Source organism: Athene noctua, chromosome Z (genome assembly GCF_965140245.1).
Source record: "Athene noctua chromosome Z, bAthNoc1.hap1.1, whole genome shotgun sequence".
Classification (NCBI taxonomy): Eukaryota; Metazoa; Chordata; class Aves; order Strigiformes; family Strigidae; genus Athene; species Athene noctua.
In genome coordinates, this window is record NC_134077.1 from 12,796,515 (window position 1) to 12,940,693 (window position 144,179).

Sequence of the window (144,179 nt, forward strand, 5' to 3'; positions counted from 1 at the left end):
TCTTTTTCCTTAAAAAGTGCCTTGTTGACAACCTTGAGTCTGCTGGATTTTTGGCCACAACGCGTGTCCCGTTGCTAGCGCAGTCCCCCGGGAATATCTCTCCGTGTATACATACGCATATGTATGTATGCGCCCGTCAGCTGGGCTCAGGTGAGCTGTCACCGGTCTTGACTTCACACTGAGGAGGTGGCAGTCCCTCCGCTCTGATGGCGACTGAGCATCTTTTCAAACCTTTAGCCCTGGGGAACGTGAGACACCAAAACCTCAAAAAACTACTCGTCAAGGCTAAATCCCATATATGTAGCATATTTTACTGCAGAATAAAGTGCTTATGATGCAAGGGTGGCCTATACTTTTTAGTCCACCATGAGGATATTGCATTTGGCCCTACTGAGATAGATAGATATACATAGAATATCTATCTCAGATATAAACAAAATACATATATGTATATATAGATTATGTTTTATTGGTTTTTTTGGGTGCACTCTGTTCACCAAGAGCTCCAAGTCACTTTGTAAGACACTCTAGCCTCCATTCTTTCCCACACCCCCAGTTCTTGCATTATCTGCTGCTGTGACTTAGTGATAATTCGGTATGGCTTCTTCAAGATCACTGATAAGAAAGAATAGCAGATGGGCAAAACTGATCCCCAAGGGATATGTATCACTCACGCAAGTGTTTGCTGATCATTCCTCTTCTATGTTTTGAGTCCTGGTAGTTATTCAGAGTCCACTTACTGAGTGACATTCTGAGTGACATTTTTTATCTTTCTGTTTTTTTTAATGAAAAAGTTTTGCTGTACCAGGTCAAATGCCAAACCAAGGCTTAAGGGTATAACATCACTGTTACTTTGATCAAATAAACACTCATATAAATAAGAGATGCCACAATAGCATTACAAGATCTGTTTCCTGGAAATGTCTTTTCTGAGTAGTAATTAGACTCAAATATTTATTAATTCAGTCCTATATGAGCCCCTTGGATTTTACACTGAGGATTACAATCAAGATGACAGGCATGTAATTAACCTGGGTCATCCCTTTCACCTTCTTTCAACATAGTCACTGTATTAAGCTTTCTTCCTGTTCTTTGGAGCTTCCAAGACTTATTGAGAATCATAAATAGAGATAAAAAAGAGGTTCCAGTAAGCTCTTTTAAAAACCTGTATGCAAATTCTCCTGGTTTAGTGATTCAAATTACCTAGCTTTAGTAATGCTGTTTAAATTTTTCTTAAAATATACTGTTAGTGGAAAGTATTTAATCTTTGTCTCATATGATAATTTACCTATTTCCCCAGAATACAAAGCTATTTATTGAACACATTTTTTAAAAGAACTGTTAACAGTTCTTACACTTCTCTTTAGTAATACCATTGTTAGAAATCAGCTTGCACCTACATTAAATTCCCTGTTTCTGTTGGCAGAAATTTCTCAACATCACATACATTTTCTTTAATTCCTAGATTTAAGTAACAAAGCAATACTATCTTCTTGTTTCTTGTCAATAGAATGAACTATCTGGGCTGTTACAATTATTAAGTCACTTTCCCACTACACTAGTGTGGCATTTTAACTATGTTTGGGTTTTGTCCTGACCGTATTTTAAGGGTTAACTGAATGTTTTTTAGCAACTCCTATTTTTTTTGTTTGTTTGTTTGGGTCCTTTCTTCAATGGCCTCAAAGGACTCATCATCTTTTTCATTTTTGTGAAAATGATTTTTTAAAAGTAGTAGCTAATTATATGATTGATTTGCCCACTTTCCTGTTTTTCTATTACAAAAGTGATCAAATTAGGATCACTTGTAAATTAATAATTATAATTTTGTTGATCGATTTTACTTTTATTAGGATGAGGTGTACTATGAAGTTCCTTATATGTGACAGTCACTTTTCTGACTTAGAAACTCATTTGTACAACATGAATTGTGTAATCTCAAACAAATATATTTTTGCATTACTAATTTCAGTTCTGATTCTTTGTCTAATGAACCTAAACTAATAAGATCAGTATGAATCAAATTAAGAATGCATGTAATTGAATTTTGAGCCAATTAATTTTTTTTTCTTACACCAGTGCAATGCTGATAGACAAAACAAAAATTTGAATGAAAAGGATAGCAAACAAGACATATTTCAGTGTGTGATTTTGTTGATGTTGATCCCTTCGACATGACTGAGAGCTGGTGTGTTAGCAGTCACTGCTCAGCTTGTTGGATTTCCACCTAGGAGATCCTAATTTCACGACTTTCTTACCTGCAACTTATTTTGTAGAACCAAGCTGTATTTGAAAAATATTTCTGAGTCATATGGGACTTCAGAAGACTGTAACCTTTGACACTGTGTTTGGCACTGGCTGGTGCAACATGTGCTTTGTGTCATTTGGGTTATCACGGGGCATCACATACAGACTCCTCTTCCTCCCCCCATCCCAATACCAGTGGCATCCAGCCCTAGAGCTGAGGCCTTACATCTTTGAAACCTTCTGCTAAGAAGTAATAATACAAAAGCACGGGCTGTAGTCTATAAATAATCTCATCTGACTTGAAGTAAATTGACCTTGTAATGCAACCTTGTTTATTATTAAGCCCATATCTGGCAGAATTTCTATTAACAGTTGCTGATGAGTCTAAGTTATCTTTACTAAATGCTGTAGACTTCAAAAGTAGCTAGATTTTTTGAACAGCTGCTACCCCACTGGGAAGTTGAAGTAAAAGGGAAAAGAGCAAAGGCATGAATCTTAGACTTATTTTCTGTTGTGCTGGTTGCAGTTCACAGAATCACAAAATCATCAAGGTTGGAAAAGACCTCGAAGATCATCCAGTTCACTCATTAGCCTAACATTGACAGTTCCCAACTACACTCATATCCCTCAGCTCTATGTCAACCCAACTCTTAAACACCTCCAGGGATGGGGACTCCACCACTGCCCTGGGCAGCCCATTCCAACGCCCAACAACCCCTTCTGGAAAGAAATGCTTCCTGATATCCAGGCTAAACCTTCCCTGGCACAACTTGAGACCATTACCTCTTGTTCTATCACTTATTACTTGTTTAAAGAGTCTCATCCCCATCTCTCTGCACCCTCCTTTCAGGGAGCTGTAGAGGGCGATGAGGTCTCCCCTCAGACTCCTCTTCTCCAGACTAAACCCCCCCAGCTCCCTCAGCCGCTCCTCGTACAACCTGTGCTCCAGACCCTGCACCAGCTCCGTTGCCCTTCTCTGGACACGCTCGAGTCATTCAATGTCCTTTTTGTAGTGAGGGGCCCAAAATGGAACACAGGAATCGAGGTGCGGCCTCACCAGTGCCGAGTACAGGGGTCAGATCCCTTCCCTGTCCCTGCTGGCCACTCTAGTGCTGACACAGGACAGGATGCCATTGGCCTTCTTGGCCACCTGGGCACACTGCTGGCTCCTGTTCAGCCGGCTGTCAATCAACACCCCCAGGTCCCTCTCTGACTGGTTGACATGATTTACTTCACCATGGGAGCAGGGCTTACCTCAGTAATGTGAGCAGAAAAAGTGATTGACAAACTAAGTGCAAATGTCTGTTGGGAGAGCGAGTCAAGCAAAGAGTAACTTTATTTAACACCTGAAGCAGGAGGTCACATGCTGTTAACCGTCAACAAATGTAACTTGAATGTCACGAGCATGACATACAGCCGGTTAAAGCAATAAGTTGCAGAAGTCTCAACCAAGGTCTGAAACCTAAGATGTAGTGGGCAAATCCTAGCGCTACTTCACAGAACCATAGCTATAACTGCTGGGGAGATTTTTCTCTTGAAGGACGATTAGATTAATAGCATGCACCTATTTTGAAGTTGACAGCAAGAATACCAGAGTTGTTTTCTGGAAGAAGGCTGCTGACTCTGGTACATCTTCACAATTCCATGATTTCACCAGTCAAGCTTGTTTACATTCCTGCCTGTGTCTTCCATTCCCTCCCTGTGAAAGTTTGCCACTCCCAGTGATGCCACTAAAAACAAATGTCAGGTGAATCCCTGTAAGGATCTGACTTAAAAACAACAGTCAAAAAACAGGTCATGTTTACATGTTTATCATTTCATGGATCAATTGACAGGGCAGCCTCACAAATAGGCACCGTATCATTACTGAAGGAGCACTAAGCTAGAGTACAAAATACGGAAACCCAATGGCCAGGAGCAAAGGGAGACAGGAATTTCGTAAGGCCAAATCATCTTTAAAACCTTGCTGATCACAAACATGTTGCTTGAGTGTAGAGTATACATTAATGCCAGAAAGCAACTAGAAGGAACAAACTATGTTGAGATTTTTTCGATCCAGTATTATCAGCATGATCTCTAAGAACAGGATTTTCACTTCCAGTGAGAATCCAGATGCTGAAAGGTACAAAGTGATGAGAGAAGGAGGAGCTCAGAGATAGGAGACAAGAGAACTGAGTGTACTGATGTGTGATACTGCAACTGGGAAGAAACTAAAGTCAATGATCAACTGACTGTAGAAACCATGTCTAGTACACAGTGGTTGCATAATACTCTCAGTTTCAGCTGCACCTGTTTTACTCACACTGTTGTTCTGGTTACTAAATAAATCCTTCACTAGCCACCGCAGACCAGCTGGCATTTTCTTGTTCATTTTAGGAATTAACTTTCCAACACTAGCAGCAAATTTTTCTAAGTATTATAAAAAGCACTTACCGATACAGGTCTTTCTGTCCGTACAACAAACCTTGCTTTCACAGCTAGTAGTTAGACATTGTTTAAGTTAATCAGTTTACAAAAAACAAAATTTGCCAATATAACTTTTCCAGTAAGCCTCTTTTTAAACTTCTTCCTTAGGATGTTTTAAGTTTCTCGAAAACACAAAGAATTACTACTTTCAGTGGCATAGCACAAGCTGTTAACACCTATCTCATATAAAATCAGATGCAGCCATTAAGTTAGTAATAAGCTTTAACTTCAGGGGTCTTTGAGTTAAAAAAATTGATGGTCCTTTCAATTTTTGTACATACAAACCCAATAAATTTTGGGTTTTTTTAAAGACAGAGTGACAAGCATTTTAGGAAGACCAAAAGCAGACATGGAAATGTGTTATTCACATTTGCTCGTTTCAAAGCGGTTTTCTTCATTTCAAGTGCTTCCCGATCCTCTCATTTTTTCATCTCCTGCAGTGTTTAAAAGACTGCCAGTTCCTGAAATCTTTGTATTGTGATAGTATTTTCCTCCTCGTATCTGAGTGATATTGTTCAGTAGCAAGGATCTGTACTGGCTATTTTAGTATTACAATTATAGTTGCGAAATCGAAAGGACAGAAATACCAGTCAAGGTGCTGTTTGTAATGAAGATGTGCTTTTATTTCTACACAGGGGTTCAGTTCAACCAGCATCACTAGGAAAAATGTGCAGCTTTCTTAACAGACGTTCATGGAGTAAAATGAGTCCATAAAGCCTCCACCAAAACTGTCACTGGTATTCTGGAAAAATTTAAAACATCTAACGCAGTGAATTTCATACAAACTCAGTTTCAAAAAATCTTTATTTCACTTCCTAATGTAACAAATGCTTTACTATCTGTTCCTTGTAAAGTATATAAATACTCATCAGCTCATTAAAAAAATACGTAAAGCCAGATGGTGCAAAGAAAATGTTTCCATGGAGTTGTAATTTACAAGATAAATAGTGATTAGAACAGTATTCTTGTTGTCTAATTAGAGAGTACTTGTGTTCACTCAGAAGTGTGTGTAGAATAAATGTCGATTACTTTTGGTAGGTTTGCACCCTCTTGTTATGACTGAAGACCGATATGCAAAGAGAATAAAATAACGAGTGGTAATTTTAGAACAGTAAATGTGAACTAAACAGAGCCATGGGGTTAGTCAGGGAGAAAAATAAGGATTCCAGGAACTGGAAGGTTCTATCAACTCAGCAAAGGTGTGTGAGCAGCTGGGACAGGGAACATTGGAGAAAAATCTAGAAATATTTGGCAACAGCCATCTCTAAGCCTCTGTAACAACTGTTGTAAAGAAGATAAAGCTACAATTTTGAGTTACCTCATTCCTGAGAAATCAACCAAGTGCATTCTGTGCCTGTTCTGCTCTTGGCAGAGGTTGCCTACCCTGGTTGTGCTGGACGGTTTGTACTTCTGATGGCAGCCAGAAGGTTGTGATCACAGTGAACACCAGAAGATTTTAAAGTCTGGCACAGATGATAATACCTTCTATCCAGGAAGCAAAAAACTGATAAACATTTGTATCTTAAACATGCAGACATCTCTGGGTTATGCTTCTCCCTGTTTCATTCAAGAGTCAAACCAGGATGGAAGCATGTCTAATTAGTTTGTTACATTTAAAGTTGGCTCTGAAAACATGGAAGAATAAAACCTTGTGCAAGTCAAGTCTTAGAGAGCACTATATTCAAGGATCACCTCCTCCAAGCTCAGGAGTGATGCATCCTGACAAAGAGGAAGTCAGGTAAGACAGCCAGGAGGCCTGCATGGATGGACTAGGAGCTCCTGGACAGGCTCAAATACAAAAAGGAAGCCTACAGAGGGTGGAAGCAAGGACAGGTAGCCTGGGAGGAATACAGAGAAACTGGGTAGCCAGGGATCAGCTTAGGAAGGCCCAAGCCCTGATAGAATTAAATCTGGCCAGGGATGTGAAGGGCAACAAAAAAAGCTTTTACAGGCACATTGGTGATAAAAGGAAGACAAGGAGAAATACGGGCCCTCTCTGGAAGGAAAAAGGAGACATGGTCACCTGGAATATGGAGAAGGCTGAGGTACTCAACAACTTCTTTTGCCTTAGTCTTCAGTGTCAAGTGCTTCAGCCATGCTGCCCAAGTTGCAGAAGGTAAAACTGAAGAATGAGAGAATAAAGAACCTTCCACTGTAGGAGAAGATCAGGTTTGAGACCATCTAAGGAACCTGAAGGTGCACAAGTCCATGGGACCTGATGGGATGCATCCATGGGTCCTGAGGGAACTGGTGGATGAAGTGTCTAAGCCACTATTTGAGAAGTCATGGCAGTCTGGTGAAGTTCCCACTGACTGGAAAAAGGGAAACATAACCCCCATTTTTAAAAAGGCAAAAAAGGAAGACCTGGGGAACAACAGGCCAGTCAGTCTCATCTCTGTGCCTGGTAAGGTCATGGATCAAATCCTCCTGGAAACTATGCTAGGGTACATGGAAAATAAGGAGGGGATTGGTGGCAGCCAACATGGCTTCACTAAAGGCAAATCGTGCCTGATGAATTTGGTGGCCTTCTACCATGGGATTACAGTGCCGATGGATAAGGAAAGAGCAACTGATGTCATCTACCTGGACCTGTGCAAAGCATTTGACACTGTCCTGCACGACATCCTTGTCTATAAAATGGAGAGACATGGATTTGATGGGTGGGCCACTTGGTGGGTAAGAAATTGGCTGGATGGTCACACTCAAAGAGTTGCAGTCAACGGCTCAATGTCTGAGTGGAGAGCAGTGATGAGTGGTGTTCATCAGGGGTCGTTGTTGTGACTGGTACTAATTAACATCTTTGTCAGCAACATGGACAGTGGGATCAAGTGCACCCTTGGCAAGTTTGTCAACAACACCAAACTGTGTGGTGTGGTCAACACGCTGGAGGGAAGGGATGTGCCGTCCAGAGGACCTGGAGAGGTGGGCCTGTGTGAACCTCATGAAGTTCAACAAGGCCAAGTGCGAGGTCCTGCACATGGGTCAGGGCAATCCCAAGCACAGATACAGGCTGGGGGATGAGTGGATTGAGAGCAGCCCTGTGGAGAGGGACTTGGGGGTATTGGTGGATGGAAAACTGGCTATGAGCCAGCAATGTGCACTCACAGTGCCGAAAGACAACTGTGTCCTGGGCTGCATCAAGACAAGTGTGGCCAGAAAGTCAAGGGAGGGGATTCTCCCCCTCCACTCTGCTCTCATGAGATCCCACCTGGAGTACTGTATCCAGCTCTAGTGCTCCCAACATGATGGACATGAAACCTGCTCGAGTGGATCCAGGGGAGACAACAAAGATGATCACGGGACTGGAGCACCTCCCCTATGAGGACAGGCTGAGAGAGTTGGGGTTGTTCAGCCTGGAGAAGAGAAGGCTCGGGGAGACCTTATAGCGGCCTTCCAGTACTTAAAGGGGCTACAGGAAAAATGGGGAGGGACTCTTTATTGGGGACTGTAGTTATAGGATAAGGGATAATGGTTTTAAACTGAAAGAGGGTAGATTTACATTAGATATTAAGAAGAAATCCTTTACTGTGAGGGTGGTGAGACACTGGCACATGTTGCCCAGAGAAGCTGTGGCTGCCCCCTCCCTGGCAGTGTTCCAGGCCAGGCTGGACGGGGCTTTGAGCAACCTGGGCTAGCGGAAGGTGTCCCTGCCCATGGCAGGAATTATAGATGATCTTTAAGGTCCCCTCCAACCCAAACCATTCTGTGATTCTGTGTCTCACTATCTTTCTATGAACTTTTTTGCACAATTGTTGCCATCACAACATGCTAAACAGCAAACATGTATTTGATTATGACAGAGGGAGAAAATTTCAGAAGACCTTTTTTGGAGTAGGGGATGTACTTGCTCTTAACTGTGGGAGAAGTTCAGAAGCAAGACTGCTTAAGCAGCACAACACTTCACCAGCATTGACATTTTTCTGTTTTGACCTGTATTCCAGGTGCCTCCATTTGCTGCAAGGCAGAAAGCTTGAGAATATTGTCCTGTGAACATTTTCCCATAGAGTTAAAAGAAACTAAACATGGATTGATTTTCTGGGGGGTTAATTCTGTTCTAGATTGTATCTGTGAAACAACATCTATCTTTGTTATTGTAAAACAATATTATCACTACATCATTTCTATGTGATGGTTTTTAAAGAGATTTCACTAGCTAATGCTTTGCCATCCATGCAAACATTTATTAATACATTTGATGCCAAAGAGCTGTTATTCAAACAGAAATCTCTTCATAGGGGATATGCAAGGAATTGTTTATTTAAATCTACACTGCAGACCACATTCTTAGTTCAAATTAAAGTAATAATTTGAGTTGTTGGGACAAAGGCCATTTAGGACACTACCTTTATAATATAGATTGATGAGCATTTGAACATTAAAACACAACGTTGTCTTTGAGGTTAGCCAATTATTTAAAAACTTGTTGCTCTCCAGCTGAATAAGTACATTTTCATAAGTACTAATTGCATTTAAGAGTTCATTAATGATGTACAGATATGTAAGAACTCCTGCTACGTACTCATGTAGCACCAGACACAAGACTACCCGCACATGACTAAGTGAAGATGATATACAATATCTAACCATGAGACACAGAGGGCTGTGATTCTAGCATGTCTCCAGTTTTTAATACTGGTATCTGTAGCAATCACAGGGGATTCAAACAGAGCAGAAAACTGACTAGTAGTCAGGAACTATCAGAACCCATGATAAACCAGTAATTTTACAATCGGCCCTGTACATCTATAGCATGCTCATGTTTCTGCTTTTTTTTCTCCCTGAAAACTACCTTGCAGAAGAAGTCAGGATTTGGGGCTTCACTGGTGAAGACAAAAAGACCTAAAACAGCAGCAAAAATACACAGTATAGCTGGAAAGGTTATATAACTTTTTTCTAGGAATCCTGGAATGGGGAAGGGGGTCTCATTAGACAAATGCCTTACTGACTCCAGAGTGAACCAGCAGCTGAGTACATTTCTGCATGCTCAGACATGCAGCAGCACCAAGAGAGAGCCAGTAAGTCTGACAGAAACAGCATTGAAAAACTTGGCATGAGAAAAGCTCCCCCAAATCATAGAATCATTATAGAATCATAGAATGGTTTGGGTTGGAAGAGACCTTAAAGATCACCTAGTTCCAGCCCACCTAGACCCAGTTATTCAAAGCCATGTCCAACCGGGCCTTGAACACTTTTAGGGAGGGGGCAGCCACAACCTCTCTGGACAGCCTGTTCCAGTCTGTCACCACACTCACAGTGAAGAACTTCTTCCTTATATCTAATTTAAAGTTATTCTCTTTCAGTTTAAAACCGTTTCTCCTTGTTCTATTCACTACATGTCTCCTGTCCCTGCCTTCCCTTTAATCCTGACCCATCAGCTCTCGGTCGGCTCCTCACCCATCCCCAGGCAGAGCTCCCTGCACTCCAGCTGTCACTGACATCGAGGGTGACACCCCCTCCTCGTCTCCCCTGCCTGTCCTTCCTAAAGAGCCTGTATCCCTCCTTCCAACACTACAGTCATAGGAGCCCTCCCAGCACATCTCTGTGATGCCAATAAGATTTTAGCCCTGCAGGTGTGCACACAACTCTAACTCCTCTTGTTTATTCCCCATGCCACATGTGTTTTAGAGGCATTTAAGTTGGACCCCCTACTTACTGGCTGGAATCCCCTTATGCTGCTCTTCAGGTTGTCTCCTGCTGACCTGTGATCCCTCTCCAGGCTCTGGGCATCTGTGGCTGGCACTGGCATCAAGCTGGTAGGAGAGGGATGAACTGAAGTTCCCCTCCCCCAGCAACTTTACTTTAAAGGCCTCTTCACCAGCTTGGCAAGCCTATGACAGAAGATGCTCTTCCCCTTCTCTGACGGATGGACCCCATCAGCCCCCAGTATGTTTCTGTATCTGGGAGGAAAAGAAACGAAGGTGCAAAAAAGTGCTTGCATCACTTACACAGTTACATGAACTGCTGTCTTGCGACTTATTTTTGCATCATCATCTTATTTTTTAATGTACTAAGTTGTTGCAAAAGTTAGGTTTGAAGAGGGCAGAAGAAGCTTTCCTTTTCTCTTGAATCCATTTACAGTTAAATTCTAACTTCAAGCCAGGATGTTGATACCTGTCTGCCTCAAAGCCTCACGCTTAGAATAACAGCCATGTGTGGCAAGTGACCATCAGATCAGTTTCCAGTGCTGATGCAGGCAGTTCCTGGGCTAGCTACAAATCAGCCTACCTTCTGGGGCTCCCAAAAATCTGCCTCCCACAGCTACTAGATGTGGTCCGATGCTCACAGCGATAAGCTATGTCACTGAAGCCAGGATTAGACCTTCGGGACTCCAATGACTTCCCCAAGGAAGAGAGAGAAAAAAGGATTCGCAGCTAAATTATTGCCAGTTGCAAATTAAGATGGAAATTAGAAACAAAGACACAGTGGAGAAACCCAGCTGATGACTAGTAACAGAAACGGATCCAGCAGCCTAAGAAGGTGCCTCTGACGTGGTCCAGCAACCTCCAAACAACACGAATGCATCTGCAAGGGAAGCCCTTGGCTTCAGCAGGGAATGAGAGAAGCTGCACAGCATATCAGCATTTTCACCCAATTAGACAGTAAATCAAGATCTCTGTCTGGTTTATAAGTCATTTTATATTATAACTCTTTCTGCTCTTGCTGAGATGCAATAAATGACATCTGAGCTTTCCATATTTAATGCAGAATACGTCACACTGATGAGAGCCATCTGCATCAAGGTGTCTTACTTTGCTATGTATGGTCCTTTCTCAGTCAATGTTTTCCCTAATGTTTATTTAGGCACCAGCTTAATTCTCTTCGCCAAAGCATAAAACAATTATTTTACTTAACTGTGTAGCAAATAGCTGTTAATTTCTTCAGAGAGGTAATAGACTGCAACCCTTTTAAAAATCCCCCAAAACTAGAACTAGTCTCATGGTTCATAGCATAAGTTAGAGCAGCAATTGCAACTCTTGTGTTTCTGCTGAACAAAAACACATGAGCAGAAGACACTTAAGCTTTTATTTGCCTCAGGCATCAAAACACACCTGTGGCTGAAGTCCAGCAAGGTGATCTCTCACTGCTTACAGTAGGAGAGCAGGACTAGGCACTATGCCAAAGCAAAGAAAGCACTTCCTACCATGGAACCATGGTCCCACTCTGAAACACAGCTCTGCAAAAACCAAATTGAGGACTTCCCCTCTTCTTTAAATCAAATGGGCTGTTTTCGTAGCTGCAAACTCAGCATGGAACTGGAAAGCCAACTTGGCACCTCACCATCAGTCATAAATGCCCTGGCAGCCAAACCCAAAGCATTACTTACATCTGCACAACACCAGGATTGTAAATTAGCCTCAGATAAATATGTCATGTTTGAATACGTGTTAACTAATCATTGTTAATTTCAGGTTAATACAGGGCGCTAAGTGTTTCTAACATCCTGTTTTATGACAGGAGCTATTTCTGGTGCTTCACAGGGCCATGTTCCTCCCAGCTATACTACTGCAATGGAACTAAAAACTTAAGCAAATTACTTTTTTGAAGGTGTACTCCAAGCTGACAGTAGCAGGGACTTTACTTTGCCATTAACATCAGAAAGCATAGCATGGAATATATAGGAGGACAAAAACTGTTTAAGGAAAACGGTACCATTTTTACCACTTTCCATTGGGAAGGCCATTTTGGAAAGACACTATTGCACAAAAATAATTCTGAAATTTGAAAATACGTGGATCGATAGAACTACTTCAAAGTAGACTTTTTACAACGAAAATAAAAAAACAGTGACGATTCCTAGTTCTGTTCCATCTGCCAGTTTCCCTTCTGCAGGAAGAGATCTTTTTTATCTGGGCAGTAGGCCAGTTCGGAGTCTGATAGGTTACTCCAGTTAGGAATAAAGCATCTTTGATGCAGTTTAGTTTAATCATAAAAATATAGAGCCCTGCTCCTTATATAAATCAAAACATATAAGGTATAAATCAAACAGCTGGAGACAGTTTCTTTAAACACAGCTCTTTCAGCCAGCACCTGACCCGAGCCCTCCTGCAAGGCTTCTCCCACCCATTCTCCATAGAGAAATACATCTCATGCTCCTTACTGCCATCAAATACATCTCAAAAATTTGATCTAATTGGCACACCAAAGTTACCAATGAGTGGTTAGGCAGCTATTGCCTGCCCCAGCGAGGGACAGACTGCTTAGACTCCCACAGCTCATCAGTGAAGTTTTGGTGATAGCCACACAAAGATTGCTGACTTATAAATGGAATACATACCTTCACAGCATGCCCAAGGAGACAATCAGGAGACCTGGAAAATATGAACCAGTGGGTGATTTTAACTGAGCAAGATCTTCCTGCAAGTGTAGCTGTCTGGGTGGTATCTACTGGCAAACCAATAGTTAAACAAATTGAACAAAAGCTAATATAGATGCATGAAATACATTTTCTACACCTTTAAAACTCAGCCATACCTAAAGGGACTGAAACCACCTCAAAAAAGCTTTCCAAAAACTCACACAGCTAAACAGATGCTGCTAAATGGTGCAACTATTTAAGTGTTTGTGGTGGGTTGACCTTGGCTGGCTGCCAGGTGGCCATCAACGCTGCTCTGTCACTCCCCTCCTCAACAGGGCAGGAGGATAAAATATGATCAAAGGCCTGTTAGTTGAGATAAAAACAAGGACATTACTCACCAGTTACCAGCATAGGCAAACGGACTCAACTTAGGAAAATTAATTTAATTTATTGCCAGTTAACGTCAGAGTAAGTTAACGAGAAATAAGAACAAATTTTAAAACACCTTCCCCCCCAGCTCTCCCTTCTTCCTGGGCTCAACTTTACTCCTGATTTTCTCTACCTTTTCACCACCAGTGGGGACAGGGGGCAGGGAATGGGGGTTGTGGTCAGTTCATCATCTGTTGTCTCTGCTGCTCCCTCCTCCTCAGGGGCAGGACTCCTCACACTCCTCCCCTGCTCCAGCTTGGGTCCCTTCCACGGGAGATGGTTCTTCATGAAGTTCTCCAATGTGTGTCCTTCCCACAGGCTGAAGTTCTTCATGAATTGCTCTAGCGTGGGTCCCCCGTGGGGTCGCAAGTCCTGCCAGGAGCCTGCTCTAGCGTGGGCTTCTCACGGGGTCACACCCTCCTTTGGGCACATCCCCCTGCTCTGGTGTGGGGTCCTCCCCGGGCTGCAGGTGGAGATCTGCTCCACAGTGGACATCCACTGGCTGCAGGGGGACAACCTGCTGGACCCAATACAGTGTATCTTTTCCCCTACATGTCGGTGGAAATAAGAGCTAATCCTCATTTCCTCACTTAAAAGAGTTCAGGTGTATTAAAGAAATCCTTTTCAGTCCTGTGATTAAATTCACCCTTTCAATTCCAGTTTGGTATATGCAGGTATTATTTAACTAACTAAATATAACTTTTCCAAATAAATTTCTTGGCTTTGGAACATACAATGCTTCTCTGACAAGTGCAAAGTCAACTTTTCCCTCTGTGTGTGCATTGCCACTGTGGGAGACATTTGCCTTGTGAGGGTGGAGCTGGCTGGCAGCAGACTGTATGTTAATAACTGAGAGGTAAAATGTTCAAGAAGGGGAAGGGTCTACCAGTCTAGACAGAATATTAATGTCAGCAGCCAGCACCACTAGGGCTATTATTACTTTAATAAGATACAAAGATTGTGAAGAAATGTTTATGTTCAGTAATTTCCTGCTGCCTAAGTGAGTCTGGGACCTTGGTATTTGTATTTCCAGCATCCATTATTACCTGCAAAACTCCAGAGGCTTTGCATATTCATGCAGCCTCTACTTAATACCAAGACATTAAGTAATGGTCTTACTATTACTGTATTTCATTTCAGTAACTAGCCCTTTTTATCATAATCTCTGCCAGATAGCTATTCAGCTGCAATCTGAGTCATAAAAAGGGCCGCTGCCTTAGAAATGGCACTAGGTGGGTAAATTTCCTTGGATAATTAGGAGGTTTCAATCAGAATAGAGAGAGCTCCATCCTACACCTGAGACAACCCTCTTAATGGGCTGTTTATGGACAAAGCACATAACCTGCATTAAATCTAAATAAAAATGAGAAGTAAATAAGTAAAATATGCTAAAAGGGGGGTGGAGTGGGGGTTGTATAGCCAATCAGCTTAACTATGCATGGCTGAAGCTCAGAGGAGAAAAGCAGAAATGCATCAGGAATCCAAAATCTCTTCCCAAACAATTGTTATTTCCAGATTACAAGTCAGAACATGATTTTTGCTTTTCAACAGCCGCACTCAATCACTGCTTAATCACAGCCCAGGCACATAATGGTATTTAAAAACTGCCAGTCCAAAACAAAGCACAGCTTAAGGAACTACAGGCCTAAAGAGCATCAAAATGTGTTTGAAGGCCACAGAGTTGTCTGGTTTTGTTTACCTTACCTTCTTACTGCAGCAAACAGGTCAGATCCAATGAAACTATACTTTAAATCACACTGTAAGGCTTCTACAGGCAACATCAAACCAAAGCAGGTTTGGGTTTTTCTTTTTTTTTTTTTTTTCCCTCAGAAGTGTTAAATAGCTGGAGTCAGCTGTGCGCGTTATTTACAACGTTTCAGCTAGCCACACATTAGATGTGAGTCCCAGGATTTCACTCTTTCAACAACATGGCAGCTCAAGAGTTAATTTCATTGCACTTGTGGTTCTATCCTCATCTTGTCTGGTCTAACTGGGGATTGCCCATTGAAAAGGGCATCCTCAAACAACTTGCTGCTGTTATTTCCACTTGCGCCCCCATGGGGTGATTTGGATCAACAAGCTGAATTGATAGAAAATTGATCCACAAAAGCAAACCACGTATTTTCAAAAAATCAGCTGGCATCTACATGAGACTATCAGCAAAGGTGGTGGGAGCGCACCACTGGGCAATGCGCAGCAGGACCCCCTTTGGCAGCCATCTGTGGTTGCCCCACATCGGGTGTAACCCAAACCCATACCCTGCTGGGAGAAATCGCTCTTAGGTCACTCATGACTCTCCACTGCAGGCATCAATACAGCAAAGTACTGAAAGCTACAGGAGATAGACTGCAATTAGAAAACAGTTTGGGATTATCACCCTGCTTTTTCCTCGGTGCAGTTTTTGTGAAAAATGCTGTGCAGGAGGATTTTACTTATTCTAAAAAATTATTTTTATTAATATTATGATGATTACAGGACAAATTCCAGAGCTGCCATGCTCCATACTGGCAGCTAAGAGAGTGACCTTGTACTTTGAAAAGACTGGTTAAGTCATCTGTAGTACTTGTCTGGCTTTCAGACATTCCCACCACCTCAGGAAAATGCATCAGGAAAAAAGAAGTATAGATGGCAGGTATAAACCCATTTTTTTTCAAACTTAAACAAAAAGACATGTTAAGAAATAATTTTTTTTTTTTTTTTTTAAGCGTAAACCCACAGTGGAAAGTCAGGGATGGGAAACTGGAAAATGCAGGAAGGTATTTGTTTCCTACAAACTGGGTTCATCTATGTAGGGAATGCAAGGACCTTGGTAAGGAGCATCCTGTTTTGATTTCTGAATTGGGGTCACAGTGAAAGTTGAAATATCTTCTTGAATCATCACCAAAACATGAAGCAATGAGCACTTCACTACTTGCATAAAATTTGCTTTTGTCATCACATTCATGCATAAACATATTTTAAATCAATGCCTGTAGAAACCCAAAAGGAAGTGAAACACACCATCTGCAAACTCAGCTAGCTAGTGAGCCCATGAAGCTCTGGCATATAGAAGGTTACTAGTATTTATAAAATACTTGAAGATTTACACCATTAATTACCAAAACTGTTCATTAAGTCTAGCTGTGTTAGTTGTTCTTCATTGGAAATTTTCTTCAGATGGGAATAAAAATAAGTGACCTTTCATAAGTCATACCAAATGTCAGTTGATTTCCAGGAAACTCAATGGTTCCCTAGCCTGAATTTTGGCTCCTACAGTATAACAAAAGCTTATTTCAGAACACAAAACCAAACATTGCCCAAAATAAAGAAAAAAAAATTGTTGCATGAAGATGAAACTGGGATACATGATCTGACTGTAAATGAGCAGATTTTCATATTTGGGAGTAGCATTGCTTGAAAACTGCAGTTTTGAATCATGCCTCAGCTACAGGTATGGGGGTTTTGGTTTAATTCTCCCACCCTGACTTTCTCAGAAACCACACAAGGCAGATCATCAGTTCCCTCCCCACCCACACCAAAGCTCTGGAAACCCCTAGATAATTTTGATCATATTCAACAGAGAGATTTCAGAAGTTACTAGATTCCAACAGGCAGTCTGGAGACTATATGGCCTGGCCACCTCAAGTCATGCCCATTTACTTGGTTCCCCAGGAACTGAGATACTGAATCCAGCAAGTTAGTAGCAATGACAAACATAGCTGCTAACACAGTACGTGACTTCAGAACAGAGAGGAGATGGATGGAGAGAAGATGCTGTGGTATGAGCAAGGGTAGGACATACCAGAAGGACAAAGTTGAGGAAACTGTGATATGGCCAGACAAGACAATGCCATGGGAAATCAGTCTTCATAGTTCTGCTGTTCACAAAATAAATTAACAAACACACTTCCTAGGTAGATGGTATCTGCCTGCTTTAAGCATCCAGGCATAACATTAAGGGAAGTACCTATTTCACCTTACTGGATTGCTGAAATAAAAAAACCTGAGAAACCAAATGCTCACTGGAAGTGGAATAATACACTGCTGCAATCAGGCAAGTGTTAACTGTTCCATATGGTTTCCACATAAGGAGAAGGCTTCACAGTAGTCCAAAGTGTGGCAGCATCAAGAATCCCCTGCCCATACAAATGCTTGCAAAAATGTTAGCAGTCCTCTATTAAACTTCTTCTCAGCCTTCATAACTCGTTTAAAGCTAATACTCTTTAAAGTCAAACATATCCCAAGCAAGCATCTCCAGGAATCAGAACTGTTTGCAGTCTCTGCTGTGTTCTTCTAACACAGCTCAAAACAACCTTATTTCTACTCCCTTTGTATTCAACATGGAGGTGCTCTCCTCAAAAAATTTTCTCCTGCTCAGATGTCAGCTAGCCTCACCTTCTGTGTCCACTTCTGTCCAAGATAATTCTATCCCACCAGGAAAGAGTTCTGACCTCCTGCAAATGCTGGCAAAAAGCATTTCATTTATAAAAAAGTTGAGTTATGACAAGATAAAGGACCTGAGACCATGAGAAGGGGTGTGCCCCTCCCACCTCCCAAGCACTAAATTCACCCTGAAAGAACATATATAGTTCTGTTTATAGAATGCTTTTTTCTAGACTCAGGTTCACTAACCTATCTCCTCCCTGTCCCAGAAAATTAAGTCCATCCAATATAGTTTCTAAATAGTGTTTTATGCAAAACCTAGCTCTTTTCAAGAGAGTACCAGGCAGTAAATACTGCACATGATGTTTCCAGCTAAAGATCAGGATGAAGGTAACCTCTGGTGTGACTAAACTAATCCATTGTAAGACATCCTCAGCAGAAAAAATTCTACTACCTCCTGAAGAAGTTAACCTTCCATGCTTTGAGCATTAATGGAAGAAGCTCTAAGTGGAGGCCAAGTTGGCTATACATACCTTTATAAAGTATGTTTGCATTCCAATATGGTATAGACCAATAGCGGAACTTTTTCACTAGTGAACACAGTCTTAAATCAACGTCAAGCGGTCAAAGTACACTCACTGATCTTTAGAAGATGGGGGTGAGGCAGAGGCACACCTTCTATTACAACATGACCCGGCACTTCACAGCCACTGCATACACTATTGCTCTATGAGACTTCAAGAACAAATCTGTCAGTCTTGGAAACCGAAGATGGCATGATTTTTGAACGTGTGATTTGTGCTAGTGCTGTTTTTGTACAGAAGCTAGTGATTCGTAGTATTTGGAAAAAAGAGAAGTTTAACATTTGTACTCTATGGCTTACTGTGACCATCTCCCAATCCATGCTCAACACACATTTGGTTTGAGAATTACTCCGCTGTAGCAATTTCAAGAAATTGCTTAGTTCAACTTTGTAAGAACAATGTTCCTGCTTGAAATGAGGGAAGACAAGTACATTGCTAAGACTAAAATAAACTTTAATAAAGCTACACTGCCATTCAGCAGACAGTTTCTAGACCACCTTATTAGCTTTCCATAGTCATCCTACTACTGCACTGAACTCTCCTGTTTCCTGAGCTGACAGCATCTCTCCAAGAAGTACAAACAGGTCAAAACTGCACAGATTCCTCCCTGCAACAGTCTGTACAAACCCAGCATATAGCTAGAAAAGTCTTGTCACTGCAGATTGTGAAGTGTGATTTAAAGCATCATTTGCAAAATATGACATTAACATACATTCTCATTTCAGGACAAATATGTCAAAGTATATTTTATTGACACTCTCCAAACAGCCTAGTAGAGAGAAAAGACAGTCTTAAAAAAACATCAAACTATAAAGCTTCTAGCTTGCATTCAGTGTAAAAACTTGGAGGTATAAACAGAAGCCTGGAATAAAAATATTAAGTACATTTCCAATCCCACAGATCAGAAAACCAGTAACAATGGTATTTATTCTACATTAGAAGTATCCCCATGTTCAATTCCACATACATGTTTCTCTTCTATATAAACTTCTGATAACTTATGTACACATAAGACATCCAACATCTGTTCTTTAACATAAATATGTAATCTTCATGACTGAAACATTACAACAGTTTGATCAAAAGTATAGAAAAATCCATTAAAATTTTTCTCTAATGGCAGTGTTTAAAAAAAACCCCTTGAACACAAGTGACCTTAGAACGACAGGTATTTCTTCACCATAAAAATGCATTTGTCATTCAACATGCCAAGTATTATTGCATACATGAGTCACTAGAACTACAATAATAAAGTCTGAAGGACACGTGCTGGACAGCCCATTCTAGCAAGGGCTAACTGTAAGATTATATGTGTCACAGAAGAAAGCATAAGTACTAGTGTGTTTTTAAAGAAAATGCTACAAACTCAAGTATTGTCCTTGCACTACTAAGACTTAAGGCAATCAAGAGTTGGGAAGCTTCATTTTGGCATAGTTGCATTAAGTTCTCCCCCTTCCCTGTTAATACGCTTATTTTAACATATTTATTTTTAGAGTGCTGCTGATAAATTTTTGCTATACATATTAATACAACTCAGTGTGATTAATCAGTAATGCTGTTTATATCCCCGATTACACTGAGGGGATCAATTTAAGCAACAGTTTCTCCACCAGCTAAGTTGACCAGCATGGATTTCTAAATTGGTAGTACAACAGAGAAAACAGTCACTGTCTACCCTCAGTGTAACTGATCTTATGACCTGCATCCATTATAGTATTCTAGAATTTAAGGGTTCAAAATAGATTTGACAGTCAAATAATACTCAGCTTTACAAAGGACGATTATTTGCAGTAAAAATACTTTATATATAAACATACACACAGTAGATCAAAGTCAACAGGCATTTCTTTATGGCTTTTTTCACTGAGGTACTGTTCTAACATCCAGCAACAGGATGCAAGTGTTCATATGGTATGAACGCCACATTCATAAGCTGTACCACCAACTCATGACAAGTGGCAACAGACTGCAAATCCAGCTTCACTGCAGGATTACAGAGAGTCTTCCCTTCTGTGTGGAGGGTCTCAGTGCAAAGCTACAGAAAGCCTCAAAGGCAACTGGCATAAATGGGGAAATTAAAAATTAAAGTCTCACTATTAAAATGAGAAAAAATACTCATGGCAAATTAGAATCTCATCAGGCCATTTCTCACAATTAACAGCAAACATTTGGGACTTAATACTCCAAGGCAGCAAGAGCATACAGCACAGCAGCCACACAGCAAGACTTGAAATGTGTACTTAAGCTCTTGCATCTGATCCTTAAGCTAAGTGCATGCACAGGCTTACAGCAGTCAAGCTGCTATTATAATACCACACAAGGTGAAGTGCTGCAAGCCAAAGATGAACACTGTCAGAAAAGATGAAGCTGACAAGCACAATGACTTTGGCTGATGCCACAGTAGACAGAAAACCCCTGGTGACAAGTTTATTCCTCAGATGTAAAAAGCTTATTTGTAAATGCACACTTAGTTGCACCTTTCCCTATTTATTTCACATGAGGAAGAAATACTACATTCTTAGTCACAGTACTTCCAATCTTAGTGCTCTTAGCAGAGGGGGAAGAGGTTTTACGTTAAAATAGTGGCTGTGGCTGTACATATTTGTATTCCACCTTTACATCAGAAAATAGGTTTTTAGTTGTTTCTTTTTTAAACAAAGTGGCCATGTAGCTATGCCAGCCTAGACTTCTGTTTTTATTACCCCTATGCTAAAAAATGTGTTTCTGCAATAAATATTGTTAGAGTGAAATGGAGGTTCAAAATATGCTCAGTTAATCATGACAACTAGTTCTTTCCAACCAAGGTGTTTTTTTTAACCCAACAAACCCATTAAACAGGCTGCAGATGCTTGAGTTCCTTATATGATAATACAGTACAACATTTTAAACTCAGAGCTTAGCCACATACAATTCATACTTTCATTTATATACACTTCATGACATACCACCACTTAGATCAACAAATTCGTCATCCCTTTTGACCAAGTCATCTTCATCTTCCAAGTCTTTCCAGGTGCTAGTAGGTAAAGCTGGTTTGATAGACTGTCTCTGAAGTAATGCAAATGGAAACAAGGATGACAAACGGGCAGAATTTCTCAACAGAGGAACAGAACGTACATCTCCAGAAACAGCTTGACTATGTTCTTCATCCATTTTCACCTGCAAGCTTTGCACTTCCTCCATCAGGTCCAAAATCTTGGCAGCTGTAGCTATTGTACCACCACCATGAAGCTGAGCTTCAGGAATCCATCGCAAATACCGTTGTGCCCAGACTTTGATTTCAGGGCCATCGATGCGAGGTAACAGAAGACCGTGATAGTCAACAGGTTTACTATGCCAACTATCATAAAATTCCCTGAAACTATTAGAAGGTTCATCTGAAGAGTTTATGAACTTGCCAATTCTTTTACCCAGAATGTTTTTAATTAAATGATCTGTTTCCTCCCTGAAAAATCCTCTCTTAGTGGAAGATTTTGTTGGTGTCAATGGCAAAGATAGTTGCCGTTGATGCTTTAGGAGAAAAAAAACCCAAGATAAATATTGATGGGACTTTAGAAGACATCTTAAAAGGAATAAAAACAGAACTTGTATTCAGAAAATATTTACAAGCAAACACAGCCACTGCTTTGCTGTATAGTCCAAAACTGTTACTGCTCAAAGGCTAACACACCAAATACTTCACACAGCATGCTTAGTATTCCCAGATACTCTCCCTGCACTGTAGCTATAGCAATGAAGTAACACTGAATTTTTCTTTGAAAAAGGAGAGTTCTGTAATACTTGAATGTATGGGAAGACTTCCACGTTTAGTTTAAGCTAGCCAACCAAATAAAAAAAGCACTTGATTTAGAAGTTTTTATCCAGTGGTTCCACTGCATCCCACTGCATAAGAGTTCTCTAATTAATGCTGTAGATTATACTGACAGCATCTCACTTGAATGCTTTTACAGAACAGTATTTAACCAACGGGGATATTACAATCAAAAGAGGCTACTCCAAACAAACTTTTCTTACTGAATTTGTGTTAATTTCCAGTAAGAAGGTGGTCGGTCCACCCATAATTTTCCCTACCCTAGACATTTTCTGTTGTTTTCAGTTCCCCTTCCCCTTCAAGGGCATCCACACACTCCAATTAGTTAGGGAGGCAATTTTAAACCTGCTATCTGTTTCAGTTAGGTACTCCATAGAACAACAAAATAAACTCACTTCAAACGTGTCAGTGCAACTCACCTGGATGAGTCCCATGAGTTATCACTACACTTGCACAAAAATATGAAGAAAAGCCCCCTAAGTTCACAGCTATGCACAGTAACTGTTTTACAGTGATTTATAACTGAGGTTGGTGCAAATCACATTCTTAAGATCCAGTGATTATGAGGCATAGATGTATTTTGTCAATTAAAAAAACCTTTGCACCAATATTTCCACTGTAACTATATTTAAAGTATGAGTTGTGAAAAATATTTTTATAAGTTAAACAGCACATATCTTACTTTGAATCGTGCAGTTTTCCGTTGACTTTTATCTGGTTTTGGCTTCTCTGCATAAAGAGGGTTGTTCAGGAAAGCCTGGGCCTTGGGGTCAAACTGCACAGACCAGTCCCACACAGTGAGAAATCTGAAAGGACCACTTTGTGTATTGAGGGTTTCACCACTCTGCCAAAACAAACAGGTCACAATCAATACTGCTAGAAAGGAATTCTACCAAGTCAAGGTGAAATTAAGAAACTGGCTTTTCACAGAAGACACCACAGAGTTGCACCAACACACATAACTTCTATGTATTCAATAGCTGAACAACATTATTAGATGTAAGTACAGACACAAAGGCTATTGTGCATTAATCTCCACCTTCAGACAGTATTCCATTTCAACAGCAGAATTAGACACTACCAAGAATGCCTTTCACTGTTGAAAATCAGATTAAATAATCTAAGGAAAAATAAAAAGTTTTGAAAATTGTGCAGGAGGCAGGCACTTGAACTCTTCAAACACATGGGGCATGTTGCAACTGTGGATTAAACCTCTCCAAACTTCAAAAGTTAACTGCAGTTATGCAGTGCTACTACCTGAAATTTTATCATCAATGTTTTGTTTATATGCAAGACTCTGATCTTCACTTTTTTTCAGTCTCTGTGCAGCCTTGCAGAGGATATTCCCATTGCTTCCAGCTTCTTAGACTGGAGAAAAGCATGATGTAAATCAACATTCAGAAAATGTTGATTTTGGGATACAGAGAAAATGCTATAAAAGACTTTTGTAGACAACTTATTCTGCAGGACAGCAAGATACTCCTCTTAGATTAAGGAGCTCCATTTTCACTGAAGAGCAATAAACATGGATCTGTAGCCACACATTAGAAATAAAACATATTCCTAAGTGATCTTCCTTTCATCATCATAAACTCCTGAGTTTTGAACTTGACTCCTTATACCCAGAAGTTGCACTCATTCACCCTTCAAGGCATCACCCTTCAAATAAGTATGGACAAACATGCTGCTGGGGAATTTTTGAGTGCTCCTTGTTTGTTGGTCAAACCTGTTCTCCAACACACTGCATCCACAAAACAACAAACCCTTACCGTATTAGTGTCTTTTTGATGTTGCGAATTGAAGAAGAAAGTACTAAAAATAGGCACATAGAGGCTGTCTGACAAGACAGTTAAGTAAGTTTCTGTGAACTCAAATGCTGGAGGATACTGTTGTACCAACTGCCAAACACAATTTAGCAGGAGCAGAAAAACAGGAGCCTAAGTAAAGAAAATACTGCATCAGTTTTAGAAAAAAAAAAAGTTCCACCATGCAGACTGTTTATTTTATAGTATTTAGTGTCTCCAAATATAAGTCTTAAGGAAATCTGTCTGGTTAACTACAGAACTGCTGCATATAACTTTGGCTGAACTCTGAAGAAGAATCATCTCAGCTACCCCTGGCCAATTGTTGACAGAAGAGATAAATACTTTCTGAATTTGAGAGGAAAGTTGCTCCTATGCTGCTTTTTAAAGCTGGCAAAATGAGTTTATAGAAATTCCTGTCAGAACTAGTCAGTTTACACTTACTATTTCCATTCTATATTGCAATTTGATCTATTCCTAAAATATAAACAAAAATGGAGAGGTGAGACTGCAACATCTAGCAAGACAGTATAAAATTAAACTCTAGATGTGACAGAAATAGGCAATTCACTTGAGTTATTTCTATGGACACTACTACCATTTAACACAGTTTAAAAGGACAGCAGATAATGTCTTCAAAAGACTCCAAGATTGAACAGGAAGTTTTACATTTGTTCTCTTTAGTTATAATGACTTTGCTGAACTCTAAACAACAAAAATAGTGACACTGTACAAAGCCAAATCATAAAACAAAACATAAAATTAAAGATCAAAGTAAATGGAACTTCTGACCAACATGTAAATCCTTATGCCAAGTAAACTTTTAAATAGTAAGAACAGTAATTAAAAAAATCATACCTCCTCTTTGTCACTTTTATGTAAGTGGTTACAACGATCCAAAAAGCCATGTCCTCCAATTACCCACTCCTTCTGAATAAGGCTCTGAAATCCTGACTTTGTTCTGCTGTATGAATCCATCATCACTTGGACCAGACTAGAGATTACACAGCACAGATCAGTAGCACTCTCTTCTACAGAAAAGAACAGAAACCACATTGTCTACTAAGCCATTCCTAAAATTTTGAGAAAGAAAGCAAAGTACAGCTAGCTTCACATAAACAAAATTGTATTTCAAGATCAGGGAAGCAAGTGTCACACCATCAGAGGGAAGTTAATCCATGTTTCTAATACCTCCCTTTGTAAAAATGTAATGTTTCTTGTACACTTATACGAGAATAATACTTTGACAATAAAACCTGCAAAACCCAAGCTTTTACTACTGTAACTCTGATGGCTACACCCTTCAGTCTCCACAATGCATATACTGCCCCTCCTGCCCTATGCTACCGGGCCAGCTATTCGTCCTTGCCCTCTCCTATCCTGCATCCATCTTTTCACAAGGTGTGGAATTGCCTCCTCATGCAACATGCATTCTTCACCTTTCAGGTGCCTTCTAGAAATATCTCTTTCCTGTGACAGGTTCCTCAAATGGCAGTGTGTGGAAAAAACCCAACTGAATTACTATTCCTAAATAGCTTAATGGTTAACATTGAGTTTGGTTTTCCATGTGATTACTTTACTCAATCTAGGAAAACACTGCTCAAGATGTGTACAATAAGCATATCCTTTCATGAATTTTTAATAAAGGGTCTACATAGTATTCAGCGTGTATCTAGAACACAGAAAACTTTCAGAAAATTTTCATGCTCCATGTTCTTTGTGTAGGTGTGCCCCCCACCCCCTTAAAGTACAGCAAATGGACTAGGAGACCTTTAATAAAGTAAGTTAGGAAACAGGAATGCATACGCAAGAGGTAGCATGACTCCCCTGCCAATTTATCAGCAGCTCTCTCATTCACAACATATTTTTCTTAGCCTGGAACTATGATTACCATGTTTTTTTAACTACAGGAAGAATTTCCAGGAGTGCAAAATATTCAGTTGTCTGGTATTTTGAGTACTCTCTGAATTTTACCAGCCTCTACCATAATTAAAAATGTACAGGATAATCTCATTTAATTCTTACCTATAAGGAGAACATTTGTATGCTGTCTTTCGAGACACTCAGCAACTTCTATTGCTTTCTTCAAGACTCGCCTGTTGTGGTACAGGAAAAGATAACTGAACATTTCCATAGCACTTTTACTCATATGTTTCTTACATTAGTTTCCCCTAGAAGGGGTCAGAATGCTATACTACCAAAACTTGACTAATCCTTTAAAACAATGAAGACTATGCTCAACTTGTGTAAATGAAAAACTGTTTAGCCTCAAGAACAAACTTTCAAGAGCTATCTTTATTTGGCCATTGGTCATGCATTTCCAGTTGTTATCTTCATATATTTGTAATACAGTACTTTATTCTGGATCAATAGTAGTCATCACACCCACATACTAAAGTATTACAACTGGTAAAAGCCAGATCTTTATCCTAGAAAGAGTTAACATCACTACACTTACGTTCTAATCTACTACATACTACATTTCTCACATTATCTGGTTTTAAGAGTTAGAGGGAAGGATCAGCAATCTGCTCCTGTAAACATGCAGACACAATTTATTCAGAGATTGTTATTGCACAGGGAGACTGAATGGAATTAAACATAAAACCAGATGTAACATCGTTGGTTTCTAGACGTAACTTTTCATAAAGTTGGTTATTTTCAGCAAAAGAGTACACACAAATTAGGATTCTTACAACTGCTTACGTCACTAATAGAAGCTGACAGTTTATTTTGTAAGTGTGGAGTTGTCAGATTCTTTGTTCTAGCATCTAGAATAGCTGAAAAAGACATTCCTACTAACTGCAAGAGCCAAGAACAGGCTGAACCAGGAAGCAACCAGATCCAAATATGGAAACGACCAGTCTCAAAACAACATAAGGATAGGAACTTGGACTGGTATTAACTTTCAACTACTTGTGATCTTGGTTATGTCAATGCATTCCTCAACATATGATCTTCAGTAGAATCTCTCATTCAACACATTTAAATTCTGGATGAAGAAATGAATAGCTATCAATATTTATTAACACTATAAAGAACAGAAGCTGAATGCAGAAGAACTTCATAGTAACACACTGATCACAGAATAAACTGGCAGACAGAGCTAGCACAAATTAACCCCAAAACCAAGCAAACCCCCTCAACATTCAACTGTAACAAGCCTTAAGTTAGCCAACACCATTCCAACACTTACTCACTGTGAGAGAAGAAAAAAGAACAATCAGGAGAGGAAGGGGACAAAACTGATAACAACTGTCATTTTATAAATCTTTGGTGGGCTAACATCTTGAGTACCGCAGTTCATTCTGTCCTAAAGGATATTACAGAAGTAGAGAGTAGAGAAGAACGGCAAGGCTAGTCAGAGACACAGAATGGGTTTCATGCAAGAAGCAAATAGGATTCTTCAGTTTGGAAAGAAGGCAACTAAATGCAGCAAAGACGTTACTGGATCTATAGTTTTAATAGATTTGCTGGAAGAGTTGTAATTAGAACTATCTGCTGCTTCTCACATCCTTTACTGTGGGAGGCTTAACACAAGCCTGCACTGTAAAAACACTGTCTCAAGTTGTAGAAATAAGACAGATAAATGGGACCATAAGTCTGTCTTAATTTTCTTTCCTACTGGAAGTGAAGAATGTCGTCATATTTCAAGAAACTAGCTAGAACACCCACTACAAAGGCATTGAACACAATTTGAATCCCAGAAAGTTACAGATATAGCAAACCTGATTATCTCTAGCCAGTTTGTGCTCTCCAGTAATGAAAACCATTTCACATCAGTTGCCCAGAAGTCTGTACTGTTATCTGCAGAAAAACAAAACCAAAAATTTATTTGTTCACATATATGTAGTGCTAATTAACAGCCATCCATTGTATTACTCTTCAGTTATGAACTGTTATAAAACAGCCAATACTAAGGAGTCAGTAAATCCTATTCACTGTTAAAGTCAACATCCTATAACTAAACAAGGAAGTGAAGTAGTCCTACAAACACGAGTAAAGTTTAACACCACAGGCTTTTAGAAGAAGTATTCTGTAGGTTCACAGCAACCAAACCAAGTAAATAAATCTGTTGACAAAATGGGAAAGGAAAAGAAGTTTAATCAGAGGCAATGGTTCTTCCAAATTTGTTACCTTGACTATGAAGTATGATCTACATAAAGCTTAATATAAGGAGGCTGGATTTTGAAAGTTATTACCATTAGAGCCAAACACAAACGCGTTTTAGGAGGTTAAACGAATCTATGGAATGTTAGACTACCTGAAAAGGTTTTAAAGTTTGAATGCCTCTTCAGTTGCAATGAAAACACAACAAAAAGGGAACAGCTAAGATAAACTGGGAAGCCAAGTACAATACCACAGAATCACTAAACTCTTATGAATTCCACTAGGATTTTTGTAGCTTTTAAAATGCAACCTAAATCTCTTGCTTTTATTTTTATCAAAGCCAACATTCAGAAACTGGAGAGCTCTCACCACCTGATACAGTCAATTAAGACCAGAATAGATTACCTTTCCTGCATAAGACACAAGCCTTGAAGTCCAAGGTCTACAACAGTTCTACTATTGAGAAACAACTGAGATACATCACACTTACCTCCTTCCCTACCCTCCACCTGAATAGCGTCAGTTCTGCATGTTTCTGTGTAAGTTAATTTCACCTCCCAAGGTCTCTCCATATGCTTCCAATGTTTAATCTGAACACATACTCACTTCTGTCTTGTCTTCTGCAGCTTGCATCTATGATCCTCCAGTGCACAGACATATCTATTTTGTTCCTGTAGCTGTTCTGTCTCCATGCCTGCTTATGCCCCTCATTCTGTTCATTAAGCATTTTAATAAAATATCTTTCTTTCCCTGATTTATTTCACCCTGGCCATACAAACTAGTTCTTCTCAAAAGCATTAGAAGACACCTTCAAAGCTCCCTAGTCAGTTCTATTCACACCAGATGTAGTGTTCTCCAATTTTCTGATTAATATCTTCAAATTCACTTCCAACCTTTAAATGATAACCTTTAAAGTACATACCTTACAGTACTTTAAGACACCCTTTACTTCTCTCCATTCAAGTTCTAGAATATTCCCTTACACTCAAATCTCATATTCCATTTAGTCTGCCAGTGCTGTTGGAAAAACCTCTGTCCATTCTGAATCAAGGCAACATTATAGTACCAATTTCTAGTCTTTCAAACCCACCCAAAACCCATGACAGCAAGGAAAAGAGATTTTTGTCTTTTTTCCTGTAGAAATAACAGGCTTTCATCTACAGCAGTAACATTTACATTCTGTACTGAAGTTTTCTTTAGTTCTCTTATATTATGGACAGTATAGAAGAGTTTTACTCCAGGAAGCTGAGTAGCTAAAGTGTGGCTGGCTGGCTGTTTTGTTCAATCGTTCTCAACCCAAATTAGACTCAACCACTTGTATGCAGGCTTCTACAAACAGTTACTTGCTATGGCAGTTCTCCACCAGCCAAAGTCATCTCTAAGACAAAACAGGAACTTCTTTTTAAAGACTGAACAAAACACTTGCAGCTTGTTTTACTCCTTTTACTCCTGAAGCTATTTTGCTTAATAACAGCACAAGAGAGAGCAAGCTTTCCCTTCCTCCCTGTCTTCTTGCCCTTGTCTTAGGGCAATGAAGAAATACTCCACTAGCATTTTAAAACCAAAAAGTTAGAAATCTTATGTGGGCAAGTGTGTACAAATGTGTATGTGGGCGAATGGCATATAATGAGGCTTGTGAGCAGTGTAGCAAAACCAGCATGTTTCTGCAACACTTCAAATAAGACAAACAATTTCAAAGGACCTAAGCTGTTCCCATCACAATCCTCTTTCAAGCAGCTACCTACTACTATGGTTTCTGTTTTGCTTAATAGGGCTTTTTTAAAAAAAAACCCTGAAACTTAAGTTTGGGCATGTGTTCAGCAAATTTAAGTTACACTGGAAGTTCATAAAAATTACAGAACGGTTTGGGTTGGAAGGGACCTTAAAGATCATCCAGTTCCACCCCCCCTGCCATGGGCAGGGACACCTTCCACTAGCCCAGGTTGCTCCAAGCCCCGTCCAGCCTGGCCTTGAACACTGCCAGGGAGGGGGCAGCCACAGCTTCTCTAGGTAACCTGTGCCAGTGTCTCACCACCCTCACAGTAAAGGATTTCCTCCTAATATCTAATTTAAATCTCTTTCAGTTTAAAACCATTGTCCCTTATCCTATCACTATGCTCCTGATAAAAAGTTCCTCCCCATCTTTCCTGTAGCCCCTGTAAGTACTGGAAGGCCACTATAAGGTCTCCCCAGAGCCTTCTCTTCTCCAGGCTGAACCACCCCAACTCTCTCAGACTGTCCTCACAGGGGAGGTGCTCCAGCCCCCTGATCATCTTTGTGGCCTCTTCTGGATCCACTGGAGCAGGTCCGTCTTCTTCTTACACTGGAGGCCCCAGCACTGAACACAGAACTCCAGGTGGGGTCCCACAAAAGTGGAGCAGAAGGGGAGAATCCCCTCCCTTGACCTACTGGTCATGCTTCTCTTGATGCAGCCCACAATATGGTTGGCTTTCTGGGCTGCAAACGCACACTGACAGTTCATGTCGAGCTTCTCGTCAACCAACATCCCAAGTTACCTAAATTGAATTAACTAGCACATATAGATCAAAAATAATGGCTAATGTGTTCAGATTTTGAAAAATACTAGTAAGGTAGTCAATTTCTGTAAAATTTGTACTTCTGCAAAAAGTTAACTGAATGATTTTCTCACTGCTAATGCACAATGCTATATTCAGTGAGCTATAGTCTACTAACAAAGCTTCTTTAAAAAGCTGCAAGACAAAAACACTTACTGGAATGCTGTTTTAACCTATTCCCTTTTGTTTCATCTGATATAAGAGGATACAATTACATCACTGAAATATGCAGTATATTCCAAGAGGTGTTAAATGACTTAAATTGAAGCTTTAGCCTTTTCCCTATAAGAGTTACCAGAAACTATATTAAAATATAATAAATAATATATAAAAAGCTATACTAAAATATATAAAATATAATATACTAAAAGCTATAAAAAGCTATACTAAAATATAGGTAGGTTTTTTTAGCTCTGAAGATTCACTGTGGGTTTAATAGTGTATTCAGGACAAAATCCTCAGCGTGAAACTCTGGCAAATACCTCATGTATCTTCGGCTTCTCTTCAGAATGTCACTGAGATCTTTACTACATATTTGCCAGAAACCCTTCATACTAATTTGCAATCAATACCACCTTACCAGCTAAATACCACATATAAACCCAATAGAGGATGTGGTTACTGTCTGTAGGCTACACTGCAAATATACAGTTTCTCAGTGATGTCAGTTATGTCCAACATCAATAGCCACAGGTGAACTGCCCCAGCATTCAGCACACCACCAGACAGAGGTATTGTAACATTTACCCTCATTATCTTGTAGAAGACCCACTGGCACACTGCACAGATGCAAAGTGGTGTGACGCTTTTTTCATGTCAAGAGGTGAGGCCACAGTACTGGCCTCATGACAGTTTCATGACAGCAAAATAGTTAGTCCTAAAAAGTCTGAAAGCCTAGCTTATACTTTCACACGACTCCCATTTTTACTCCGTCAAAGTGGATTTACTATTTATGGTAGTCATTAGGTAGTTTATCCCTATAGCCAGAGTGGCAGTATTTTAAGCAAGCCCACACTTCATATATTTTGAAATGTGACTAGTTTGTAACAAAAGCTTGGGCAAAAAAAAATAACCAGTATTTAGACTCAATTCTTGACATAGCACAAAGGTTTAAAAGGTTAACACTTAATATTCAATTTCAGACTACAGAAGATTGAAAAATTTCTCCCATAAATTCTAATCCAGCTAGTGTATTCCAACTAACATATAAACTCCATAGTTGCTATTTTTAAAAGTAATTTTCAGGTACTGTGACTGCTTAGCAAGAGGTAGTAAGTCTAAGAACTACAAACCTCCATGAACATGCCACTCATAAGCACAGGCTTCAGTTATGTATTTAAAAGTCTGCTTTTAACCACCATCAAAAGCAAGACACCAATCAAGACAAAGACTGTATTCATGAGACATAAATCAGCATTGTTATGCTTTGCATCTCAGTCACTTTAGAGACAAAAGACTACTTTAAAGTTTGACTTACCTATCAAAAACAGCTGTTTAAATCTTGTGTAGGCAGTCTGGATATCTTGCAAAGATGGAAGGCTGCTTGACAAGTCATCCATCTTCAGGAGTTCATAAGGAGGTTTGCTAATGGTCTTATAGATTCTAAATCAAATCATCAAGAGATTAAAGGATTCTGCTTCACTAGTCAAATAATGCACTAACTATTATCACTGCAGACAAAGTTAATAGGCATGGTTTGGACAACAGCTGTAATACCAAAAGATATACAACCTGGAAAGCTAATGGCCTCTATGCATTTTTAAGTACTGGCTGGAAGTTTGCCTACAAGCTTATGACACAAGTTTTGCTGGTCTTAATGATTACATCAATAAAATTGTATTTATGCATATTTGTGCATTTATGACTATTACAAGCACTACTTGGATTTTTACTACTGATTCTTTAGTATTGTCTTCACTAGACACACCAAAATTACTTTATTAGCAGGCTATTTAGAGGTGAATCCAGAAAGCAGAGATGATAGAAACACCAAACCTCCCAGCAGACACTTAAAATTTCTCTTGACTTTTACAAATCAAATTACATTCTGATATCTAGCCGCCGGTCAGCTAATGAAACACATGATTAACAAAGAAACAACAATTTGAAGTCAAACAAGACAAAATACCTGCCTTGTACTTCCCTGCATATCTGCTAAATTTTTCCCTAGGAGGAGAGGAAAAAATACTAGGCCAGAGAAAGCTTTGGTTTGAACACAGAACACCTCCTCTCATTCAGGCTCCAGAGCTCAGATGAACATCAGTTTAGTAAATACCTCTGTTGTCAGGCTGGCTTTTTATTGTCATGATATGATTTGGGAAAAGCTGCTCTAGCTCATACTTCAAGTGAAGCCTTGCAGGCACTTGCTCAGACAGGACAGAGTACTTTTGTTTCCTGTATGTTGTAGCAGAGAGGCCTGCTTTAGGTGAGAACTACAGGTGTCTGCATCAGAAATGCATGTTATTGGACCTACTGAAAGATGCATCAGATAAGGGAACTGAGGAAAAGCAATAATTTGTTAATTATGGTACTTCTTCCAAACTGAAGTAAACAATCTGTGCTAGAAGATCTGCCTCTGAACAGCTTTATCAATAAAAGAAGCTGTGAGTTACAAACATCTGCTGTGTGCTTGAGTTCAGACTACTATTACAATGGCATGTTAACAGAGCCTAATGGACAATTTGTAGGTATATTTTTGAATATTAGTGGTTAACCACAATTACTCCATAGCAAAGAAAACCACCAATACTGCCCCAAGTTCAGATGGCCCCAGACAAGGCATCAAAATACCAGTTGATACCTTGTTACAGCTTACTGCTACTTTTACTTACTTTCATGTTATGAAACAGTATTAAAAAGAGTTATAAGTCATGTAAACTTCCCCATTCCAGGCAAGAAACATTAGAGAATCTGTAGGAAGGCTCAAAAGCCTTTCCCATGCAAGTATAGTCTTATAAACAAAAGACGCTTTATGAGCCTAATCAAGCTATTTTCTGTTAGTTCTGTGTGATTAACTCGTTCTCCACCTATGAGGAGAAAGGAGCTAGCGGCAAAGCAGTACAAACTGTACATATTAGCCTGATCTAATAGCTTGCTGCTAAGAGAGAAATTCTCTCCTAGATAGGTTAAAAAAAGCCAGAAAAAGAGCAAAAAGTTCCTGCTGTAACTCTCAGTTAGGCAGCTGTGCTCTTCCCCTTACATTAACTTTGGCATTTTTCAGACTGCTGAGCTAAATCAGTTCAAACTGAAATACCTCAGCTGAAACAAAGTACTGTCAGCCATCACATCTGAAAGTAGTAGTGAACTGCTAGACTGCCTCAGTCGTTTTTAGGTCACTTTAGATAAAGTTATTTAAGAACATGAATGTAGTTCTCAGAAGACAGCAGAGTTTTAAAACTCAGCTTGCAAATCCACATGTGGAGATGGAGTCTAGATTTCTCTTACTTGCAAACACAATGGAGCCCATCAGCTAACAATACTTTAACTGTACTTAAGACCTACAGGCTTTGGTGCTGCTTTACCTAATAAAACACCACAGTTTGTACAGAGATTTGTCTGATATATATACACATGTATTTCCGCAAATAAGCCTTCAGTGATGTTACAGTCCTGCACAATTGACCAGTGCTGTTAGGCCAAGGGCTTAAACCCATTCCACTACAGAAAACTACTTTTAGATCTAGAACTTGTTTCCTGATGCGTGCAAGCTTAAAGATACAGCATATATGGAAAAGAGAAGCAAGGTTCATACCAAGCAAAGTGTTGTGGACAGAATAGCTATTACTGACCCATCCAAGAAGGCTTTTTGCGTTTGTGAAGTGCTGTCATCCTGTTCTTTGGGAAATGCAGACATTTTGAGAAGAGCAGCACCGTTATGGCAAGACCAACACCAAATCTGCAGAAAGACATTTACCAGGTGATAAAAATTGGTAAACTGTCCCACACAAAGTATTTGCTTAACTGACTAAGTGATTACAAGAAACTTCTCTATGCTGTGCTTCATTGAATTTTTGGTGCATTCAGCGTAGACATCAGCAGAAGCAAATTTCTATATCTGCACCAAAACTACATGCCTCAGTACACTGCTTTATCATTTGCAAGTTTTAAGCTTTATACAGGCACAGGAAAACATAAAATGTTCATACTGGATCAGAAGATTACCTTCTCAACTGCTCTCACGTGTAAAAAAAATTGATCAAAATGTCTATGGCCAAATTACATTGGAAGATGTGCCACAGCAGACAGCTCTTGTAACTAACTCATACATATGTTAGCCATCAGTTTCTCTGCACAGATACAGTAATGTTTTTCTTATAGTTCAGCCTTAAGATAACTCACAATAGATACACTGTCATGCCTTTCCACGTGAGCTATGCATAAAGGGTCACCTAGGCATATGATGTAAGATATTTAACAAACACTCCACAACTAAATTAGATTGCATAGTTACAGGTATTCCTTGTAGTAAATAATTTCTTAATGCTTCTTATTTCACTTTACATATAAATTCCTGACTCACACCTACTGCTTGAAGCTCTCAAGCTGATCTTTAAAGTCGCTTTGAAACAGGGAGTCAGAATAATTTTCATCAGGAATATTACACAAGTCAATTCAGGAAGTTAAAATTCTGCTACCAATTTATACTAGTCAAGAAGTACACCTCAGAAGGATGGAGAAGCCTCACAATCATCAAGAGTGGAAAAAATTACTATATTGCCCTCTCACTACCATCACAGACTGACTTAATATGGTCAAGCTATTTTAACACTAGATTCCCCAAAAGAATTTAGAAATAATTAGAAGAGTTCTACAAAGCCTCTAAACAGCAGACAAGGAAAGAGCTACAGATGACATCTATCTGGACTTCTGTAAGGCCTCTGACAGTCCCACACAGCATCCTTTCTAAATTGCAGAGATATGGATTTGATGGATGGACTGCTTGGTGGATGAGGGAACTCTCTGGATGGTCACATCCAGAGGGTAATAGTGAACAGCACAATGTCCAGGTGGAGATCAGTGACAAGTGGTGCCCCTCAGAGGTGCATACTGGGATCAGCACTGTTTAATACCTTCATCAGTGACATAAACAGTGGGATCGAGTGCACCCTCAGCTAATTCGCAGACAACACCAAGCTGAGTGCTGCAGCTGACACACTTGAGGGACAGACAGGATGCCATTCAGAAAGACCTGGACAAGCTCAAGAAGTAGACCCATGTGAATCTCAAAGAAGTTCGACAAGGTCTAGCGCAAGGTCCTGCACATGAGTTAGGGCAACCCCCAGTTTCAAAAAAGGCTGGGGGATGAAGGGATTGAGAACAGCCCTGCTAAGGAGGACTTGGGGGTACTGGTGGATGAAAAGCTGGACATGAGCCGACAGTATGCACTTGCAGCCTAGAAGCCAACTGTATCCTGGGCTGCATCAAGAGAAGTGTGAGCAGCAGGTTGAGGGAGGGGATTCTGCCCCTCTACTCTGCTCTTGTGAGACCCAACCTGAACACTGTGTCCAGCTCTGGAGGCCTCAGCACTGGAAATACAGGGACCTGCTGGAGCAGGTCCAGAGGAGGCCACAAAAATGACTGGGGGCTAGAACACCTCTCCTGTGAGGACAGGCTGAGAGAGCTGGGGGTGTTCAGTGTGGTGGTTTAGGCCCTGCCGGGACCTGAGACCACTCCGCTGTTGTCCCTCCCCCATCCTTGGACTGGACAGGGCAGGGAGTGAGATACAAACCCTGGGGTTGAGATGAGGAAAAATTTAATACGACAGTGTAACAAATAATAAACCAAACAACAGTAGCAGTAACAATAAACAGTAATAATAGTAAACAGGACAAAAGATATACAGAGATATACCGCAAGAGACAGAGCAGCACTGTTGCACGTGGTCTCAGAGGGACAAAAGCCACAAAGGAAGCTGTTCCCAGTCAGCATGGTATAGAGACCCCTCCCCACTGCTGGGGAAACTTAACCCTATCCTAGCTGAACCAGGACATTCAGCATGAAGAAAAGGCTCCAGGAAGACCTTACTGCAGCCTTTCAATACTTAAAGAGGGACTACAGGAAAGCTGGGGACAGACTTTTTGATAGGCCCTCTTGCGATAGGATAAGGGGTAATGGTTTTAAACTAAAAGAAAGTAGATTCAGACTAGATATAAAGAAGAAGTTTTTTTGCAATGAGGTTGGTGAAACACTGGAACACTGCCCACATGTGGTAGATGCCCCAGCCCTGGAAACATTTAAGGTCAGGTTGGCTTTGAGGGTCTGAGCAACCTGGTTCTGTTGAAGATGTCCCTGCCCACTGCAGGAGGAGTTGGACTAGATGACCTTTAAAAAGGTCCCTTCCAACCCAAACCACTCTGTGATTCTATGAATGCAATTAAAAATAAATCACTTCTGTTTCTGTGTAACAGCCACTGTAATTTGTCTAGTTGAGTATCTGAGAAAAAATTACCAAACCAAACTATTTTGAACTTCACTCTCTAAAAAAACAAGTTAGGCAGGACAGTACACCACTATCTTCTCCGTTGACTGATCAATTTGAGAGCATGAAGTGAACATGTTTTTTCTTCGCAAATTTGATGGCCATTCAGCAACCTCTTAAGTGGTTCGTGAACTCTGGTACAAGGTAGCAAGCCAAAGCCAGTTTGTTATGGGGAACAAACCAGTATATTTAACTTCATTTTCTGTCAAGACTGGTAGAACTAGTTTTTCAGTTGGGCTACTTCATAAAAATGCTGTATCATCACAGCCATACTAGTTACCAGCATGCAAGCTAGGTAACTGAAGGTATTCAGCTAGCTATACCTCTACATGCATGGTCTTCTCCTCAGTACCTAAACAGCATTTCAAGCCCTACATCCTGGTCCAGCTAAATGCCAGTCAATACTCAGTCTCATGAAAAACAGGCTGATAAATAGACAGACTAGTAGGATATGTAAACCAGAGGATATTAGACATCTGATACAAGTAAAAGGGGGCTCTGTACCATACATATATGTTTCGCTTTACACTGTTCAGGAGAATACAGAATACTTTGAGCACTTCTCCTTCCAACATCTGTTTCCCCTTCTCCAGATGACTAGTTATAGATGTGAGCTGTTAAAAACAAGTTCTGAAAATAATACGCAGTAACATCTGAAATGCTAGTTGAAATTTTGTCTTCTCAGTAAGATTTCTTACCCTCAGACATGCATACATACTTACAGGAATGCCTCTGCCTTGATACTTCAAGATACTTTCTTCAGAAACACATATGGGAACCACAAAATACAAAGGCAGCCTAAGATAATAAAGAAAAGAGTTTCTTGCACTTAAAAAATGAACAAAGAACAACTTCCAAGCTGCTTTTAATGACTGCGAGTGTTCTAGCCCACACGCTAATTATATATTCACTCTTACTGCTGCAACAATCTTTCCTACTAGATAATTATATTGGCCTCAACACCCTACATTTATTTTTAGATGGATAAGGTATTTTCTTCCAATCTTCAGCTCTTTAGTTTCACTGCAACATTCCCCTGCCTTTCCAAGGCTGCAATTAAGCCCTGCATTTACTGTAACATCTAAAACTGATTGTTAAGACCACCTTGGTTCTTTCACTCTGTTGTTTCAAGAGATACCCTTGTCATATTAGATAACTAGTTCCATTTCCATGCCTTGTAAACAGTTTGCATCACTATTCAAGAATGTCATTTAATATACCTTGAATTTCCAGTATCAGGCAATGCTACTTATGTTCAAAGCCCACAGAAGCAACAAAGATAAGTACTTAGCCTCAGCTTGGGCTTCTCAAGACAGAGTTACAGAATAAATAGTTAAGACAACTTTGAAAATTGGTGTTTGTTTCCAAGGTCTGTGAAACCTTTCAGGATTTGATTATCAAACAACAAGCACAAAGCCTTGTATACATCCTAAAGGGCTCACCGATAGATGCTATGTAGCTAAACTGGTAGATTTCTCTAACCTTCCACTAAAGTCATTGCAACTTAACTTCCATCAGCACATTATTGACTGACCAAGGTCCTGTGTAGCCTGACCTAATGTTGAAGTTAACCCTGTCTGAGCAGCAGTTGTGTAAGACGACCTTCTGACGTCCTAAATCAAAGTATCTCATCAATGGAAACCAGATCCTAAAAAACCCTAAAGAACTGTATAATGCTCAAAGGTAGCACTGATTTTTTGCAAATCTTAATAAGACGTATATTCAAAGTTCACTCTTAACAAGGGCAAGCTTACTTTTCAGACACTCTGTAGCCTTCATTGGTAGTCACTGCTTTGTATTTTACATTTCCTTTGGTCCGCTCCAACTCATCACGCCAGTCCTCAAGAGTATCGAACATCACAGTTTGGTTTCTTCCATCTGCCAGACATCAATAATGTTAACTTTGCAGACTATCAGGAACTCTAATATGAAAGCAGCCCTAAATCAGTTGTTAGTTTTCATTAAGGTAAGCAAGTAAAACCTCTTGTGTACAGAAAGCCTCGAGTCAAAGATAAAATGCCTTTGTACACCACACTGCTTCCGTCTGATCTTTAACAAGATCTTCTGTCAAATACTTCTTTAATAACTTCAGAAATAGTTTCTCCTATGGAAACTAATCAGTTCTTACAGAACTTCCATACAGTTGAGGCTGTCCTCACACCCAGCCTAAAATCCAGGATGCTGTGCAGCAAATACTATTGTATACTAGTGCAGCTGACTGGCATCTAATAACACAGGCTTAAATGTAGTATTAAGAATCATACCAAAAGCTCTTCTGAAACTCAGATATTTCTTTTCATTTAAAGTTCATTCTTCTAACATGGATAGGAGTTTTGCACCAAATAAAACATTTCAAGCACTTGGTAAAAGCAGAAAACTGATTACAGCAATTCAGTCTCAGTCACTTCAGCTGAGAAATTCTCCTGTATTTCTATTTAGCCACCTCAGAACAGTTATGACAGCAAGTTGATTTAGCCTCAGATCTTGTATAATAATCATATAATCTATAGAATAAGGTCAATTAATTATGATGGGCACATAAAACAAGTATCCTGCAACAACAATATTGAAATAACCAAACAGAGCTAGAATTTCCATGGAAGATACAATGGCAAGTTCAAACTTTCCACCCTAAGAAGATAAGGTAGATGAAAAATTTACAGCTGGAAACAAAACATTAATAATGAGTTCTAAAGGTCAAGTTAAGATTTTAAGAATATCGGCTATAAGAGGCATAAAACCCAATTTCTAAAGTCTACTTGGTTTGTACTGTAACAGCTTCATAAAGAATGAGATTCAGGCATTTATTGTTGAAGACAGTTATCAAAATGTGAGAGAATTCTGGTGCAACACTTCAATATTGCTATAAAGACCAGGCTTCTCCTGCATTTGCTTAGTCTCTGCCTGGAAAAACTTACAGTCCTTCTGATGTTTGTAGTTCAAACTGAACACCAGTTACAGATGAAGCCTTCAGGAACTACCTGAACCAGCAATGTGCCCTTGTAGCAAAGGCACCCAGTGTACTTTTGGGCTGCATTAGAAAAACCATTGCCTGCAGGCTGAATGAGGTGATTGTTCTTCTCAGCTCAGCACTGGTGAGGGCATTCTCAGAGCGCTGTGTCCAGTGCTGGGCTCCCCAGTACAAGACACACACAGGCTTGCTGAACCAAGTCCAGTGAAGGACCATTAAGGTCGTTAAAGGGCTTGAAGGATTTCATATGAGGAGAGACTGAGAGCTGGGATCACTCAACCTGGAGAAGAGAAGGCTTGGCAGGGGCACAGAGAGGCAAGAAATCTTTCCAGTGTGTATAAACACCTGACTGGGAGTGGAAGCAGGGTAAGGGAGGCAAGACAATGGATCCAGGCTCAGTGGAATCCAGTGATGTGACAAAAGGCTGTGCACACAAGCTGGACTACAGCAAGTCCCATTTAAATGTAAGAATAGGTTTTTTCACTTTAAGGACAGTCGAATATTGAAACAGGCTGTCCAGAAAGGTCGTGGAGCCTTGACCCTTGGAGATACTCAAAACCCAACTGGACATGACCCTGATGAGCTTGCTGTAGTTAACCCTACTCTAAACAGGGGTAAATGGACAAGAATATGACTAGATGATCTCCAGAGGCTTCTTCTAATCTCAATGATTCTGTAATTCCTTGACATATTTTGATAATATGACCTTGGGTGACTTTGCTAAATGACTTTATATATTTATAATGATGTATAAATTACTTTATCATTTATAATGATAAATACCTTGGGTGCATCAAAGCTTCCCCCTGTGAAAGGAAAAGATGTTCCTGGTGCACTAAGAATCAGGTTCCTAACTCAGAACAGCGCTATTACTTCAGTTGAAGACTGAACCATGAAATGCTAGGAAGTGCACTGACAACTTTTTATATTGTATTTTGCATCTTACTATATTATTCAGCCAAGTTTGATCAAATGGGAAGATTATGTAGTAAATTAGCTATAAGTCAGATGTCTACTAGAATCTTGCTGTGCAAATCTATGCTTTTTTTTGCTGTTGCCTGGGAGAAGCAGATTGCTTGCAAACAACAGCAAAAAGGGAAATGCTTTGTCAGATGCCACTGAAAACATAATAATTTAAGAATTAAAAGCAGGAAGTTTGCTTCATTGCAATAGTACAGAAAAAACGCATTGATAAAATAAGCAAAATGTTTTCTAGTTAAGCACATGCAAAGCATTTGCACATATCAATTGCAGTAGGTTTTCAATTCAGTGATGCTACTTTTGCCTGCAAAAAACTTCTGTGCAACTACACTGAAGGACATACAAACCAGCAGTAGACAATTTAGATATTTTTAGCAACAAGTCTAACAATGTATAGCAGGAGAAAAATTAATTTCTGAGGTTATCTGCCAGCAGGGCAGAATCATAAGACAAGAGCAAACTCCACTACCAAGTGTCCCAGACTGCTTAAGAAACTAACAGTATGCAACAAATACAGATCAAACATAGAAAAATGTTTACCTGTGTTGTTTGGGGCAGCTGATGCATAAGAAAATAGAAACAAGCGTTTAAGCAGCTTAGGAGTCTGGCTATGATGAACTATACCACTGACGATCTAGGAAAGGACCAAAAATTAACACCCAAACACAGACTAAGCCTGTCAGTGTAAAAAAAAAGTGATTTCTTTACCCTCCTCCCCAGGTTTTAGAACCCATTGAGCAGTTTTGTTTATCCTCAACAACTGAAAACCGACTTTTAAAAAGCTTTCTCCACTGTCTGCAAAACACTTGGCTTAATGAGAAGTGTTATACATGTTCAACTTTCAGAATGACTCATTATTTAAATCAAGGTAGTAGACTCCTAGTTTGGAGTTCAGATTAACCTGTCAAAAGAACTCAAGTTATCATACAAGAGAAAGGCTGAAGTCTAAAATGTAATAAAATTATGCATTACAAACAGAACTGCTTTACAAGTTTGCCTGAGCTGAAGTTAAATTTCATGTAGTAGTTTACAGCTCCTATTTTCTTCAAGGAGCCAGTGCATCTGATCTTTTGAACTGCTACACATAATGATGTTTAATGAGAAAGGTTAGCTAGAAATCAAAGTCTTACTTTCTCTCTCAACTGGGAATGATTAGAAAATACTTCAAGTTTAAGGGGTCTCCCAGGGTGAATTTCACCCTTTCCACAACTAAACACCTAACACTAAGCTTAAAAAAGGAAAAACAAATTAAGTTACTACACTTACTCTTTTCACTTCCTCTTCTTTTGTGTATCTCAGGCAGAAATTAAATACTCTGAGGTCTTTACAGTAGATAATTAGCTTCTCCGGGTATTTTCTTAGTTGTCCAGTTAGAAGTTTCTTTTTTTCATCATAAACTGCAAAATTGAAAAGTCTAAGTAAATATCAAAAAGAACTCGGCAACCTGTTGATAAAGCTATCCCTGCTTGACTTTCTGCAATTCAAGAAACTTAATTCAAGGCCAAGTTTTAACAAGTCAAAACAAGCACCCTACAACACAGGCTGGCAGTATCTTGTGCTAATATACTCAGCTTTTTTCTTTTCAAACCTACTCAAACTAGTTCTTGCAAGATAGAAACCAAACTTGCAGCAAGCCAGCTGTTCAGTGATTATTTCTGTTCACATTCTGACTGCATAGTAAACTGAAAGTTCCAAGATGCATAAAGAACGTAATTGAGTAGTTTTGCCTGAGGGAAAGTCCCCAAACAACTGAAATCATTCTAAGTTCCTAAAAAAAAAAAATTTTTCTTTTTGTAACCACCATGAAGTCCCCAAGAGAGCACTTTTTTCACTTCTGTTTGAGGATCTATCATTTCACAACTTCAAGTGCTGCCAGCTAGGCCATTGTATATGAAACTAAGTAGTGTCTCATAACCAGCTTCCACTAGTCTCTCCCTAGTCCACCCCCTCATGAATCTACACCACCATTCATAAACACTAGTCCAAGGTCAGACTTCTCAATAAAGCCTTCCCCACTACTTAGAAATTACCAGCCCCATTCTTGTTTACCTTTTTTTAGCAATACAGGCATACCTGTAAGCTCTGCTGCAAAACACTTATTGAGTAACTTGTAAATGAAAACCTTGTTTTCTATCTCCTTTGTATTTTGAAGACATCATGAATCTCATAAAACAAAATTCCCTTAAACAAACAAAAGGTATTGTCCAGGAATTTGGTACTTGTAGTGCTCTGCAGTGCTATGACTCAAGTGAAGTGAATACCACCGTATTTATAGAATCACAGAAATGTTTGGGTTGGAACAGACCATAAAGATCATCTAGTTCCAACTGCCCTGCCATGTGTAGGGACCTTCCACTAAATCAGGTTGCTCAAAGCCCTGTCCAATGTGGTTTTGTAGAAGTAGTTGATATACTGGAAGATCTTTCTGCACCAATCCTAATCAGAGGCTTTTCACAGTACACTCTGCTTTGAACCATGGTATTTTGAAGGAATTTTTTGTCTGTCCCAGCAAGGTAATTGATCAAAATGTAGCTCTGACAAGCTTGAAGGATAAGACTGGGTTCTGAGAGATCTCTTATCTGTCAATCGTTAAACAGATATTTTTTCTAGACTACTCAATCCTAGTTTCCAAAGTGACAACTCGGTCAGTCTTAGAAGGATGTATGTGTACAAAGAGCACCAGCACGTGCACAAAGACACTTAGAAGTCTGTGAGGCACATTAAAGCAAGAGGAGAAAGCTGACCTACCTCCATAGATTTGGTCTACACATTGCAGGGTTATGTCATTTTCTCCTACAATCTTATTCTTAAATTGTGGCTCCTAGAACAAGAAAAATATTATTAGAAAGGTGAGAAGGTGCTACTGTTTAGTAGTGTGACAAGTAAAGGATGTATTCAGTACATATTTTAATATCAGCATTACTTCTTATAAGCTACATAAAGCAGAACACAGAAGAACCGTTATTAAAACGGAGAGATGCAGGTTATGTAGGCATAGTTTATAAACGGCAGATCCAGTTTCATTTAAGTCTCAGCCAAGCTTGAAATGTAGATAGAGTTTTTACTTTTCAAATAGCTTCAAAGGATGCATTTCTACTGAGAATCACTTTTCAAATTAGAATCATCACAGTAAACAGGAAATACAGTAACTTGATGTAATCCAAGACCTTTTATGACAAGTTTCCTTGCTATGTGAACGTGGCAGGAAATAGAAAGTTTCTTAAAAGAACAAGTATCCCAAGAATATTCCAATGTAACAGCCAGATTTATCACTGGCAAAAATGAAGACACACAAAACCCAATTCTCTTATCTACTGTTCTGCCAAACTTGGAATTGATTTGGGGCTCCCTTCACTTTTATCATTCCATGAGTTCAGAGTTAAAAATGACATTTGAGTGACACCACAATTAAACATTATCTTAAACATTAGCAGAAAGTTGATGTACACTACATCAGCAAATTACATTTTACATTAAGGCAGCTGTAAGAAGAGTTAACCTCATTCAAGTTATTTCCAGATCTGCAGTACTCTGAATAAGGTGACTAATACTGAACTTTCGTTAAGAGAAACACGGTTGATTTGTCATGCTATAAACCCAAGATTCAAAGTTAGTGATGGAACAGAAATTAGCATGGTCTCTACCAACTTTAGTATTAATCTCATGTGATCTGTGGAAATGGCTCTGCAGCTTTGTCCCAATTAATTCCAGAAGGTCAGAAAAACTTTTTAGCTTGCAGAAGCCTTAGTTTAACATTTAAACTCTGAAATTTTACCCCAAGAAGCTTCCAACTACAATCAACATGTGTCAAGTCTTATTCTTCTCATTCTTCAGTGTCAAGATCACCTTGCACTCAGAGCCATATAATAGGCTCTCCTTCAATTTTATCACCTAAAAGAACAAGACAGTTCCAGATGCTTAAACACATCAAAAGAGGTGTGGCATTACTGTTCCCCTTTGACAGCTCAATTTGAGCACCTAAAACAAAGGAAACTAATTTCCAAGATTTGGGGACATTTTGGCTTTTTTAATGTTTGCCAGTCAACAACACCAGGTTTTTAAATCTTTGCAGTCAACACCCGACTTAGAATAGAATAACTGAGAGCTTTACTGAGCCACACAAAGAATTATCTAGATAATTTCCACTAGTTTACTCAGCCTTGTGCAGCTCTGAAATGGTCCTGCAGATGTTGCCCAAAGACAAGTCAGACAGAGGTTATACAGCATTTCAAGTACATTTGACATTCACTTATGCTACTAGACAAGCAGTCAGAAATCAGGTTTAAAGAAACTGTTGATTTAATTTTCAAACTAAGTCATACTTTTAACTTAAGCTTCACAAAATTACCAACTCACAAGATATGAAGAGTTGCAAACTATATTTAATGTATGCATTCACATACAGGCTTGCACCATTTTTACTTAAATAGTCATCAGGGCTTGAGGCAGGATCTGCACAGACCAAGCAGATGCACACTTGATTAAAATTAGTCTGCACCCATTAAAACTTCTTTATAAATCTATATTCATTCTGTATGCTTATACAGGGGAAAGATATGATTATTTAATCAGAGATACTGTATGTCTTCAGAGACTGTTTGGTGGTAATTAGAAGATTTGTCTTCCTACATTATCATCTGAAGCAGAATCATCATCAAGGAAAGCAATCTTGAAGTTTGTGCATACAAGTTTCCCACAGGTGCCACGATTTGACCCATCTTCTTGTATATACTTGTACACGGTGCTTGCCTCACAAAGCAGCAGTTCACCTGTATAAAAGAAACACTGACTTGCAATATAACTGACATGAATATTTGAATTATTTCAAGTGATATCTTCAACTCAGCATTATTTTCCTGACAGCTTCTTGTAACTGTATGCCTGAAGATATTTCATCGCTGTTATACAAAAAGACTAAGAGGCACCTCCTAGAATCAGTACACTGAGAGCCTTCCAGGTTATTAACATTACTCAGGATAGACTGTTCAACTGCACACGTTTAGGAGTTCCATAACCAGAGGAACCTGTATCATGGCCTGCTCTAAGTGGAAGGAGAAAAACATATGGAGCTGCAAAGAGCAACCATACAAGTGTATACTCAAAAAAACAAAACCCAAAGAATAGTTTATGCAGTCAATAAGTTGAAAACTGTTCCAATTTTCCTTACTGCTAAACTCTAAGAACAGTGAAACATCTGAGCTGATCATTACGAGTTCATCACAGTTAATGTTTCATGGTTTTGACTCGAGATGTTGCTTATCTTGCAGATCCCAGAGCTATTTTAAAGTTCTCAAACACAATTTTGCATAAACAATGGTCAATGAAGTTCTAATCTTAAAATTAGCAGGAACTGAACAAGTTTAACAAAGTAAAACCAGGTTTTAATAGGTATGATCATCCAGACTCTTGGTCCTTCCTATAAAGTGCAGAAAACCCAACAGAACAATACTAGTTTATTCTAAGATTTTACTTGCATTTTATCTTGGTGACATCATTTTTCCTGATCTTGGAAAAAACTTTTGAAAAAAGAAAAAGGATTTTTTTTAAATCTACCTAGGCATCAGAAGGCCTAAGTAACTCATAGTAGAAACAACACAACTAGAAAGTAAGTTTGCACTTCTACTTACTTGTTACTTCCAACAAAAAATGACCCAACTTTCTTTAAGAAACAGGGCAAACTGAAATACAGACAGTTCTCCACATGCAACTTACTGAAGATGCTGTACTACATAAACCATGAAATTTTTAGAGTTTTTCAACAACTCATGTAGATACATAGTTAAAATTTCAAGCTGTGCGGGTTGTTGCACCAAACTCTGTTTTACTACCTGGGACACCGATGTCACATGAGTGTTTGCTGAGGACACAGGAATATTTAATATTGTTTACATGAATAATTTTTTATTATTTAATTCTAATAATGCAATATACAACAGTTACCTGGTAATAAATGAGGATTTACTTCCTTTTCTATGGGTTCCTTTATGTGTATTTCCTAAAAAGAGAAGAAGTAATTACTACTTTGCAAAGATTGTACCTTCAACACATGCTGTAAATAGCAGTACTCTACCTCTGGAATTCCTCACATTCTAGCAAACAGGCAAATTAAAATTAAGTAAAAAACTTCCAAAATTAATAAGGTTGCAATGTGCTCCTTCTACTACAGGTCAATAGTATACTAGCTAACTAATTCACTGGTTTGTCACCCACAGTGTCAGTTACATGCTGTTGCAAACCTAAAAAAGGAAATCTGTTATTTGTATAAGTAACTGAGGGAAATAAAGCATTACTAATACTTTGAGTTCTCTCAGCACATGTAAATGGGTAAGCATAAACTTAGTATTACAACACCATCTCCCAAAATTCATTCATAAGCTTTTCCACATATGACTTCACATTTGTTTCTAATGTACCCTTCACAGTTTTTCAAGCCTCATCCTTCACTATCTGTTTCTGATTTTCTTACACATATTATTGCAATCAAACTACAAAAGTTACTTAAACAGTACTACCAACATTATAGAGAAAGGCATTTCAGAATCTCAGAGCCAAAACTTAAAACCACTCACAGGATATCCTTTAGTTTGGACCCAAATTCCACAAAACAACCTATTAAACTCTTAGTATCACCTATTCTAGCCTTGAGGAACTGACAGTTGGACTAAAATCTCCAGTCAAAAAAACTATTAAACTAGAGGACATGCTACACCCTTCCTGCTCAGCCAGTTCAAAACTTCCTCCAAGTCCAGATCACTTCAAAAGCATTGGAGTCTTTCTGGAAAACTATTAGTTAACTGGAAACCCCCCTGGGGCCACAGCAGTAAGCAAGCTAATTTTAGTTTGTCACCAGCATCCAGAGTCAGATACTGCAAAGCCAGGCAAGCAATCAAAAGGACACATAAGCAGTAACAGTTTTGCTGGATTAAACACAGAGAAACAAAAGACCCTGAGAGCATAAAAATAATCCCCTTTAGCCATTCATATAAACACTTGCTCTAAGCACCCAGAGACCCAAAACAAAGCTTGAAGGCTGCATGGCAAAACTAAAACCACCACGAAACCACGTCCTAAGAACAGCATACATGTTCAAGACAGGTTGAAAAGAGGCAACGGTTATAAAATGAAAGTGGTGGTGGTGTGAAGAAAGAAATCTGTTAACTAGAGCTGGCAGCTCATGCAAAAGACAAAAGAATTTGCTGCCTTTAACATCTAAGTGTTGATGTTGTACAAGTGAATTTTAATCACAGTTCATGCTTATCAGCTAAATTAACTCAAGCTCAACACTGCTGCATTCAGAGAAGACACACATACATGTTTTCACAATGTTTTCTCTTTACCACTGGTAGCTTTAAGCTAAACACTGGGTTTACTAATGCCTTCTATAACTATGTAGCTTCTACAGCATATAGCTATGCCTTCTACTATCACTATCTGTGTGCAACTAAATGCAATATTGTTTGCTTACAAGGTATATGACAACAATCACTGCTCCAGAACAGTAAAGCAGTACACTAGCTGCTTTTGTAGTAACTTCTATTTTGAGAGATATCATAAGGCATGTAAAAAATACTGCTTGTGTATATACACTGCTTGCTTGAATGTTGGTACTTACCGTCATGAGTACCAGTTTATGCTAGTGTTGGCAGATAAGACTCGAAAAAAAAAAAAAATTTGACCCCAAAGAAGTTCTTTGAGCCTATACCCATTTGTTAAAATGCAATGAAGTTTTCATAACAGGTATCACAGAGGCAAGTAGTTTTGAACAAGTGGTTTGTGGTTTGGTTACAAGCTAAATTGGGTATCTTCTGAAAGGAATTAGAATTTTAATTAAATAGCATCACAGCTGAACACAGACCTCCATCAAAGACTGAGATCGGCTTGTAAAATCCAGTTTCACTCTTTGTTGACAAAAACCCAGACACTGAAGTGCTTACTATGGGCAGAATTCCTGAAACATCAAACAGCTTCCAAGAGCTGAGCCTCGAGTTCTATTTGAAAGTCAACAGTTACCTTCCCAAAATAAAATCATAAATATTTTAAAAACAGTTTTCATACATATGCACTATGGATAGCTAGAACACAAGCCATGAACACTGCTGAAGAGTCTGTGCAGCTATGCTCATTTTCCAAGGGAGGATATTAAAATACATGATATTCTACTAATGTCACATTTTGTATTTGCTCTTTTAAGAGAGAAGGCAAAGATCTTTACAAAGAAAAGTTGTTAACTCATCGTTAGTCAGTGCAAATTGTGCAGGAAGCTGTAAATTTAGCTAACATCTCTATTCTGTTTCAACTTTACTTTCTAATGGATTTCAGTTTTGAGGCAACACAGACCTTAGGACTAACTTAACAGCCCACTGACATTCCAACCCATGGTCCTCAACACCCCTTTAATAAGTCACACAGTTCATACTCACCCACCCAGCCCTTTCATCCCTGGCTTTGTCTGACTACATGATGAGGTAATTTGGTTTGCAAGATCAGCTGGGAAGTCTGTACTTGTGCTACATTTGGCTTTGTTGTTACGGCCTATTGTTAACAAAACTGGCTCATCAACAGGTCAGGTGAGCCAGAAACAAAAGAAAGGGAAGCAGCAGAAGCAAGTCTGTCTCTTTCCACCAGGAACTAAATCCACGGAGACCTCAGGAAACCTCACCCTCTGACCATTTGTGGAAGTTAAGCATGCAAGCACTTACCATATATGACCACTGAAAGCCACACACACCTCTAGACAAATACTTCATCTGTAGCTTTGCCATTCTGAAGGTCTCAAACAGCATTGCGGCACTTCTTCCTCAACATACAACACAGGAAACCCTACTACTAGCAATAGCTAAAATCAGATACTCGTAGGACACCATGTAAATGACAAAAATTAACTTCAGATTGCCTCAGAAATGATAGGAACAAAGACCTCAACTTTGCTGAAGGTTTCAGAAACTTCTTTCTCAGAGGACTCTCACCTGTGCACTCACCCTGTGCTACATCCCTTTTTCAGGCTATCAAACGGTAACAGGCAATACAGCAACAGCCCGTAACCATCAATTATAACAGCACAGACTACCATATCATACAGAAATTTCAGGCTGACAACATATCATACCATCCTAGTTCATACTGCATCTTCCTTGTTTGTTCAAACTGACTTCAGCTGATAGCACTATGAAACCATGAAATGCCAGGGAAAGGAGACACCATGTTCCTTGCAGATTCTCTGCTTCAATGGGAGGGAGACAACACAATAGAGAAACTGTTATTCTTAAGGAAAGGCTCACCTCTTCTTTTCTTCCTGGTTTTTACCTGAGTACAGGGAACAACTGCACAGTTTACAATACCCAGAGACTATGTTCAGCTCTCTATTTAAAGGGGCTAAAATATATTACCCAAGTCTGTCTGGGGAGACATGTCTTCCTCAAGTGCTGAAGCATAAAAAAACATGTATGAGGCAACACTGAGTTTAAGGCAGCAAGGTCAAGTAGCAGTTATGCTATATTAAGAGAGTCACAGAATTATCTAGGTTGGAAAATACCTTGAAGATCATCTAGTTCAAAATTTACCTAACACTGACAGTTCCCAACTCTACCATATCCCCTAACAGTAAGGGCAGGAGAGGGATACCAAATGATTCCTGCTCTTTGTCCTAGAGCCTCACCACAACTGAGAGCAATTGCTTGCCTCCCACTCCACAGGAAGGTAAACAACTGTGGACTGGACAGAAAAGGAGTAAAAAGTGAAATACATTCCCTGCATGCCAGAAACCAGATCTTGTCAGAGAATTTGGATTTTTTTAAAATCAGTATTGCGAAATATGTATATTGGCCAATTCATACTGGATGTAGCCCATCACTCTCAACAGAGACTGTGTATACAGTCTGCTGTTCCAACATATATGCTGTAAACTCTGTAGCTACCTTACTCCATAGTCACATTTCCATTTATCAATAGCTGGACATTTGTGCTAGAGGTAATTCCCACAATCAACAAGATTTTTAGTAAACATACTGGAAAAAAACACAGTTTATTAGGTTCAAGTAATGAAGGAACCAGTTTCAGAAGGGCTTCAGAAGCACTCTCTGAAACATATATTCTTCCAACACTGACAGTGAATAGTAGTGCTACGAGAACACAGGATATATGTTGATATATAGCTTTCCACAAGTAATATCAGCACAGGGAAGCTCTACATCATCATGAGGCTTGCTGTGAATATCAATTTTTTCTCATTTACTTATACTTCAATAAAAGACTAACAGAGAGCTGAGATAACTTTCTTAACTATACATTTATCTTTAGCAGCTGTAAAAGTCAAACTGTATACTGAAATATTTGCAAGTTGGTTGTGGTGCTCTGACAAGTGAATATAGTCTTCCTGAGAAAAATAAATCAAACTTTTGTCTAACAGCATGGAATTTCATGCTAAAGAAAATACCTCTGCACATGCTGAGCATATATTTTGTATATATGTATTTTCTGAAAGACTATTTCTCGGTCAAACTAGCCTAATCCCATGTTGTATGCCACACAACCCAGAAGAGATACTTGCTACACTTTAATAACAGTGCTGCAAATAATCTCTGCTTGTTTTCCTTCCTTTCACACTCCATTATCCAATTAGATCATAGCACATGTTTTCCATGTCCGTTTCATCTTTTATCCTTTCCTCTTTCCTTACATTGTCTTGTCCATCTCCTCTGACTTCAACCCCCAGCCTCTCCCATGTCAGTCCAGAGTCCAGCTGTCCATTTTAACTCCCATTCCTCATACCACCCTTCAATTTTATCACTCCGCTTAGGAGCACCATACCATTTTAAAAGCTGTCACTACAGAACACACAATATTGTCCCAAGATTTAAAAGCAGTAAGTATTCATAGTTGTTATGAGCTAAGAACAATGCACAATTTGAGAGACAAAGCACAAGAGGTATGAAAGTTACCCTCAGAAGTCAGCAGCCTGATGTGTATCCCAGATTTCAGGGATAAGCAGCACAAAGTAGAAAAAGCTCTTAAAGTTTAAGGTCTAATACAAGAACTAATATCCTATAAGAATAAACATGAAGGATTTAATTTTTAAGAATGCATGCACTAAAAGTAACATTAAGTTTCAAATCAAGTTTAATATCTACATTTTTATCCACAGGAAAAATCTTTGAAGGAAAATATCCTACTTGTTAACCTTGTAAACGCTTTCAGTTTTGAAAAATTAAGTTAGAAATCATGAAGTAATTTACTGGTTACAAATATTCCTAGTCTATGATCAGACATGTCAAAACATTGACTTTATACACGAGTATTCACCCCACTTCCTGCAGGGTAGCCAAGTCTGTCCTGAGGGGAAGTGTGTCATTAATATCAACATCCTACGGTCTCGCTCTCAACAGACCACTGATTGATCTGTGGTTCCATATAGCTGGGCATAACTAGGCTATATTTAGTCAGATGTCAAAAACGCTGCTTCTCCAGACATTCTGGGGCTTTGCAGCAGCAATTACCTCTGTTCCTTTAGTAAGCAACGTTTTCTGTTCACTCCTTACTTCCACCTCGCAATATATTAACATGAATAAAGTTCCTGTTTCTTTTCATATTCAAACAAACCAAGCCCAAAAGCAGTTTAAAGCTAGCTTCATTTTATTTTTTCTGAATGTTACCCTAGTGTGTGTCTCAGGTATCAGAGGATGGACAAAACAAGACAGGGCTAGAACAAAACTCAGCTCTGCCTGTTGCATTTTCTTATTGTGGGGATCTCCTAACCTAGAAGCAGCAGCTTAAGATCTCAAACAGCCTTCCAGGCAAACAAGGACAAGACCAAAGAATCTGGAGGTTGCAAGCAAGGGGGACTACAGCATAACATTACTGTATTGTTCTGTATTGCATAGGGGTTGACAGAAAACCTTGCTGCAAGTCAGAAGTATAAAGAGATTCAAGGCAAGGCTCCATTAATTCACTGACAAGTCCACCATTAACCCAAATTCTGTCTAGATGTAACCTTGAGCTCATGAAATCCAGGAGGTGCTGTTTCCCACCTTTTGACAGCATCTCCCAGAAGAAACATCACACTGAACATACCTGCCATCTATACTCTTCCCCAGGCATCTGGCACTTACGCTATCTTGATGAAAGTTCCCAGCTGACCAAACTATGTTCCACATAAAATAGATTAATTATTTCCACTGTTTGATCAGCCTAGCTCCAATTTGAAAACTCAGCCACATTAAAGTTAACATGTACAGGAAATTTGTGTTCAGAAAGCTGTTTTTCTCAAGTACATATAGAACACAGCTCCTTGAGAGATGCTCACTTCTGCTTATTTTAAGATTATCTAATGAACATGCTTTATCCAGATCCCCAAATAGCCTCACAGGTTTCATCATATATCTAAAATTTAATTTTTAATTTTCATAAAATCCACTGAAGTCTTCAGCTTCCTGTGTAACCATCCCATTAAAGCAAGTCATAGGCTGTCAAGAGAGAGTACCCAACAGAGCAAAGAGTTAAACTTGCTTTAATTTCCACTGGCATCACTAAGCTTTTGAAGGTGCAAAAGACACCAATTCTGTGGCAGAAGTCAGGTCGGTATTTCAAAGCTTCTGCTGCAAAAGTCCATGAAATTCTTAAGTACATAAAGGAGATGGTTAAAAGCAGCATGAATACAGAGTTAATGACTGCAAGCTCCAGTGGATCAGGATTTTTCATTAAGATTTTCATCTTCCATTATTGAATATAGTTGTTATTTTCCCTGCAGCCATCAGAATAATACTTGAAGAGTTACATTACTGTAATAATCAAGTTAGTCTTTATTATTTGGTATCTTACTGCACTACATATATTTGACTTGCACCTTTTCCCACTAGCCATTCTTTCCTAGCAAGCTTTAGTCGTCCAGCATGCTCGTTTAAACACTGAAGTGTCTTTCAGTAAATCCAACACGTGAAGTTCTTACCTTTGCAAAATTCCATTCCTTGAGCACACACCTTTTTATATATTTGTACAACCTACTTTCCTAAGGTGAAAGACTGACTTCACACAGATATATTAGCTGACTCCAGAAACATTAGAACCTACCATTTATATCCATTTACATTTATATCCAATACAAGTCAGATGATTGAAAACTTCTAAAGTAAACCGATGAAACCTACAAGTCAGCAGGGCTGAACAACATATAAAACCAGAGCTGCTACCACAAAATAAGGACCTAAGTTTGAAACAGCACAGATGATTTAAACCATAGTAACTCTGCATTATTATGTCAAATTCAGTGAAAAATAAAACCAGATGATTCTCCAGCACGCTATCAGTGAGAAACTCTGTACTAATTAACAAAACAGACAAAAATCTCTTCCTCAAGAAGCTCTCAAGAGAACCAAAAAATTAAGGACAGTTTGACAGATTATAAAGAACTACAGAGGGAAAAAAAAAACAACCCCACAAATGGCTAGTTTCCATTAAGACTGGTCTTCCTAGAAAACAGGAATAAGAATGAAGGAATACTGAGTAACAATACTGATCTAATACCATCTGCTAACAACATGACCTCAGTAAATTGAGTCTAAAGTCACTTCAATCAAACTGCCAACATAAGGCTCAATAAATAAGTGAAAGGACAACAGGAAGAACAATATGAAATAAATGCACGGCCAAGAGTTCAACATCAAGCTGTTAAGGAGACACGGGGCTTTACAGGGACAGAACCGAAAAGGAGTGTACAAAGAGAGCATACATGGGGAGTGAAGTGGTGTTGAGGGTCATTAAGAAAAGCGAGCTGACAGCCACAACTGCCTGACATCTGGTCACTGCTTACAAAAAACAATGCAAGCAAAGTACCAGAAAAACCGTCAGCTTAAGACTGGCAGGCTAACTACAGCTTTTAAGCTTCCTCGAGAAGCAACAAGCAAGAGGCTTCCCCCCTCGTCCTCGGGGAAGCACCTTCGAGGCACCAGACATGCAACCCCCCGAAACAGCACCCCTAACAACGCTCGCACCAGCCCTGCTCCAGCCGCACGCCCGCCTCCATCCCACCACCGAGCTCTTCAACCCCCCGCGGAACACTCCCGCGGCGAAACCCGAGAGGGGGGCAAGGGGAGCGGCAGCACGGGTGGAGCCCGCGCGGTTCCCCACCCACCACCCAATCGCCGCTCCGCCCGGCCCGACGGCGCACGGCGGCTCCCGCGGCCCTGACGAGACCCCCAGCCGGGCCCGCGCAGGGCTCCCCGCCGCCTGACAGCTCCCCCCGCCCGCACCTCCCGCGGCCCGCTCCCTCGCGGCGCCCCGCCGCAGCCCCTCTCAGGGACGGAGGCCGCGCCCGCCCCGCACCTCCGGGCTGATGTAGGACACGAAGGAGGGCTTGGCCGCCTTGGCCCCGCTGCCCAACATGGCTCCGGCCGCCTCCCCTCTGCCCCTGGAGCCCGCGGCGGCACCGGCCAGCGGCGGCACCGCTCGGCAGGGCGGCTCCTCCTCGGGGGGCCGCGGCGGGAGAGAGCCGGCAGCACGCGCCGCAGTATCCGGCACACGCAACAGGCCCCGCCCGGCGCCAGCCCACCCGCCCCGCCGCCGGCCATTTCTGGAGCACCGCCTCCCCGCCGCCCCCCTCCGCATTGGGCGTAGCCGCTGTCACTCATAAGCGCGCCCATTTTCTACTGGCCGCGAAGGCGGCGCGCCGGGAGGAGGCGGGGCGGTGGCCGGAGGAGAGGGAGGGCGAGCGATGTGGGGCGCGGCCCCCGCCGCCGGGAGGCGCTGCTCCCCCTGCCCCCGCGGGCGGGAGCGCGGCGGCGGCGGCCGCGTCTGTCCCCGGGCCGGGCCGGGCCGCCGGGGCCTGGAGCCGGCGCTGTGCCGGGGGCGGCCGCCGCAGGGCTGGGAGCGGCGCCGCCCAGCACCGGGTGCGCTTGAGGCAGTCGTGTCTGTACCGGTGGTGGGGATGAGCGCCCCGCTCTTCGGCGCTTCGCACCCGCGCGGGGCGGCGGCAGCGCGCGAGCGGCGGAGAGGCGGCGGCCCCGCCTCGCGTTTCTCCCGCGGGGCACCCCCACCGCCCTGCCGGCCGCCTGCCCGTGACCGCAGCGCGTCCTGCACCGCGCTTCCCTCCGCCTGCGCTGCGCCGGTGGCTCACCGGGTTCCCACTGACATTTTTTCATTCCAGGGTAACCGCACCTTTTTTGCATCACTGCAGGCTGCCCGCTCTGGCCTGCTCTGTGGTCAAGTTGTCCCTTTGTTTAAATCGTCCATCGCACAGGTTCTTACTCAGCAGCAAGGTGCCTGTGTTGTATACGTGCACGCTCGTAAGAAAACTCTCTGTCAGGTAAAATCTCAACAAAGCACTGAGACGCTGAGTTTTACTCAGCAGGAGAGGTACAAGGAAAATGACATAAAACAAGCTCTCCATTAAATAACCCTCTAGATCCTCTCAAACCCGACTGCTGATACACCCCAAGACATCCTCTGCCCAGTGTCTATTAAAGTGTCACAGTCACAGCCTCCCCGGAATGTTGTCTTTGGGTACTGTATAATCAGAGCTGTAAATAAACACCAGGTTTAACAGGTATCTAGGTTACTTCTAAAAGCTTAACTTTTATGTGGATACAGAACAATGCAAATATTGTCAGCTGCCTGTGGCAATGCAGCAGGACTACCCAGCAACTTAAATGACGAATGGTAACCTAGGTGACAATTTGCATACAGAATAGACTTTATGGAAATATTTTTACAAAAATAAAACATATTTTACAAACTTCAATAGACCACAGGAGGTGAAAATAAGTAGCTCCTTCAAATACTAACCATAAGCACTTTTCATATCATTTCCCCCTCTTGTAATATTTTACTTTATTTACCTTGCTCCAAACCAGACTAGGAAACCTAAAGGAGGAAGAGATACATGGAGTCATAAAACAGCATTTATAAAAATTAAATGGAGTGACTGTTTTAATTCATAAATACATTAATTTCCCTATTTTCCATCTCACGCTCAAGAAATGACAAGTTTTTTGGATTTAATCACCTTCTGCCTGAAAAAAAGAAGACTCAGATATTAGGTTTGGTTAGTAGTTTCACAACAAAGGCTATTCTGGTGTGGCATCCCATGCAGACGAGCTCTCACGTTTCACTCCACAGCTGCTTCCACATCATTCCTTTACATGGCATCCAACCTCAGCTGCATAGGTCAAAAGCACAGCCCATGAGATTACACTGGTGTGAATCTAGGGTGGGGAGAAAATTAGGACAATATCTCCATGATCACCAGTGTATTATAATACACAAAGTTAGAGAATACCACTATAAAAAAAACTTAAATCTTTGAAGGCATCTGAATTTGCAGTGGCAACAGCAGGATTACCCCCAAGCATGCCCTGAAATTTACAGCAGACTAAGGCAAAAAGCAGCTACTTACTGGAACAGCACATATCAGAGAGGAAGGGATGTTTTGACACCAGGCCAGAGTCTTAACTCCAATGGGAAGTGCAAAAGGAGCTTTAATTCCCACATAGCACAAGGGAATTCATTCTTCAACATCGCATCAAAAAAAGCTCTACATGCAAAAAATTGGAATGTAAGCTATTCTTCAGCAGCAGAATATCCACATACCCCCATGTCATGTTTCTGGTAATGGGCAAGGAGTGCCCCTTCCTGGGGTTTGCTCCCCAGGCTGCCAAATGTGCTGAGCTGAACCCACTGTGGAAGAGATTTGAAGACCTCTTCCTGGAATTTGAGGGCTGGATCCAGATTCCTACTTCATCAGTCAGTGTGTCCATCTTTTCTGGAATGGAAGGAACAAAGCTACCACACATGCAAGTTAGCTTACCTCAGAAAAGTACATTTGTCTCTGAAAAGGCCAGCTGCAACACAGACATGAGGGCTGTGTTGCCGAGGTCTTTGGTGACCACTGAATACAGCTTTATATCACATTTCAGCTTTTCTGAGCCTTCGACTCTGTAAACCTTTGGTGCCTTGGGGAGTCCCAAAGATTCTTGGATAGGCAGGGTTTGCAGGTCAACTGTGTGTTGTGGGCACTTTGGTGTAGGTTGGGCAAGTGTTAAATTGTTAAAAGCCATTCCTGAGTATTGAGCAAACTTGCATGACTACATCTGAGTTTCGACTTTCTATTTCCTCTTTTTGAAGAAAATAAGAGCTTCCATTCCAGGGTGGTAAATCATTGGCAGGGCTCTGAGGCTGTACTTCCCCTTTGACCCCTCATCATGGTTGGATCCAGGTCTGAAGACTGCTTTCAGTAAACGCACTTTCAATGTTGATACAGGTAAAGATTTTGAAGTAGCAGCTGGAAAGAGAATCCCACAAAGTTACCATGTGTGAAGGTTTCCCAAATATCCTCTTCTATCCAGAAAAGCTACCTGTATAGAAATTGAAGATTTTTCTTTTTTTTTTTTTTTTTCTCTCTTTTTTTTTTTTTTATTACACTTCTCTGGGCATTACCAGAACAATTGCCCTTAGATGTAGAAATTGTTGTATTACTGTGGTATATGCATAATTACCCTGACCCTTCCCAGAGCATCACAGATGGCCAATGCATGCTCAGAAGGTAAGAGGTGTCCCAAAAGTGTTGGATTTACCTCAGGTATACAGAGATCAGCCATGCATACTTGGCCTGATACTCCCTATTTCTGTTGTTCAATTAAATAACTCCGTTTAGGGCTTAGTATATTAAACAGTATGAGACCACATTAAAGAAGCTGAAATCAGTATACAGGAAATGTAGAAGACTTAAGACAGAGCTGGAAGTCAGATTACTGGAAACTATCAAAATAAAAACTGGAAATGAGGAATGTACTGTGATATCCTTTGGGGAAAGGTCAGCAAATCAGTCTGCCTATAAACAGCCAGCAGCTGTCTCTGCTTTACACAGGTTAAGATAATTTCCTACTGAAAGTCATGTATGTTAGCTTTATGCAAATTAAGGCAATTCTATATTAAAAAAAAAAAAAAAGGAAGATAAAAAAAGGGCTAAGATGATGCTTTTAGCACTGAGTTCACATTGACATTTTCATCTGCTGGTAGTTTCAGGTGTCCTTTGGGAGTTAGCCCTCTAACTTGGTTCAGATTTCATCCTTTACGATCTGACATGTTCATAGTGAACTCCAAGGTAGTATTTAAAGCTGTGGAATATAACAATTTGTTTTCATTTTCATTTAAAGTATATAGTCAGAGATTGTGTAATGCTGTCCTCTATGAATTCTTCATCTTTTATCTTTGTTGCAGTGTTCTTTCTTTACTGACTATATTGTGCATTTCGATTTTTTAAGCAGAGTTTTCTATTCATTGTTGTGAGAACATAATTTCTTCGGAAAGGTTTCATGTGAATCTCCCAAGTAAAGGGAAAACAGCTCTATACTAGCTTTCCTCAGCTGAAACCTCTGGCTCTGACTCCTGGACCATCCCATGTGTCAGTCCTGGGACATGATGTGCCCAGTTCCTCCCTGAAGGTGGTTGAAGAGATGCATTTTATTTCTCTAAGTAAAGCTGTCTGGGAGGTCCCATGTGGCTGGTTCATGACTCAGATGGCAAACAGAGGTTCCTTCAGTGGTAGCAATACAGACCTTTGCAATTTAGTGTCTATCCCCTAATTACTGAATGTTTTTGTTCTACAAGGGCCTTCAAGAGCTAATGAGCAAACTGAAATTTTAAGTCTTAGTCAAGTGATATTCTAGACAGCAAAAGGCTGTTAGAGAGGGGCCATGGGGGCATCCCACCATTTACCAGAAAGGTTGATCTGCCACTTGGGGCATATAGTGCCAAAACATGAATGCAAGACTAAATTAACAAGTACATAATGAAGACTAGGACACAGGCATTAACTGCCGAGAACACACCCTGGACCAGAGTGTTTACTTTAGTCACAGAGACGCATATGTTTTATACTTGAGGATGGAAAACGAAGAATTTCTATGAAAGCTGTGAAAACTGAGGGAACAAAGCTCCTCACATCTAACAACAAAATTACCTTCTTTTCTTAGCTACAAGTGGGAGAAGAGGAAGTGAGTAACTAATAATTCTACTCACCCAAGGAAGCATGGGTATCAGAAACAGAAGTTCCCCACCTTTTTTTAGCTCTCTTGAAAGCAAGCACAATTACTTGTTCATGGGCACACACAGACTTCTTTGTTGTGTGGTAAACCTCTTCCTTTTATTCTCCAAAGGGCTGTGAATCCTAATTACTTCAGGCTGGAGACTTCTTAACAGTAACCAAAGGGTGAGCCAAACCCCATCTATATCAGGAGAAAGCCTACACCACGGCTGGATGTGAGGCAGAGTTAAATCAGGGCTCACCTCTCACCCTCAGTTCTTCTCAACCTGCAGTTCAAAGGGAGGTGCTAAGGATCATGAATGGTAAATAGTTATATGATCATTCTGATATCAAAGAGCTTGAATTGCCTCTTCCGTCTTGGAATGAACCCCAGGAAAGAAAAGAGCAACGTTCAGCTCCCAATTTGGATGCCAATCTCTCGGCTGGGTGGTGGAAAAAAGCTGCCAAGGCGTCCTTGTTGGAGTTACTGTGTGGCCCTGATTCTTTCTGCCCAAGAAACTTCTCCAAACACAATGTGGATGGAAAGTCCTTGGGGAAGATTTCCAGCTAACCATCACCAGCTGGAAAGCGGGTGCATCTAGTTAAATAGTCATTCCCTGCAGGACTCTTCCTACTGGGCATAAAGACTCCTGAGTCATGGAGTACAGGACAGGCAGGTTCCAGCGTATCCATAGGGAGAAATACTCAGTATTATGCCTAGACAATAGCCTCTTCTCTTTTTAAAAAAGGTACACAGAGTCATGAAGTTTTTGCTAGCGGTGCCCTGTCTCTTCTGTCCTTTCCTTTAGCAGTGAAAATTGTATCTAGTGCATAACTGCAGTAAAAAATGTGCTTGTTTTACTTTGCCTACCAGGCCCTTGACATACTCTTGGCTTTGATTTTCTAATGAAATATGCATGTGTGAGTCACTAATCGTGGATGTTGGGTATTGAGAAAAGCCATCCAGCTAAATGCTCATGCTGTTGTACCCAGTTTCCATGCAGCTGCTGTAACTAAAAAATCCAGCCCAGATAATTTAAGAAACAGGCACAAACCTACCCGTTAAGGAAAGCTACATGCTCTTTTAGCAGAAGCTAATGGTAAAACACAAATGTGAGACTAGAGGCTGGCTCTAGCTTCCCATTTTTGTCCCTGACTCCAAAAAAGGCCTTTGTCTGAGTCTGGTAAACCTTAATTTGGCTAAGACAAATCAATCTTTGAAGCAGCAAACTGTAGAAGCAGCAAATCTTGTAAAAGAAATCTCATAAACTCATATATTTTTCCCTGTTAGCAACTGTCTTTGATTTGCTAGAACATTTTTCTCCAGAATTGCTGTGGTTTTCAGCTCCAGGACTTTGGAAAGTTTCTTGACCAAACTTTCTAGAATTAAAACATATTCACACTTATGCCTGCATGGGAATTGGCATGCCTGAATGTCGGATGGGTATTCGGAAACATTTGTTTTGGGGACTCCAGAACTAACCTGTGCTTCCAGAATGCCAGAAGGTTTGTCCACAGGAATACATTATTTTAACTTTTCTATTATTTTCTGATATGTGGGTGACATTTGTAGAGGTACTATACCTCAGGGAGAATACATAAATGAGCGGAGGGTTGGTGGAAATTTCTTGTGTGGACTTTGTTCCAAGACCTTGGCTTTCAGGTCTGTTTTCTCTCACTCTGCTTCACTGCTCCTTGGGAAACACTTCAGCCCTGGCTACTCCTTTAATAGGAGCTCGGAACCGGTCACATAGCTTGTAAATTAGCACATTTTATGCCTTTGGATATGCTGGAGAACGTGCTGGGGACATTAGTTAAAACATCCAGAATCCTGGTTTATGATTTACCTCTGCTATATGGGGAATACTTATCCTGAATCTCTTGCCCTGAAGTCACCTCTGGTGGCAGCTGCAAGAAGTTTCTAAAGAAAGGGATGCAAGAAAGCAAAAATGCAGACTATCTCCTCACCCAAGAATTACATCTGAAATATCCCTTTCCTCCTGTTCTTAACGATGTGTCAGATACACTCTTCTGACAAACATTTTATCAAGTGTTCCTTTATAACTTCCTTCTCAGGCTGCCTTTCTCAGTGGGAATCTCTACCTCAGACAAGTTCTATAGCTCATTTTGTCTTTGCAGCCCCCCAGTGACTGAACAAATTGAATTTATCTTCTCTCTTCTCCTGTGCCTATACTGAAACGTTTCATTTCTTTACCCCCAAAAGTATTTCCTTCTAATTTATTCATAGGATAGTCCTGATTGTGTTTCTAACCACTGCTCTCTTCTTATGCACTAGCAGAGGGTTTGTATTGGATTTTGCTGCCATGGCAACTTTATTTATTTATTTAATAATTATTTCAAAATGCATTCTTTGACAATAGAGGGGAACACTGGAGTAGCTGAAACATCACAGTTTTCACTTTGTGCTTGTCATAGCAAGGTGAAAATTAACTCTGCCTTTCTAAAAGGAAGCTGCTGCTAGCGATGCTACAGCGCTCTCTGCTGCTGTGAGCACAGAGACATTTCAAATATTAGCCCAGCTGAGCCTGTTGATTTGCTGCAAAAAAACTGCACCTTTTTTTTTTTTTTTTTTTTTTTGGCTGTGCAGCATTCATTTTGATTTCCACGTGTTTGGAGAATTGTGCTCACACATTCTTCGACGCTCTCCATTCAAATGTAAGGGAGAAAGGCATGGACACTAGATTACAGTTTTGTCTTTGAAGTAGGATAGATGAATGAAAGGTCAGTCCATGCTCTTCATCTTTCCCTTCACCTTTCCTCCCAGCTCATTTGCAGTGACATTACATGTAACATTTCAGTCTCAATCAGCCTAAACCATTTCAGTCTCAACCTCCTCAGTCACCTGGCACTTCTTTGTCTTTTGTATTTTTGTGGAGCAATGCACTTGCTGCACGGGTGACAAATCACACACTGAACTAGGTCTTCTCTCTGCATGAAATAAAGCCTTTCTCTTAATTTTCTCACATTGTTTTTGTAGTTTGTAGTTGATTGTTTTATTACTTGATGTAAATTCTTTAATTTTTAATTAGCTTTGATTTGTAGCTCTCTAATGACTTTCCTCATTTCTTTATTTGGACCCATTTAGTCAGTTCTGGTCTTCTTTCTGATACCATTTTTCTGGGTTTTTTTTGAGTTTTGCTTCCCCCTTTCTTATCTCTTCACAAAGTCATAATTCACTCAAAGACTACTGATCACTGAAAACATGCAGCTATTGAGATGACTGACCATCAAAGGGAAGAAGACTGGGAAGAACAAACATTTTCCTGCAAAAATGTGTATGCCCTTGGTTCTGTAAAACACCACCAAAATTATAATGAACTTGAAACAGGATACATTATCAAAATCAATACATTTGGGAATGAAAATGTGTTGGGTGACATTCTTGATACTTATAGCCATAGAAAGCAGCTTGCTCCATATAAGGAAAAAGTCATGTACACACTGTTCTGTTCCATATTTCAATTAACTATCTGGATGCAGGAGCTGAGTGCACCATTAGCAAGTTTGCTGATGATACCAAACTGGGAGGTGCTGTTGACTCTTGAGGGACAAGAGGCCTTGCAGAGGGGTACAGATAGATCGGAGCATTGGGCAGTGATTAATGGGGTGAAATTTAACGAGAACAAATGTTGGATTGTGTACCTGGGACAGAGTAACGCTGGACTCGGGTCTAAACTGAGAGAGGAGTGTCTGGGGAGCATCCCTGCAGAAAGGGCTGTGGGGGTGCTGGCTGACAGCAGGCTCACGGTGAGCCAGCAGTGTGCCCTGGCAGCCAGGAGGGCAAACCGCCGCCTGGGGTGCATCAGGCACAGCACGACCGGCCGGGCAACGGCGGGGATTATCTGCTGTGTTCAGTGCTGGTGCGGCCTCACCGAGTGCTGCGGGCAGTGCTGGGCCCCACAGTTTCAGGAGGACGCGAAGGTGCTTGAACGTGTCCGGAGGAGGGCAGCAAAGCTGGTGGGAGGGCTGGAAGGCGAGTCCTGTGAGGAGGGCCGAGGGCTCTGGGCTTGTCTGCTTTGGAGACAAGGAGGCTGAGGGGCGACCTCATTGCTCCCTACAGCTTCCTGAGGAGGGGAAGCGGAGAGGGAGGTGCCGAGCTCTCCTCCCTGGTATCAGTGACAGGACACAGGGGAACGGCTCAGAGCTGCACCAGGGGGAGTTCAGACTAGGTATTAAGAAACATTTCTTTACTGAGAAGGTGGTCACACACTGCAACAGGCTTCCTAGAGAGGGAGGTGGTCTATGCCCCAAGCCTGTCAGTGTTTAAGAGACATTTGGACAAAGCCCATAACAACATGCTTTAACTTTTGGTCAGTGTGAAAGTGGTCAGGCAGTTGGACTAGATGATTGTTGTAGGTCCCTTCCAACTGATATAATCTAGTCTATTCTATTAGCTCTCCACTTACAAAACGCACTAAAACCAAATATTTAAATTACCAGGGTAACTTCATAACTTCAAGCACTGCGTGCACTGCCACAAGCACACCCTGTTGCTGATACCACAATGCTTCCTTCATGATTATCCCACCTTTTTGAAGCTGCAGTTTCATATGGCTATACTGGCAACAGTCTGGATCACACTGGATCCAATTTTTAAAAGTACCTGCACTTTTCTCTCACACATGTAAATACACGGTAGTTACCTCAACAATGCCATTTTAGACATCCTAAGGCATAGTGAGGTACCCATATGGGCCTGGCAGCTATAGGCCTGGACCTCTGAGAAACCTGTCCCCTTTCGGAACAGCACGTACCCTAGGAGCATGAAAAATGACAGTAAATCCCTGTATGCAGGAACCTTCATCTCTTCCACCTTGTTTTGACTTGCATTGTTAGTAACGCAGCTCAGCTTACTGTCTTGGTAAGAAAACATTAACTTGTATAACCAGGAAATTACCAGCAAATTTAAATATATGCTATAAATTGAGTCTGTGATAAGGATGTCTTGCATATTCTGGACAGAACTTCATAGTCATATATGCATACAATTAATACAAACAGAATGCAGAATAGGAAAGGAAAAAGATTATATAAAGAGCAAGGTATGTGATTCTCATGCAGAAACAAGAGGCTTTTTGTCTGTTTTGAAGTAAGCTTTTACTGCAGAAGAAGTTCTATTTTCCCTTGGTCAGCTATTCCATTCTGCAATCTTAGATTTTTAAATATAGAAAACTTAAAAAATCCATAGAGGTTTCCTGATGCCATTCTAACATTTGCTTGGATTTAGGATATCAACTTGGAATAGGATTGATGTAGAATGTATGGAAACATTTAAGCTAGGCTGAGCCTCTAAAAGCTGATAAGCTTTAAACTACCCTGCAATAAATAAATCACTGGCTTCAGAATAAATATTAATGGCCATAGCTTTGCAAAACAGTTTGAGAAAACACATGTATTAAAGAAGATGACTCTTAACAATAACCCCTGCTAACTCAGCTATGTTAAGGCTATGTTAAATGGGAAAGTGTGCACTGTGCAAGATAAAAATCCCCAGGAACTGCTGCCAATCATGTCCCTATAAAAGACAACAACCTTTACCCTGTTAGGAACTTTACACTTGCCAAGTGTTATTAGGGCAGCATTTCTTAAAATGCAAACTGTAAGACATCAGAAAGCAGTTCAATAAACAACATCAAACTTCTGTCAGTACTAGGTATATGCACATTTTCATAATCCCAGTGAGAAAGTGACACAAAATGGAAGAATACAAATTAAGATATTTACACAATGAAGGCTGATTTTTATTTGGATATAAACCAAAACTACTGTGGTAACTCTGTAGATAACACTCCTTGGATTTTTTTTCTCCCCAAAAGATCACTTATCTGTTTCATTTTAAAAAGGCCAAGAAATACCACACTGAAGGAAACAAGAACTCTTAAGAAGATTTATAAAAGAATCTCTCATGAGGAACTGATTTTGCTTGCCTTTTTGGCTAGAAAGCTTTTTGGCTTACAGCTGTCAGAAAAAAAACAACAACAAAAGGAAAACAGATGTTTTTGTTGAATCTATCACTGTACTTTGTAAACCTAAAATGTAAATGGAAAAAACCAGATTGCAAATTGTGCCTACTACTTTTTTTTTTCCAATTATTAATGCTATGCTATTAAACTCCATTTGCGTAGTCCAGACAAGTCTTAATTGTTTAATAAAGAAATGAATTTGTCAGTGTAAATACTTAACAGATGATCAGCAGATATTCAACCAGCAACAAGAATGTTAAATACGTACACAAATTGTAGGAATATTTAAAATTGACTCCAACTCTCAGAAATTTGCTAGCTACAACAATTTTACTACTAATAAACCACTTCTGAGTAGTGAAATAGGCCTAAAAATAGAAGCAGCAAATAAACCCATCATATTCAATAGCTCTGTAAGATTAGTAGTTCATCTAAAATTTCATGAAAGGGTAAGAAGATGATGGACTATATCCAACAGACTGTTTTCTAGCAATGCCTCTATACAGGAATCCATGTGAAACCACGCTGCTCAGAGACAGGACACACTTATAAACTAGGCAGACAAGTCAAATTTTGAAAGCTTCAAACCAGAGCAGCTCACACTTTCGCAAACTGTTCCTCTAAGGTGAGCCCTGAGTGGAAAATTCTTGCTGTGTACATTTATTTCTCCTCTGTGCATGATCACTACAGCGTCCAGGATTTTGAGATTTAACACACAGCACTGATGAACAAAAAAGGCAAATGCTGCTAATTAGTGAACTTCTAGCATTACCAAAACACATGATATTAAAATGATTACTTGTTCATAAATTGATTACTTGGTCTTGGTTTTGCCTTCCTAAGTGCAGTGTAAGATTTCAAGTCAAAGCTAGTTTTGTACTTTTTAAAACCTTATTTTTCCATTCTTCTTAGATTAACAGGACTTAGAAATTACCTGAAATAGCCCATTAAAATGGGCAGGAAAACCAGAAACAAACTGCAAATTCACTTTCACTATACAGTGAAAAAAATCACGGTCACAGCTTCATACAAAATGCGGAATCACTTTAGGTATACACAGTATTTCAAAAGATCCAGAAACTGGCTAAGAGTTAAAAGCCAGTAGAACAAAAAGCAGGAAATCCAAAATACATCTTTGCCCTCTTTAATCGTAAATTTTAGGGTCACATGCCTGAATAAACCAGTTTGCTTTACATGGAAAGAAACTCTGGTATGGAGTTAACTAGCCACATGAATAGCACCTGTAGCTTTCAAAAGAAATACTAATGGCTAACTAGACGCCACAGCAGCAAGATATCCTCTTAAAAAAAAGACTAAGAAGAAGCATATGCTTAGAGCTGTGCGTGAAGGCTGGACAACATAAACTAGTGTAATCTTTTTTTAAAGTAACTTTAAAGCATTTCTGCTTTCTCTATTTCTGATGTTGAAATTAGTAAGAAATCTTTTCTACGAGAGCGTTTCCTTTTATTTGATAACCACAAATAACCACTCCCTTACAAATTGCACACTGATGCTTGAAGAACACTGTATTGAATTTTTAAAGTCTTTAGACTCCATTTCTCTAAAATATTCTATTTTTATTCCATAGGCCCATGCTGTCAGCAGTAAGTGTTGCAAACAGAAACATCCCCCTACTCCAAGAGTTACTCATCAAGAAGGTTAAAGAGAAATTTGATCTCAAAATGGAACAAAAGGGTTTTTTTTAATAAATGGTACCAGAATTAACAAATGATCTTCGGAATGTGATACTTTCCTACAGACAGAGAATCAGTTATTGGAATGTTAGTTGGGTGATCTGTGTTTTATGGGTTTGCAACAAAGCATAATATACATTGAACAGAACGAGTGAAACTCCAGTTTGCAGTGTATAATGAATTTTAGTCATTTAATAAATTTTAGTTTTTATTTGTGTATTCCACTGTAGTGCTGTGACAACAAATCACACCTGTGTACTAGCATACATCAACAGTATGATGTAACTTTACTTACACCACTGCTATATTTAGCTTTTTAAGAGACATAAGCATACACTATGGCCACATCAAATAATTTTCTGGTTTTTTTCTTTGATAACCTTCACTTTTTCAGTAATACTTCACTTTTAAATTTGAATTATTGAAAAAACTCACAGAAAGTTTATACAGGAATAACTATAAGGAATAACCTCACAGGCACTGATATGACAAACATTTATTTTAAGGGCTGAGAGGCATTAATATCATATTGACAAAGTTAACTGAAGAGAATGACTAACTTCATCTAAATGGGAAATGCCCATTTTTGCTTGTATGTTGAGAAAAGCAATTCAGAAAGTTATTTTTTGGCCTTCCTATGTCACAAAGTCAATCATACAAAGACCTACGCATTTAATCCAAAATGATGGTTGTAAAAGCCCTTCTATTAAACAAAAACATCATGCAAAACTTTGATCAATTATGCAGCTGCTTCCAAACTGTTGCAAGACCATACTGTATATATTAGCTTTTATACTGCTAATGCACAACTAACAGCAAACTTGATTAGATTAACACAAATTTGTCTTAATTACACCGTTATATCACACTAAGGAGACAAATGCCACAAGATTGGCAAAAACATTTAATTCTGAGCACTAAAATGGCAGGATAATTATGTGTTGTAACCCCTTCACATTTAGAAAAGAACATAATCCTGCAGTCTCACTTTACAAAAAAAAGTTCTGTAAAATATTAATTCGGAGGGAACAGTTTAAACTATCTAACACAAAGTAACTTACACAACTAGTGTCAAAGGCAAACAAAAAAACTCTAGCACAAATGCTGCATTAAATACAATCAAGAGGAAAAGATAACGCACTTGTTAATAAAAAAGACAATAAAAGAAAAGTTACTAAAGTTAGAAACACATTTAAAGAAAATGTAATGAAGGAAAGCTTCTTTTTTTTTTTGACAAGTTTCCATTTGCAGTCTTTCCATCCATAATTTGTCTGGTAAAGAATTTGTCTATTCAGAATTTCACAGAAGAGCTAGGTTGTTCTCTTCCAAATCCAATTCGCGAGTTGGTTTTTGTATGTTTTAAACAGACATCATTATGAATGAAGTAAAAGCAAGGCAACAAATGGACTTTTTATCACCTTCAATCTTAGCACTGATGACAAACATTTTTAAAAGTTATCGTAATCCTTTTTGTCTTTTTTCCCCTCTGCTTCAAATCCATCAACTCCATCACTGTCCCTTCTCCTTTTACGATTATTATGGATGTTGAAGCGTTGATTCATCTGTGGTAATGGATCCATTCCTAAAACTTTGTGTATTTGACGGAATGCAAGGAGTCTCAGTGCAAACTAGAAAAAGGGTAGAAAGAAGGTATTTCTGTTACAAACAAATGTCAATTTTGACTACTTTATCAAACAATTAATGAGCATTAGTGTTGTATGATATTATTCTTAGCTCTCATTATCCCCTCCTTCCTTCCCCCAACAAAGTCAACGCAATAAAATGTGTATGTCACATTTGCTGCTCCTGTGCAAAGTACATCATAGCTTAGAAATAATGTGTATGCGTTTCAGCTGCTGGACTTGCACTGAAGCAGCAAAGGCTCGTCCCATGTCCAATCTTTAGCAAAAGGTTCAAATAGGTTAGGTTGCAAGCATGAATGGTCAATACTGTAAGTGGATACAATAAATGTTAAAAATTAAACCTATAGAGACTTACTTATAAAATATTAAATGCCAATGTAATTTTAAATCTAATAACATACTGCCATTAAGTGAGCATCTTTACAGATATATACAGATGGGGGTGCTTCAAACTTTTCAGGAAAAGATGTTGATTTTAGTGCAAAAATGGACAATATTATACATCCCCTGTTGTGACATGTTCATTGCCTAGCTTAAGACAATAAAACTGGACTGTATTATAAGAAAGGAAAATTCATGTCCATGATATAGCTCCATTTAAAAAACCCCCGAAAACCATGCCAAAAACCAACCATCAAAATTTAGTTACTTCACACATATATTTCCTTACCTGTGCACTTGAAGTAATATCCTCTCGTTGCTGATCTGTCATTACAGCAAGAGTATCAAAAGGATCTTTTTCACAAGGGTCCAGAAGGCCAGGACCACCTACAATGGTTAGACTAATTAGTAGCACATCTCTACCTTATTATAGCCCAAGATTATAGATTTCACATTAGTTAAGCATAAGTATACAGACACTGATCAAACAACTTGCCTTTAAGGATGATTCCTGAAGATATACACTCAAAAACTCTTCTTAGTGCATCCCCAGGACTCTGTGGTCCAGTAGCGCTGCTAATTGCTTTTTCCACAAGCAACTCCATAGCCTAGACCAACAATAAGAAAAAACAGCAGGTTTGGAATACTGAATAATATTGAAAAAAGCTGCTACTGTTGTTCAATATAGAATTTTTGAAGAACATTATATATCACATATATCATAAAACACTTTCAGTTAAAACAGAAAAAATTTCAGGTATTTTATAAAGATGAATAAAAAGAAAGCTGGTGCAGTATTAACATTGAGTACTGATACTGATATGCTGCTTCTCATCACAAATTCAGAAGTTTTCTAGAAATTTATACAGTAGTAGCCTACCTATGCAGGTAGACAACTTGTCCCGCCATTTTTTGAGGAAGTATGAAACATGGCGTGTCACTTAAATCTGCCAGCCACATGAATGAACAAGCACACAGTATATCTAATGAAATTAACAGGATGCTGTAGAAAAATAATTTCTACAGAAGCAGAGAAACTTAAAGCATCAAATGATAAAAGATCATTACATTTTTAAGTGGCTACTAGTTCTTCAGTTTAGCAAAACTGAAGTTCACAGCAAGGTTTCTCCTGAATATAGGCTAACACTAACTCAGATGTTAAACAAGTGTAACATAACCTTGATGATAAACAGGTTTCCTCAAATGTATAGATTATTTGGTATTAGTTAAAATGGTTTAAATGATTACCTGTATTTTAAATATTGTTTTTTCTGTGAATATTTCCATTGTTATTATACATTATTTTTTCCAGAAAAAATGATAAAAGTTATTTGCAAAAATAAATAATAACTTTCCTTAGGTTTTTTTTCAGCATTTAATGTGTGTTTCAATACTACCTCTTTGACAAGTTTAATTCTCAAACAATGGATCTCTCCTGTTTTTTAGTGTGTTCTTTTTTGGGAGGGTGTGTGTGTATGTGTGTGTTATTTTTTGGTTCTCCCCTTCCCCACTGAGTTTACAGGTGTTCAAACACTGCCTTTTATTTTTACTCTCCAGGAATAAAAGCCTATTCTGATGCATGAAAATAACTACAGGCAATACTGATTACAATCCTTCACTAAGAGTGCCCATTCCTTTCTATTTCAGCTCCATTTAACTGACAAATTTCAGTTCCTGAGCATGCTATTTCCATACTCTCACTGTATCACTCAGGATTTAGTAACAGTAATTTAGTTGTTTTTGAGTATGAAGCAAAACACAGGGAAGAAAAAAAGCAGATCATGTTTTTGCATTTATTAAAGTCTAGTTCATTTGGGTCCTTATATAATGCACGAAAGTCTAAACAATCCAAGGAAAATGTGAATTAAGATGTCCTGGTGTTCATGTGCACAAAAGCCTGGATTTCAAGTTTAAAAAAAAAATCAACCTTGAATAATAGTTCCTTCTAACTTGTAGGAACTTGACAAAATTCTTCTAATTTAGTTTTTATTTTTAGGTACAAAAAGAGGATGCTACTATTGTCTGTATTTAGACTTCCTAATATCTCTTATTTTTACAACTACTTCGGTTCTTTTTGAAAAGCTCTGGCATCATTTTGGTTTGTAACAGGCTTCTAGCATACATGTTAGAAGTTCTGTATCCACAAAAATTCATTTCTTCAATCTATGAAATTCCATCTGTGACTGGCAGAAATTATATCTATCACCATTTTCATCAGGCCAAAAGAACTGGTGACTAAACAATGTTGACCCACGTCACTAACAATGCATCAGGTACAAGGAGCAAATCAGGAATTACTTTTGGAAATAACTGAGACGCAGCTAGGCCTGATACACCGCTTCATACCTCTCCACCCTCTGGATGTGCCTTAGAACAGAGAAATAAGAACAACATTCCTTGTTCTTCATCTATGCACCTGCTGTGTGTTGCAATAGTTCTAAGGATGCTTTTCTGAAAGCATGCTGGGGTTTATTCTTTGGCAACTCAGTATCGTAAGAAGGCACTTACATAATTTTTAGCTTCTTTTGTACAGTGTATCTTTCATGAAATGTAGGACAGAAACTGGCACTATTTTTTTTTTTTTTACTTTAAATATTTAAAAACCAGAAACAAGTGCTACACATTTTTCTGGAAGCAATAAATATCAGAAGTAATTTAATAAAACTGTCTGCAAACACAGTACAGTTGTAAAACATTTCTCACTGAAATAACACCAACTGCTCAAACTGTCTTGACAATATTAGTGCTCTTTCTGTCAAAACTGAAAAGGAAGCAGCACACAGTGCAATAGGATTTGGTCTGTGAAACAAAACAGTCAAGATACATGCTTCAGAGATTTTGTTTCAGACTTTGTCCAGTCCACAGACTGAACATCTGTTAATATTTGGAGCACAAGTTGAACTCCTGGAGAGCATCATTTAAGATAGTCAATGCAAAAGGAATTCTCCAAGAACAAGTGGCTGCAAGAATAAAGGTAACCTGGTACAACCCAGAGATTTAAGTGACACTGATTAAAATGCTAATGGTGACACATCCACAGATTGTACTGAAGTACTGTGGTACTTCATTTTGCAGAAGGGACATATTAATAATCACAGGAATTACTGTGGTTTATCTTTCAAGTAGTCCTTCTGTTATTAGACAACTATCTGGGCATAGCTGACATTATTCTAAATAATTTTCAGTAAGCCCCAAGCAATCAGAGTAGGTGTTAGAAAAATATTAGATTCTTTTAAACAGAGTAAAGGAAAAAAATCACTAAAATCTAGAATAAAACACTACCCACAAAGAATACAAAAGAACAAGAAAATTCCTTTTTGGGGAAAAAAAAAAAATTCCAGCTCCAGATAACAAAACCTCAGAAAATTAAACTTTTTGAGGGAATCGGGATTACTGGGGGGGGGACGACACGAAAAACCCCGCGTTACTTCTTGAGAAATCTACATTTAAAAACTGTAGTAACGCTTCCCTGTGCTTTATCTGCAGTACCATGTGTATTCAAAAGAACATTACTTACCCAGCTTGGAAAATCAGACCAAGTTGGAACCCGTTGACAGAGATCACGAAGAATACGTATGATAATCACACAGGACTGCAGACCATTAGCTCTAGCCTTGGGAGCAATACAAAATCAAATTAATTAATCCTAGCACCTACAGCAAATAGGACTTGTTGAAAGACTAAAACACCACTGTTCAATGGAAGCTCAGATACAGGATTGAAACAAATCATTCTACAACTTTATTCCATGAGCTGCCATTTACAGCAGTATTTTATACAGGGTTAGTAATTTAAGGTGATAGAAGTCAAAGTGCACAGGTTATACAAGAATAACATTTCTTGATTCCCTGTACACTTTGACCTGTGTTCACTTGTAACAATAAATACAGTATCTTTCTATATTAGAAATAAAAAGGATAAAGTAAAGATCTAAGAAATAGGTATAGAGACTGAAAGGTCAAGGGAATCTGTTTGGTTTCTTTATTGTGCCTTTGCCAGAACGCAAAGTCACTAAACCAAACAGTTGCTTCTCGCCTTCCATTCCCTACACTTAATGCACTTAAAGAAATAGGAAAAAAAGTCTTAAATCGAAACGTAAAGCTTTAAACACATATTCCATTATTTAAAGCAAAGTTACTCTGCAGCCTTATGGAATATATAACAAATATACAACATATGATCACCCCAAGCGAGTCAAGCTTTCAACGTCGCCTTCTCAATGACCAGAAAAAAAAAATCACGTCAAATGAGCAATAACTGCATAAAGCAGTTCCTCCATACTTAACCTTTTCTACATTTAAATTTAGGGACCAGAAAAATATTAAGTATTATTAGCATGAACAACGCTGAGTGTTTTCACACATTTAAACATTTATATTGCAACTGAACTAATCTCTCATAAGGCTACAAAAAAAAAAGTAAAATGATGTTCCGAACCTGGAACCACTTAGCGTGGCGTAGAGCAGCCAGAGCGTCAAGGCATTTTTGCCTGTCCAAGACGTCCGGTGGGTCTTTCACCATACCCGAGGTTACATCTAAAATGGATTGAATTGGCAAAATGCAGTGAGGAATGGGTGTTTGACCAGGTGAGCAAGACACTTCCTTAAAGTAGCTTCAATGTCACACATGCCATTTCAAGTTTAAACCCTTGAACAACAAATCTAAGTGTTCAACAAAAGCCATTCGATTAGGATTATGGCATCAACCCAGTATGAAGATCAAGAGCATATTATACTTCAGCTCTGAGGTTATTTTCAAATACATTGCGAATTATGCAATGCGTAGTACTTCTATATTTAAGCTAACACTGGAAAAACACATACCCCCTAAAATTAAATACTGAAGGAAGGATGGTTGGACACAGTGCACCAGCACAGAGAACACAAGACAGAAGGAACACAAAAATCCACTTTAACCAAGTAGAAACATTTAAACTTAGCTTCTTGTAGATTTTAATGGTCATGTGTTATTTGTGATTTATTATAAAAAGGAAAACTAAGTATAACAAATCTTAAAAGTGCTAGATGTTTAGTAATTGTTATTTTTATCAGATCTTAAACTTGAAATTATTTTGTTTTAAAAACCTGACTAAAAGAATGTGAAATGTTCTTAAATATTACAGAGTTCCATTACTTTCTAGTACCTTCTCTCTTACTCATATAAATAAAATTTCTCAGGTCATAATGGATGTGTGCCAGTATTGTTCAGGATGCAAGAAAGCATGTGAAAAAGGGACTGCTTTACTTAAGATTCAGCAGGAAAAAGAAAAGCAAAGAATAGTTTAAAAACCAAAGTAGAATGCCTGAAAGAAAGAAAATACAGTAGATCTTGTATATTTAACTGTTCAGAAAAGGTTCTAATTACCAAGGTAATTGTTTTGTTAGCAAAAATGAAGAGACCACAGGCCCTTTTGGAAGTGTTTAATCAATGAAACTCAAACCACTGGATAATGTGAAATGGTATCCTCAGGTTACTGAAAAATATAATGCAGTAATCACCTCTAAAAGTTCTTTGTTTTATTAATTATGAAAACTGCTACTGTGACTAGTAACGAAGTATATTGGTAGCATAAGTGGTGATACACCAGATAAGATGAAACAAAAAGTCCTCACTCAATGGCACTCATTTCACAGGAGCTGGCTGTATGGAACAATACAGTTTACTCCAGTAAGATAAAAATTTAGGTAAGTCAGAGAACAAAATTTAAAAAAATATATATATTGAGACTCATGAAACATGCAAGCAGTGAGAAGCTTTTAGTGATGCTGCAGAATGACAGCTCTGAAACCACCTACTTTACACAAACGTAAAATAAATAGTAAGATGCTTCACTATACAGAGAAGCTAGAAAGCCATGAACATGGTGGTACAACTCTGCAACTGTACTGGGTCTGGCTGAGCTGGAATTGGTTTTCCCCTATAGCAGCCCTCACGGTGCTGTGTTTTATGCTGGGAGCTGTCAGGGTGTTGATAGCACCCTGGTTGTGTGGCTGCTGCTGAGCAGGGCTTACACAGCACCAAGGCTCTTTCCGACACTTTCCCCCCCAAGTGGGACGGGGTGGGCAAGATCTTGGGAGGTGACACAGCCAGGACAGCTGACCTGAACTGACCAAAGGGATATTCCAGACCATATGACATCTGCTCAGTATAGAGCTGGGAGAAAGGAGGAAGGGGGTGGTGTCACCCTTGGTCCTCCGAGGCAACGACTACGCGTATTGGAGCCCTGCGTCCTGAGAAGGCCCGACAGCGCCTGTTCATGGAACGTAGAGAATAAATATGTTTTTTGTTTTTTTTTTTTTTTTTTTTTTTGCTTCCATGCACAGACCTTTGCTTTGCTTTGCTTATATTAAAACTGCTTTTGTTTTACCCACAAGGGTTGGTCTGTCTTATTTTCTTTCCCCTCTTTGCCCTGTTGAGAAAACAAGGGGAAAGGGGGGGGTAAGTGATAGAGCGACTTGGTGGATACCTGGCATTTAGCCAAAGTCAAACCACCACAGCAATACAGTAATTAATCTGAAGTACTACATTCAGATTTGAGCGTTTTTACAGAACAGTCCCACTGCTCTGCACACAGCTAAAAGGGAGAGGATTTCAAAATAAGAATAAATCTGAGAAGAACACATGTATCTTCCCACACAGATATTTAAACTTATAGACTATATGTTAAAGTGCAAAAATGAAAATCTGCACTAACAAGGCATTTACAGAACAAATGAAGACATTTAAAGTAGTATTTCCTTTAAAATAAAACAAAACAAAAAAAAACCCAAACAAACCCAAATCTATATAGGAGATGTGCCAAGTAAGATAACCGATGAAATGAATACAAGCTGGATATAAGAGACAAAGAGTACATTTAGAGCAAATCCACAGCAAGGAAAAAGTGGCAAAGTAAGGTTGAGAAATTGGGGGGGAAAAAAAAAGGGTTGTTGAGCCTAGTAGCCTAACCAGTCAATTATTTACAACCTTCTAAAACTAGTATCCAAATAGGTGACACTGTGCAAACTTACGGCACAGGAATTCATTATGGAATTTGAAGATTGAACTACTTTTAACTCTGAAATCAAACTTCAATTTGGAAAATAATTTTTCTAAAGAGAATTACAGTTTAAATGTACAGAAGAAAATCTTACTCAGTGCTGGAAATGTCAATCTAAAGTGTGCTACTAATAGATTTCTTATGAATACCTTGAAACTTAAAAAGACTTTAGAAGTCAGAAGTTGCCAAGGCACCTATTGCACTGAGAATACATTGACCGAAAAAATGTATCAAGGAAACTCTTGTAATATTTAATCCGTGGATTTTTGCATCTGTTTCACATTTCAGGATTAACCCCTTAAAGAATATTAACTATATTCAGATGCCTAACCTACCACGCTGTTAAGCTAAGACAAAAAACTGAATTAATTTACAAAACACAAGCATGAATTCTTAACCTACATAATTTATTACTAGCCTAAATATAAGGGGTTAATCTTCAGTTAGATATGCTGTGTCCACACTACCCCTTCATCAAAAGTTAACAGGTATATCAATTTTGATAAGTTTTATTGTGTGAAATACATTTTACCCGGTCAACTATTTCAAGACTAGTGTGAACACTGCTTAATCCCAGGGAAGAGACAAAGACGAAAAGAAAAAAAAACAAAAACAAACACAAAGTAACAATAGATGCTAGGACTATGCATCCAAACCCCCTCCTTTGAAAAGCATGGCAGGTGTGACACTGAGCCTTAGAAAACCTTGGTCAAAAATCCTTCCAATGTCTTGGCAGCAACCCCTGACAGAAATCAAGTCCCTCTGCTAGAAGGCTTTGGACCGGAGCTGCAAGCTAAGGATAAAAAAGTCATGCGCACACACATATATGCGTTTGTAAGTATGTACACTTTCTTTGCTGAAGGAAAGATTCCACAGCAGGGGTTAGAGCACTTCGAATATATCAGATTCAGTAAACTGTCAGACGCACAATACTGTAAGAAACAGTAGCTATGCGGTTAACAATTTGATTTCACTATATTTTCTTTTAGCCTTTTCATCATGTAATAGGTTTATTACACATCAAACATGATTCTACTCCACATGCAAGTCTCAGTCTCATCTTTCCTCGAACTGGATCTTCCGGTAAAGCCTTCCTTATCACCTGAACTAGCTTCCCAAGCGGGCTGAAGAAAATGAAAAGTTTACACCATTGTAAGACACAGAGCATGAGAAGCTGCAGTAAGAAGAAACACAAACACATACTGTAACTCTGCAGCAAATAAGCAGCAGTCTTCGTAATAAGGCCTTCTTTGCTGCAATAATTTGCAATTCAGTCTTCTATTTGCTCTAGTTCCAAAAGCGAACTTTTCTGCACATCCATTTTATACTGCTCAGTGTCTTGAAGAGAAATCTAATTTGATTTTGCTTGCCTAGAGGCAGTACTGCATTCAGCAGTGAGTAAACTCATAAAGATCATTTTAACTCAAGTGTGGGTCAGACAAAAATAGAGATTTGTTTCCTTTAGGTGGCATAAATTAAGGGATTCATGGTCGTAATTTGAAACTTAATTTTATTTTTAGTCCACATTATAGAATTTTAGGCCAGAAACCACTTAATTGAAATTTAGTATTGTGGCAGGAATCAATATCACACTATTACATAATACATTAAGAAATTAACATGGTGTTTAAAGTTAACTTCATTTAATAGTTAATCTAACTGAATAATCATTTTTTCAAAGTTGAAGCATTCCTTATTATCTTAAATAATATGTGAAGTTGTATTCAGCACAGACAAACCAGAAGTCATGTTACACTTAGGTTGTCAAAAAACAAGTAAAATCAGTTGGGTGTGACAGTACATGTACAAAGCCTTTATAGCTACAAATAATATGCATAGCTTAAAAATCATGTACAAAGTACTCTTAAAGACGCATCCAAACCAGAGAATGCATCTAGAAATTTTTCTTTCTTATTATGTAGGATGACTTTGTTAACACAGCTTGCTTACAATGCACTAGTCACAGCTACAGGACATTCACTAATGCAATATAAAAGTATTTTAGAGGACATGTAATAATGAGATGAAATAAAAAACCCTCTGTGGCTTATATAAATACGCATATACACAAGCACAGGTATACATATACACATACAGTTTTTTTCAACCTGCTTATGAGAAGTGTTAAGATAGCCTCAAATTTCCTATTTCTAGGTTCACTGTCAAACACCACAACCCAGTTTGCCATGATCTCTTTCAACTAGGAAAATACAGGATTAAAAGGAAACAAAAGTTAGTTTTATCTGACCCATAAACAAAAAGAACCAATGTACTGCAGACATTAATCATGCTTGTTGGCTTAAAAGCTTTTGGAGCTTTGAAAGTGTTACAGAACAGACCCTAAAGCAACACTGCTGGCACCAGAGAAACTGTGGACTTCAGAAATGTAAATTGATTTACAAGCTCCACCTTCTGCTTCAGCTCAGTGACAAAGCCATTTCTTATTGTACTAGTCTGGGTTTGCCAGTTGGATCGAAGACTGATTGTAATACCAGGAGCCTAAATATACTCAAAAAGCACTCCAGACTAAAAAGCAACCTCAGAGAGCTGGAAAAAATCGCATCATCTTTTAAAGTTAGAAGCACTGTTATCATCAAAAAATATTATAAAAGTGCATTTTAAGTGGTGCTGCTATTTGGAATGTATAAGCGATAGTAACACTGATCCAGTTTAAACCCAAAAACCTGTGATTTGATTCTCTAAAACCATACAATCTTTCACTTAGGGTAAGACTGCTCTAGAAAGCCAGTTTATAGCCACTTGCTATAAAACACAGTTTTCCACATAATTTTAAAAGAGGGGAAAAAATAGTCATTTGTACCTTTTCCAGAAAGCTGAGGTTGAATATAAAGTTAGAAATTTTAAAAGTTAAACGCATCATATAAGCATTTATTTTAACCAACTGTTCTCTACCGAGACTGATTGTTGGAAAACAAGGTTTCGATCAAATACATGTGCCAGCATGTTGCCTTCTAGGACCTTAATGCCATCTTAAGCAGAATAGATAAACAAAAAAATAAGATGGGTGAGAAAGAAGGAACATTTTTAACAACTTCCCAACCTCCATCCCTCATGTTCTCTTCCCGAATGACTGGAGATGTCAGTGTGATAGTAACTTGCATTTTGGGTTCCACACATGAATTTAAAATTATTGCTGCTTCTGGGACTGCACACTTGATATCATATTTCTCAGGACTTATTACCTAAATACAGAGAAACAGAAATTTCTGTTAGCATGTGACCAAAAGTATAGGGAAGAAAATGGATTTCCACATAGTCTTTTTAACAGAAAGACAGAAATGCAATATAATTATATGAAGCAGATACCTCTATATTCAAAGAAACCACAGTATACACAATTAAGATATATATATATATTGACTTGCATCTGTTTCCAAATCATTAATAAAAATACACAGCAGTCACCAAGCATGCAAAAGAAAAAAACTATCCAGAAAATAAATTCTTATACAAGTTACATAACAAGAACTTTGACAGGGTTTGAGATAAAGAAAAGTGCCACTTAAAATGTCAGCTGGATATGTTTCTCAGTGAAACATCGGAGCCTTTAAAAAGCACAAAGATACAGTGGCTGCTCTTCAAGCTTGCAGTTACAGGATGGGTACTGGTAGGTACATTCTATACTTGTCTGTCACAACACGCTAAGAACAAAGGGCAAGATAAACACCAAGGAAAAAAAAGTAAGAGTAACTAACAAGATGGTTATTCAGAATTGCTTCTTGCATCTAGATTTAATAATTCTAAACACCCCAAAAAGGAATCTGTAGGCACCTGTCACCTTCTTTCACAAGCTAGAGGACAAGTGACTTCTCCACAAAGCCAAAAGGTGTGTAGTTTTAAAATTTTCTTCAAATAAGAGCAAACTCAAGATTATTTTCCAATTAATCTGATCCTTCTAAAGCTCTACCATGTCACCAATTCTGTCAAACATTTTACCAGACAGTATTGATACACTAATGCTGTAACAAGCATTCTATGACAGTGGACAGGCTTTGTTCAGAGGAGAGCAGAGACTTTATTCCATACTTCCATTTCCTGTGGAAATACAGCAAATACTTTATATGTATTCCACTGAATGATCTAAGACTGCATGTACCTTTTTCTTAAAAAAAAGAAGTGCCAAATTAAAATCCAGGAACACACAAGACTTAGTGTGGGACTACAAATCACTGAAATAAAACCTGAAAACAATGTAAGTACAAACAGGCTGGCATCAGTGGATAATGTTGACCTTCAGGCAGTAAGCTTCCTGCAACACTGCTCAAATTAGCTCTATCACTGCTGGTAACTGGGTAATAGCCTTTCTTCTGTTCATTTTTGTTTCTTGATTAAATGAAATCTATTAAATGATGACTGATACTACACCCCTATCATAAAGACCCAGACACTTGTATGGATACAATATACAGAAAGCAAAACATGCAGCATAGTCCCTGAATCCAGAAGGAAACACTCAGAAAATGGAAAGAAACTGAACCTGAGCTATGAAACGCAGCACAGTAAGGACAGATGCCCACAGTATTTTTTAAAAATTTTAATCCAAAAATCTAAATTCTACTTACTGCAAGTTGTTTGGGAAGACTTTCAGCAATACGACTGAGTAACGTCTTTGAAGGCTTTTCAGCACATAACAAGACAAGATTGACGTTTCGGTCTCCACGGAGTAGCAAACCTTTAGCCAAAACGCCTACCCGTAAAACTCCTTTCAAAGCTCTGTGAATTATAGTTAGAAGTTGCATTTAAAATAATATAAAAACCTTAAAACTAATCCTCGCGATATAAAAGTGCAATAAAATGGGAGTATTCCACATACTTTCAGGGCCATGGTGACATACACCACATCAAAACCCAAAGAGAACAGAATCCCTGGAAGCACTGGTAACAGTGTAAGGAAAACTTCAGAAACAAATGATTAAATTCTTAAAGTAATAAAGAAAATATACCTGTCTTTACTGCCATCTTTTTTGTCATCTCCCTCTTTGTTCTTGCTTTTTTCATGATCAGTCATGTTGTCAGAAACAAGTTTCAAAGCACGCTCAGTAATAGAAACAATTTTCTGGACTGCTTGAAGTTCCTCCTCTGTTGGATATATAGCAGCATGTTTGGTCATCACATAGCGGTCATCAGAGGAGTCAGGGCGGCGTAGAGGCTAAACAGATGAAAAAGCATATTTCTGAAATTTGGGTACACTTCCAAGTTCACAAACAGTAAAGTGACCAAAAAGCAAACGTTCAGCTAAACAACAGAATATTCAAACCTCAAATCGCCAAAATTTAACAAACATGAAGGGTCCTTAACAACTTACACTGGCCACAATCAATCATGTCTAAAATATGAAATATATCAAAATTAAACAGATTATGAAATCCCAGGATCAAAAGTATCTCCCCAACATAAATACGCATTGTCTTTTTATCAACTGGGAAATACTTGAGTACTGCTGCAAAACACAGTATCCATGATTGCTTTCATACAATCACAGGAGAATTCAAATAGGAAGGGACCTCAGGAGGTCCTCTAGTCCAATCTCCTGGATCCTGACCATGGTCAGCTAGTAAGACCACATCATGTTGCTCAGGGACTTTATCCAGCTGGTTCCTGAAAACTGCCAGAGATGGAGGCGGCACAACGGCTGTGTGAAAAAAATTATTTCCTGTATTTAGTCTGAACCTCTCTGCTCTCAGCTTAAGCTGGTTGTATCTCACCCTCTCATGACTGTAAAAAGCCTGGCTCCACTGTCTTTATAATGCACAGGTACTAGAAGGCTATTCTGTCCCACTGAAGCGCTCTCTTCTCCAGGTTGAAGTCTCTTCTCACACGGCACGTGTTCCAGACCCCTGATCATCCGAGTAGCCCCACACTGATCCTCCTATGGTTTATAGTATCTTTCTTGTACTAGAAAGCCCGAAATTGAATGCAGTATTGCAGTTTGGGTCTAATGAAAGCTGATCCCTTCATCTACTGATCATGTTCCTGCTAATATAACCCAGCATGCTGTTGGCCTCCATTGCTGACAGGGCACACTGTTGACTCATGTTTGGCTTGCTACCTGACAAGATCCCCAGTTCCCTTTCAGAACACCTGCTACCCAGCCTGCCATTCCCCAGCCTGTATCAGTGCAAAGGGTTATTCCTTCCGAAGTGCAGCATCAGGCATTTGTCCTTGCAGAATTCTGTAAAGTTCCTGCTGGTCCATTCCTCCAGTCTACCTAGGCAGCCCTGCCCTCAAGGACAGCAACTATTCCCCCCACCGGAAGCTGATTCAGTTTCATGCTAGCTGCAAACCTTATGAGTGTGCACTCACTCCATCACCTTTCAGATCACTGATAAGGTGTTGAGACAAAACCCAGGAGAAAACCCACGTGGAACTGCACTTTTTACTGACCTCCAGGTAGACTACAACCCACCACTACCACTGTCCTCTGGGACTGATGATCCAACAACTTTCTCTCCATCCATTTGTCCACAATTAGATAAATAATGTTGTATAATGCAAATAGGTAAAGCAAAAAAAGTACTATACAAATCCAGAGTGACCTGTATTTCAGAAGAAACAATATTTGTCTTTAAGGCACCTTTTTGTCATTTCAGTGGACGTATTTTGGAAGACTGGTCCACCTACAAAGTTTCATTAGTATATAATTTATTCTTCACTTTCCCAAATCTTTTATTAAGAAGTACTGGAGACAACTGAAGTAGCACTGAATAAATTATGGTTCTTAACTCTGCCTCCTGTTAAGTATGACTTCATTTTTTTTTCTCAGGTTAAGAAACTCACAGCTGGTCCCTGGGGTTGAGGAGGCATTCCTGGTCTAACTCCCAGCAGGCCTAGAGGTCCTGGAGGACCATGAGGATATCCTCCATCTGGTATTCTGCGACGGTCATCCCAGTGATGCTGCTCTTCCTCCATTCTCCTCCAGTACATGTCCTCTTCATATCTCCTGAAGTGTATCAATCAAAGTGTTCTTTATATAGCAGTTAATATTTGCAACCATTCTAAATGAATTCCTGTATGTCCTCACCATCTCATTTCTAGTAGTCATAAGCAAATACCAATGAACTCCAGAGGGTAACTGAAATGAATGGTTATTTTGAAACTGGGTCTGAATTTATAACAGATAATTCTAATTAGCCTGCACTCCTCAGGGGGATTGAACACTAACAAATGAAAACCCCTGAGGGATAATGACAATTTAAAACAAGACAGTACAGAGTTCCCAGAACAAGTAACTACAGAAGCAGAGTTAGTTTTAGATAATCTGGCTGCAGCTTTGTCTCATTCATTGATAAAACAGAATGCATTACCTCATTTCCATCCTCCAGCGTTCTTCCTCTTCTCGCCTTCTCCAGTATTCTTCTTTCTGCATCTGTTTCCTCATCTTCTCTTCTTGAATTTTTCTTGCTCGAATACTGGGCTTTACTTCTACTTGTAAGTCTGGATTTACTTTTTTCTAGTTCAGAAAAATAATGAATGAAATGCTGGTTTTCTTCTTCTCAAGATTACAGAGTTCTTCTGACATATTTAATACATACTATGGGTCTATGATAAAATCAAGGCGAGTAAAATGCAGTTTTAGAACTGCATTGAACAAGTAAAGAAAAAAAATCGGTCCAGTACTTTAAAAAGAAATAGCAACATATTAAACATAGCATGAGTTCCCTCTTCACTTACATGAGAACAATTTTGAGAGCACATTGCATTGTACATCACTTGTCTTTTCTTGGGTTTTATTTTTCTCTTTTTGTAATATTTGTTTTCATTGCAATTATTATTATTACTACAATTTTTAAAATTATTATTATAATGTTGTAACATTTTATTTATTAAACTGTTCTTATCTCAAGTTTTTTTCCAATTCTCCTCCCTATCCCCTGGTAGGGGGAAGGAGTGAGCAAGCGGCTGTGTGGTGCTTAATTGCTGACTGGGGTTAAACCACACCACCACAGTAGATTCATCCAATATAATCTTATAATAATCAAAATGCACACCATATGTCAGTACAGCTGTTTCCATTCATGACTAAAAAATCTTCAACATTTGTTTCTGAAATGTCTCCACAAAGGGTTTATGTGGTTTATCCTGCCAAAAACATTGAGCACTACTATTTTACACTATTTGAAACTCACATATTTCAAATAGTGCAAAACAGGTTAACAACATAAAGAATCTACTGTTGCTTGCATAAGTTGTACCAAATTTTAATGTTGCAAAGGTAGCCTGGGAGCAATGTTCAAAATGTTTAAAAAGAAACAAATCAAAACAAAGTTTCACAGTCTGCATTACTTATTTAAAGACTATATTCCCCAATATATTTCTCTACCTTTTTTTACATGCTGTTTACTTAAGAGTACCTACTTTTATCTAGTCTTTAAATGTAAGCACGTATAATCAGTCAGCTGACATGTGATGGATTTTCAGACAGAAGCACTACCATTTCTACTAACCTTATACTGAAGTCTGTGCCGCCTCCCTTTTAAGTGCATCTCCTTGGCATTAGGATCATTAAAACTGCATTCACAAAGTTTACAGTGAAAGCGGATCACCTTTCCTTCATCATTTCTTACCTGGAAAATAAAGTTAACACATTTGGCTTTTTAAAAAAAAACAAACAAAACCACAACAAACCAAAGCTGATGTAAAACCGAATCTAATTCAGTGACAGTGAATAATGTCTTCCCATCTCAAAACATGCTAAAAAATTCACACAATAACTGAAAGAAGGCAAAGCAGAACTTTCAGTTCTGACAGACACACCACTGTGGCTTGACAATGAACAAAGAAGAGAGTTCTTCCATTCCAAAGAGCACACAGCTTTAAACCTGAGCCTGAACATACTGAGTTGGATAATTACAAACCTGCAAATCATGAAAAATTTACATCAGAATTCATCCACATATCTCATGACACCCACATGAAGAATGCCCCACTGAGCATAAAAGAAATGCGAGCAATATAAAAATGTAACCATATGCACAGCTCTTTGCAGGTTCAATGCCTTGTCATTCTTATCTTCGAGGAGGACCCAGGGAATTACAGGTCTGTCAGCCTCACCTCGATCCCTCGGAAGGCAATGGAGCAGCTAATCTTGGAAACCGTTTCCAGGCACATTAAGGGCAAGAAAATCATCAGGAGAGTCAGCATGGCTTCATGAAGGGGAAGTCATGCTTGCTCAACCTGCTAAAACTTCTGCAATGTAATGACTGGCCTGGTAGATGAGGGGAGAGTAGTCGATATTGTCTACCTCGCCTCTGACACAGTCTTATCATAATATCCTTATACACAAGCTGCTGATGTATGACCTGGATAAGCATACAGTGAGGTGAACGGAAAACTGCCTGAATGGCCAAGCCCAGAGGATGGTGATCAGTAGAATGAAGCCCAGTTGGAGGCTAGTAACTAGCAGTGTACCCCAGGGGTCAATACTCAGTCCAGTCCTGTTTAACATCTTCAGGGGGCAAAGTGTACACTCCACAAGTGTGCTCATGACACAAAACTCAAGGAGTCGCTGATATGCCAGAGGGTCGTGCTGACATCCAGAGGGACCTTAAGGGGCTGGAGAAATGGTCTCACAGGAACCTCATGAAGTTCAATAAGGGGAAATGCAAAGTTCTGTACCCAGGGAGGAACAATCCCTTGCACCACTATGTGTTGGGGTCATCCTGCTGGAAAGCAGCTTGGTAGAAAAGGACCTATGGGACCTGGTGGACACCCACATTGAACACGATCCAGCAACGTGCCTTTTCAGCAAAGAAGGTGAATAGCATCCTGGGCCACATTAGAAAAAGTACTGCCAGCAGGTTGAGGGAGGTGATCCTTCCCCTCTTAACTCAGCACTGCTGAGGCCACACCTGGAGTCCTGTGTCCAGTTCTGAGCTCCCAGTATGAGAAAGATACGGACATACTGGAGAGAGTCCAACAAAGCACCCACAAAGATGATGGACTGCAGCATCTCTCCTATGAGAAAAGGCTGAGATTGCTGGGACTGTCTAGCCTAGAGACGAGAAGGCTGAGGGGGTGGTTCTTAACATATATAAATACCTGAAGAAAGGGTATGAAGAGGACAGAGCCAGGTCTTTTCGAAGCGGTGCCAAGTGGCAGTACCAGAGGCAATGGGCAGAAACTAAAACATGGGAGGTTCCCTCTGAACATTAGGAAACACTTTTTTACTGTGAGGGTGACTGGTACAGATTGAGGAAGGAATCTCCTTCCTCAGAGATATTCAAAACTGTCTGGACATGGTCCTGGGCAATGGCTCTAGGTGGCCCTGCTTGAGGAGAGGGGTTGGAACCAGATGACCTCCAGAGGTCTATGCCAACCTCAACCCCTCTGCAATTCTGTTTCATGTTGAAGAAATTTTCACTAAAATAGTTTAAAAGTAATAAACTTTTTCATATCAATACCTCCTCCACATAGTCATGACCCACTGGCTGGACATCACTTTGCAAGGCAGCAAGAGTTGTGGGAGTCACTGGTTCGGCTGCGGTGTCTGGTTTTACTTCTTGTGTTTGTACTGTAGCAGCAGGAGTTGTTTTAACACTTTCAGCTGATTTCATTTCTTCCAGTTTACTTCCTGTTGTCTGAAGCTTATTGCCACCTACAAATTAAAGAAGTTAAATTGTTAACTTTCATAAAATAAGAATGTGATTACACATGATCTGCAAGCTGAAGACTTTATTTGCAAACATCAATGTTCTGACCAAAGCATTATTAGTCTTTTAAAATTAGGTAAAATTTAAACATATTTTAAATATAATTAAAGATTTTTAAAAATAAGTTTAATAACATTCAAGTTATTTAAACACTTCAGTTTTTTATTTTAACAAGAAAACTTCTGCTTTATGTAATTGCAATTTTCATTGTTCATTTTCATGTCTTTTCAAAAAAGGTAGGACTGAATGGGACCAACATTGAATATATTTTAATCATCTCTTTTTTGGTCATCAAGTAATTTTTTTTTTGTAAATGGATCAAAAAAACCCCTTCAGAACTTTGTAACGTTTGTACTAATAAAGGTAGTACACTCTCAGTGTTGCAACTGCACAAGTCTTTCCTTCAAGAGGAGGATAGCTTATTGTCGAAAAGTTGCTTCCCATCTCTAAACATCCATCATGCCCATTTCAAAAGTTTCCACTGTTAAGATTTCCACTGTTACAGGGATGTTTCAGTTACCCAATTATCAACTGCCAAGCTACTGCAGGTTGCCTTAACAGCCCAGGCTGTAAACCGAAATTAGGACCAACTGGACAATAAACTGCAATATTCCAGTAGTTACTACATAAGAAACCAAAGGCGGGAAGCTTTTTATGAAGGTGGGAGAACCTGCCAGAGAGGTCAGGTGGAGACACCGGGCAGAAAACACCATAAATTTTGAAGCAAAACATTTAATACACATTCTTATTTTCACCTATCAGTAATTCTCTTAAACACAGAGTTACTCATGCATAACGTTCACTAAATACATTTGTATTTGCTGCACTAAGTCTTAAAAAAACCACTATAGAATAGGTTAGGTTTCAAAATAAAGACTGACTTCTGTACTTGCCAACAAAGTTTATTTTCGGTGTAGATATTTTCTTTACAGCTATATTAGCAGCAGTTGAAGATGTTTTGTTGTTGGACGCAGTGTTAAGTGGTGTGTTTGCCGTGGGAGTAAGGATTTTCACTGCAGAGGATGCAACAGAAGAGTTCACAGTACTGCTGCTAGTCGCTATATTTGAAGCGGAGGCAGTTGCTTTGGAAGCAGATGTGGATGTTGAGGAAGTAGCTTGGGTAACCACATTTGGTTCAGTTGAAGGAATGGGTTTGCCAAGTTTTGTGTGCAACTTTACTACCTGCAAGAAGGAGAGAAATCCATAATATGATCTCCCTGGGATAGCTGTAAAAATTGATGATACACAAACATCCATATAACTAAAAAAGTCAATATAACTACAAAGTCAGCTGCTGTTTCTTTACAAAAAGTGATCTTGGGGGGGGAAGAGATGGACATGTAAAAGCTCTTGTCACCTGTAACAAGGAAATAGTTATCTCACACTGCTTATTTCCGTTAGAAATTCAGACAGTTACTCCAAAAGCTGTGTAGATGAGAACAGAAAGCCAATAAACTCACAAGACAGTACAGCTCAAAGAAACATTTTGCTTCAACTGTTTCAATGTGATGGTTTGTTGCCTGGTTGCTTTTTACTCTCCCTCTATAAGTGTAGTAGATTGGATAATTTCAGTTCCAAATAGCATTTGTAAACAAGATTTATTTAATTTAGATTCAACAACTGTATCTTTTGATCACTACATTTTAATAGTATTCACACTGAAAGAATTTCGAGGTTGCCTAGCAAAATTGGAAAGATTCCTTAGGCAAAGCTTTGGGTTTTTTTTTTTAAAAAAACCACAACAGAACACATCTGCAGGGATAGTTAAGGAGGATGCGAGAGGCGTATTCCATTGCTCTTTACTATCTCATAAGAAGCGAAGAGGTACATGTTTATTCTTAGAAGTAATAAGCAGAGGCCTCTCCACAACATGCTTGAGATTGAGTACTTCCTTTCTGGTGACAGCTGACCATCACCTGAAAACGTAATGCTTGTAATCTGTAAGACCAAACCATGCAAAATCAAAACTAAAGATTGGGTTTTGAAAATAGCAGTAAAAAACCCCAAATCTGCGAGACCTGCCTTTGATGTAAACAAACATAAGTAATCATGACATGCACACAACCATATACATATGCTTCTTAGATTTCTGTTCTTATTTTTTAAAGTATTTCAGTTGCCCATCTCAATACAGACATATTAGTGTCACACAATACTACAAATTCAAGTTCAAGCGACTATTCAAAATTACTTTTTCCCAGTGGAATGCACAAGACTCTTCAGTGTACTACAGAAATCAGAGTCCTTTAAGACTTCATTTTTACACTGATAACAACCTAAATCAGCAGTGGCTAGCAACTACCTATGAGGGAGAGAAAGCTACATCCAAATATATAAGGATAATATATACTATATGCCGCTTACCTATTGAGTTATTGGGCACAACCCAAAAATGTAATGACTCAACTTATTAATGAAAGAACACTAAAGAGAAGTCTATCTACATTTTTGCTCTTGGGGAAAAATTATTAAAATAAATAAATCTCACAGCAGATTTAAAACAGAAACAATGTTACTGATGCCCCTTTGTACAGTGTTATGAGATGCAAAGATCTATAAAAGTTGAATATTAATACTATTTGTTACTGATATTAATCTTTCCAGAGGTATGATGAAAATCTGTAATATCTAAATACACATTCTACACTGCATTGCATTTACTATTGTATGGCCAAATTTAAAACACAGGTCATAGGGGTGTGAGTCCCCAGTCTTTGTTTCAGAATGTCCACCTAACTGCACCCAGACAGTAGGGAAAAACACGCTTACCAAAAGTCTTTCAAACATACTCATTTTAAAGTCTACTACAGGACACTATTTCTTGCTCCCATATGCCAATTTTCTTTGCAAGAAATACCACGGAGTGATGCATAATAGCCCTGTCGCTTGGCACTGACTCAGCTTACGCTGTTTCAAAGTACACTGAAAGCTTCACAGCACCATACAAATAAAGATGTATGTCAAGAAAGTCTTGAAAAGCATCTGGGGGTACAAGCATGCTACTGCATGTCCTCATTGACTCTTTTCCTCATCTTACTCTACACTTTCTTCCTATGATTTACATACTTTCCCCAATTCAGAGTCTTCTCATTGATACCATGGCAATATTTTTCCCCACTTTCTCCCAACAAGACCCTTCTAATAGTGAGCCTAAAGATGTTTGAAACAAAAAGCAGAACTAAATGTCTTTAAAGAAAGTAATTCAGATTATATTGTTTCTGCATATTTTCACTTCTCTAAGATGAGAAAAAATAATGAGAAGAAATATATGACTGACTTGTGTAGTAAGAACAAGAGAAAACTCTTACTTTCTGGTGCTTGGCTCCACGGATATGGGCAGCATAAGCATCTGCCCCTGTGCAAGACACATCACAAAGCTCACAGCGCAATTGATTCTGAGTTCCACGAGCAGAAGTGCTGCTGTTATTGGTGTTCTGTGAAGCTTTTAATGCTGCTTCTTTCTTTTTGTGTTTCTGGCCTTCTAAGTGCTCTTTGTAAGTCTGTTTAAATAAACAATAAACACACTGTAAGCTGTCTTTGTACTGCTCGTTCATCATTCATGTGAATATATGTAATACAGAACATAGCATAAAACACATGCTTTGTGTAAGAAATACATCCTACACTGAGCACTTCTTCCATATGACATGCTCTAAGCCATTAGCCTTAGTCACTTCTAAGACCAAGAAATTTTCTTTCCTACCACCAGGATTCCACTTCTAGGTAATAAAATATGGGCTTTTCTTCTCTTCTCAAATCCTCACTCAAGTACGAGTCAACAGATATTACCACTGAAAACCTGGTATGATCAGAAAATTGCAGTTTCCTGCATTGCATTAAATTATTCTTGAGTTTCAATTTTCCTCAAACTACAAGATTACAGTGATCAAGTATATCTAGAGAACGAAAAAAAACCCAACAAAAACACAGTGCTAAAAAAGGTAGTGTATAAATAAAGGTGTGCTGAAAATGAAACGCAGAAGTTGGTATTTGTTCTTATACCAACACTGGCAATCTAGAGAGCAGACAGGGTGAGAAATAATTACATGTTTACCTAGAGAGTAAGAGCTGTTATTTGGCCAGGCATAAACATTAACACTCTTCATGAGCTAATACCTATTTTCTACTCACTTGTACCCACTACAAAACTAAACTGGGATACTAGAATACAATGAAGAATAAACTTTCAGGTTTAACATTCACAAAATTTATGTAATTCCAGAGTTTTGAAAAAAGTGTTTTCTATGAATCTTGCTATGCTAAAAAAGCAAGTCAAATTTAAAGTTCAGTATATTTCTCAAGTCCAAAGCACAGCTGAAGCTTCTCTGCTGAAGCTCAGGGGATGTACCTTTTTGTCTTCTCACAGGAACTCCTTCTGTAATAGCACACATTTTCATTTAATTATTCCCTTAATGGAAGTACAGAATTATGCCTACAAAAATTAGCAAATATTCTTAAAGGGGTCTGTTTTTTAGCTGAAGAAATTATGACTAAAGTGTATAGCAGAGTATTACATAATACAGGTACCTGTGGTCCAGCACAGCTGATCTTACAAACATCACAGTAGTGGATCTGGGGTGGTTTGGGAGGTTGTTTTGGTTTCAGTTGCTTGTTTTGGAATGGTGCCTTTTTAGTAAAGGTGGTCCCTGTCCAAGCAGCTGTTGCAGCAGCAGCAGCAGCTGCTGCCGCTGCCTGTTTCTGTTGCTGCTGCTGCTGCTGGTAATAGGACGATGCAGCTGAATACACTGCGGCTTCATAGCCAGAATAAGAGGTACCTCAAAGATCAAAATAAAATAACTGTTACATCACTGTACATCATGTATCAATTACATAATATACCAATTCAAAACATGTTGCATAATAGTTGGGGGGGGGCAGGGCAGGATATGAACAATTTATTGATATCTTGTTAGGCAATATGAATTTTTATTCATGTTTCATATAACACCAGTAAATAGCTACCTACTGTATCAGGAATATATTTGATTTTAGACACATCTTTGTAGACATGTAGTTATGTTAGATACATCAAAACATCCCTAAAGAATATGTGAAATTTCCTGGTATATCTGTAAGACTAAGTATGATGTAACAAGAATTTTAATAAAAGACTTATCAAGGGCCACTTGACGTAAGCAGTCTTCTAGAACCAGATTCAAGTTTCCAAATGGCAAAGAGGACAGACATTATGTAGAGTAGGGGGGGGGGGGAAGATAAAGCACAGAATGGGTAGTGCTATTACATTTTATTTCACTGATTTAAGTTTAGTAGAAAGAAGCTGCTTTTTCACTGAAATCTTCCTAGGCATTCCCTGATTTCTAGTATTAAAGTTAAATAAATCAAGAAAACTGGGTGCTCACACCTTTATGCCAGTTTTCCCATAAAATTCCTACATCTACTGGTTCAACTAGTTTAATCCTCTGATCAGGTTCTGTCTCGAGGAAGTCTTAAAATCCCTTTCTAGACAGAAAACAAACAAAACAAGAAGTTCAAAGTAGCTATAACATGCCAGTTGATTACCATCTGGCCATAAAGTTAACATCTAATTTTCAACTACTTTTTGGATTTCTAATGTTTGAAGAAAATTCATTTTTTCAGTGTCCATTCTCCCCACATTTTGGGTCAAGACAGCCAAAACTTGCAAGATTAATACTGGACTGCTCTTCCCTGTCTGATGGCAGCATGCTCCCTTCCAATTTCCCTGGGTAATATTTGTGTGGATGAATTCCCTTATTTTTAATATCCCCCATCTTTTCTTTCCAAACATTACAGTAAGTTGCAGAACACCGTGCATGTAGCGATGCCAACACTTTGTATATTCTCACATGCAAGAAAACAGGCACATATAAACATCAAACCTTTTTTAAAGAAAGAGCAATATTTTGCCATTATAATGACTGAACTAGTTGATACTTTTCAATAGACTATAATCTAACTGAACATGAACTGTAAAATTCTCAGTATTTAAAGCCTCTCCTGTAGCAACAGCAAAGATCCCAGAGACATAATATGAAAAATTCTTACCAGAATAAGTAACTGCTGTTGTACTGTACGTTGCACTTTGAGTATAGGATGGAACAACAGTAGCTGCAGCTGCCACTGGCTGCACAGTAGATGATACTGGATATATAGAAAATGTAGTAGTTGCTGGACTTGGGGTTGCAGGTTTTATAGCTGTCACTTGTCGTGTTTGCTGGGCTTGGGTATACTGAGTTGCCCCTTGGCTATATCCTGCTTTCGGAGCTAATTAGGATAGAAAATAAAAGTGTATGAACACTGATATGTTTTAGTTGAATGAAATGCAAACTGTATTAGGTAATACTTAACCACATGCTGAGGAATAAATACATAACAAGTGGGGTTTGGTTTAGTTTGTATTGTGGTTTGTTATTTTATTGGTTTGTTTTTTTTTTTTACAGTCATGGTGATGCACTGTGTACAATGTATTACACAACTGTTTGATACACAGCTCACACTAGTAAGCCTCAGATTTCATTAAACTGTGCTACCATGTTCTTAAACAACCTTCTCATTCAATGGTTTTACTAGAGCACACTAAACAAAAGTACACCTAAAGTTTCCTATTATTCCTAATTAAAAGTAAATAGTATTTATGCTTTGCTGCACTCATACCAAAAGAGAACTAAGAACTTTAAAAGTCCTTATAATCCAGTTATTATCTGAACCCACCACTGACTACTTGAACCTACTTCAGCAAGGTTTCTAGACAAATCAACAAGAAGCTTGCCTAGAAGTGTGTTTTGAGTGTATTTAGTAACAATCCAAACCTCACAGATACTTATGGCAACGTCACAATAATGTTCAAGTTCTAGGTGCAGCAAATTCTTCTACAGACTGAGAGAGATTACATGACAAAACTAAAAAAAGTATGTGAAATAATTAAAAAAAAAATGTTATGGTATTAAAATAGTACACAGACTGTATAATGACAGCAGTTTGAATCATGCCACCTACCGGTCTGGTAATATGATTCAGCTACTGAAGGCTGAGGCTGGGCAGCAGCAGCCACAGCTGCTGCAGTTGCTGTTGGCTGTTGATAGTATTGTTTGCTGTCATAAGCTACAGCTGGGGCAGTAGAGCGAACATAAGAATAGGAATCCTAAAAATTCAAGAAAAGAAAAACCAGCAAATTTCTCCTTTAAGTATATACCTGGAGTAATAAAAGTCATTAGCACAACCAAAGAAAGTGTATTTTCTTCTGGTCCATGAAAGTAGATTTAAAAGAATATTTACAGATACAGTATATACAAATAAAAGCATTAAAGATGTTAAATTTATCTTTACAGATAGTTCAAGCCTGAAAATCACCCTGCTGGTCTTTTTCAGACTCAGTACAGGAATTAACTTCACACTATTAAATCTCTTTCCCTACCAAATTATTTTTGTTACTGAAAAGCAACTACTCTCATTAGTTTTTCATGATGACTGTATCAGATTACATGTCTGTAAAATATTCAGTGAAAAGCCACCACAGATCTCCACAAAATGTGAATTTCTGCAGACCACAATAAATTCACTACTTTACAAACACAGCTCTATATTGGCTCTAAAAATTCCATCATTAACTATACTTTTCTTGGTTATATTTTTTAGACTATGGAAGTGATACTTCTAAAGTGTTCTTAACCTTTGGTGTATCAACTAGTCCATTAGGGAACCACATGGAGTCTATAACAGCAAGGCAAGTAGTCCATTTCATACCCCTAGAACTTGTGAGATAGCTAGTAAGCTTTAAGAGGAGGGCCTACAATGTACACATATACGCATGTACATCTATTCTCTCATCTTCACCATATTTATGGGAAAGGGTAAGGAGCTGATCAACTGAGGGGTAACAAGGCATGAACTATTAAAGCTAAAATGTACTAGTATATAAAAATTCTTATTATTTCCAAGAAATAACAATAGAATCTCTTTTCCATCCAACCTGTGTAAACTACAATTATTTTTATTTATTTTATGGAACTCTCTTTTCTGTCTGAATGAATCTAATAACTGACCTCATCATTATGAGTACACATGCTACTGGAAAGCCTTGTACATTACAATTCATTACCATATGTAACGAATTAAAAAGCTGTACACAAGAACTGACAACATGCAGCAACAGAACAGTTCTTTTAAACAAATTAAAATACTATTTAGAATATAGATAATGCCTTGATAATTTTAGGACTAAAAAGTTAAAAAATTATTACGAGACACATCCAAGATGAAACAGATTAGTTTCCTTTTGCAGGAGCCTGAACCCACATGAAGTCAGGCAGTGATCTCACAAAGAGTATCCAAAAACTACTCAAAGGGTAGTTTGTGGCACCCAGGAATCTCACAAGGGAACTATTTTTATATCTGCTGAAAATTTTTATTGGAATGTTTTTTTTCAGCTGCATCAGTTCCATGACCCAGTTTACTGCATGCCACTTGAACATCTAAGCTAGCCAAGACAACACAGTACTACTCCTTTCAGCAGTAGTTTCCCAAAATCACTTGGAGGTAAACATCAGTTCATTGCTTATTGTGTCAATGTCTAAATCCTGGATCCTACCGTATAGATATTCCTCTATACAGGTCATATGACACTGCAGTCACTTCACATTCTATCTGTTTTCACTACTAAGTAGTTTGAATTGATACACAGAAGAAAAAAACACAAACAGCATCACATTCTTATATCCGAACAGGCTTCTCCCTTTTAATGTATCATTTAAAAAATCATACAACAGAAGTAAATCTGGGAGAACTTTGTAGAGTAGGGCTGATGATTGGAACTCAAGGGTCTTTTCCAACCTGAATGATTCTGTGATTCTGTAATTTTTTTGGAACCCACCTGGTAATTCTGCGTAGTGACAGGAGGTGGTGGTGGTGGAGCTTCTTGTTGCCTCTGCGTATAACCATAATCTGTAGCTGTGTGTGCTGTAGGATAGCCTCCATACGCCGCAGCTGTTGCAGCAGCTGCAACAGCTACTGGAGCAGGCCTGGCTACTGCAACTGTAGCTGCTGCTGGAGCATAGGCTGCAGTAACGGTGTGTGCAGCAACTGGCGCCTGGTGGACAGTGTAGCTAGCAACTGTAGTTGGATGGGAATAGGCTACACCCGAAGCTGGCTGCTGGCTATATTGGAAAAAGACAGTAAGTAAATAATTAGATTAATCCAGCATACTAAAATAATGCCTACACATTTCAAAATCCCAGATTTGATAGTTGTCTGTTCTACAAACAGACCTGGAGCAGCTATCTATGCATACACTCTAATGGCTTTCATTACCTCTCCTCCACCCTCATTAAAAAGAACGTATCATTTTGAAATTTCTGTGGATGCACACATATCATGCAGGTGATGACTTTCTTAGCAAGGGGAGGTGTTTCTGCTGGGGGTTTTTTCAAGCACTGGAAGTCTCACTCATTCACAAGACTTTCATTCAAAATAATAGAGAAGTCTTAAACTGTTATCTTTTCATGGCTGACAGGTTCTTAAATGCTTTAGTAGTTCCTCTGTAAAACTGACGTACCTGTCAATTTAAGAAAAATACTACTTTTCTGTGAGAGCTCATTACTGACCTTCACTTGCATGAAGTTTTTCAGTAAACCATATTAAAGTAATGAGGTTTTAAAGACTTCTATGAAAATTAGCTCAGAACTCTTACATTTAAGGCAGAGACACTTTAAATACACATCTCTGATAGAAGACTTCTCTCACAAAAGTTTAGAATTATAAAAGCTAGCCCCACTCACTTGTACAGAAGTCCACAACATGGAGCATCCAAAGTACAATCAGATCAAGCAAGATGACTGCTACCAAAGCTCTGGCAATCTTTCAGGCACACACTGAGACTAATCTCCCTCTATAAATTTCGCAGGTAGGACATAAGCATGTGGCTCCTTACTAAGGATGAGCAAATAGTAACAGCCAAAATGAAAAATTATGGCCTCAAATGTTTAATTATTTGAACAGAAACTAATATTATTGTCCTATATTGATGGATGACTGTGCATTACGTTGTCCTATACTGATGTGTAACCCCATTATGATTAGAAACTTAAAAATAGTTATTCTGATTTTTAAACAAATAAAGTGAGCCAGGTGAAATATCACTATCTGGAACAGTGATATCAAGTCCTGATCAAATGTTTATTCTCAATTTTTTAGTACACTTCCTACACTGTTGTTCAATATTTAAGAATCTTTATAGGGTTTCACATCTCCATAGCACCATTAGAAAATACTTCAAGACCTACTCCATGCTGTCAAGAAGGCAGTATCTCCTATTTTTCAGAAGAAAATAGGAAAATAAAATCTCACTTCAAGCAAACATACTCAGTGGCACAATGGAATTGCAGTATGGTTATACTCAAAGCCAAAAGGAAGAAGTTATAGTAATTTTTCCTAAAGTCTGCAATATTCTCTCTGACATAACTACCACAAACAAAGCACCTTAACTACACATACTATTTTTGCAAAAGACATTTCCATAACTCCCTTGCATTTAGAAATTATTTTTTATAGGAAAACTGATTAAATAATTTTAATTACAGCAGAACCCATGAACTTCAATGTATTTAAAAAAACAGTATTATAGCAGAAACAGAGAAAATTTATTACTATTGGACCTCTATGCCGGCACTTTACCTTCTTCCCATTGTAGGCCCTTGATTGACTAAAAGACCACTTGCATTCCATCCAAATTTAATTCAGTTGGGAGTTGTACTCACAACTATGTTTCATTTTATTTTCAATTTCTTAGTGTAACAGTAGAAGGAAAAGATCTAAACCACTTCGGTGTAGCTCCCACCACCACTTGAAACAATTCCTTCTACTTGACAGACATAGGAAGATTCTGGTGTTTTGTCAGTTTAAGATGAGAAATAGCACTCCACCAGAAAATTCAGGAAGACTTTCATGATAGTAGAAGTGAATCACAGTCTATACAATTATGCCCCATTATCTACAAAACTAACAGAAGTAGAGAAGTGTAAATTTCACAGATTTTGATGCAATTATCATTATCATATACATCCACTAAAAACACAATAACTTGAGAAAAGAGACAGCAGACTGTTTAACTCAGGCTGCAGTTGAACACATCAGCAGTCCAATACTGCCAACAAGGAAAGTCTTGCTTCATCTTATCCCCACTCTTACTCATCCCTCCTCTCATATATCAAACCTGACTATGCCATCCTATTTCATCCCTCATCCCTGGTGCTAGTTCTGCTACTTATCAAGCTATTCAGTGCAGTGATTTAAATCAAACCAGGAGAAAATGAGATTTTTTTTTAATTTTTTTTTTTCTGGCCTTGTTTTCTAACACAGTAGAAATATTAGAAACATTGGAGCTTAAAAACCAACTCTGCTGGGGTGCCAGAGTCCATGTAAGTTATACACAGGGAAACAGGAGGGGAAAAAAAAAATGGGAGGAGGAAAAGGAACAGGGACTTGTCCAGGAAGCATTAACTTGGGTCTTCCAAGTTTCATGAAACTGTACTTAAATTACTACTACAAAACATGATACAGTGCTCACAACACACTATGAAGTAACAATACCAGACAGTTTATCAAAGAAAATGCTTTTGTTCTCAGATTACATATGATTAAAGTTACCTGACAGTTTTAAGTATGATCATTATCAGGAAGACCATTAAATAGATTCTGGTACAGTTTAATTTCTTCTGTGCTATTTTTGTACAGAAATTCTTTATCATGGTATAGAATGAACAGCCCAAACACTTTGATTTCTAAGGCTAATACAGTTCTATGACCATGTTTACTTTAGCAAACCTGTTCCCCTTGCTTCTGCAACATCATGCAGAGCTAGTGATCGAGTTTGCAAGGCTGCAAGAAAAATATTCTAGAATTAACTGCTTCTTCCTTTTTAAAAATTATGTTATATTATGTTATAGAAATTCATGATGACATCTTTTCTAAATTTATGACATTCCTTTTTCTCTCCATGGTCTTACTGAAACCTTTTTACTTTAAGATGATCATCTTCATGTAATTAATTTACATGAAAAGATTTTTGTGCCAACTTCATTTAACATACAAGAGTTTTTATCCTAATTTGGTGATTACTGCCTCATCACATCCACTGAGATGAACATACCACCTCCTAGATTATTTTGCCAGACTCCCTATTCCATTGATCTTTCTTGTAGTTCATCTGTGCACCTATCCTAGTATTATCTATTCTTCTTTCTTGACTACAGATGGCAAGAACCATATGCATCATTTCAGTTGAAGTTTTAGGTGTGCTACCCATTCTGCTCCAGACACTGCTTTCTTTCCAAACAGTCTAGCTTCCTCAGGTTAGCTTCTTGTAAAGTTACCTGTGTATTGACAATATTTTCCTTACATCAAGTATCATGACATGTTGTACTAATACAAAGTAACACTCAGAATCAATCCCTAGGTAATTCCACTGCAATTATTCCTATCTGATAATCACTCTTCTAATTATACTCACATCTACCAGCTCCTTCTCTACAATTCCTTTACTAATCTCTAAGTAATAATTTCCATATTGCACCACAAAGTATTTCAACTTGGTCCCAATAAATAAAACTCCAAAAGATTTAGGCATATGATCAAGTTATTAAAGCAACAATGAAATACACTATGTCAGCTGAGCTACGGCAACAAGCCACATGTGTGTTCTTCACCACAACAAAAGAAGTAATTCAATTTCGCTTAATTCCCCAACACAGTGGGGAAAAGTTGAACTTAATTCCTCTGTATGTTCTATGGGCTAAGGACACGCAAACAGGTACTGCAGCACCACAGAGAAATTAACTTACTGACATGGTAACTCAGCCAGTCTTATGTGTAGGTCAATTCTGATATTCTTATTAGCATCTTTGAATTCAAGGAATTCCATCTCTCTTCATATGGAAAGATACTCAGTTCAACCAGCTTTATTAACTAGGTGGAGCTTAAAAAAATCACAGCGTAATTGAGTTTGAAACAAAGATTTGGAAGTCATGTGTTCTAACCCAGTGCTCAAAGCACAGCTAATTTCAAAGTTACATTAGGTTTCCCTGGGCTTTGTCCAGGCAGGTTCTGATCACCTCCAACAAAAGGAAACTGCAAGACTGCTATAGAGAACCTGTTCCACTGTTTGAGCACCCTCACTGTCAATTATTTTTGCTTTAGTTTCAAAAGAAAACGGGCTCTAGACCAACATTTACATAAGGCAAACCCAGTTTGTGATCATTCTATTCACTGCAGCTTCAATTACAATTGATATAGTGTTTTAACTTACTATCAAAATAAACACCGTTCTTTAAGAAGTGGGTGAAGGACTTGGCAGCTTCAAATTGTATTCCATTGTATTGCTATTACACTACCTCTTGTGTCAGAAATTTTCATTCAAAAATAATACATTTTATTCATACCACACCTGTTTCTTTAGCTGATCATAATAACAACTAATTCCCCACCAAGCTGACTTTAATTTCTATTTTCTAGGAACAAAACACATTCTTCAACACTCATCTTCCAACTCAGATTTCTACTTCACTGTTTTCACTATCCCAGCCAGAGCCAGTTTACAAACTGTCCTGCTCCAGGTTCTGTAGATGTATGTTTCAGTCAGCTACCGATGGTCTTTTTGAGTACCTTATGTAGCGTGTTTTCCTTACCTGTTTTAAACTGCAACATCCATATTGGTATTTCCCCATGCTCTTTGCTTCCTCCTCCCAAATAAGTTTGCTTCTATTCAAAAAGTTTTACATCACAGTGTATACCTACCTTGCCCTTATCTTCCACATCCTACTTAAGTAACCTCAAGACCGAGATCATTGATTCTGTATTCACAATTATTTTATCACAGTGCATGAGAAAAGTATTTTTTGTAAAACACCTTTGACTCAAAACTTTGAATAACATGAATTCTAAATTGTGCTGACATTAATGATGAGATACACTAATCTTTCTCATGAATTAGTATTAAAACAAATGCCATATTTTATGAAATATCACTATCATATTAAACATCCTAGGTAAGACTGAATGCAGTGAGCTGTGACCGTGTATCTTTCTCCACACTAACCTCCAATTCCCTATCAATCTGATCTTCTGGAGAGAGGGTGAGTGGCCACAGTGGCTGATAGTCTTGCAGATTTCATCCCAGAACAAAGGCCACAGCAAAAACTGGCCTTGTCCACATTGCTGTCTGGTGTATAAAATGCCTTTCACTATGTGAAAGTATGTTTTCCCAGGGCAGGTGCATGTTTTGTCCAGACACTCTGCAAGCTGGACATGCTAAGACTGCAGCTGCTTTCATTGCATCAACATTTGATACTGCTGTGTACACTAAGAACTGTATAATATGTAAAAATCTTTTTTTCATTTTGAAAGTCTCCATTCAAAAACACTGAGGCACCAAAGAGTTATGAAGATCTCCCTGCTCAATTCTACACCACAAAATCAATTAAGCTATTACTATAGCTTTTCAAAAAAGTGTAATTCTAGGTAGATACTTAGCCAGAAAAATTCCAGCCTGAACACTTACATTTGCCAAAGTTGTATTAAAACACCAGCAACAAGAACTCCACACCTTGAGAACCTCTCAAAACAGGTGTTAGTTATTACTACTCTATATTAACTACTAAAATAAACAGATTAATTTTCTGATTGTCAGTAATTTTTATTCCCCTTGTCAAAACCCAGAATATTCAAGCAGCAATTAAAAACCTTTTCTGAACTGCACAAAGATTTTCAACAAGGAAAGTGTAGCAGTGTTTCTGATACAGAAATAAGGACTTCCAAAGGTAAAAAATGTGGGTAGCACGCTTAAAATTATTAAGTCTGAAACTGGATAGAAGGCAGAAATCACTGCTCAAAGAAGTACTGGTGTCCACTTAGCAAAACATTCTTTCCCTGTTCCAAAACCACACTGGTTTAACTTAAATAGTTATATAATGTAGGTTTGTAAAGAAGCAACATATTTTCACAAAAAACCTTAGATGAAAACTGGTGTTGTAACTATTAGATCTAATATAGCAGAACCCTCACTTGCTAGTTAAGTTTTATATAGCAACACTGACAGAAGGTCTGGATTTCCTGTGATTTATCAGCCCAAGAATGACAGAGAATTAAGAGTAATTAAGAAACAAATTCTCTTACATAGAGCACTCGGCTCATGTCCTTTTCCATTTCCAGCTATTGGCCTTTTCTAGTAAAAAAAGTGTTGAGGGTTTTTTTGTAAAAAAGTAAATTGAAAGCAGAAAGCTTTATTTTTTGCATGTTAACAATCGCATTATATCAAAGCATTGTATTTTCTTGATATCTATTTTGCCAGGTAATAGGTTCAAATAACTTAAAACTGTAAGATAATTATTTTCCATGTTATTTATGGAGTAAGTCACGTGTTAAGAAATTTAATAAGGTATCTGTAGCAATTATTGTCTGAGGAACACATTTTCAGGAAAAAGCAGTCTATTTGCATATAAGATATATAGCATTAAAAGATACATATAGAGGAAGCACATAAAAGTTTCCCCATTATCCTTGCTTTCCATTACACTGACTGATTTAACTTAAAAACAAAACAAAATTGTAACTCATGTACATGTAAGCCAAAGAAAAACAAAAATGCTGATCTCCAGTGTACCTCTGTACTAACACCCATTACACATGCATTAACACTGCTGGTATTCTAGCTCTTTTAGGGTGCTTAACACTGAAAACTGTCTTCCTAGAAGTAAAGAACATTTTAAAGTTTTTTCGGTTTAGTTTTCTGAAGAGTGCTATTTTGATACAAAAGTTAAGATCAGGACTAAAACCAATTTTGTGTCTATCCAGACTACAAGTTTCCTCAGAAATTACAACTTCTAGAACATATTTCTTGCAGGTTATTTTTTTCATTTAAAGAAGTGATTTTCAGGCTAGCTTAGCAAAACATTTAAGCTACTCTTAAAATAATTTTTAAAATAGAAATATCTTGAACAAAAAAAGAGACTTATTTATTGAATTCTAACTTCTAAGAACATGTGAACATTTTAGTATTAAGGAAACTATACTTGTTGAGACCTAACTGCCAGATTTCTCAGAGCTTCATAGATTACTCTACTAGTAGCAGAAGAGCAAAACCACAGTTTTGCAGTTTTTCTTTCAGGGATATGAAGGCTGAAACACGTATGACTTAACTCTACAAAAAATCAGCACTACAGTCTGCTGCTTGTTCAGATCCTAACCTACCAAGAGGCACAACCAAGTAGCTGGTCAGATGAAGTTTCAGGTGAGTTAATGGAACCTGGGCAGAGCAAAGTAAAAACAATATTAATAACAACAAATAAAGTTAGCTTTTTCCCTCCTAAACACACTTGACAATAAACAGAATAAAATGGTGAAATATCACACTACAGTAAGTTGTACTTTAGAAGTGACTTTACTTCTGTTTTTCTAGAGCCTATAACTCACTATGGGCATAAAGTATCTTTTCAGAACTTTAACAAAAATTATTATTTCCTATTATCACACTTTTGTGAACAGAACAGTTTGTAATGCAATTCACAAAGAATCCAAAAAGGAGCCTGAAGGCACGCGTATGTGCAATCCCCTCTTGAACTGTTAAATTTCAACAGTTCCTAATAACATATTCTGCAGTTTAACTAAATAAGGCCTAAAAAAGACAGTTCTTCATAGCAATTTTGAGTTTCCTTTCCTCTTGTTTCTAAAAACATCCTCGCGTCATTCCATTACAAACAAAAAATACTGATTGCTACTAGAGAGCTAAACCATATATTATCAATAACTTGCCTCAAAGATTAATATCCTCATGTTTTCAATGCATCCTTATTGCTTTGTAATCTTCACATTTAGCCTCATGACCTGATTTAAATCCAATCAAAATCTTTAACATTTTCCTCACTGTAGATCACAACATAACTGCAGGTGTCTTAAGAGTGTAATATATGCTCTGTATCTACCCCCCTTTACCCAGTTGCACAAAATGGACAGCTTTCTTCATTATCAAAGCATGGATTTTATTCACCTAGTTGCCATGTCACAATGATGACACACAAGAGGAACTGAGCTTGAGATGTTATGTCTGAAAATGTACTAGCTACTAACTACTAAGATTTTCCCTATCAAAATCACAGAATCAAAGATTGGCTGAGGTTAGAAAGGCCCTCAGGAGGTCGTCTGGGGGTCCAATCACACTCAAGCAGGGCCACTTACATCTGGTCACCCAGGAGTGTGTCCAGACTGCTTCTGAGTATCCCCAAGGTTGGGGACTCTACAACTTCCCTGGGCAACTTGCTGAAGGTACATTCTGCTTCATTATCCAGATCATTAATTAAGATATTAAACAGAAAAAATACTAAAATTGTTAAGTTCTCTACAAAAGGAAAGAAACCTCACTGGTATGGAAAACTGTATGTAATTCTTAGAACATCCTAAATTTCCCGACTTAAGCTACTTCTTTGATTTTCCAGTACCAATACTACAACTACACTTCAACCTACCACTGTTGCATTTTAATAGCAGACCAAATTTCACAAATTATTTAACACTCCAGAGTTAAGCCTACAACTGTCAACCCATTTTGAAGTTACAACTATGAAGGACATAACAGTGCCATTAACAGAAAAGCTTCATTAAGTACCCCATTCCTAAAAACATGAGCCTACTGCAAACTTCAGCTAGTTAGCAGACTTCCTCCCTAAGAATGGCAAAGGGTCCTCTGATGAGTGAGGCACCTTTCCTCCCCAGTTACCATCACCTCCTGTCTCCCCACCATTGTCAATCACAATACTGGCAGACAGCCCATGTTAAACTCAGAGCTCCTTACTGCCTTTCTAACGTTGATATACCTCCTTTGAGAGTAGGACCTCACTGATTTGAAGATAAATCTACCAAAATCTTCTCATAAACAGCAGTAGCCTACTGAAGGCTTCTTGCATACATTAAGTAAGCTACAACAGCATGTTCAGGATAGCACTTAAGACTAACATTGGTTGAACATGAGCATCAGCACCACACAGCTTTATCATATTCAGTGAAGTCTCTTTTGCTAAAAACGCATATGCTGCAAGGTGTGATGCAACTCAAGATAGTATGGTCATAAAATCTGCAGAAAGAAAGTATTTGGAGTTTTTATACTATGATACTGGTACTTCCATCCTACGATAAAACTATGATGATTTTTACTGCCCCTGCATTTTACAGTGTGGTGCATATAACACAATACTGTAAGATGAGTAAATGTTTCTCTTAACATAGGTTTAAGTCTAGTAGTACATTTCCACTTCAGAAGAGGCTGTAAGTCCTATTCGCTATTACCCTTATCTTCCTGTTGTCCACCAGTACAAATCTGAATTGTGTTGAGTGATACTTTAAGCTTGGCCTTGGCAGTCTGTGTGAATTACAGCCTTAAAGTCTCTGAAAGACTGCATACTTTTGAAACCAGTATCTTGATGAAGAAGAGGTAACTGAGGCAGGCACTGAAGACAACAGTAAATGAGAAGTACTAGCAAACGTGGGAAACAAACACTCTATCCCCAAACAATACTCAATAGCCAACTTAACCATCCACAGCATTTCACCCTCCTTTGCTGTTCTCCACCAGCCTCTCAGATATTCTGTAACATCGTGCAATGCACCTGAATTCCAAACAAACTATAATTCCAAGAGTTTAATTTCATATGACTGCCTAGAAGATTGCATCTGAACCTAAGATAACAGGCATTCTGGACCTGAACTGCTAAAATTGCCTTTATCTGTGAAAGGCTCACCATACATAGTAATAGTCTCACTACTTGAAGGTAATGCAAAGTTAACAAGTGACTCATAACTCCCCAAGAACGTCCAATCTGTGTTCTGTCTCATTAGAGCAAGGACACGGTATGAATATCACTAGGATGAAACTCAGACACTTAAAGAACTTTCAGCTTTTTAACAGAAACAGAAATCTTAACACAGGGTTAAATTAAATGAGATTACCACACTTGCATACTTCTCTGTCCAAACATTTCTCAATGCTCCTATCTCTCCACCAGCACCCTTACATTTCAATTAGTCAGCTTTAGAATACAAGCATAACTATGCCTCTCTTCAGCACTGAATCAAGAATATATTTTACACATGAAAGACAAGCCAATATTAGGCTGTTCGTTTCAAACTGAATAGACACACAGTGGTTCAGGTGAACCACAGAGCCTACACACACACAAAGAGGATTCCTATAACCAAATTCCACATTTATTTCAGGCTCCTAAATAGGTGGATTAATGCAGTTAAACAAGTAACAGGTGAAGTTTGCATCACATGCAGATTTATAACCTTAGGCCCCAATACTACCACTAGCAGAAAGCACAAATTGTAAAGGTATTGCAATATTCAGAGAAATTTCCTGTATTGGTATTTGCATAATCTAATGCTTCTCTCATTAAATCATGATATTATTACTGGGTAGTGCACACAAAGAATTTTGATGAGCAGGGCAGCAGAAAATTTTCTGCAGTGACAACACTGAAAGGAACAAGAATGTTTCTAATCCATTATTTACAGGTTTAAAGCTCTTTTGGTGCCTTTGATTAAATATGAAGCAAGTTAAGACTTCAAATGTGTTTTATGAAAAGTAGTATTTAAGAACTAATAGAGACAGACATCTATTCCCTTTCTTATCTAGTCAATTCAGTGAACTATACTGCTTACACTGTTACAGCAGTGCTGTGGTTTAACACCAGCCCGCAACTAAGTGTCAGCAGCCACTCGCTCGCTCCTCCCCTCTCCCAGTAGGATAGGGAGTAGAATGAAAAAAAAAAAAAAAAGAAAAATAGGTTGAGATAAGAACAGTTTTATAACTAAAATATAATAACAATAATAATAGAATATTAATAGCAATGAAAAGCAATAAAACAAAAGGAGAAATAAAACCAAGAAAAGACAACTGATGCACAATGCAATTGCTCACCACCCACTGATCGATGCCTGTGCAGGCATCAGCCCCCAGCCAACCCCTCCAGTTTATGTACTGAGCATGACCTCCTATGCTACAGGATATCCCTTTGGCTAGTTCAGGTCAGCTGCCCTGGTGATGCTCTTTCCCAGCTTCTTGTACACCTGCCTGTGGGAAGACCATGGGAAACTGAGAAATCCTACCACCACTATCTTTCTCAAATATACATTTTGTAGCACTCTATAAACAAACTAGTAAGGACCTGCCAAGTCTGCTCCATGAAGGTAAGCTCCCTTTCAGACATTTTAAGCTCCTGTGTTCTCTGCTAAAAAGAGTAAATTCATTCTTATGAAAGGGCTGCTTTAACACTGATCACTGTGTCTCTTCACTTTCAGATGTAGCAAATCAACCATTTATAGGATGTAGTTTCTTTTACTGATAGCAAATGAAATAGTATCTTGCACTTGCGATAGCAAAGGAAGAAGCTTCTTTTTATCAGTTTTCCATTCTCAAGAACACATTTAGGATTATTAACTATGAAAACAAGTTTTGAACTTGAATGTTATTCCAATTATATGTTTTTATATTGCAATTCAAAAGGAAATTTCAAATGAGTTGTTCAGGTTTGTAAGTCTAGAGACCACCTCAGCTATACAATAAAAGGAATAATAATTTTTAAAAATTAATCTCCAATTCAAAACTGCAGACATAAGGATCTCGGTTTATTACTCACTTAAAGGCTCCTTCATACCCCATGGCAACTCAGTTTCAAGTTTCACTGTAATGGTCAAGTGAAATACAAACATACTGCAGGCACCTAATCTTAAAAGAACTAGAAGACAAGCTAAATTTAATCCTCTCCTTTAACTATTAAATACTGGAGTAAACAAAATGTAATTCAGATTCTCTCCATTTCCAGGAAAAAATAGAAAGAATAGATTCGGGGTCATTCCAAGACCTTCAAAAAATTGCACATTCCTGAAACTATGTCAGGTATGCAGTTTTTATTAGCTAGTTAACAGTAGCACACATCTGCATTCATTTTTTAATAACCCCTCATATATTTGCTTTATTCTCCTGTTTTCCCATTAACCAAGACTTAGGTGTCAATGAAGGGTTTATTACAGATTTATGAAATCAATAACGACTTTAAGGTGCTACTCCAATACAAACCAAAAATAAGAAGATGTTCCTAACTGTATCTGGTTTTTGCCAAATTAAGTAATCTGATTTCAGAAAATGTGAGATAATGAATGCTACCAGTTACTTTTTAGCACTCCAATACATAATTTGGACACACAAAAAACACAAAAGATAACGACTTATGGCAGTGCGCCTGTACAGGATATAGTTACAGGTCCTCGAGCCCCACTAGAAGACCTGCTCCTGGTCTTAGATATCAAGGTAGGAAATCTTTTTTTAAAGGTGCCAGGCCTTTGAAATATCTTCTCTACTTTCTCAAAAACATTAATTATAACATCGCTTCAATGGAATCAGAGACATTAATTATAACATTGCTTCAATGGAATAAAGTCCCGTGTATTTTCTGGTGCTTCAGCTCTTCCCTTATCCATACAGCCTTCCATAGGTAGTTTTCCAGCCTATGTTAAAAAGGATTCTGTCTCCCACACTGATATAAGTGGGAGCAAGCCCTATCTTCTCTAAGGCTGAAGGAGGAGAAGAGCCCAGGGCAGCAGACAGTTAACTCGCTGGTGGTGTTGACTGCAAGTGGCCATTTTAATTTAACGGCCTTGGGACCTGATGCTGCCGCTGATTCTCTTCCACCACCGTGGTGCCCAGCTTCACCTCCCCACCCTCACACCACTGGGGATACAGGGAGGCCCTTACTAGGAGGAGAAGAAGAAAACACACCCGTGGGCAGGACAGCCAAGCAGCAGGGTCCCAGGCACAACCATCCCGGCAGAGCGGGGTGCAGAAGAGGCCTCCGCACGGGGCGGGGGATGGGAGCCGTCCCGAGACCTCACCCCGAGGGGACACGGGACTGGAGGCGAAGAGGGGAAATGGAGCAGCGGGCCCGAACAGAGGGAGAGGCGGGGCGGGGCAGGGCAGGGCAGGGAGGGGTCGCGGTGGTTACCTATACTGGGCAGCAGCCCCGCTATGGGTGAATCCAAAGTAGTTGCCGGTGGCCATTTTGGCATCTTCTCCCAGCCGGCTGGGCACTGTGGCACGGTAACCAAAAAGCGGCGACGGCAGCAGCGGCGACGGCGGTGACGGTTGGGGCCATGACAGTAGGCCCAGCAGAAGGGGGGAGGAGGGGGGGGGGGGGCGAAGAAAGGGACGGGGGAAGGAAGAGAAGGGAATAGGCAGACACGGGACAGAAAGAGCGCGCGAGCGCCTGGTCAGACAGCTCCTCAGGACGACCCCTACCCCACTCCCCCCCCCTGCGGGTAGGCCACATCGCCTACCCCTCCCCGCCCACGGACACACACACACATAACCGGGCGCCGTTACTTACCATAGGTGAACGAAACTACGGGGCATATGGGAATCATGAGTCCTTAATGGCAGCAACAGCGACAGCTGAACTCTCAACTCTCACCCCCCCCTCCCTCCTCACCACCGCTCTCGCTCCCTTCCCCCCACCCACCCACCTACGGCGACAACGGCGAAGCGCGGCCGGGCCGCCGCCGTGCGCATGCGCGGGATGTGCGCGGGGTGCCGGGAGCTGCAGTCCGCCCGCCGCCCGCTCCCTATCCCCGCCCGCAGGCGCGCGCACCGCCCCCGCGCGGCAGGCGCCGGCCCTCCCGCGCGCAGGCGCGGGATGTTGCAAAGGCCGCTGGGAGCGGTAGGCCCCAGGCCCCAGGCCCAGGCGGGACGCGGGGCCGCGCCGAGGGCAGCGCTGCCTGCGGGCCTGCCTGTCCCCTCCTCCCGCGCCCGCGGCAACACCACACCCCTAGCCGCCGACTCATATTGCAAAGATTGGATTGGCTTCTCGTTCTTGCTCGCACAGCCACAACGCGTCGCGGTAGGTAGCTCTGGTAGCAGCCGTCCAGGTGAAGCGGGTCACCGCTCTTGCCGCGTTCTGGTGTTTGTCCCCACGCGTGTGCTGCACGCGTCAGTATTTAGCGGCTTTCCTGTGCAAGCACGCGTTCAGCAGAAGCCTGGCGTACAAAGCAGGTACACAGTTGGCACTGTTGCAAGGTCACAGAGCTGAAAGGCAGCAGCTGCAGGTAGTACACACATACAGAGTTCACAGCAGGACCTACAGCTTGTCTAAATTTAAAACAAGTTTTAGGTTAACCTGGGCCCCCAGCTGCACCCCCTCAACCACACACATGAAGACCAGTGTTGCTGTGGTCCAACTAAAGCCATGTGCACGTGGTCTGACCTGTCCCCAAGGCACCACAGAGTGGAAACATCCATAAATTAATTCTGCAGTAGTTCCCATGTACTTACTGCACATGTGAGGTAATGCCTCAACCATACAGGACCCATTCACCTCAAGTTTCTGTGCACCAGCAGGCCATCAGAAGTTTCTAGGCACCAGCAGTACTAAAAACCATTGGGCAGCATATTGCAGCCAGTGCAGTAACCTCCTGTTGAAAGTGACTGGATTTGCATCTGTTCCCCGTGACTGTCCCACCTTTACACAGCCCTTCTGAGCAGCAGATGCTTCTCAAAGCTCTGAACAAAGCAAAACTGAAACCCTTAAATACTTGCATCTCATTTGTGTACTTCATCTGCATTATGATGTGCATTTGCCATAAACTAATCAAGACTTATAAAACAATTATGGATTAATTAAAGAGTGATCATTTTAGAAATATTTGTTTTCTGCAAGCCACACCTATTCAGAACTGCTTGGGATCTCCTGCAGTCTGCACCACAGCAGGGGCTTCCCTTATCCCACAGTACCCGCAGTCATCTTAAGTAGAAAGACTTCAACGAAGATACTATTGTTCACAAAACAATTGAGAAAAATCCTTTCTCATCTAACGCTTAGATTATTGCAGCTGCATATGAAATTACTTAAAATGTCAAACATCCTTGCCAATTCAGTCAACATCCTTGGTTCATCATTATTATTAGTTTTAGATAAGAATGAAATAGCACTGTAGCTCTTGTTCCTTCTTATCCTAATCAAGCACAGTAGGAAAAGGAACCTGCATGGGAAAATGAATGAATTTCCATCCTCTGTGGTGCACTTCCACTCAAAGTGCTTCTCTGTAAAGAAAGCAGCTATTGGATGAAGATTGCTACTGTTTTTAAAAACAAAAGCCCTAATTGCTGAAGCTACATACAAGAGTACTTCAGGAGAGGGCTCTACACAAATCTTCTACAGAAGAACTTACAGGGCATGACCTCTGCCATGAGAACCTCAATGCACTCAGGATACACAAATGAGAGAGAGCTATACTCCCCCCTCCTTATTTTTCTTAAAAATTGTTCATAATTGGACCACCATGGTGCTTGGACAAGAAGGAAATGGTTTGTTCAACTTTCAAGTTTTTTCAATTATAAGCGTTCCAATATACTGATAAATATACAGTAATCATTACACATTTAATTAAAAATATAAGCATCTATATACACAAATAGACATTCACACACCTTTTAACAGTGTATCACTAAAGCTACATTTTGGAAGTGGGTAGGCCTGCAATTACTTATTGCTTCTTGATGAGGTAAACTTGGAATATTTATTCTCTTTTCAGCCTTTGGCTCCACAAATTCTTATTCAGAATACAGATTTCTTCTTAGGTTTCACAACTTCTTTTGTTCAAATGATTTCTAGTAGTTCTAATTCAAATATTCCACCCCATATTTTGTGATTTCAGCCCTGCATATGTCTGAACATAAGCTCCCATTTGGCAGCTGGATTCAGATGCAATTTCAGCAGAAGTTTCAGATTACTTTTCTGGGTGAATTTTGCACATGGAATCTTCAGTGCATATATCACTTTAAAAAGATTAGAACATACTTGATGAGAAGTCACACTTACTAAGTGTCACCCAAAAAAAATCAAGAAGGTTTCCCATTTTCTTGGAAAAAAACCCCAGTAGTATTATACAAGTCTTTCCCTCAGCAGCTTCCTAATAAGAACCTGAATGCTTTCTGGTGACTTTGTGAACCATTACATAACATCTATTTATGTTACCACTAGCTCACAGGATCAGATTCATAGCCTATACTTAAAAAACCTCAGTGTGTTATAAAACAAGATTGCATCTCTGTAAGACATGTGTATCAGATTTGCTTCAAAATGAAACAGCAATAAATTCAGATTAGATCCTTTAGGACATTTTGAACTTTACGTATTTCAGTATCCTTAACTGGAGGTAAAATAAATGGAGTGATAAAGTGCAAATCATGTGGCAGAGGGAGAAAGGCAGAAAAGCTTTAGTGAAACATTCAAAAGATTTGGTTCTTTAATAGGAAAAATAAACTTATCCATCTCTGTTCCTATTAAGATTAAGGAAGAACAGTAAAAAATGTCCAGAGTGAAAACACACTGGAACACAAAACTTTAATTTGGAATTAAATAGTACAGCTACTCTGTTTGTGTGAAGTTCAATGCATCTAAAAATATCACAGACAAACATGGCAAGCTAGCAATCAGAACAACAAATCTTTGACCTTCATTTCAACTGTATGAAAGGAGATCTCTAAAATATGGTGACAAGAAAGCACCGTATAACATGCAGTCTCATCAATCTTACTATTTTACTTTAATGTCCAAGGTGCACATCTCTATCTCTGCTGCTGCCACAGGAGTTCAAAGATGTATCTGAAACACAATGGGGAAAACTCAAAATCTTTTGTACCTTCTCTGTAAACCTCTAAAAGTGAGTAAACATGGACTTTTTTTTTTTTTTTTTTTTTGGTAGCAAATGGAGGTAAGATTTCTCAGAGGCAACCTTCCAGTCTGTTTAAAACCAGACTCCCAGCTGGCCTTTGTGTGACCACCAGAGGGCAGGACAGATGTAGCGGAACATTAAATAAAGCTTTCCTACGCAACAGAGTACAGACCACGTTGTTAACAAAAGTGGCACTTCTATTTCCTGAAAAGGTAATTTAATACTTAGTGCTCTCTTTGTCAAAGCGCTATATAGGAAAAGATTTAAAATCGGTGGAAGGAGTCCAATCCTGTTTTCTCACCTAGAAATTATTTCAGATAGCTAGAGACAAGACATTAATCAGTTTACCAACCTTATTTTAAAGTGAAATTACAATTTTTAAGCAATGAAGACAAAGATCTAATGTTTTCACCAACATTTCAAGCGATTAAAGTAAGAGTTACCTTTTAACAACAGGGTTTAGACATTGAACAGTGACTGTAGCAACAGAAGCATTAATAAAAGAAATAAAAGTAATTTATTAAACCACAAATGGAAACTATCCGTGTTTAGAATACCAAAGTGCAACATTAAAAACCCCACCACCCAAACCCACGCATAATACAAAATTATGCGTTAATACAAACTCAAATTACACATCATACTCACGTGAGAAATGAACCAGTTACAGTACAGAAGTGAAAATACTGTCTGGCAGTATCCTTATTCTTTCCTGAGACTTTAACAAAATTAGTGAACATAACAAAATTAGTGACCATATTATAGGCTAACCTTCCCGTCCTCAGCAGATTTCTTCATCCACCTTTTAAACTAATAAGCACTGAATACTAAAACTTTAAAGAACTGTCCCTCATTCTGCTTGCCCCAAAATGTGTTTCCTATTAGCTCTACTATTTCTAACTGGAGTCAACCATTGCAGTTTAGTAATTGCTATGTGATCAAAAGCACGAGCTTGTATTTTTCAGCATTCCCATTCAAATCTGTACGCTAAAATTTCTCTTTGAACAAAAAGCCAAAGACATGTGTGATATGAAATGAGGTAATCAGGCAGTAACTAGAAGAATTTAAGCCCTTTTAAGGCAGCTACAGAATCAAAGTGTCTGATGAGGGAACAAACCCATTACAAAAATCTATTTTAAGAGCTTGGAAAATGAACTATACCCCTTGGGGGGACAGATGACTCAGAAGGCAACAGAAGAAATTTACCTTGGAAAAATTAAGACTCCTTTCACACTCTTCTATAGCCAGCATTTTTCTTAGTATCCTTTTTTAAACAGAGTAAAATATAATAGGGGTAATTTACCACAAAGCTCAAACAGCCACTACCCTCAACAACCAGAATAATTCTCAAAGAACCCTATCATTACTGAAAAACAGAACATGAAATCCCCAGTTGTAGAAAACAGTCCCTTCCCCTCACTGTCCTGTTATTTGGGAATTCAGCTCTAAAAATAAATTTGGTGCTAGCTTTGGAGGAAATGCTGTATGTGGGAGAAATTAACTCTTTAAGATCCAGCAGAAGAATCTCTTTTCAAGGCTGAAGAACATGATTAACAATGCATAAAGAATTATCAATTTGAATGTGATGCTCCAAAAACCTTAGCATTCTTGGTATACCAGGTGTTGGCCTGTAAGAAAGCAAAGGTGATAGGGATTACAAAGACCTGAACTGCCATTATACTCAAATATCAGAAAGTATTATGAGCCTTGAAAAGAATAGCTATGTATTGTCAAATTAATATTCCACATGTGGAAACTATCTTGAGTGGAATAGTTTTCTTTTTTTTTGGTTTCTTGTTGGAGTTAAGAATTAAGTATTAAAAGATCACCTGCTCACCTTCCACAGTTATATGGCTTGACAAGTCTAATACTTGCACGGTGGTGATAATTACTATATTTGCATGCATACGATTCACTGTGCTTTGATTCTGTATAAACAACCACGGTTTTATTTTCCAAAAGTCAGGCATATAGTAACTGTATATTTTTATAAATTTATTTTGCAAGATATGTAACATTATGAAACAGCCAATTTCCAAGAATTAGTTAAGAGAAGTGCACATCTAATTTCTGGTATTAGCTTCCCGTTTTCCTGCTACTAAAGTGAAAAAGTGTAGAACTGGCTCTCATGGTGAGACCCAGTTTACCTCAGTTCATGGCCAGGTCTATAAAGACCTCAGTGATCCCTTCTGGAAACCTCTTCACCCTGTAAGTATTTTTTCAAAAACACTGCTTAGCATTTGCAGAGTCTCATGGTGATTTGGGGGGATTATCCCCTCTTGAAACATTATGTTTATCTTTCAGGCCCATGTTAATGAAAAGGGATCCTTGGAATTTTAAAATAGCCCAAGACTTCCAATTTTAATTAATAGGTGTTTGCTCTTGAAACTACAGAGGCTGATTGGCCACCACCCTACTCCACCTGTACCAACAATAGCTTTATCTGGAAGCTAGGATTGGGACTAGATTCCACTTTCTATTATAGTTTGCCTGTACTTTTTACAAAAAGCTTCCATTGTCATGATAGCAAAAGCACAGGTCTAGAGGTAACAACAACGAGAAAGGGCTAAACTGTTAATGGGTATTTAAACCGATAATGGGAAGCACTGGCATCCTGCCATGTTACAGCACACTTACATGACCCGTGGGTAGTGAAAGCAGACAATGACAGGCAGTGCAAGTTTTGTGTTAAGTTGTATTGACTACGATAATACTTTATTTTTAAGGAACCTCATCATAAACTGGAAGTATAGGCGAAACAGGTACCACAGGAAGCACAACATGAAACCACTCGTGCTCTGACAGCATGGTTGGCCTACTGCGGTTCTCCTCACAAAGTTGGGGGCAAAGGACCCTTTCCCCACCTCTCCTCCAAAGAGGGAGCATTTGGTTATTATTTAGCATTTTGGTTTGCCTCAGAAGCTGTTACATACTTGGTTAGACGAACAGTCCTTCTTCAAGTCCTGATGCAGGAGACAGCATCAGCAGGGTGCTTCGAATGCAGCATTTTGGTGTAAACACGCTACAAAAATAGGCAAGACTGTAAAAGGATATTTTCAAGTTGTTTTTATTGTTATTAGAGGGCTTTTGAAAAGCAGATGTTTAAAGTAAGAGTAGAGATTGGTTTAACCTTCAGTCCGCAGAGCTTCAGACCTGTGCTTTGATACAGAGAAATGACCACTTTCCTTGCAAATTATTTACTTATAGCAATGTATGATGATTTCTGAACGTTGTCTAAGAATCCTTCTTGTCCAGACTTGTTTTGTGGATTCAGAGTAGTTTACCAGATAGTTTGAGGATTGGCTATAAGAAAGTAGCAGGTAGCCCGGGGGTATGAATTAAAAGGACAACTCACCGATAGCAGAATCAAAGCCCTCAATGGGCACCTACTCAAAGCCCTGAATGGGGGCACTTAGGCAAACTTAAACTTGAACAAAAGGATTCAGAGATGCCGTCTAGGGAGGATACTCTTGCCGATTTAGGAAGGAGACACCTGGACTTTACTTCACGGCGCATGCTTTGGAATGAGCGGACACCGTGAAGAGGCCCACGTACTTCTCCCCTTGAGTAATTATAATAATCACACCTATTCCCCGAACTAATTGTAATAACCCAGCCCTTCCTAATGAATATGTATGCTTTGGTGTAATAAATATTTGGCTACTTGCCAGAGACGGTGTGCAAGCTTTGTGGAGAAATCCCCTTGCACCCCGGCCGGAATAAACATGCCTGCTTTATAAATCTCTCCGAGTTGTAGTTTGTTCCTGCGCGTCAACTTGACCCAAAGTGGCTGCCAAGATGGGAGCCCTAATGCTCGCCCCCCCTCCCCCAGCCGCAAAGCCCTGCAGGAAGAAAATGAAACCCAAGTCATCCGGTGAGAGAAAGGGGAACCGGCGCTTTCCTGAACAGCGCCTCAGGTGCCACCCGGGGCTGCGGTTTCGGTATGCAAAGCCACCGCAGCGACAACCGCCCCTCGGCGCTTCCTCGAGCACGGCTGCTGGCCGGTCGGCTCCCAGGGAGGTCGAGGAACCGCTGCAGCGTGCGACAGAGAACAGACATGTACCGATTGATATTTTTTTAAGGGTTCCTTTCGAGCATTAATGGTCCTCCTCCCGACCCTCTCTCGCAGCCCCTCGGCGGGGAACAGTCGGAAGGGTTGGCCCCGGCGGCCCCTTCCCTCAGCGGGGCCGCAGCCCCAAGGGCTCCCGGCTGGGCCGCGAGGTGGGCAGAGCCCTACCGTCAGCTCCACAGGCCTTCCCCCGGAGGGCGCCTTTCTGCCCTTTCAGCGCCCGGTTGGCGGGAGGCGGCAGACACGGGGACCGGCCCCGCCGGAGGTGTTTGCCGCCGCCCACCCGAACGTCCCCTTCCCGCGCGGGACGACGGGCCAGGGACCAGCAACCGCCCGTCGCGTCCCCTTTAAAGGCTTCCCCGCCCCCTCCCACGTGTGCAGGACGTGGGCGGGGATTCCGCGGTGCGTCAGTTCCGTTTCGCTCGTGCCGTAGAGAGAGGAGCCGAGTGCGGAGTAGGACGTGAGTGTTGGGGTCCCCCCTGGCGCCCTGTCGGGGCCGCCGCCATTTTCTCTGGTCCCTCGACCCTCTCGCCGACTGCGGGGGCTTCGCCGCCTCCTGGTCGGCGCGGGGCGGGGGGGCGCGGCGCGCGGCCGTGTGGTGGGGCTTCCCCCTGTTCCTCGACTGCCCGGTGTGCCCCGCGGGAGGGATGCCCCGCCGCGGAGCGGGCCTGGGGCGGGAGGAGGAGCTGCTGTCGAGGTGAAGCTGCCATGTTGGGGGGGCAAAGAGGATTTGTGTGAGGGAGAAAATGGCGGCGGGGAACCGCCCGGCACTGTTCCCCCCACGCTGGGATCTGACCCTGCCCGCTGAGGACCCCCCACCGGCTTTTTTTGTGCTGCCTTTTCTCTCCTCCGCCGCCGGTGACCTGTAGCCCGCCTGCTGCCACCCTGCCCTGGGAGGACTTGGGTGTCCTTGCCCACCCCCCCCATTCGGACTTTCGTTCCTTTCTTTTGGGGGGCGGCACGAGCCGTGGAAAAGAGAAATAGGGGAGGAAAATGGCGGCTGGTTCCTAGCTCCTCCTGGGTTGTCCTTCTCTATCTTTCCCTCGTCCTCGCTTGGCCCGGCTCACTCCGCCCTCGCTCTCACCGGTGCTGTGGTGTCTCCTAACGCTCTGCCTGCCAGTCTCTCCCGAGGGCACCCACCACCCCCCGTTTCTTTTTCCTCCAGTTTCCGCTTCCACCTTCCTCCATATTGTCACTCCCTCATACTGATGCGGACCCCAAGGTTGTCCCCTGCTGAAGCCCACGCCCTCTGCCTATCAGTCTTGTCTTGTTCGGCTCCCTTATTTCCATGTAATCGCTGTGCTTATTTTTACATTGTCCCATTCCAGCTCTCTTCTGCCTCCATCCTGCAGCGTGATTTACGTGTGCTTCCCCATGCCCTGTTTCGATTTCAGCACTACAGCTTCTGTCGTGCTCCAGGTTATCACGGCAAGAACTTGCCCTACTTCAGAACCGCGTTGATCCATTAGCATTGTTCAGACTTTGTTTTTTCTTTTGCAGATGTTTTTTTCACTGCCAGATTAAAAACACTGCTACTCTTTTTTTTTCTTTTTCTGAGATACACTCTTTAATTTTTTCTTAGCCTTTCTTAACTGCAGTTTATAGCATATAGTTTCTCTCTGGGATGCTTATTTTTATTCTGAAAGAAAAGATGGGCTATTTACTTGTTATAGAGAGTTTCTAGTAGTAGGCAAGATTTGCAACTGCTATATCTAACCACATGTTTGAATACTAGAGATGTAGAAGTACACCTGACAGCATGCATTCAAGGAAAGTTGAATATCCACTTGTCTGGTGAATGAATAGACTCGAGTGACTGATGTGTTGAAGCTGCAGTGGAAATATTAATTGCATTACTGTGGTTACTGTAACTGGGGTGTTTTTCAGACTTTTGTATTATTGGTGGGAACTTTAGCTTCGTGTATGACAATTATGCAGCATGTTGCTTGCAAATCCAACTGGGTGAAATACCCATGTGAGAGTATAGTAGGGCTTTGGTAGTTTATATTTTTGAATGTAATATAAAGAATTCCACTGGAGGACAGTATTGTATTTTTTACGTTATGGTTTCTGCCATATCTGGAGTATATAAACTCGTGAAAAAATGTCCCTTTGTAAGCAGTTCAAAAACTAAACCACTGCATTTAATGCAGTTGCAGCAAAAAAGAGATATAAGAGGGAAGAGTGAGATCTCATCTACAGTGTGTATTAAAGCTTATATGAAAAGGCAGGAAGGTGTTTAGGAATGTTTTGAGTAAGTTGAGCCTTTACAAATATGTTTGAAGATGCCTTTCCAGCCGTAACGAGATGTATTTCTTGTATAGTGTTCTCATGTTATTCTCTTCCTAGAATGCCGAAATCAAAGGAACTTGTGTCTTCAAGCTCATCTGCCAGTGATTCAGATAGTGAAGTTGACAAAAAGGTGAACATTATATGCAGTTTATTACTACTGTATTAACCTTGTATTTCAGGCTGGGGTCAAGGAATTAGGTGAGCGTTACATCACAACATGCATGTCATTCCATACAATTTATCACTTAATCCAAAATTCACCTCTCCCCATATTACAACAACAAAAAAAAACCACTCCCAAGATTAGAGTTTGGATGGATAGGAAGTTTTTTGCCTTGCAGTAAACTTTTTTCTTAAGTTATGTTTTGCTCTCTTTGGGATTTTCCATATGATGTATATAAGCACAAGCTTCCTGGAATTCTTTGCTCCTTTTTGGCAAGTGGTAGGCTTCTATATAAGCTGCCCCTGGTGTCAAGAATTTGGATTAATTTTGAGGATACACACTCCCTCTCCACCCCCATTTTACTATCTGTATTACTTGTCTAAAATAAAAAACTTACACTTGCCTTCTCTTCCTTGTGCCACTGGCTTACCTTGTTTGCATGTTCTTTTTATCTGATTCTTACCTTTACTGTAATACCATCTGCTAGTTTCTCGCTTAAAAGCTAAGCCAACCTGCATGGCTCTGAGTTGATTAATTTTAACATGTTGACTGTTTTAAATGTATAAATTGAGTGTTGTCATTTATTTTTAACATTTTTTTTAAATTTACAAGTTTGTATAGACGTACCAGACATTGCAAACAAAGTCAGAAAAAAACAGTGCATTTACCTTTTTGAGAAATGCTAGGTGGTAATGCAGGCATCAGGTCTTTTTATGTAGTGTGTGAACAGACTCGGTCTGTTTTACTGAATTAGTTCAAATGTGACTTGGTTGCACTTTACAAATCAGGTGTTCTGTCAGATTTTCATGGAAGAGAAAATGGTAAGGTGAGGGGTTTTTTTGAGAGGTAACTGTATTCCTGAAAAAGTAGTCTAACAGTCTGTTTAACGGGCGGTAAGGTTGTTGGGTTTCCCTCTGTTATAACCTCCCATATTTGTTGGAACTGTTTGTCTTTAAAATATGTTCTCCACAGTATGATTCTATCGGGTGAGATTAATTTTTGATGTCTTTGTATTACTTTTTTGGGGGGGGGGCAGGCATTGTTACTAGATAACCATTAGTAGAAATAGTAACTTTGTAGCATCTGCAGGTAATCCGATTTACAGATTATATTGTCTGAATGTTTTAAAAACATGTTTAATTTATCATGCTATGGACAGAGACTTGTCACTGATTTAGAAAAAAGTAGTCCGATGGAGGTGATTTCCAGATCCTTTCTTCATTATCTCATCTTTTTTTTTTTTTTTTTTTTTTTTTAGAAGAGTTGTAAGCTGTCCTGCATTTTTTGTTGCACTCAGTGGAAAGGAAGGTGAAACTTCCATCTAACTTTAAATTTTTTATAAAACTAATGAACTGACAGTATTACTCTACAAAAAGAGTAGGATTTTTGAAATCTATTTAGATGTAGTTCAGTTCTCTTTAAAGCCAGAGTGTTAAGGCAAACCTCACTGGCAAGAAGAATTAGGCTTGTTTAAGATTTTTTTTTTAAATTCCAATCTAAATGTACAGTATTGGATTCCTGCCTTCACCTTCCCTTAGGTGGGAAGGAAGCTGATAATGTGCATTGCATAGTAGTAGTTTGTGACCTCTAACATAAACTGTTCTGTAACTTACGAGAGTAATTTCATGCTTTACTTTTTTTATTCTTGCTCCAAGGCAAAGCGGAAAAAGCAAGCAGCTCCCGAAAAGCCTGTAAAGAAACAAAAGACTGGTGAAAGTTCAAAAGGTGCAGCTTCTTCTAAGCAAAGCAGTAACAGAGATGAGAATATGTTTCAGGTAAAATTGATGACTCTTAGAGCCTGGTTAAGGTAACATGTTACATCATATTCACTATGAATTTTATGAGGTGATCTGAGTATCTTGACAGCATAGTGCTTGGTCTCCTGAAGCCTTGGCCAGAAGGGATTGTGATACTAGCATGCATATGAAATACTCAGAAGAAATGTGTCAGGTTTCAGCAGAGTAAAAGAATCTGAGTTGTAGCAATTGATCTAACCCTTATGTCTTTGCCCATGATAACTCTGGGTAGGAATTTTGTTGGTATGTACAGCACTTTCTGTGGGTATACTGTAAATAAAGGATCAGGACTGTCTCTACATGAAAATGTTTTTTAATCAGGGCTCCAGAAAGAAAGAAACCAAAGTATGCACTCTTCATTTCTATTTAATGAGGTCAAGGGCAACTTGTCTCCTGTGTTATAAGACAGTGTCTTGGAATAAATTTTGCTGGTAGCTTTGTTTTATGATGCAGGTTTTTCTCACTGAACATCCAGAAAGGTTGTAATTTTTGACTTTGTCCTTTGTTTTTGAGGTGGGATGAATGTACATTTTTCAGTAGCAAGATGCATTTGTGAATTCAGGGTATTGCAGTGAATTCCTGGGGTCAGCAGAGGCAGTAGCAGTGTGTACGGAAAGCTGTGCAAGAAATATGTAGCTCAGAATTACCTGTTTTAAGGGTGTGAATCAAGATTTACTAAATGTCTCTGACTAGATGGCTGGAATTTAAATTCTAAGACTTTGATTCTTAAGTTTGAAAGGGTATGGGAGAGGTGCCTGATAAGATGGTCCCAACACTGAGTAAGGCAAAAGAAATGGTTTTGGGCTGTAGCTGTGCAAAGTAATATAGTAAAAAAGGAAGGCTTTTCTAGAGAGAAGACTGGCTTAACTGATAGTGTAATACAGGGCTGTTATTTGTAATGTATCAGTTTTCACTTTCCTCCTTACTTAGAGTTGGGACGGAGAGCTTCAGTTGAAGGCAATGCCTGACTTCCCCATTGAAGAAAGAATATAGTATTTTTATTTCTGATGGGGCATGCTTTGAACCATATAGGAAGAATGAGATAGTGTCTTCTAGACCTTAACCAGTGAACTGAAGTTCGAACTCAAAAAAAGCTATGTGTAAACTTTATGTTACGTTTTTAGTAAGTTCCAAGCATTTTTAGTGCTCTCCTGATGCAAAAAAATCCAAACCCTTTCAAACAAAAGTAAAAGTATTTATTTATGTGCTCTCATTTTTGTCAACCGTTTTGACCTAAGATAATAAAAGACTACTAAAAACAGACAGTAGAGGACTTCTTTTAGTCTTATAAGAGTAGCATTCTTCCAGTGTTGAGTATAGTACAGAAAAAATACTCAAGCATCACCTTGACCTAAACCATCAGTGTTACTTAGTCTCTGCCTGCCTTTAACACAATAAATGATCTAAAAAAAATTGTTGATTATGTGAAGCATTGTGAGTTTTCATGCTGCATCAGCTTATGTGCATTAACTAAGTTTGAACTGTTTCAGTGTAGAAATAGCACTGCAGGGCTGAGGATATTCCACCCCCACCCCCCAGGAGAGGATGCTAGAAGATCTAGTTGCGTGTTAATTTTTTAGGTATGCTTTTGTTTGTCCTGAGACTATTAGTAATACTAGAAACTCCATTTCTGCTTTCCATGGCAGTAAAGTGATCTCTGATGTGCAAGTGACTTTGCAGTGTAACTTACAAGTGTGGTATCAATTGATGGAAATCAGCCTGTAAAGCATTCAAAGGATAGTCAGAAGTTCTGTGGTGTCCATATTGTGTGTGGGAGTGACAGCAAATGGTGTGAAACCAGGCTGTATTCTCAAAGTATACAGCTTTCCTTAATACAGTGCTCATTGTGACTGCTGTATTCAGAAGATTCAGTGTTTTCATAAAAGATCTAAATCTTATTATTTTTGTTAGAGACTAATGTTGGTGTAACCCTGTTCTTGAAACTAATTATGAAGAACAGTAGAAATATAAGTAGCAGGGAATTAATTCAGTGTAAAAAACCAATTTATTTAAATGTCTTGGCCTTTTAAAGTTTTATAGGTAGCCTAGTATACTTTGTAATTTGTTATAGGATTTGCGCACAGCTGGGCTGCAGAAGTTTATATAAGTTTATGATACTCTGGAAAGGTTGTTGTGTTCAGTGTGATGAACTAATTTTATATTAGATTAATCCCCTTGCATTCTATCGAGTTCTCAAACCTTAGAGGGGCTAGGGGTGACTGGACCTATCTCTTAATAGGTGGGCCATTTACTGCTGGAGAGGGCTGTCCTGAACAACTGACTCTGATATTTGATGTTTGAGATACGCTTGAGCTAAATTAAGGTGACATAACCCCAAATGATTGATTGAAAAATTTTTTAACAGCAGAAGCTGTATCTTTACAGGAACCAATTCAACCTTTGTAAAGGTAACTAAACTCTGTTGCAGCTCTGTAAATGGTTTTCACCACTGGGTAGTAAACCCTGTTACTTTGAAAAAGGACTGAATGCCCTGTAACATGTAAGAAAGGGAGAGGGAGAAGAATAGAAAAACGGAGGGTGAGATCTGGATCACCACCCTGAGTTCCAGCAAGGTCCCTGGTCCAGTTTGTGGTCATGGTGGTGGGTGTACACTGAGGCATGGCGCTCTGTTTCGGAAATATGTTGGCTCACTTGCATATAAGGCAGGATGGGGTGGATCCTTTTGTGCTCGTTTACATGTGAGGTGAGGAGAAGGGTGGGCTTTCCTGGGCTCATTCACATGCAAGGTGAGGGAGGGAGGGTGGGGTTCAGGTACCAGTCCCAGCCTCTAGTCTCACTTTGTGTGCTGATTACTTGGTCTGTGCAGTCAGGCCCCTTGAGGCCTTACATGGCTCTGGAACATCAGTTTATGTAACTCAGTCTGCTGTGCGGGTGCCACTGGGGTGGGTTGTGAAGCCCTTTCCTCAGATATTTTGTGAATTATTTTTGCTCAGCAACATGGAACCACACAACTTCCCTGCGCCAGGTGTGAGCTGCCTGTCTGCTGCCCATGCCCCCCCGCCCTCTCCTCCACCAGTGGCTCATGGCACTATGCAGCCACAGTGTTTGAGGCGTAAACTCTCTCAGTCTTTCTCGAACATGATTGGTTAAGCCTATTCATTCTGAAACTTAGGTGGTCACCAATGCATTTCACAGTCAATTTGCTGTTTTGTCTCACTGTTAACAGGACTCCTTATTGTGTTCCCTTTAATGCTATCCATATAGTTAAGAAGGAAGGATTTTTTTTTTGCTGTTTGTATTTCCAGTGTTTGTACAGTTTAATCAAGGCAAACTAGAAATCAGAGTGTAGAAGGTGGTTGGTGAAACTTATACAGGAAGTTGGTTGCATATCTGTGAAAGGAACTAAGACACAGTTCAGTGAATTTTATTCTAAGAAACGGAAACCTGGAAATAATGCTTTTAATGTCTTCTCATTTATGTAATTCAATAGAGTAGTATAAGGAGGTATAATACTTAGTAAAAAGCATATGAACTTGTCTTTGAAGGTTGAACTCCAGTAACTATGCTGCTATAAATCATTACCACCCTTGGATCACTGCTGTGGTTATAGATACAAGGATGTCTTGGGTCAGTGAAATTATTATAGGACTATCAGCTGCTGTGTGAAAAGAATGGTTCAGAAATGAATCTGTGCCACAGTTGCATGTAACTGAACATCAGGAAACATCGGTTTACTTAAATAGTTAAATCTAGATTTTGGTTGAGGTTTTTAGCCTTAGATGTTAATTGAAAGCTATACTTTAAAACCTTTAGCAGTGGCAACTTTTGCATAGAGTTCAACTGAACATTCAAAATTAAATGTGAACATTCAGCTGAAATGTAGACAGTGATGTAAAGCCTAATTTAATATTGAAATTTTCATGTGGAACTGCTTCCATTTAAGCTAGACTTACTGACTAAATGTGAACTTTGCATTATTGCCCCTTGCCTTACTGTAGTCAAGACATACATACAGTCTTATCCTTAAAATCCTAAAGCAAATCTTGAGTTACCTGACAATGCACTAATATTCTTTGATAGCCCTGGAAAAAAAATGTGTGGCAGAGTACTACTTGTTGAAGCTGCTCCCAGAGGTGGCCTTAAAAGTCATTGAAGTGTTAAAGGTAAAACCAAGAAGTGTTTGTGTTAGGCTATTTAGGATATACTTTGCCAGCAGTGCTGATGGACCTGGGCATAGTCCCAAGTTCGGTCTGAAAGAACTAAGCTACAGTGACATCATACCTTATTTTTGAATGCTAAGTTTATAGTATGGTTAAAGTATTTAATAAATCAATCAAAGAAAATAACTATTGTATAAACTGTAATGTCTTACTCATTTCAAAGGATGCTTTGAAGTAGGAAAACTGCTTCAGGCTTGTGGTATGTAGAGATATCCTGATTGCTTTAAAAATCAATTTTAGGGTTAATTTAGCATGATCTGTAGAAGAAGAAAAATTACTTTAAGCAAAGATAAAAGTTTATTTTTTGTATCTGTTTTGTGAAATAACAGCTTATGACTCAAATGTTTATCTGTGGATGATTTTAGTTTATGGAGAGTTTTTCAACCTTTCTGGTCAGACAGTGCTAGTAAGATGTGTTTGGGTCTTCATTAAGTTGTATCAAAAGGCAAGATGTGTAAAGGCTAAATGTTTTATCAGGAACAAATATTCTGTTTTAAAATTGCTTGCTTTAGGATGTGTTCTTTCCCCATATAGTGTATTCAGAAGGTGCATACAGAATTCTAAGAATTTCTTACATGAATTATATTTGTTTTTATTATATAATTTCTGATTCTCAAATCCACATTATACTTTGAATTTATGTGAACAAACTTTTTTATCAAACTTGGAAAGATCTTTAATGAGCCTAAATATGTAGTGTAATACATAGCTGTTAGTGTGATTGCTTCCCCTGCCCCTTATAATGCACCCTTATAATTCAGTTAGGCCACTGTGGTGCAGGAATTACGAAATGCTGAAGTAATTTTATACTACTTTACAGCTACATGCTGGTAAACTTAAAGGTTTTGAATGTTTTTTTGGAACATCTGGTACAATGTGATAGTCTTAACCACAGTTCTAGTGATGTGCTATGAGGACTTGGGAGCAGGCACAGGACAGCTGGCTAACTTTCATTGCCATCTGAATTTACTGCATTTAAAAAAAGAGAAAACATAAAACCAAAACCAAAATACCCCTCTAGAAATTGTGGTTATCTTATCTGAGTATCTCATTTGCTTTCTTGTGTTGGTTTAAGCCTTGCCTGGACCGGAGAGCATGTTGCTGTTGCTCCTCCTCCACCCTCAGCCAGTCGGGCTGGCAGTTAGGCACAAACCCGGGTTAAAATAAGAAGAAATTTAATACATCAGTGTGATAAACAATCTGAACAACAACAGTGGCAATTATAACAACAATAAACAGCAATAACAGTGAACAAGACTAAAGATATACAGAGAAATACCGCAACTGGTCACGGAGCAGCTTCCTGCCACCAAAAAGCCAAAGAGAAAGTAAAATCAAAGTTTCTCGCCCCTGGACCTGACATCAGCATGGTATGAATAACCCGGCTGGAGATCCCTTCCCCCTCTCTCTCTGCTGGGGAAACTTAACCCTATCCTAGTTGAACCAGGACACTTTCTGTATATGTGGAATGGTCTAAAATTTAGATCTGGGAGTAGAGCTCCCTCTTTCCCTGTTTGTTTATAACTGCTGCAAAGATGGTTATAATAGAGGCAAAATTTTATTTCAGAAAACAGTAAATTAGTGTCTTTTCAAAGAAGTGTGTTAAGAATGTGAGTATTTTTATTCTAGGATAACTGCTTTTGTATTGAGCATTGAATGGTCAACTTGTTTTAAGTCATTCATGTGTTTATACTGTCATTACTTATTAGCCTACTGACTGTTCTGGATTAAGCTTTTGATCTGGTTGTTTCTCTGGTGTCTAAAATAAGCTGCAGTGTGCAATGTCACATGTCTGAGTCTGATACTGCTGGGAAAAAAGATTGCTGTAATATGTAAAATACCCTTATATGTGTTTTGACAGATCGGCAAAATGAGGTATGTCAGTGTTCGTGACTTTAAAGGGAAAGTCTTAATTGATATTAGAGAATATTGGATGGATCAAGAAGGTGAAATGAAGCCTGGCAGAAAAGGTATTGTTCTATTTCATGTTATTTTGTATTAAAACATTGTCTGTAGTTTGGAGAATTTTGTGCATCAGATTTTTATACTTTGTTGCTACATTATGTTTTTAGACTAATATTTTTACTTTTTATGTTTTTATTTTTAATAATAATTTTTATGTTTTAATAAATAGTTGGTTTTATCTGTAGATTATAGACAAAAGCAAAATGGGTTTGTTGGCCTGAGTCTGTTTTCCTAAATGGATCCTCCATGATTTATGGAAGACAAGGCATCAAATACAAGTAAACTTGGTATGGGAGTTGCAAGCATAACCATACTTTTTCCCCCCCCCATTGATTAACTTAATGCAGTTTCTTTGTTCTATTACAACTCACTTGTGATGAGATGTTTCTTTCTTTAAAACAATTATGTCCTTCAATTTCTATCAAGTTTTAGATTAAAATAATAAAAACATCTAATGTGATTAATTTGGGGAAAAACATGACAGGATTCTAGTTGAGGTGAAAATACCTCTAGTGTTTAAATGTGGGTACTGTGTTTCTAATCTGCAGCATAGCATAAGCCATTGTACCTTTAATTGCCACTGCCATACCTGCTTTGTATGGCATGGCATGTCTTTGCTGGACCAGTTTCAGAATTTTGCTACCTGTATGATGAGGATGCAGGGATGGTTGCAGTAGTAGTGCTTTCCTTAATGCCATGTTGCTTCTCTTAGAAAAGCTTGCTTTTAATTAGTTTTCATATTGTGCCAAGGAAAGAGGTAAGCATGAAACATTCTGACCTGGAGATTGAGGGCACTTCATGTACAATCAGCATAAGGTTTGTTACATTCCTCTGGTCTGTCCAGGAGCAATTCGGTGAATAGACATATGGAAGGCTTGAGAAGCATTTTCAGCATTTCTTAAATAACTGTTGAGAATAGGTTTGTATGAACAGGTGTACTGGTACTGTACAGGAAAATTTCTTGGTTTGGATTTGTTGTTGCTACTTAACAAAAAAGATTCCTCTAACGTCTAAGGACTCTTAACCCACTCTATTTTGACATGGAAGTCAGAAGTGTATGCTTTTGAGGTTTTATGGTTAGACCAAGTGACAAAAATTACATGATGTAGATAGAAATACTGTCCATGTGGCAAAAGGATCTGAATTTTATTAAGATAAAGTTAATGATCTGATAGTGTATGTGAGTCTGTTCTGTTGATGCACTTAGGTTAGATAGATAAGCAGCTCATGAAAAAACAGTATAAGCAGTTGAAATTGTATAATAAAAAAAATCCAACAGTTTAAATTATTGTGTCACATTGTTCCAAACAGCAGGTCTGATCTGCATGCAGTTCATCTGGTATGTGGTTCAGGGACATCTTGATGATGTTTGATCCTCTAAATGGTTAGTGCACCTGACCTAACTTTTCCAAAAGAAACCTGCCCTCTGAAGACTGGTGGAAAACAGCTTAGAGCAGCTCCATGCAGACTGGCTTACTGCTCAAATTTATGGTGGTGCTCAGTGATGGAAGAAGAAGAAGCAGGCAATGAGCCCCAAAAGGGGAATTCGAAGTTTCACCTGTTTTCAGGTCCTTTTCCACCAACAGGGAGAAAGCAGTGAAGGAAGTCTGATCACTGAGGAGTGAGAGTTGGGGGATAAATAGTAAAAGAACCTGGCTGGAGAGTGTATGATAGGTAGGCCTGTGAGTCTACTTGCATAGAGCTGGCGTAGAGATTATAGGGAACGAATGAGGAGCACAAAGCAAAATGTGCCTGGACTCAAGCTTGATGAAGTACAAATTTGGAACTGAGGAGGTGGGTTATAGGTCATGAAATGATTATTGATTGAAAGTCACTAGAAACTAGAGTAAACTTGGAAGGTTTAACTTCAATAACTTCAGTGTTGGTTTGTGACTGCTAGGGAGTGCTTTAAGAAACAGGAGGAAGAAACCCCCAGAAATGTGGTACTTTAAAAGCACATAGAGGTTCAGGCCACAGAGGTATGGCTTTTAGGAGTCAACAGGAATTCAAATGATTGCCTGCTTCGCTCCCAGGGCTTTTGTTCTGCCCTCTATCAAGGTCAAGCTGTATTTCCCTCCTGTACTTAGCTTAATAATTTTGAATGAATTTGTTACACTATGCTCATTTTCTTTGTAATTTTGACTTGTCCCGAGATGAGCTGAAGTCTAAAGTTAAACCAAAGTGTTCTGAATGAGTAGTTTCAGTTTATAACTGAGATGATTGTTGAAGGAGCTCAGGCATTAATAGTTATGACATAGACTTTGTGTATGAAACCAGCCTTTAATAGTAATTATGCAAGGTCCTGCACCACAATTTTCTTTTTGTCTTAAGTGTTCATTTTTAATGCATTTCAGGTATTTCTTTAAATCCAGAACAGTGGAACCAGCTGAAGGAACAAATTTCTGATATTGACGATGCAGTAAGAAAACTGTAAAGACAGAGCCATACAGGAACTTCTATCATTTTAGTTGTTTCAATAGGTCTTTTTACATTGGCTTTTGTTTTCTAAAATATTGTTTTCCAAGCTATTGTATATTTGGATTGCAAAACAATTTGTAAGATGAATACTTTTTTTATGTGCATTAAAAGTGTATTCTGAGTGAGGCTATTTGTGCATACTTTACTAAAAGGAAATGTATTGCTTTCACCTCGTGGTGTATAATGAACAAATCAAATAATATGTAAAGCATATTTGTTTATGGCCTTTTGATTGAAGGTGTTTAAGGCCACCTAATAGCTTTAGTCTTTGTTTCAGTTCAGTTAATATAAATTTGTTTTCTGAGGAGACTTCTTAAAATGTCTCAGTTTAATTTTTTTGTTTTATTTCATACTTTTTGGTATTGCCCTGATAGCTTTCTGCTTTAAGACTTGATACGGTGAATACTTGGAATACATTTTTGTAGATAATTTTAAATACTGTATTTGCTAATTTACCCTGTTTATTCAGATGTAAACAGTCCTGGGTATATAGACTTTTTTGCATTACTTGCATGAAGTGTTATGCTAAACAATAACACTTGAACACAAGCCACATGCGATTTCTTCCCATTTTTCTATAGTTTGCTTGAATTAGAAAATACAATTAGCCTTTTTTCTTTGACCCTAGATTTTTAGAATGTGATGCATAAACTTGTACAGTAATAGACATATACCTCAGAGTAATGTAGTATTTAAAAGCTCCAAATGTGGTTATTAGTTAGGTACCCTTTTCAAGCTTTGCATTAAATTAATTCTTGAACACATACTAACTAGTTATTCTATAGAAAAGAAGAGTTAACCTGTCTTTGTAGGGCTTTTGTTTGTTTGGGAGTTTTGTGTAAATGATGCTAAAACCAGGCTGTAACACAGGTTAAACAGTCACAGGGTTAAAATTGCTTCAGCCAAAGTATCTGGCTATCATGCTTCTGTCCTGTCCACACTGCCTGCCCAAACCACTTAATTTGGCTTGCTTTGTGTGGCTTACATGTGTACAGCTATTTTATCTTTTGTACAGAGATACTTAGCGCTTACGGTGGAGCGCTGGTACATAGTGGATCATGACTCTAGCGAACTTCGCTTGTCAAACATTGTACTATTCTGTTAAAAGCTTCTGTCCAGTGGAAGCTCTAGTAGACTAGATGCTGCCCTAGTTGAAAGGCTTCTTCGTAAGTGTCACAAACGATGGTATGAAGAAGGGAGCATATGGTGTTTGAGTAGAACTTGGAGAGATAAGGGGCATGCCAGTATGGAAGCTAAAGGTGAAAGATCAAAGTTAGCTGACACATAATGACTACAGTGAAGAAATGTATGTTAGTGGAATTGGAGAAGAGTTCATTTTCTGACATAATTCTCAGTTAATCAAGGGAAGAAAATGAAACAACTTCATGAAAATTGATGTTTCAAGAGTTTGTAGTGAAAGTACATCTTTATTGGTTCAGCTGTAATTATTCCATTTGATGTTAAAATAGTTTTGAAATTTTCTATGGATAGCCAAATTTGTTTAATTTTGGAATATTTTAATTGTTTAGATTGCAGACATGCATGGAAGTGCCATACACTGTTTCTGTGCTGCAGAGTTTATAATTTGATACAAATACATATGAAAGGGTGACTTAATCAAGTATAATACATATGATTTAATTTAAATATTATGTCAGATACCTCCACCTGCTTTCTAACTTACCCATTGTTGACATAATACAGATAAAATTAAGATCTGTTTTTTATATAGCTTAGGAAATCTTGAGTTTCTACAAAGTGTTTGAGGGTGAATAAAAGGGTCAAGAGATATTATGTGGTAGCAGATGCCTTTTTGGGCACTTTTTTTTTTGCATGACTCCTAAGGGCATGTAGGGATACTCGGACCAAACAGAATAAATATGAAATACTTGGTAAAATTTCATAGATGAATGAATAAAATAAATTGCTTCAGATCACTCTTGACAGGTTGTAGGTGTTCTATATTTGTGGGGTGTGTGTATATATATATATATACACATATATATATATATATATGAATGATTTTTTCCTTTAAGTATGAAATTTTGCAATTAGATTTCACCCGTTTACCTGAAAGTTTTTATGTGGCTACTTTAAAGTGCATGATCATATTAGAGGGAACATTGTTCAAAGATTACTGTGGTAGTAGGTCATTGGATGGCAGTTTGCGTTCAGAAAGGTGGAGATTTAAATACATTCACTTAGGAGTAAGTGAAAGAATACAGTAATTAGCTTCTCATGTGGAAACTGATGGTAGAAGTGTTCAAAGAAATTATTATTTATTAACCAAGATCTATTACTTCCTATTATAGATAACCCCCTTGCTGAATATGTGGTGATAATAACTGGAACTGTTTATCCCACCTTACTTGATAAAACTTGGGGCAGTTTGATTTTACTTAACTTGTATGCTTAAAAATAGTTTTACATCTTCCGGTTATGTTTCTGCTTCTGATAATGATAAAATATCATATATTTTACCTGAGCCAGCCTTAACATCTACATGATTGTCCTATGAAAAAGGTAACTAAATAAACCGGTCAGTTTCCCAAATGAACTCAGAATGGGATGAATTGAATTGTGAGGGGATTCATTGTACACCTCAGATGACTGTACTTGTTACTTGATAAAAAATTTACACATTCAATGTTATTTTTAAATAGCTGGTAGTGATTTGTCATGTAATTGTCTACAGCTGTAGTCTTTCCAATTTGGGAAGAAAATTCGGATTTTTTGAATAAAGATTATTTTCTTGGAGACAAAATGGTAGTTAGGGTACATGTAGAAGTGTCCATGGAAGAAAATCATGCATGTTTGAAAAGGCTGTGTAATATGAGATAAAAACACTGCTCTCTTTCTCATTGAAGTGGCAAAAGAAAGATGCATTTGATTCTTGAGATTCATGCAGGGCATATTAGCAATATGTTTTATAAATTAAACCTACTATAGAGCTTGGGAGGAAAAACACATCAGAGTTAGAACTGCCAAAGTACCTTACGTGTGATAAATCAAACTGTCATGTACGATGTTGCTCTTATGTAGAGATGTTCATATTGAAATGAAACAACTGCAGTACCATTTGATATTTCTGTTAAAGGAAATGCCTCAGTTATGTACTTATGTGATATGTTAACAAAAAATTGATGACTGTAATTCTGGTAACTCAAATGTCATATTGTTAACCATGTGGAATGTTTCATGTTTTGCTCTGGTGGTATCTGCTGCAGAGAGCCCACTGGAAATATGAGCCCTCCAACTGTAATTACCTTAATGTTCAAATAAAAAATAGTTAAATGGCATATGTGTAATAACAATTTGAACACTTGAAAATAAATGAAGACTTCAGTTCATGTAGTGTTATTTTTAATAGAAATTCAGCAGCACTAAAACTTCTTAAATTGTTATGGAAACTGCTGTTTGTTTCTTGCAACTACTGTAATTCGGAAATTTGAAAACAATCATCCTATATTTGGTCTGTGTTTGCGAGTGGTGGCTTGACTAGCCTAGAGGGATAGAAGTTTTCCACCATGGTAGAAAACCGAGTGTCATGTAAATGTGGAGGCAGCAGATAAAAATACACTTTCAAACATGAAACAGAAGGAAAGCACCTGGTAAGTCACTACTGTTAAGAAAATGGCTGATCATGCTTTCCAGTGGAGTTTTTCTTACCTGAGGGTGAGTGTAATGATGGATTAACCCATTTATTATCATTGGCCAGTTAGGTCAGTGTAGGCTTCCTTATCAAGGATATTTATTTTTCATGTGCTTGCTGTGACTGATTTTTACGGAGTGGATTAACACTGTGGCCTTGAACCTAACAGTTTTTTCTTCAAGTAATTTTGATTAGTTTAGCAATTTATAGGCTCAGAAACAGATGTCTGACTCAAAGGGAAGAAATGGAGTTTGGGGTTGATGGAGGGTCATCATGTCATACTGTTTCCCATTCACTGCCATCTACTTAGAGAGAGGATTCATCTTGGACTGTATCCCTTCTGACTGTGTGTGGAACAGCAATCTGATAGGCAATGTTTTTCCTGTTGAGTATCAAGTCTGTATGTTCCCTGCTGTCAATATTGTTATGTAAATATGTGAAGACCTCTGAAGAACTGAAATAAATGGTCCTGGGTTTAGTGATGGTTTATCAGGGAAGCTTTAAATCATGCTGTTTTGTGAGCAGAGGGAGATGCCATTAGTCATAGAGGTAGTTAAAGGCTGAGAACTAGGTGACAGCTGTTTTGTGCTTCACTGCACAAAAATGTATAATTTTTTGTAAGATCTGCTTAATTTTGTTTTCATTGTACTTCCTTTTTGCTTTCATGAATCCATATACTTGTCATTGATGGGATGGTGCAAGATGTATTTGATAAGGTTAAGAAAAACATTTTATGCCTCCTTGACCAGCATGCCTAATGGACTACAGTTGGTTATCAGTTCACTTGGGTGGAAGTCACTGAGAGAAAAACTGCTTAAAGTAAAGAAAGGGTAAGTTGGTTTTTTTACATAACCATTACTTGTGTGGTTACCTAAAGAACTGTTTCATACAGAGTTATTATACATATATCCACAGCCTTTCCTTCAGCCCTGTTGCAGAATAGTTTCTCCTTTTGAGGGAAAAAACTAAACCCAAAACTGTTAAAAAAACTTTAAGCTTGAACTTGGAACTGCTTCTGTTCAAACATGAGTTCATCACATGTACCATTTTTTGTGCCATATTTTTGAAAGAGTTATAGCAATGCCTTACTGAAGAAATCTGCCTAGATAAATGCTATGTTTAGCCCCACAAAATTTTTAAAGCCAACTGAATCTATACCAATATATAGGTTTAAAGTGTTTTTATTTGTGCTTTTGATACTTTGATGCATTCATCTTAGCTGAATAGGTAAATTTCTGTGAGGCTTTGAGAACTTTATAGAAATGGAATTCACATCCTTGGCTGAAGGAAGAGACCTATTAACTTCTTGTGTGGATGCTCGTGGACAAAGAGGCTGCTGTGTGCTTTGGGCAGCGAGTTTGATCTGCTTTAGGTCAGTATTGCCTCAAAGCCTTGGTATTAGCAGTCTGCTGTATTAATGAAGTGCACAATTAGAGTTTCGATTTATTGAAGTCAAATTTGGATGGACACTTAGCTTAATGAAACATCCTATTTTGTGTGGTTTTGTCTTCAAGAGGATTGAGATTAGCACATAGTAAGGAAATTGATAATTCTGCAGTTAATACATCGTTTAGATAATCAGTTCTGTTTTGCATCTAGTTACATTTCTGCTGGAGTCATTGCTAATATACTTTCATAGGCATCATTGATCAATGCTGCGTTTAGGATGAGAGTACTGGTGCAAGGTAAGGTAATACTGGTCTGTTGCCAAGATCTCTTTTTGTTACGGATCTTTTAAGTGCAACATGTATGGAAGGTGTAAAGAAGTGGAATAGAATAACTCATATCACTGTTGTTCACATTAGGAGAATACAGGAATATTCCTGTAAAACAGTTTGAGAACTTGCTGGTAAATCTTAACAATGTATGTAATATTTCAGGGATGTGAGATTTTTTTTCCCTGGGTAAACCTCCAAAATTACTTAATAACTATTACATTTTCTCGAACAAATATTCAGACAAATCTCTATGTAAGTGGCTACTAAATGCAAGTTTTGTGCTGGCAACAGTACTAAAGTAATAATTCAGTATAGGTTAGTGCAGCATATGTGTATACTGTTAAGTCTGTAAATGATACTGTGATGGCTGCCCCCAGTCTGGCTGAGCAAGCAGTTCTTTGCTTCAGGCACCACCAACAAGCAAGCCTGGCTGATAACCAGCCTGTGGGGCAAACTGAGAACAGTGCGAGGCCACATCTTCTCAGGCACCAAGGACCCTCGGGTACATCTTATCGGGAGATAACGGCATCTTGTGAAAAGAGTAAAGTCAGCTCAGAGAGAGTATTGGGTTATGACGGCAAATAGTTGTGAATAAAGCTTGTTTGAGTGCTCTGTGCTGCTGGCTGCCAGCAGTGCTGAGGCACTTGCAGCACTTAGAAATGAAACATCTGTTGGAGAGCTTTCCTTGGCTTCTTGACACATGAACCTTCAGTCAATACTTTCACTTTGGTGGGACAGGGATTTGAGTCCTTGTTTTCAAAGAAATGAGAGTTGAAATGAAAACATTGTCTTAAATAGCACCCTCTGATTGGGTTATTGATGGGACTGGGGATATTAGAGAACAGTTGTCTTCAGCCCTCAGGAAAAATGTTCCTGTGTCAATTCCATTCAGTGACTTAATTAGTCAAGTTTTAGTTTTGCAGTTATATTTTTGGTTTGGTATGACTACTTTGAGCAATATGTTAAGACAGTGTTCATTGTTCAAGATATTTAGAATAACATATGTGTTTACTGTTGCTAAGAATTTTGTTTCACCCTGTAGGAGAGTTGCCAGAGCAATGAGATGAAAACCAGCACAGAGTCACATGGGCCACATAGTGTCTCTGTTACCTCAGGACTTCAGTATTTCAGACAACACTGAGAGTTTACTGCTGTAAAATATACAAAAATTTGTGAAGATGGATTACTACATATGGTCTTGGCTTGTCCTCTGATGAGTTGGGCTCCACTCATCATTGTTCTGGTACTGAAATGTATTTTTTGTGACATGAAGTGTGAATTCATCACTACTACATCCTGATTTTCCCAAATGATCAGCAATCTTGTTGTGGTCCTACCTTTTGTAGTTCTCCCTAAACTATCTTTCACCCCCTTCAGCTTCTCAGTGCCAGTGTGCCTACCTCCTGGATAGTGGTAGCAGCAGCAATGGTACCTATGAAACCTTGCTCTCTGCTTTATTGCCCATTATCTCCAGTGCTCCTTGGCATCTGGAAAAAAAAATAGCCTTCCTCCACCGAAGTCTGCTCTGAAACAAGGCAAGGTACTGTTGCAAAATACAGCAACAGTTTCATTTGAGCTCTTGTGGAAAAAATGAAATGTAAGAACAGCTGTATGAAAGTGTGTCTCTAGTCCACTAACGTGTTTCCAGACAAACATGTGCCTCCTGTCACTACAAAGTGACACAAGTCAATTTCCAGCATGAGGAAGGCTGATTTGCTAAACTCTGGATTCTCTCTTTACTCCTGCACCAGATAAAATGCAGGTTCACCCTATGCTCTTCTATCGCCAAATGCTCTTTTTACAACTAACATTTTAGGAAAATTTCACACCAGCTTTGCATAACTCTGAAAAGGGAGTACCATCTCACAGTTTAAGTCAGCACTTGAACATCTACAAAGCTTTCCAGTCTCATCTTCAAGGGCCTGATATTTAAGTTATACTGGAAGACTTAAATGTTCTGTGTAAGCAATGGATCTATTCTTGCTTTTTAATACATCAGGAGGCAAATGCAGTGTGGGAGGGGTATGGGCCGTGATGTTCACTTGTTGGGCATGTATCTATTTAGATTTTTCCTGTTTTCTGGCAGTTAAAGTGAGCAGAGCTGCAGTCTGAGGTCAAAATGAGATCCACACAAATGCTTCACAGAACTTTCTGATGAAGTTGTTCATTCTGGTATAGCTTTTTTTGATTTGTAGCTTATAGGGGTCTCAACAAAAAGCTCATCATAAGACAGGACAAGACATTGTTAATCTTTGCCCTGGCCAGGTTTCAGTCCCCTTTTTGGTTATTTCTGGGGTCTCTCAAGGTCTGGGTTCTTTTTCTGCTTGCGTTCTCTTTGTATATGAGTCACTTAAGACACTCCAACCCAGTAAGTCTCCTCCCTGCTCGGACCAGGAGCAGCAGTGCTCTGGTGAAGAGCCAGCCAGCAGCCATGCACTGCAAGGGGGCCTGTTGCTGACAGTGAGGGGTTATTGGGGTAAGGTTAGTAGTCAGTGAGGAGTTATTTGGGTAAGGTTAGTATTCAGTGTGTTTCACTCCAGCTCATCAAATCTGGCAATTTTCTATCACCTGATATTTCTGGGAAAGTCTGGCCTCTTCATTAGTTTTCTTTAGCTCCAGTTGGCTGCAGTGTTGACCGCATCAGTTTTTAGTCATCTGACATTTCTTTTATCCCATGGTAATTTCCATCTACAAAAGGAAATAATAGTATTTTCTTCCTCTCCTTCCCCCCCCCCCCCTCCCCCCCCTCAATCCCTTTTTACTTAATTTATGATCTCTGCAGAACGAGAATGCATTTACTTCGTTTGAATAGTGCACAACTGGAAGAGACATGACACTTTCGTCTAGAGCATCTTGTCTCCAAAAGGTAAGAAATGATTGCTGGACACAGACAAATAACTTTAAGACCTTCCAAGACGTGTACGAGTGCAGCCAGCCACTAGATGTCAGTATTATGTTATATATTAACAGCCAAGATACCAATTGGCCATTCCTGCTTAGAATGTGCTGGTGTCAAGTTAACTTCTGACAACAGGAGACTTGGTAACTAGTACCAAGAGGCTACAGTCTTTTGTATTTATGAAGTGCTCAGTGAAACCCACGTTGCTAGCAGCATACCCGGGTGAACATTCCTAATAATTTCCCACATTTTAGTCCACATGAAAAAGCCATTGAGATCTGCTAAAAAAGCCAAGAAGACAGTGAGATTTAGTAAGAATTTTGAAGTTCATCTGTGTTTCCATTCAAGCATGGATCGATCGATCAAAGAGGCAAGGGAGGTAAATCCCTGCCAGCAAAAATGCTTTTGTATCACGGAGCTCCTCAGCAAAGCCGAAGAGCTTTTGAGTGTGGATTAAGGCTGCATCTAGGGAGGAAGCTGGCTAAACCGTTTTAGTGTCGCACTGATGCAGAAAAGATAGTCCTGTTCCTCTCTTCATTTCTCTTCAGGTGGCTAATGTGGCAGAGAAATAACCCAGCAGAAACTAGTAAATAATTTTCTTTTGGGGTGAAGGTGGTCCCTCTCTCTTCAGATGAATGCCTGTTAGCACCAAGGGTGAGACTGTGCAGCTGAGAGCAGGGAGGAAGAAAGGCAGACAGGCAACTGTTTTTGACAAATGCAAGTCACTAGCTTTTTCCTAATTTGTTTGCTGTCTTTGCCCAGGAGGCACACTAGCTACCTGTCCTGTACAAGACGATTTCCATTCTTTCTTGCTCCTTCTGTTTTTCATGGCTATTCCTTCCTGTTTCTGCCTTATCAAAGATGCTGGGTAGAGCTCTGCAAGGGTCTTATGCAGTTTTCTAACTTTGTGCCAGTTTTCTTGTCCTCAAGAGAGGACTAATCCATTGTTTCACTAATCCATCTCTTCCCATTCACATCACTCTTAAACATTTCCTTTTTCTGTATTTCCCACAGTAAGTGATTTGTAGAAGTGCAATTAACTCTTCCTGTATTTCTAGCCTTGTATCATATCTTCATTGTGGTTTTTTTGTGCAGTCATTGCATTTGTGTTGGCAGATCTCTTTATCCATCTTGACATAAGGGGTCTGAGAGGACTTAAGAGTTGGCTGGAACAAATGGCAGAGGGCCTGCAACTGTAAATCCATTCAGACAAGTGTTCTCTGGCGAAGAACTGAATACAACATCAGTGCTTAACAACTAATAAAGAATAACATGATAATAGCTCATCTCAGACTCTGCTTCATGTCAGCATTGAAACTACCTCTGCTGACTTGTGAAGGATGCATAAATGCCCATTCTCTTCTTTTTTGGTATATTGTTACGTTTCTCATGTTGCATAGGTACTACACAGTTCATAATTTTAAGTGGTTTATAACATTTTGGATTTTATGTTGGCTTTTGAACACTTCTGCTAGGCAGATCTTTTGCTGAACTATTTTATCTAGTACCATTATTCATTCGGGGTAAATCCCACTTGAGTTTCTGGAGGAAGGAAAGAAGTTTGTCCCTGTGGCTTGCAAATCCCTCTGTCTCAAATGTATCCAAGATGAAGAAGTTTTGAATTGTGATTGAATCCTATACTCCCTGAAGCCCTTGTATATTTTGCAAAATTGTTAGGTTTGGTAAAATCCAGTAAATACCAGACATACACTTTATTTTGAGTTGGGAATTTCATATCCTTCTGGAATAAAATACTTTATTTCCCACATGTTTTGACTATGTTATATTGGCGCCATTCATGTCACTCCACTTAAAATTGTGTCAGCATTCTCATTATTATTTGTTTTTCAGAGGTTATAACTTGAATGTAAAAAATTGCTTCCACTTAGAAACTTGGTTTCAGACCAGAAGTAATTACAAAAAATAAATACAGATTTTTCCATGTAATTTATGTTGTTGTTTCAGGAGAGGAAGGGAGAAGAAAAAAAAATTAGCACTGAAAAATGACTAAGTGTGCATTATAATTTGTTCTGCTTAGACCAATTAAATGATTGGAAAAATCAGAGTCTGTCAATTTTGTTAAGCTGTAGTAAGCCGCAATATCTTTTTTTAGTTTTATAGGTTTGTTAGGTGGAAAGATGAAGAGAAACAGATCTGAATGTGTATGACAAGATGCATCTAATTCCTACTTCTATGGGTCTGCAGTTAGAATCCCTTTAGCTTCTTTCACAAGCTGAGAGGATTGGACATGTTGAGAGTCTCCACCTCTACTCTGACATTTAAATCCCATTAATTTGAAAGTGCTTCAGCCACTGAGTTTATTATACCTCTTATGTTTCTCGGAAATGATAATATATGTACCTGGGGTGCAGGAAGACATTATATAGGACTAAGGTATGGTATAACTAAGCAACAATTTTTGTGGTAGGTGCATGGGGACCAACTGCCTGGGGAGAGCAGATGGACAGAAGGGAGATGGGGTGCCACAGGTGGAGCATGTCTCAGGGGGAATTGTAGCCAGAACATGCTGTTTATAGGGCTTCAAAATATATCTATTTTGTTACTGATAACTGGTTTACTGAAGTTCCAGTGACTCTTGGGTGTTGTAGGATCAAAGACAGAAAAAAAGCAACAGGAGTGTTTTGTTGTTTAGATTTGTTGAAAAAGCTCTGGAACAGTGCAGTTAATGAACACCTTGTCATGTATACTTACAGAAAGCTTCAGGAAAAAGACTTGTTATAAAATACAAGGGGGAAGCCAGGTGAATATTTTGTATGATGGAAGTGGGAAGGCACATTTCTTTAATAAATCTACTGCTAAAGTTATTTTTACTTTACATTACAGCAAGTAAGTATTACGCATAGTTAGGAGTTGCAACAGTGGTAATTGCTAAGGGTAACTGGGCAAATACCTTTACTGACCAACAGAGACTTTAAGCTGAAAAAAGATGGCTCTCTTGTTAAAGTGCAATGTGAAAAATAAAGCAGACTCACCTCATATTTAAAACTCAATGACTGTAGAGTGTTTTATGCTTTCCAGCTTGTATAGAATTTAGGGATATAAAGGGAGACCTTGCACCCAGTGTGAGGTCTCAAACAATATTGGGTCTTTCTGATTTTTCTAAACATAAGGAAATGCAAAAAAGCTCAAATTGGCAATCTGAGAAATGTACCATCCAAAAAAAATGATTAATTTAATGTTCATCCTGAAGAAAAATCAGATGACATCTGTGAAACAAAGAGCTGAGCATTCAGGAACGTGAGTAATAGTGGATGGAGCTGGAGAAACCAGTGTGGAAAACCAGTGATGCCTTTCTCTCCCTCATGGAGTTCTGGATTTGCTGTGCATGCTTGGGTAATTTGTTATGTCAGGGTAGTTTCTTTGGATTGAAGCAAGATCTAGGATTAACTGGTAAATACCTAATGAGTGCTCCAGTCCAGTATATACAGTGGCAAATAACTCTGTACAGAAGGACCAGTCACCTGAGTTTTCAGGATCTCCATGAGAAGAGGTGAGGATCTGAGATCAGAGGGAGGGCCATTTATGTGGCTTTGCTCCTGATGATGAGAGGCCTTATTTGTGATGGCAAATGGTCAAAGGAAGTGGTCCTTCCCCTTCAGTTGGCAGTGTTGAAGCTCAGCTGGAATGCTGGGTCCAGTGCTGGGCACCTAAGCATGAGAGAAGTGGATCTACTGAAGTAAGTCCAGTGAAGAGCCACAAAGATGATGAAGAGACTGGAGCATCTGTCCTGCATGGAGAGACTGAGAGGTCTGGGTCTGCTCAGCCTGGAGCAGAAAAGCTTTAGGTGGGATTATTGATGCATATAATCCCTGATGAAGAAGAATAAAGAAGTCAGAGCCAGATTCCTCTTAGAGAAAGGACAAGAGGCAGCGGACACACATGTGAAATACTGGAAATTTTATTTAAACATACAAAACCTTTTCTTCAAAGGGCAATCCAACACTGGAATAAGTTCTTCTGAGCCTATCTGGTCATGATCCTGGTCAACCTGCTCTATTTAACACCATGGAGGAGGGGGATTGCACTAGATGATCTCCAGAGGTTCCTTCCAACCACATCCTTTCTGTGAAACGTCGACTCATTGGGAAGTAGATCACAGAGCTGGGGCCAGACAAGCCCCTTACAAAAGATTTAACTAAAATAAACTTCCCCTAAATATTTGGTTTCCAACAATGTTTTTTTGAGTCAGGAAACAAACCAGTCTGATTTATCACAGCAACAAAGAGAGTGAAAACCAGGCTCAGAAACCATGGAGAGTCAAGGATCCTCAGTGTCATGGGTGTCAGTAGTTTTTTAGTCAGTGTAAATTTAGCCTTGTGTGGGAGATGACTTGTAAATCCCCAAAAACACGGCCTGAGAGAAACAGGTGTGCAAGGAAAAAACTGCCTGAGAGAGGTAAGGGATGGGGGCGGAGTGGAGGCCCTCTGAGCTGAGGAATACCTCGAACACTCACAAGTAGTGAAATGACAGTCACAGGGGGGATCATGTGGAGTTTGGAGCTGATAAGGCTGCCTGGATAGCACAGGGTGGGCTGGAGAGGGGAGCCCTGAAGAGACAGGAGGGTTCTGCTCTGGTGCATCTTGTATTTCAGGGGTCATCTCCCCAGTGAATGACCTTTGCAACATTATCCAGGAAATAAATATTAAAGTTGACACCCCTGAATATGCTAATTAATAACAAGATCATGCTAATGACATCATCCCATGAAGCACTTTACCCCTCCCCATACATGGGATAAGCAGGTATGTGGGTTGACCTGGGGGATGGACCCCAAGGAAATTACTTTCCCCCCCCAAGGAGTGAGAGAGAGAAAGGAAGAATAAGACATGAAGAAGATGGATTCTTCCTTGAACTCTTGCTGGTGGGATTGATGCAGGAACCCAGGCTGATGATCTCTACTTCCACCTTTCCATTTCTCTTCTTTTTCTACCTTTCTCTTATTACTGTTAAGCAATGTAAGGCATACTATATTGCTTGCCATAACTCATTATATACTTATCCAATTATTGTGTATCCAATTGTGGGAAATTAATAAATATCTTTGCCTGGACTTTGAGACTTGTCTCACTGTTTTCCATTTCATTGGAGATTTACAAATCTAAGTCACTTGTCTGAGTGGGATGTGACACCTTGAAATAAAATGTTCAAAGTGAAAGTTATTATACCAGGCTTAGAAGGACAGTTTTGCTGGTTACACCACAAAGAGTTTTTCTTTAGAAATGCATTTTACAGAGCGTGGTACAGTTAAGATTTTTTAAGCTTAAAAAAGGATCCATAAGAACTTTATTCTAGAATAGAATTTGATCATAAATATATGTCACTGAACCGTCAGATCCTTTTCTGAGGAATCAAATATTATGGCTCTGTTCTAGTTCATGAAATTGGCAGCTGTGATTCAGGCCTGGCTTTGTTCATGAGTGAAGGCTATGATGAGCTGAGGCTGATGCTCAGCTGATTTGCTGGGCATGGGGAGAAGGGTGAGCTTTTAATGGGGGTAAAGAGGTGGCTGGTAATGAAGAAAAGAAAAAACTGGTGAGTGAAACATACTGCCTTCTGAGTAAAAAGATGGGGAGCATGGAAGTCTGGATTTCAGTGCAGAGAAATTTGGGATGTGAGCATTGACTGACTGACTGAGTTGAAGAGACAGGATGTTTTAGGGGGAGAGATAACTAAGG

The 144,179-nt window shown here is 39.1% G+C and overlaps 3 protein-coding genes and 1 non-coding gene across 10 annotated transcripts; 1 reads left to right on the forward strand and 3 right to left on the reverse strand.

Annotated features, from left to right (window-relative positions):
• Window positions 1–19,120: 19,120 nt before the first annotated feature.
• On the reverse strand, window positions 19,121–55,586 carry MTMR12 (myotubularin related protein 12). Of its 3 annotated transcripts, XM_074932572.1 has the most exons (16): window positions 55,424–55,586; window positions 47,051–47,105; window positions 45,740–45,879; window positions 43,859–43,931; window positions 42,377–42,507; window positions 41,651–41,744; window positions 38,913–39,036; window positions 37,881–37,956; window positions 34,469–34,575; window positions 32,158–32,282; window positions 27,723–27,801; window positions 26,020–26,090; window positions 24,853–25,025; window positions 23,962–24,129; window positions 22,875–23,036; window positions 19,121–21,891 (listed from the first exon to the last, which is right to left on the reverse strand). In XM_074932572.1, the coding sequence occupies exons 1-16, from the start codon at window positions 55,481–55,483 to the stop codon at window positions 21,316–21,318; spliced, it is 2,214 nt and encodes a 737-aa protein (XP_074788673.1). In that variant the 5' UTR covers window positions 55,484–55,586; the 3' UTR covers window positions 19,121–21,315. The 3 variants fall into 3 exon arrangements, with proteins under 3 accessions (XP_074788673.1, XP_074788674.1, XP_074788676.1); XM_074932573.1 differs by lacking the exon at window positions 22,875–23,036; XM_074932575.1 differs by lacking the exons at window positions 22,875–23,036; window positions 23,962–24,129.
• A 10,280-nt stretch (window positions 55,587–65,866) lies between these two features.
• ZFR (zinc finger RNA binding protein) lies at window positions 65,867–110,017 on the reverse strand. Of its 4 annotated transcripts, none has more exons than XM_074931469.1 (20): window positions 109,928–110,017; window positions 109,547–109,631; window positions 96,379–96,661; window positions 94,506–94,650; window positions 93,555–93,773; window positions 92,058–92,305; window positions 90,839–91,030; window positions 88,424–88,712; window positions 87,282–87,475; window positions 85,326–85,445; window positions 84,186–84,331; window positions 83,659–83,821; window positions 81,825–82,030; window positions 81,444–81,594; window positions 79,922–80,063; window positions 74,259–74,356; window positions 73,339–73,434; window positions 70,318–70,429; window positions 70,111–70,208; window positions 65,867–69,425 (listed from the first exon to the last, which is right to left on the reverse strand). In XM_074931469.1, the coding sequence occupies exons 1-20, from the start codon at window positions 109,962–109,964 to the stop codon at window positions 69,246–69,248; spliced, it is 3,204 nt and encodes a 1,067-aa protein (XP_074787570.1). In that variant the 5' UTR covers window positions 109,965–110,017; the 3' UTR covers window positions 65,867–69,245. The 4 variants fall into 4 exon arrangements, 3 of the variants coding, with proteins under 3 accessions (XP_074787570.1, XP_074787569.1, XP_074787571.1); XM_074931468.1 differs by having other exon boundaries at window positions 88,412–88,712; XM_074931470.1 differs by lacking the exon at window positions 109,547–109,631 and having other exon boundaries at window positions 88,412–88,712; window positions 109,928–110,007.
• On the reverse strand, window positions 99,242–99,378 carry LOC141974050 (small nucleolar RNA SNORA66). Its single transcript, XR_012635671.1, has one exon. It is a non-coding gene; the product is annotated as a small nucleolar RNA SNORA66 (small nucleolar RNA).
• A 7,717-nt stretch (window positions 110,018–117,734) lies between the features above and the next one.
• Window positions 117,735–133,564, forward strand: SUB1 (SUB1 regulator of transcription). Of its 2 annotated transcripts, none has more exons than XM_074933046.1 (5): window positions 117,735–117,799; window positions 119,689–119,761; window positions 121,450–121,569; window positions 127,633–127,741; window positions 130,091–133,564. In XM_074933046.1, the coding sequence occupies exons 2-5, from the start codon at window positions 119,690–119,692 to the stop codon at window positions 130,168–130,170; spliced, it is 381 nt and encodes a 126-aa protein (XP_074789147.1). In that variant the 5' UTR covers window positions 117,735–117,799; window position 119,689; the 3' UTR covers window positions 130,171–133,564. The 2 variants fall into 2 exon arrangements, with proteins under 2 accessions (XP_074789147.1, XP_074789146.1); XM_074933045.1 differs by lacking the exon at window positions 117,735–117,799 and adding an exon at window positions 117,882–118,036.
• Window positions 133,565–144,179: the final 10,615 nt, after the last annotated feature.

Coding starts and splice junctions, on each gene's coding strand:
- SUB1 (XM_074933045.1), top strand. CDS start 117,987: ATGCCCCGCCGCGGAGCGGGCCTGGGGCGGGAGGAGGAGCTGCTGTCG. Junction 121,570..127,632: donor GAGATGAGAATATGTTTCAG/GTAAAATTGATG, acceptor GTGTTTTGACAG/ATCGGCAAAATGAGGTATGT. Junction 127,742..130,090: donor AATGAAGCCTGGCAGAAAAG/GTATTGTTCTAT, acceptor AATGCATTTCAG/GTATTTCTTTAAATCCAGAA.
- ZFR (XM_074931468.1), bottom strand. CDS start 109,964: ATGATTCCCATATGCCCCGTAGTTTCGTTCACCTATG. Junction 96,662..109,546: donor GGGGCTGCTGCCCAGTATAG/GTAACCACCGCG, acceptor TTTCCAATATAG/CCAGCAGCCAGCTTCGGGTG. Junction 94,651..96,378: donor TCACTACGCAGAATTACCAG/GTGGGTTCCAAA, acceptor TTGAATTTTTAG/GATTCCTATTCTTATGTTCG.
- MTMR12 (XM_074932572.1), bottom strand. CDS start 55,483: ATGTTGGGCAGCGGGGCCAAGGCGGCCAAGCCCTCCTTCGTGTCCTAC. Junction 37,957..38,912: donor GGCTACAGAGTGTCTGAAAA/GTAAGCTTGCCC, acceptor TTATTATCTTAG/GCTGCCTTTGTATTTTGTGG. Junction 32,283..34,468: donor CAAAAAGCCTTCTTGGATGG/GTCAGTAATAGC, acceptor GATTTGATTTAG/AATCTATAAGACCATTAGCA.